This window comes from Callospermophilus lateralis, chromosome 3 (assembly GCF_048772815.1).
Source record: "Callospermophilus lateralis isolate mCalLat2 chromosome 3, mCalLat2.hap1, whole genome shotgun sequence".
Taxonomy (NCBI): domain Eukaryota; kingdom Metazoa; phylum Chordata; class Mammalia; order Rodentia; family Sciuridae; genus Callospermophilus; species Callospermophilus lateralis.
Genome location: NC_135307.1, coordinates 3,279,831 through 3,401,726, shown reverse-complemented (window position 1 = coordinate 3,401,726; position 121,896 = coordinate 3,279,831). Strand labels below are relative to the sequence as shown.

Sequence of the window (121,896 nt, the reverse complement as noted above, 5' to 3'; positions counted from 1 at the left end):
AATTTGATATGGTTTCCAGGTGGTCATGTTTTATTGGTATAAATAAGTTAAAATCTGTGCCTTATGGTTGTGCTGGGCAGATGGCGGTGTAGAAACAAGGTTTAGTCATTCCACCCTGGCACTTGTACTCAGAAATGGAGAAACTCATGGCAAACCGTTCTATATGATATAGGGCAAGTCAGAGGTAGGCAAGCCTGGAACTGCTGATCTATACCAGGCAGTAACTCGGAGCAGGACCCAGCCTGCCCCAGCGGCCCTCCACCCCACTTCCTGGAGCCAGGCTGGACCATTTCGGCTGCTCTACGGGGGTAACATCTGGTCCACCCCTGTTTTGTCCAGCTACGTCAGGACACTGCCACCCGAGACGCAGGTTTAGTAAGGACGAGGATAAATCCCATTGCTTGTCTCAGCTGAGCAGAGTTGAAGAAAGGACACAAAGACAGGCAGCAAGCAGCAGGTTACTGCAAAAGTAACCAAGTGGGGAATTCTCCCAGGACAAGGGCCATGAGCCAGACGGAGGGCCTGACTTCCGCTGGTGCGCTTTGCGTTCCTTCGCTTTCTGTCCCCTCCCCGCTCTCCGGTACCGTGCTCACACGTCGATTTAAGTCTACCGGACGCCCGCAGGTGTCCACGAGTACGCAACTGCACCTGACTGCGCCCCGGGCCAACGTCCAGGGCCACTTTGCTTGGCTAGGAAGCTCACATACCGGGGACCTTCTGGGATGGGTCTGGATGAGGCCCACCTCGCCCGAACTGGGCGCCGTGCCAAACGGCCCCCGTGTTCTGCCTGCGACCTCCTTCACTGCTTACCCTTCAAGGCCCCGCCGAGGCGTCCTTTCTTCACGAAACCTTCCCCGACCCCCTCTTTGTCCCTCTCCCCAAAATGGGTGTGCTGAGGCCTGAGCCCAGCAGCCAGGGGCAAAGTCCCTGCGCGCTTGCGGTCCAGCTCCCGAGGGCCAACCTCAAGGCTGCCCGCCCTGCACTCAGGGGCCTCGCGCCAGACCCGCGGGCAGCGGCTCCCAACACGCCTCACTCGGCCGGGCCAGGCGGGCGGCACAAGGCCGACGGCGCGGCCCCGCTCTCCCGCCGCGCGCTCTGATTGGAGGGCTGCGGGTGGGGCGGGGCTTCCGGAACGCCGGCGGCGCTGCGCGGGGAGTTCCTGCCTCTGGCTGTTCCCGCGCTCGGCAGGCGGTTGAGGAGGCGCGACGCCGGCTTCCACTATGCTGCGCAAACTCACGGTCGACCAGATCAACGACTGGTTCACCATCGGCAAGGCCGTGACCAACGTCGAGCTGCTGGGCTCGCCCCCCGCCCTCCCAGCCGAGGCGGGCAGGGATGAGGCTCAGCGCAAGGACGTGGCCCCCAGCGCTGGCCCCTCGGCCCCGGCCCCGGCCCCGGCTCCGGCCCTGGCCCCGGCCCCGGCCCCGGCCCCGGCCCCGGCCCCGCTGGCCGGGGCCCTCGGGAGGTAGGGCGCGGGAAGCGGGGCAGGCCGCTAATCCCTCAGGAGCTGTCTGTGCACAGACAGCGCCTCCGGAGCGTTGCGGGCATTTTTGCTTTACCGACGGGCTCTGCCCTCAGAACCCGCTGTGGGTTTCCAGAAACGTCGCGAAGTGCCCGTGGGTCCCCCTTCCCAGCCCCCACGTGACTGCACGTGCACCGGCGTCGGCTGCGGTTGGGGAACCCGCCCGACACTTCGCGGTCACCTGGGGTCGGTGGCGTACTTCAGAGGTCGCGCTTGGTGCCTTGCGCTCCGTGGCCTGCGACTAGAGTATGACGACGGGTGCCCTGCCGTCCGGGGGACAGTTTCATTGCCTAGAAATCGGCGCTGCCTGGGTTCCTCCCCCCCCCCCCCCCAGCCCTACGCGCTGGTCTTTTTTTCTGCTTTCCTGGTTTCCTTTGCAGAACGTCCTGCGGTGGCCAGCAGCCGTGTGCCCCCTTCGCCCTGCCTCCTTTCACTTAGCCTCCTGCGCTTGACCTTCCTGCCTGCTCTCGGCCCAGTAGCTTTCCCCTTTTTAGCACTGATGGGTCCTCCATGGGATGTACCACATTCACCTGCTGAAGATTGGCTGCTTCCAAGTTTGAGCAGATCGTAAAGATTCTATGCAGGTTTTTCTGTGGACATGTTCATTTGGGTAAATACCAAGGTTTGTGAATGCTGGATCTTCGTTCAGTTTTGTTAACCCTCCTCTCAGGATTCTTTGGCTTAAGTAGCTGCTGTAAGTTATTCGCTTCACGTGAATTTGTTGGAAACAAGGCAGGAGGATAGTCTCTTTGATTCAGAGGAGACCTAGATCTGGTGTCTTTAATCCCCCTAGCTGAGTGCGGGGAATCTCCGTTACTCTGCTGCACCTTTGAAGTTGGGAGTGTTTTTTTTTTTTTGGTAGTTATTCTTGTTGGCAGGTTACATCTGATTTGATGGTTAGGCCCAGACTATGGGTCAAGTTCTTGTGTGTTTCTTCAAGCCTTTTGTAGGGTCCTTTCAAATGCAATCTTGGGATCTTTGGTAATTGTTTTCTTAGAGTCATGGCAGGGGCAAAGTGACCCCCTGTGCAGCTTACAAGTGGCTGCTGTTTGTACTCTCTTTTCTTGAATGACTGTGGTGAATGATCCTTCTCTACTCAATAAACTGGTGAAACTAATTGCTTGAAGTAACTCAGTTAAATTATTAAGTTATTATTGACTTTGTCAGAAACTAAAAATATATATTTAAATGTCATTTTAACTATTAAGGACCATTTTAAAAATTTACAGTTCTTGGGACTGAGGGTATAGCTCAGTGGTAGATTCTGGCAAATGAAGCCCCGGGGTTTCAATCCCAAGGACTGCAGAATAAATAAATAATCCAGTTCTTCATGGACTAAAATGTTTATAAATAATCAATCAAAATGAATTTTCAGAGCAGTAAAATGGGAGGACAAAAGCCCATTTTATTCTATTAAATTTAATGTGTAAAATTAATTTATAAAATGGTCATAAATGTTTTAACATCTTTCTCAGTAGTGCTAGCTGAGATGATATTCCTCTGTAAGTGCCTTTCTGGGCTTTAAACATGTATATCCAATGCCAGAGTTTCTATCATGTAGTAGACACTCAACTAAATGCAGCTACATTAGTTAATCATCATAACAATTGTTTGGCATTATCATTATCACCTATGATGATTTTATAGAGGAAGAAATAGACTTGGGTAGCAGAGTAACTTGCCCAACTTCATGTAGCAAATGGTCATAATGGGCAGAATGACCCCCAAAGATGTATGCTATACCCTCTGAATATATAATGTTACATGGCAAAAGGGAAATTACTTAGATTACCTGAATGAGCACAATATAATCACATGAGCACTTAGGGCTGGGGATATAGCTCAATTGGTAGAGTACCTGCCTCACTTGCACAAGGCCCTGGGTTCAATCCCCAGCACCACAAAACAAAACAAAACAAACAAAAAAAAAAAACACCTGAGCCCTTAAAAGCAGAGAATTTTCTGTGACTGAAGTTAGAGGTTTGAAAGATTTGAAACATGGCCAGATTATTTTTTATGAAAACCATTTTCAGTAAGGAAATGAGTACCTTAGTCCTACAGTTGCATGGAACTGATTTTGGCTGACAACCTGAGTGAGCTGTCAGTAGGGAAGGCAGTCTTGCAAACCCTTGATTTTTGGCCTGCGAGACCCTAAGCAGAGGGCCTAGGTGAATTTGACTGGACTTGTGAGGTCAGTCTCTGTTTTCTTTTTTATACCTTTATTTTGTTTATTTAGTTTTTTTATGTGGTGCTGAGAATCGAAACCAGTGCCTCACACGTGCTAGGCAAGTGCTTTATTGCTGAGCACACCCAGCCCAGTCTCTGTTGTTTTAAACTGCTAAACTTGGGATCTTTTGTTAGAGCACCATTGCAGTTAGGAACCCAACACAGTGGTAGAGCGGGGTTGCAGATTTTGGGTGAGTTGACTCAGGAAGCCTGGCCCATAGTGTGGTTCAAATGTTAGTTGAACTATGTCTTTCCAGTAAAGGAGAGTTCTGGCTGCAATTTGGGCTTCAGTTAGAAAATATTTGACATGGGAAGGTGGCTTTCACAAGCTGGGGCTGTCCCACAGTACTGTGTGTGGGCTAGTCACTTAGTGGTTGTTTGCAGTGAGTGACTGGCGTCCTGTCTGTGAGAATGTTGGTAAATCAGTATAATGAGCAGTGGCCACCAGCATTGAAATAGTGAACAGAAAAATACGTGACTGTATCTCAGGTAGTTCAGAGAACTGCTCTGGGAGGGATATGTGTGGGTGGTGAAGAAAGGGCTACAGTTTTTTATTTTCAGTGGGTACAACATTGCTTGCTTTCCTGCCATGGGAGGTTGGCGTGCTGGGCTCACAGGGCTTGGTACAGTGTGTGTGAGGGTGAGTAGTTTGCAAATCATGCTTCCCTCAGCCACGGGGCTCCCCCTTTCTTCTTTGCGTGGTGCTGGAGCTTACTTGTTTTGATTGTGGATTATGCCCTGTTGTCCTTACTTTCCTTGGCATATGAGAAAGGAAACCCTGGAGGCTGTGCAGGGCATTTTGAGCATTCTTCTCCAGGGCTGTTGCTCTGTCTGCCCTCAGCTGTGGCTCTTATGCCCAGTGCTGCTTTGTGCCTTCTGAGTTGGAACCTCCTCTGTCTTCAAGGCTTACATTAACTCCTAGTTCATGACATTCTTGAATTATTCTCACTGTTGTGCCTTTGACTCAACATCTTAAAATTGTGCTCTGACCCAGAGGCTTCCCTGAAGAGAGCTTTCACCCATATTACTTCCACATTTTTCCTCTTTTTGTTTTACCGAAAGCTGAATGCCTGCTGTGTTGGACATTGTACCAGGTTGCAGTCCTTCCCACAGATAGAAGTCTCACTCTTTGAGGGAGTCAAACATCAGAGAAGTTGAGAAACTGACCTCGACCAGTCTGCATACATTGTAGAATACATAAAACATATCTTTGACTCCAAAGTATATTGCTTTTTTTCTTTTTGCCTTATTGCCTTTTGGTATTTTGGCCTCACACAGATGTTAATGTGTACCTCTGTCAACTTCCAAGAATTCCTGTGTTCTGTTTACTCACTGTTGTAGTTTGGATCTTAAATATCTCCCAGAGGCCCATGTGTTAAAGGCTGGGTTCTCAAGGTGGTGCTTTAGAGGTGGTGGAATCTTTGAGAGGTGGCGCCCATTGGAAGGTCCTCAGGTCATTGGGGGCATGCCCTTGCATGGGGTAATGGGATTCCAATCCCTCCCTCTCCATTTCTTTTTTGCTTCTTGGTCATGAGGTGAGTGGTTTTGCCCTGCCATGTGCTCCTGTCTTGATATGATGCCATGATGGGGCCGATTGATCATGAACTCAAACCTGCAAAACAATGAGTCAAAATAAACCTTTTCTTTTTATAAGTTAATTACCCCAAGAATTTTGTTATAGCATTGGATAGCTAACACACCACAAAGTCCATGTTTTTTAGATCAAAAACAGATCTTTTGTCTAACAGATGGTTTATTAGGTAAACAATATTCCCTATTGATTAAAAAAGCACTGGAGTATCCTGTGTGTATTATGTGCAGCTAGAGAAGATTGAAAGGGAGGTAAAAGATGAGGCCAGAGAGGTAACAGGGATTATGAGTTGTCTCTTAAATCATAGTGAGGACTTTGTTGCTTCATCTGTGGGAGCTGGGAGCCACTGGGGGAGACATGGGGTTTTGAGTGGAGCTGTACTATGGTTTGATTTATGGCTGCACCAGGATCACTGCTGCATGATTTAAGTGGGTAGAAATAAGATCAGGAAGGAGTCTGTGGATATCATCTGTGATGGCTAATTTGTGTGTCACCATGGCAGAGTCACAGTGTCTAGACACATGGTCAAACACTGCTCTGGATTTCAGTGAAGGTGTGTTTTGCATTAACATTTGAATTGGTGGACTTTGAGTAAAGCAGATTACCCTACATGATCTGAGTGGGCCTTCTCCAATTTTTTGAAGTCCTGCATACATCAAAGACTGGCTTCACTTCAGCAAGAAGAAATTCTGTCATCACGTGAACTGGTACATGAGATGTGGGCTGCAGCTCTTCCTGGGTCTCCAGTCTGCCCAACAGATTTTGGACTTGCACCTCTATGATGGTGTGAGCCAATTCCTTAAAAGTTAATCTCTCTGTACACATGTCCTGTTCTGGTTCTCTGGAGGACATTGACTAGTACATCATTCAGGCAAGACATAGGATGGTGGATTGGACCAGAAAGGTAGTCAGGGGTGGTAAGCATGGTTGAACTGGGGATATGCTCTTAAGATAGAGGTGAGGATCTTGTAGCTGGGCCAGATACAGGATGTGAGTGGGGAAGTATTGTAGGTGGCAAGAAGATTTCTGGCTGAGCAACTGGAAGGTGTTGCTATCAATGAGGAGGGCAAAACTGCAGGAGGATCTTCTCTGTATGGGGGTGGGAGGCTATACCAGAAGTTTGACTTTGAAATGCCTGTTGGCAGTAAATGCAGACAGTCTAGGTTGAGTCAAGTCTGATTGGAATTAAGACATCTGAGGGTTAGGGCTTTGGGCTTAGTGGGGTGAGACACTCAGACTGCGGGTGCTAGATCCTGGTGGGTGGTGTAGAGTGAGAAGAGGTCCACAGCCCATGCCATGGTGCTTGGTGTTCAGAGGTTGTGATGGAATGAGCAAAGAAGACTGGGCAGGAGCTAAGGGAAGGGTCAGGAAAACCAGGGAGTGAGACCCCCAGGAGACGTGGCTTGCTTTACATCCTGAGTGTGAATCTCTTTGTACTTTATGAGAGTTATTATATGGGTTGTTTCCCTGCAGAAGAACTTATTTAAGACAAATTGTCACTAAATCTCTACCACTTTGTGCAGTCCCTATCACATAGTATTAGTGCAGATATTTGTTTGAATGAGTGAGCTGCATTAGTAGGTCTTAGGTACTGGGTGCTTACAGTATGCCAGGAGAGTTGCATTGTGCCTTGATCTTTGGCTGTATGTGTGAGTAAGCCAGTGAAATCTAGGGGATCCTGACGACTGTGCTGTACTTATTTCCAGAATGACAGTACCACTACCCTAATGACATACCACTACCCTAGGCCAAACCATGGTCATCTCTTGCTTGGATTATTATAAAAGCCCACCATTTCTGGCTTTCTGGTTTTGCATCCTTGATTACTAATGATCTGTCTAGCACTTACAAGAATTCTTGGCATGAGGTCCATGTGGAATGATCACACTAGCGATCTTTGAGTACCTGTGTGACTCTGGTGGGGAGACTGCCTTGCCCAGTATTACTTAATTGGTACCTGTGTCATCTGCCGCTCTCTTTCCTGCACTAGGGCTATACTTGCATTTTTCTCGCTGTCTTGAAGATTCCAACTCTATTCCCACCATTCAGCTTGTGCATTTTCTCTTCCTTCTGTGTCGATTGCCCTCCCTCTTTATTTTCCCTGTTTTTTTTTTTCCCCCATGACAGGCTCCTTGCATCATTGGGGCCCTGTTCAAATATCTGCTCATTAGAGAAATTTCATATGACTCCCATATTCTTTAATTCCTCCACCTTCTTTTCCAATCTCTCTAGCCTGTTTCACCTTTCTTCCTCTAAGTACTTATCACATGCCAAATGCTTGTTTGTGATAGCCAAAAACTAGTCTGCCAATCATCTTTGCACTTGTGTGTTTATGACTTGGTCCCCTCCCCTACCCAGGGAGACCAGAAAGATTCTGGCTTGTAGATTTGGATGGTTAGAGAGTGTTGTCATTTACTAAGATGGACAGGGCTATTTTTTTTTTTATATTTATTTTTTAGTTGTAGTTGGACACAATACCTTTATTTTTATGTGGTGCTGAGGATTCAACCCAGGGCCTCACATGTGCTAGGCAAGTGCTGTACTGCTGAGCCACAACCCCAGCTCTGGACAGTGCTACTTGATGAAGTGTTTGAAGAGCTGTACTTTTACTGTGTGTGTCCTGGGCATTGTCTTAATGGTGTATGTTTTGGCTGATTTCTCCCTTGAATTTTGTTCTTTTAGAAAAGAAACCTTTATGATTGATGGTTTTGAGCATGTTAATTTTCATTTTGTTTTAATTTTGAGACAGGGCCTTGTCAAGTTGCTGAAGCTGGCCTCGAGCTTGCTATCCTCCTACCTCAGCCTCCCAAGTTGCTAGGATTGTAGGCCTGTGTTACCTTGCCTTTTGATAATTATGTTGACTTTGAGGAGATGTTGAGTAGGCAACTGGTTATATTACATTTGGATCACAGAAGGTAGGTTTGGGCAGGGCAGGTGAGATAGAGTGGGTGTGCTTCCCTTCTGTTAGTTAGTTAGCTCTTGCTGGGTGAGCCACTTAATCCCTTTGAGGCAGCTTGCTCCCCTCTCAGGTGGGAATAATATCACTCACTGATTTACAAGGGTAGGATTGAATGGGAAGGCACACATGTTCTTGGTATGTAGAGGACTTACTTTAACATTATTCAATGGGTTGGGCTGGTCAGGAGTGCTGTGGTTGGAGAGTCTGTTGTGTTGAGTCCTGTGTAGAGCTCTTCCCGTGAATGTCTTTACTTACTTCTCATTGTAACCTAGCTAAATGCTTCTGTGACTGCTCACACCACCTTCTCTTGATAAAATATACCTGCAGAGTTCCCAGTCATCCTCCCCCTTTATTGTCCTTTGTATTTTTTAATATTTATTTTTTTAGTTATAGATGAACACAATGTCTTTATTTTACTTTATGTGGTGCTGAGGATCGAATCCAGTGCCTCATGCATGCTAGGTGAGCACTCTACTTTTGAGCCACAACCCCAGCCCTGTCCTTTGTATTTTTGACCCTAATTCCTTTGCCAGCTTTAGGTTTTATAAATAGTCAGTGAATAAAAACCTTGATCTATTAGTATTCAGGAAATTATTTATGTTAAAATTTCTATTTTATTTGTTGATTTTTCCAGAAACAACTCTATAGTTTTAAATTTCATAAGCTAAGATTTTCTTAAGAAGCACTGTTATTAGGTTATTGCCAATTACAAAATGAGAGAAACTCAAAATAGAGTGTATTATTCTATTCCCTTCTAAAATCTGGTTGTAAGATGGATTTTGGGTGACAGATGGCCTGGCATGCATTCTCATCCTGGAATGACACAGCTCTCTACCTCTTCAGTCATGATGGTATATACCTGTAATCCCAGCTGCTCAAGAGGCTGAGGCAGGAGGTTCAAGTTTAAGGCCAGCCTGAGCAGCTCAGTGAGATCCTGCCTCAAAATAAAAAATGCAAAGGGTGTGTAGTCGAGTATCCCACACTGGTAGAGGTCAATCCCCAGTATCTCAAGGTGGGGAGGAAAGAAATGGTAAGGGTTTTAATATTCTAGTTTTTTTTTATTTTTTATTTTTAGTTGTCAGTGGACCTTTACTTTGTTTATATGCAGTGCTGAGAATCAAACTCAGTGCCTTACATGCTAGGCAGGTGCTCTACCACTGAGCCACAACCCAGCCCCAGGGTTCCAGTTCTTTAACAAAATAATAAATTTGACTAATGCATCATTTTCTACTTTAATTAAATTATTAAAATGTAAAATTTTTACATATTAAATAATTTGCTATTTTATTTTTTTTTGAAGAGAGAGAGATAATTTTTTTAATATTTTTTTTTTTAGTTTTTTGGTGGACACAACATCTTTGATTGTATGTGGTGCTGAGGATCGAACCCTGGCCGCACGGATGCCAGGCGAGCGCGCTACCACTTGAGCCACATCCCCAGCCCTAATTTGCTATTTTAAATGAGTATACATTGTCAAGATTGAAAGTTTTTCTGAAGTAGGATAAAAAATTCATTTATTTTTACTTATTCACTGTAGAGATGTTTTTAATACTTTCCTTTAATGTTAAGATAGAAAATAAGTAATTAAAAATGAATCTGAGGTCTGGGGATGTGGCTCAAGCGGTAGCGCGCTCGCCTGGCATGCGTGAGGCCCGGGTTCGATCCTCAGCACCACATACAAAGATGTTGTGTCCGCCAAATACTAAAAAAAAAATAAATATTAAAAAATTCTAAAAAAAAAAAAAAATGAATCTGAGTCAGGATAAAGCACTACTTTCTTTGTAAACTGCAGGTTATTTCCTCCTTCAATGCCCCCTTCCCCTGTCCCCAGCCGAGAATGATATCACATCATGGGATATTTACATCTTTCCACTGTTATATTGTATAGATAGGATTCACAGTAATCATTTATTTTATACATAGCCTATTTTAGAATAAAAATCAAGGCTAACACAGGATATATAAAAATCCATACTAAATTGCCTTGGTTCCTGTGAGATGTGTTTGAAGGATAAAAAAACACTTTAAACATTTTAAAAAAATATTTAGGAAATAATTTAGTTAGAAGCATACTGTTCAGTGAGAACATTACATGTTTAGAGTGGTTAAAAAAGAACAGTTTAAAACAGGATACTCATCCATGGGAATTTTAACTTCTGACCTCATGACAAAGAAAACTGAAGTCACATCGCTTTTGTTTAATGTTAGGAGTATTGGTTCTTGGATGGCACACGGAAGCTTGGTTATAGGAACCTTAACTTGGTGGGTAGTAGTACGGTAGGTTCCATATTCTGTATGAGCATGCTGGGAACCTGTTCTTGCTGTTCCTGTCTACGTAACTTGAGATGGTGGGTATTTCATCTTTTTCTGGACTCTTGGAGCTTTCACCTGGGAGTGCTGAGTCAGGGGGACAGCCTGTATCCCAGGAGTGCTGTGGGCCCTCCTGCTGAGTCCCTTTGTCAGGACTACTGAGGAAGTCTTTCAGAACTTGCTTGAAGATGTAGACTATTTCCCATGGCAGCACATCATTTTCTGCTAGAACTTCTCGAAATCTAGGGGGAATGCGGGAATGAATATCCAATTCAGACAATTTTTTTTTGTCACGTCCCTGCAACTCCAAGTATAGTTTACATAATGTGATTGATACTAGTTACCCACCTTTTGAGTAATCTGTACATAGCTCTAAAATTATGCTTCTAGTAAAGAAATTTTGATTCTAATTGAATTTCTTACCAGTGAGATATCCACAGATATTTTTATCCAGCTTATCTCTAGGGATTTTGGTATGTGGGTATTTGGTATGCATGATTAAAGAATTTATGCATTAGGTTACAATTTCCAGTCTAAATATGTGAGGAGCTTAGACCTGGGTGTAGCAAATATCAGAAGAGAACACAGTGTATTTACCTGCTGAGAATAGTTCCAGTTTGGCAAGGATGAACTTGTGAACAAAGAACTTCGAGTTGTCTTTGCTCTGCAGCTGGGATGGTTGTATGGGGACTCTGGTAGTTTCTAAGCCAGTTATAATCCACACCTGTTTTTTTCACTTTTTGCTCATTTTCAATCTCTTGTATGAATCTTTCTCGCTCCTTTAGATGCCATTTTAATTCCCGAAGCAGAGTCTTTGTCACTATATCTGAGTCAGCATAGTGTGTAGGTTTGTAGGAATTGTTTTTTGGCCATTTCATCCAACCAAAGAGTGGCATTTTTAACCTGTGGAAATAGTCTCACTTGTTTATGTTTATACAGTTTTATAGTTCTGATCAGCAAATATTTGTTTGTTTATTTGAACAATAAAACTGTCAAAAAAGTGCATAAGTTTTTCAGTGGCTAGATATGCAGGTCAAAATAAGATTAGAACATGGATTAAAGTCTTCAAATTTCTAACTAGGTCAGTGCCAAAAATCAAGCTTTGAAAATACTTTTATGTAGCTAAGCAGAAGTTAAATACATAAAGTCAGAGATAATCTACAAACTGAATAATATCTGAAAGTAACACTTGCTATTAAAAGTTCTTCAGAGGCTTTAAAATACCAATGCATCGGAAAGGGCTGTCAAAGACATACTTTTGGTCTATGCTTTATACAGAAAAAGCTTAAAGCTTACCTGCCAAGTTGATGGATCTGATGTGGGGATGCTGCCACAGTGTACTCAAATTAGTGATGAAGCTGTGTCTCATTCAGGCATATCTCGTTCTCCTGGATTTTCCTCTGTCGAATGAGCCTCCTGATTTGCCCCCTGAAACTGTATTTGAAATAAATAACTTTCTGTGTTAGGAATGAGGTTGTGATGTCTTCTTTTGGAGAGACTGCTCATTAATTCACCTTATAAGTAAGCTAGAAGAAATGACAAAAATAACTTACTATTTAATTTTCCCAAATTATATAATGGCCTGCCTTTTGAATGCAGCTCATTCTATTTGAAAAAGATGCCGGCAGCTATGGATGCTGGTCCCAAATGCATTCCGACATGTCTTTGGTAGTGACGAAGAACATCGTCTGAAGCACCACAGATGCGCTCCTAGCTGGAGTGAAGACTGTCGCATGATGTGATGCTTTGCTGTGCATAGCTGTAGGTCACAGTTTAGTGCTGTATTTTTATGCCTGTAGAGCTCTAAAAATAACCATGTTGCTTTTATTCTTCAGCTTAACTTTCAGGCCATTTAGAAGCCAGGTCACTGTCCCCTCTAATGAAAGCAGGAAAAATAGATCAGATTTGACTATCTGCAAAATACACACTCCGAGAAGTTTTGTTGTAATTGAACAAAATAGGTAAAGCATGCTGATATCAGTCATGTGAAATATTTAGCAAATGTTTCACATGACTGACAGTTAGATTTGTATACTAAAGCAAGTTTAAATGCTAGAGGACATTATAAACACTTAAGTAGGTAACTTTAACATGCACTTGATAATCTCTGGATATAACATCATAAGGCAATAATCGGTTGTTAGGAAAAAAAGAAATAGATGTAAGAACATTTAGTTTAAAGTGAAATCTTATAGTTCCTCATAGAAAGCATTTTGGTGTTTTGTCTTAGAGCTGCCGATGAAGCATGGGTTAGGTGAGTATTGGTAGGCAGTGCTTTTTATTGTGCTGATTTTCTATTCAGTATTCATCTTGGGGAAGAGTAGATAGAGAAGAAAGGTCTCTGGCTCTTTATTAAGCAACTACACAGTGATTTTTACTTTTATAATTTTTGGTTTTTTTTCTGTTGCTTTTGTTTCCAATGAGCTGTGAAGAATAGACACTGTTCACATCAGACCTCTGTGTGTGTGATCAAGCATGTGTGGGATGGTCCTGAGAAGCTGGGTGTCAGGATCCATTACCCTCACTAGCAGGCTTCACCTTGTGCTGCATGCAGCACTCTGAGAAGGGAAGAATGAAGTTTATCGTGATAGAAACATCTTACCTGATTTTATACTCAAATTGCAATGACTCTTGCCTTCTTCCTTTGAATCGCCTTCTTGTTACCGCTTTAAAATGTCTTCTGAAATGGTGATGCAAATATAACAGAGTATATTGAATATGGACAGAAACCGGGTTTCCATCTGAGGCTCTATGCAGCCTTGTTATCCCTTCCCACCTGGCTCTTTCCTTGCTACCACTCCAGTGCCAGGCCTGACTGTCCTACACTTTTGCTTGCTTTTGATCCCTCAGCTCTAATTACACTGACTCTTCTTAAATGTTTATTCTTTCTCAACTATGTAGCCATACCATAATTCTTTTTCAGGGGCCAGTTTGAATACCAAATTCCAATTAAAAATTTTTTTTGTCGTACAGGGGATTGAACAAACGCAGAGGTGCTCTACCACTGAGCCATGCCCCTGACCTTTTATTTTTTTATTTCAAAACAGGGTCTAAGTTGCTGAAATTGGCCTCAGACTTACGATCACCTTCCTCAGACTCCCAAGTTTGCTGGGAGTATAGACGTGTGCCACCATGCCAGGCTCACAGTTCTTTTCTTATCACCTCAGCTCACAGGGAGTAACCTTCTTTTGAACTTACTCATATAAACCAGTTTTTGTAGCACTTGTTGTATGCCACTTGTATTGTTCCAAATTAATTTCTTTCTTTCTCCTGATGTTATATGAAGTAGAGACCACATATCAATCTCTAGTGTTCCTCCTACTAATATGTAGATCAAGAATGTGTGTGTTTGAAGATTGAAATAAGGAAGTACTTTTAATGAATATTTTCTGTTTATAAGGATAAAATCAGATTAACATTGAAATTTATTAAATATTTTATTGAGTTAAATGAATTACTTCTAATGAATTATAACACTATTAGGATATTTTATGGGAAGACAGAGCTTGAACTATTAAAAAAAACAGCTTTTGATTGTCACAGTTTTCTAGGCATATCTTGTTAAGCTAAATGGTATAAAATTTTTAAAGAGTCCAAGTAAAATAGGGCCATGTTGTTCGTGCTGGGTGTATATGTAAAATTTCTAGAGGTATAAGGAATTATACAGAAAGGTAAGTCTGGAAAAATAAAATTAGGGAACCTTGCAAGGCAAACTCGGGAGCCAGGAACAGCTTTTTAGAGGATATAATCAAAGTCATTAGATAAAGTATTCAATTGTTAGATTGCAGATAAGGAATTTTCATTATGGGGAGACTAAACTTCTGTTTTTTAATTCCTTTGCTATGGGATTAAAAGTTCTGGATTACTTTTTTTTTCTAAGTTAAAAATCATATTTCTGGGCTGGGAATAAAGTTCAGTTGGTAGACCGCTTGCTTCACATGCACAAGGCCCTGGGTTCAATCCTCAGCACCATAAAAACAAAATATAACCCCACATTTTTATGAGGGATTGTTTTTATAAAAACACTTTAAACTACAAGTATAAGGAAATTCAACATAAAAAAATGCTACATATGAAGCCTATAATTTATGTCGCAATCAATAATGAATGACTGAAAACTTTCCTCCGAGATCAGGAACAAGGCAAGGATGTCCACTTCTACCACTTCTTTTTTAAAATTTTTTTTGTAGTTATAGATGGAAAGTATGCCTTTATTTTATTTGTTTATGTGGTGCTAAGGATCGAACCCAGTGCCTCACATGTGCTAGGTAGGTCCTCTGCCACTGAGCTATAGCCCAGCCTCTGCCACTTCTTCTATTCAGTACAGTACTGGAAGTTCTAGCTAGATCAATTATGCAAGAAAAAGAATAGAGAAAGTTGTTAATACCAAGAAGGAGTCACTATATCAAACTCAAAGAAAGTAGAGTCAGGAGGTTCTGTATGAAGGGAGAGTCCTTGTGCACATGCCTACAGATAAGAACTGTAAAAGATTATCTGAAGGGCTCCTATGCATATAAGAGCTTTTGCCAAGGCTTTTCCAAATTTTAGCTTGCTACACGAGTCACAAGAACGGCTAGCCAGATGCACAAGAACACACACCTGAAATGAAACACTGTCTTCACTAATGAACTAAGTCACTTCCTATGATAAGTGCCTGTAGCCCATGTACTCTTTGTCACAAAATGACTTTCATGTATTCTTTTCATCTTTAAAAAACCCTGTCTTGGGCGGGGGGTTTAGCTCAGTGGTTGAGTGTTTACCTAGCATTCGTGAGGCCCAGGATTTGATCCCCCGTGCCACCAAACCAAACCAAATGAAAACAAAAACCTTGTTTTTCTTCACCTCCCTAAGTAGACCCATACTTTGTGTGTTCATTTTTCATTTGCACTTGCTATGCTCATTTCAAATTGAAATCATTATCATTGGAAAATCTTTTTTGTTATTTATGTTGACAAAATGAAAGTCATTGAATTGAATAGTAAGGAGTAAAATTATCTCTCTACAGTTAATGTGATCTTACATGGAAAAAGTACTAAAGGATCCACACATACAAAAACCAGTGAGAACTAATAACAGGTAACAGGATACAAAGTTAACACACATTTGTATTTGTATACACTAGAAATAAACATAAACAACACCAAAAAGCATAGAATACTTAGGAACAAAGAAAGCAAAAGACTCATCTGATGAAAAATACAAAAGATTGCTTAAAGAAGGAACACATGTGGAAATGCCCCATATTGATGGGTTGGGAGATCTAATATTGTTTAGATGTCAGTTCCACAGCTTTATTGCAATCTCTTATCAAAAAATCTTGTGATGTATTTTGCAGGAATAGGAGAACCCATCTTAAATTCATATGGGATCTTAAGTGACTTTAGATAGCTAAATTGGTCTTGAAAAAGAGTAAAACTAGAGGTACTCACATTTCCTAATTTCAAACCTTACTACAGAGCTATAGTAATTAAAAAAATGTAGTGCTAGAATAAAGGCATACATTCCAATGGAGTAGATTAGTGAAAGCCCAGAAATAAACCTTTGCATATATGGTGGAATGATTTCTGTAAGGATGCCAAGACCATTTAAGGTGAAAAGACAGTTTTATTTCCTAACAAATGAAGTTAAAAAAAAAAAAAACTGGATATCCACAGGCAAAGAAGGAAATTGGATCCTTGCCTTTTGCCATATAAAAATTAACTAAAAATAGATGAAAGACCTAATGTGAGACCTAAAACTGAAACTCTTAAGACTTCATATCATTGGATTTGGCAGTGATTTCTTGCATATGACACTGAAAACCCAAAGAATAAAAGAAAAAAATAGGTAAGTTGGATTTCAGGAAATTAACATTTGTATGTCAAGAGACCGTTGGCAGAGTCAAAAAGCAGTTCCTGGAGTGGGAAGAAGTATCTGAGAGTCATCAGATTAATACACACACTGTCTAAGAACTCCTAAAACTCCATAGCAGCAGCAACAATAAGCTCAATTCAAAAATGGGCAGAGGAGAACTGGGGCCTGGGTTTCATCCCCAGCACTGCAAAAAAAAAAAAAAAAAAAAAAAAAAAAAAAAAAAGCAAATGAAATTGAATGGATATTTCTCCAAAGATGATATACAAGCTCATGAGAAGATGCAAATTTTAACTACAATTAGATACTACTTCAAACTCATTAGGATGGCTGTTATCAAAAAGTCAAGGAGGTAGAGAAACTGGAACCTTTGTGTGCTTTTCATGAGAATGTAAAATGGAACAGCCGCTGTGGGAGACGGTATAGTGGTTCCTCAAAAAGTTTAAAATAGAATTATCCATATGATCCAGCAATTCTGCTGGGTCTAAATCCAAAAGAGTAGAAGGGAGGGTCTCAAAGAGATGTTTTTACACTTAAATTCGTCAGCAGCATCATTCAAGGAGCTAAGTGCAGAGGCAACCAGTGTCATGTCCATTGACAGTGAATGGTGTTTTAGTCATCATTTTCAGTGCTGTGACTCAAAGACCTGACAACAATTTTAAAGGAAGAGAAGTTTATTTGGGGCTCATGGTTTTAGAGGTCACAGTCCATAGATGGCTGACTGTGTTGCTCTGGGCCTGATGTGAGGCAGGACATTATGGTGGAAGGGTGTGAAGGAGGAAAGCAGCCCAGTATAAGAAAGCCAGGAAGCAGAGAGAAGTAGCTCAGCTCCCCAGGGTCAAAATATAAACCCCAAGGTACACCCCCAATGATCTACCTCTTCTAGCCACGCCCTAGCTTCCGGTTAGGATTAATGTAGTGATTAGGTTAAGGCTCACATAACCCAATCATTTCACCTCTAAATTTTCTTGCTTCCGTTTGACATGAGCTTTTGGTGGATACCTCATCTCTAAACCATAGCATAGGTATGCAGAATGTGGTTTCTCCTTGCAGCGGAATATTGCAGCCTTAAAAAGGAAGGAAATTATGACCTGTGACAACAGATATTTTGCTAGGTGAAATAAGCCAGTTGCAAAATAGTAATATGAGATTCCACTGAAATGAGATGACTAGTCAAAATAGTAGAAAGTAGCCAACACTTTGGTAGAGGCAAATGGAGAGTTGCTGTGTAGTGGGTATGGTGTTTGGATTTGTAACATGGGAACAGTCATGGAGCTGGATGGTGGCCACAGTTACACATTATGAGAGTCCTTAACAGTCGAGTGGTACATTTTGGTAGATATACCACAACAGGAAAACTGAAAACTATAGTTAATGTTTGATAAGAAACTAAGATATCAATTTTTTCAGTATTATTTCCTTCTTAAGATGTTTTACTTGATACCAATATATTTACTTTTTGTCACATTGCTGTGGAGTTGTTATATATACTTGATTTACAGGAGTTCATGGTGTGCTTCTTTGTAATGTGTGGCAAATGGGCATGTGACCACAGTTTTTGCCTTTTATGTTTCATAGAGGTATTTGTCATAAATTTTGAATTATAATATAGCTTAGCTTACTCATATCTTCCTTTTGACTTTCTGTCTCTTGAAGCATAATCTATTCCAAATTATCAAATATAGAATATTGGTTTTATGGCCTTAAAAACGGAAGTACCTGGGCATGTAGTTGGTTTGCACTTGATTTGAAATTGGTGTGATGATAGGGGTTAGACTTTTTTGGTCCCCAAATTGGATAACCAATATGCAAAGCAAGTGATCATTGCTCCACCCAGGAGAATTTTCTGGTCTTCATATGCCAAGTAATTTTGACATATATTCTGAGCATTGTGAATATTATATTAAGTGTCTCTGGATCTTGTGGAAATCCTGTGGGGAGTGCAGCTGACCCATTGTGTTCAGGTTAAGGTCTCCAGCATCTGGCTGGTTTTCAGAGCCATTGCTGTGCAGCCTACCTCTTGTCCAGCACATGTGCCCCCTGGTGGTCATTCTGCCCTCAGCCTTGTTTTGCTTCTGATGGCTCTTAAGGGTCAGAGCATGAGCAGCCCAGTGCTGACACCAGCACTCTACGAACAGCCTCGGGTTCATTTTCTAAGCTCTTTCCTTCCTGCAGCTGTAGCCAACATCATCCAACTGTACCAACACCCTGGGCCACACCGGGGGAGGGCTGAACAGGAGAGGGGCAGTAGGAACTGCCCATCCTCCGTTAACACAGCTGTTCCATGGGAAGGGAGGCTTAGGTTCCTGCTGGCCCCGTGGTGCTGCTGTTGCTGTTGCCTGCCATGGTATTGCTTGTGGGCCAGAATGAGAGAATGGAGAAAAGAGGCAAAATGGCAGTTGCCCTGGTTGTGAACCCTTGGCAGCCCTTTTGCTGCCCCTTGAGGCAGAGCTGAAGGTTTCTTCTGGCCCTCAGCCTGGACAGTGCTCCTGTGTGGACCTTGCCCTGGAGTGAGTACAGGTCAGGAACACAAGGGACAAACACCCCTGGCTTGAGGGGGCTTTGCATCTTGGCCTTCTTCCCTCATCTGCCTGCTGCTGTTGGCTTGTTAGAGGCCTCAGATCATTGGGAAACGCTCTGTACAGGGTATTAGGTGCTAGCTTTAATTTTCCATGCTCTGCTTTAATATGTCACAAGTGTGGTTGGCCCTACCTGTGGAGTCTTCCCGGGGTCCTGTTTCCATTGATCTTTGTGCCACTCTGGTTCATTGCTGCAACAGTCGGTGTTGATGGTGGGGGTCTGCTGTGTGCCTCTTCACCTATTCACCCTTAAAGCAGGAGTCAGATATTTACACCTCTCTGTGTGCTCAAATCCCATCTTACTCAGAACAGCAGTCAATATCTTTCTAGTTACTCCCTGACCCTCCCCAGGTATCCCCAGTCCTCCCCTGTACCTTTCTGGGTATCACCTTCCTACTGTGCTTTTGCAGGCTTCGTTGACCACATTGGGTATACTCTGGCCTCAGGGCTTCCCAGGATTCTTGGGGAGGAGAGCTTTCTCTGTGAGTAGCTGTACAACTGTCTTCTTCAGACTTTTGCTTCAATGTCATCTGTCACTGTGTTTAATGTTGCAGTCTTTCTTGCCCAATCTTTCCTTCTGGTTTTATTTCCCCCTATGCCCTTATCTAACCTTCTTTGGTTTTACTCATTTACTCCTTCCCCAGCTGGACTATAAGTTCCAGGAGGGCAGTCTGTGCTGGTAACTGTTCCAGCTTAGGTGCTCAGAAGAGTGCCAGGCACAAAGTCAGACTTCAGTTACTTATTGAGTGAACTAGTGAACAAATATCAGGCAAACAGTAACCAAAAGAATGGTGCTATAATTATTAGCTTTAGACAAAAGAATGGTGCTATAATTATTAGCTTTAGACTTTATTCTAAGTGAATAGCATTTTATTAAAGTGTATCAGGGCTCTCCAGAGAAACAGGACCAATGAAATGGATGATTATGATGAGAATTGGCTCCTGGGATTATGGAGACTTGAAGTCTGGTGATATCCTGGGGAACTAGGAAAGACATGGTGTAGTTCAGTTGAAGTTTGAAGATATGAGAACCTGGGGTTGGGGAGCTGCTAGTGTGTGTACTGGAGCCCAAAGGCCAGGTACTTCTGCATCTGAGGGAAGAAGAAAATGGTGGTCCCACCTCAGGGGACAGAGATATTATACCCTTCCCTTCATTTTGCTCGGTTTGAGTAGGCCTCATGTGGATGATGACTTCTCACCCATGTTGGGGAGTGTCCGCTTAGTCTGTTGGTTCAAAAGCTGATCTCTTTCAGAAGTGCCTTCACAAGATGAAGCTGGAGGGCTGGGGATGTGGCTCAAACAGTAACGCACTCACCTGGCATGTGTGCGGCCTGGGTTTGATCCTCAGCACCACATACAAACAAAGATGTTGTGTCTGCCGAAAACTAAAAAATAAATATTAAAAAACTCTCTCTCTCTCTCTCTCTCTCTCTCTCTCTCTCTCTCTCTCTCTCTCTCTCTCTCTCTCTCTCTTCTCTCTCTCTCAAAAAAAAAAAAAAAAAAAAAGATGAAGCTGGAAATGGTATTTTACCAGCTATCTGGTGGCCCAGTCAAGTTACCCATCATATTGAGTGAATCAGTAGCATACACACTCATTCTCTGACAATAGTTGCCTTAAATTAGTCAATGGGAACAAAAACACAATACAATTGAGCATGCACATTGATAGCATGTTATGGATGTCACTGTACTTGCCATTTTTATGATACTTAATGTCCTGAGCATTTTTATCAACTGACGTGAACAGAGCTGTGGTAATCTTTAAACACCATGCACATTAAGGATTTGTTTTTCAGATTTTAATCATCATGAATATCATGAAAAGTGCTCTTCCTCCCTGGAGTTCTTCACACTCTGGCAGTTTTACTTTCTCAGCTGCATTCATAGCATCTTACATATTGGATCTTATTCACCAGGATGGTAGTTCTGAGAGGGCGAGGATATGGCTCTGTTCACCGTGCTGTACCTGGTGTCTTGAGAGCACCTCACACATGCAGGTGCTCAGTTGGTGTTTGCTGAATGCATGTGAGTGTTTATAGGTGTGAGTATTTTACTCAGGGAAGTTTTGATTGTAGGAGCTGTATTTTTATCATTTTAGAGATACCACAGATTTCCCTTTAGGATAAATGGTCACATGCTACTTACCCAACCTCCCCCTAAATATTCTGAGGCTCTTTGCTCTTTTTGGCAACATTAGTGTGTGAAAAACAGGCTCTTATTGTTTGAATTTGCATCTGCCTGGTAGCAAAGTTTGAGTGTATCTTAGTTTGCTTCTTGGCTATTTGCATGTTCCCCTATAACTTAGTGTAAACTAAGGAGACAGGAACTCTGGCACACAGAGGTCTGGTGGTTTTGGGGAATAGTATCCAGGTTTTACTATTCTTTTCAGGTCACTCAGCCAGAGGAGCTCGGAAATGGAGTACATTAACAAATACAGACAACTTGAAGCACAAGAATTTGATATGTATAACAGTGACCAACCAACCTGTGGGCCAGGTAAACAGGCATCTTTAAATATGTATATTTAAAGTATGATGTGTTAGTGTTCACACATTATGTTCTTAAAAGTTTAAAAAATATGGTGTTTTTGTTAAAATAAGAAATCACATTACTTGTTAATGTTTTGGGGCATGAGTGTATGATAGGTTATAGAATGCTCACTTTTATAGTTCCTAAATTGTCTGTTTTTTTGAATATTAATAAGGATTCTTTGCTTTATTATTAATTAAAACTACTTAATTTTTTCTATTACTTACTGTAGGAGTTGCTTTTTTTTTTTTTTTTTTAACAATGAACATTAAAATGAAAATTTAACAAAGCATAATGTGTAACGTTTGGAACAAGTTGCTTTAGTGCTTTTGTAGTGTCAGGCCCTGTTCATGTGGTGGAAGCTCCCTGTTGAGTTTTTGCTTTGTAAAGGTTGACTGAGGTGCACTTCCTATTGATCCAGCCAGGAAGCTCCTCCTCCCTTTTCCTATCTGGTATACTCACACTCTTGATTTAGGAATAGAAGTTGGGGTTACACGAATATTTCCCTTTTCTTTGTTTTTTTTTGTACCAAGGATTAAACCTGGGGTGCTTAACCACTGAGCCACATCACCAGAACTCCCACTTTTTTTAAAAAAATATTTTTTAGTTATAGATGGATACAATACTTTTATTTATTTATTTATTTATTTTGATGTGGTGCTGAGGATTAAGCCACAATCCCCCCCGCCCCCAGCACCCCTTTTTAAGATATTTTATTAAGAGGAGACAGGGTCTCATTAAGTTGCTTTAGGGCCTTGCTGTTGGTGAGGTTGGCTTTGAACTTGTGGGCCTCCTGCCTCAGCTTCCTGAGTTGCTGGGATTATAGGCATACACCATAGTGCTTGGCCCCTTTTCTTTTTTAAGCCTTTTTAATAATGGTGATATCTCATCCATACAATGAGGGTACTACTATATAAATCCTTATTCTTCTTGGGATTTATTTGTATTTTTTATCAGTTTTAGAAAATTCTGAACCATTATCTATGACACATTTAGTTTTGTGTTTTTAATTTTTTGGGGGCATGGGGTCATTGTACTCTCTAGTCTGATTAATTAATTTATCTTTTTTTTTTTAACTTTCTCTTTTTTTTAAGAGAAGAGAGAGAGAGATAATTTTTTTAATATTTATTTTTTAGTTATTGGCGGACACAACATCTTTTTGTTTGTATGTGGTGCTGAGGATCGAACCCAGGCCACACGCGTGCCAGGCGAGAGCACTACCGCTTGAGCCACATCCCTATCCCAATTCATTTATCTTTCACCTTAAGGCAAAAGCAGCCTTGGCTCCTTTGCCTTCCTCTGTGTTCTTGCCTTAGTGTAGACATTGGCCTGATATGTGTTCATTGGACCATTGTCCCTGCAGTGCCTTTAAGGAGATGTTTATGTATGTCACCTAGCATCTTTAAGTGGCCTCAGGAGAGAGATTTGTCTGAATAGTTGAGTGCATTATTATTAGAAGTGATAGTTCAGAATACCTGTGCCCTTTGATGCAGCTTCTCTTTATGCTAAGAGCAGTACAAGATTGTGCACACAAGAATGTCTGTTGCATCATTGCTTACTTATGGGAAGTCTAGGAAGTCTTGAACTTCCTCCTCAGAACAGAGGGGTGGTGAGGTGCTGTGCAGCCTTGTTAGGGCGTGGAGGACCCCTGTGAGTTACTGTGGAGAGAGATCTGTCATCTAATGCTTTAATTTGGGGAAGCATGCTGGTTAGTTTCTAGACAACTGTATGTGATACAATCCTTCCTATTACACCTCTGCTGGCCTGGGACACACACACAGTCCATTGCATACTGCATGTGATCCCGAAGTCTGCCATTTGGGATTTCAACTGTTAAGAAGTTGCTAGATTACAAATGAATGCCTGCAGTTCAGAGTGTCTGTTCTCCCAATTTATGATTTTGACTCATATTTGAAACTGCTCTTTGCTTTCTGTCTGTGGCTTTTTAATACACTTGGAGTTTTTCACTGGGCAGTCACTTGACTTGCAGCTTTGGCTACCTGAGGAGGGTATGTTCAGCCACCAGCAGCCATTGAGGCGTGTGTGAGCCAGCATGGGAAGTCAAAGGAATAACTCCTCCTCCAGACCTTATTGAGGTCAAGGAGTTGCATAAGTAAATGCTTTTGGAGTTAAGTACTTTAAAAGAGCTCTGGGGGGGCATAAAATGCTATCAGTAAAGGGACAATTGGGCTTAGAGTGGAAGGGCAGGTAGAATTAAGCTCAGTGGCAATGTGGGGAGAGGATGGAGGGAAGCTTGTGATGGGAGGAAGCCTGGTGCCAGCCCTGAAGGAGGAGGCCGTTATTGCTGGGAGTAGAGAGAGGGAGGGATTGGAGGGCCAGTGGGGTCAGCTCTGTTGGTTAGATACTAGTGCCCCAGCGAGGTCCACACCCTACTCCTAGAACCTGTGAAAGTGCTACCCACATGGTAAAAGAGACACCGCAGATGTGAGTTGCAGATCTTGAGGTGGGAAGGTTTTGCAGATAGGTATTGTTCAACCCAGGGATTTCCTAAGAGGGAAACAGGAGGGTCAGAGCCAGTGGGGGAGCTGTGGGTGAAGTGCTCTGAGGACAGGTACCAGCAAGCAGTGCAAGGCAGCCTGAGAAGCCAACAAGCCTTCCCCATAGGTGTAGGAGGGCACGTTCACGCCTTGATGTTGCCCAGTCAACTGACTGTGTCTCAGATCTCTAGAACTGTGGAGGAAGAATATGTGTGGAAGCGCATTACAGCAGCAACATAAACTCTTGCAGTTGCCTTGGATGAGGTTGTGCAAGATGGCGTGCCCAGAGATGGGACCCACAGCCATGGCCAAGAAGTTTGGTCTTAACAGGCAGAGCAGTGGGAAGCTACTGAAGGTTCAGTTTTTTTTCTTGCCGGGGAGATGAGTGGGAAGGGAGGAAGGGTGTCACAATGTTGGGGAAAGAACATTGTGGCTTTTTCAAGGCTTGATTGGAGTGGTGAGAGTGGACTTGAGCAGCTGGGAGATACTGCCTGGACCGCGGGGGGACCTTTTGTGGACATGCAGTGTGGATAGACACATACATGGACATAGGGCGATTTCTATTTCTGTCTCCTTATATAAAAACCATGAGATGACACTGCTACTCCTAACTCTAGCCAGCCCTGCAGGCTTCAGCTGAACATTGTGTTATATCTAGTTATAAAATACTTTGGTGAAATATTGCTGATGTTTCATTTGTAAGTATTTTAAAAATTGTTTCTAAATAGAAATTCAAGGAAAGATGCTCAGTGAATTTCTGTAGATTACATTAGAATCATTTCCTGTAGTTAAAGGTCGATCAGTTTTTAGAGCTGGAGCTGGAATGGCATTGGTAAGCAGAAACTCTCCTGTCTGAAGAGCCCAGCTCCAGGTTCAGATCTCCTTAGGGGCTTTTCTGCTCTTGCATGGCAGTTGAGTTTGTCCAGGTTAGTATCTTTGGGTAGTGATGAAAAGCCACAGTTCTGCCTCATTTTTAATTTGGGGTGTCTTTAGTGGTTGTTCACCCTCCAAGTAGATCTCTGAACTTTTAAGAGCTTGGCCTCTGTAGAGTGTCTGAGAAGGGAACCCCCTGTCAAGTTGGGCTAGTTTTGTGTGCAAAACCATTCTGTCCTTGAAGAACTTGATATGTAATTAGCTGTTTCGAAGATTTAATTTTATGGTTAAGTTAGAAATGCATCAATTTTTTTTTTTTTTCTGTAGTGTCTACTGTTTGGATTTTAAAGCAAATGCCATTATATTCTCCATATGGCCTGAGGTGCCACTCATTAGTTAAAATCTTTTGTGTACTCTTTGGAATCTCTAATTGTGAAACTTTGGATTATATTTTAAATTGTAGGATTGCTTTGGAAAGAGAACTAGTGATTTTTAGGATTTTCCCAGTTTATATAAACTATTTTAATCTTATCAAGTTAGGATAAAGAGACAATGGAAAAAGGAGAGTAGAAAATTTTGAGGCTGTAGTCTTTGTCCTGCTACTTCTGCACTTCACTTTGTTGCATGTAGTCTGTTAGTTGCCTTAGATTACCCTCATTGCTTTTCCTTTCTGTTCTGATGCTGAAGCGAAGCTGATGGAGTCACGTGCTCTCTGGCTTCTGCCTGCCCTGGAGCTGTGTGTGCAGAGGCGGCTCCCTGTGTGCTGGGTCTGCTTCAGCCAGTGACCTGAAAACGTCAGGTGTTGTTTTTGTGGCACCGGGAGAAGGGCTGTAGTTTAGACAGTGCAATGAGGGCTTTTGGCATTTTTTCCCTGTAAAATTTCTATCTGTAAGTAACAACCTTCAAAATGCAAGTAATCAAGTCATATAAGTCACATCAGTATTGTCAAAGTAACAGGGTTTGTTTAGCAGCACAGTGAACTAAGGCTTCAAGTCTCTAAGCAGAAAGATAGTCTCTAAGCCTCCTATTTTTTTCCTCCTCAAATAACCTTTATTCTTTCCTCTTGGAGAGCTCTTCCCTCAGCCTCTGGCTCCACTTTGTCCCTAGCTTGATTGCTTGTTCCTCTGCCCCTGCTGTGTGTGTCCTTACTCACTCAGAGTGTGTGGCTTCTCCCTTTCCTGATTGTGTTCCAGGGCCTAGGCACATAGACTGGGAAGGCAAGAAGTATCGGTGATCCTCTTAAAAGCCGGGAGGAGTACTGGATGAAATCGAGGTGTGATAATGAGAAAAAAAAAATTCCCTGCTCTAGAGAAGCCTAGGAAGCTGTGCAGGGTGGGACTTGGAGAACATCCCCCATCAGTGCAGGGACCCCTTAGGAGAAGTACTGTTTTCCACAAAGGAGCATTTTTTTTCTTCTGCTCTGAGTGATTACAACAGATCTGGCTCCTCTCATTGCGGAGTTAAGACAGGTAGAACTGTTCAGTGTGGGGAGGCCTTGGACTCCATTCCCAGCAGGGCCAAAAATAAAATGAAAAAAAAAAAAAAAAGATAGCCACATCTTAATTGTATGTTATTAGACAATTATGAAAGAAAAACTTGGGTCCATATTTATCAGGTGGGGCAGTGATAGGGAGGAGCCGCTGGAACAGAAAGGAAGAGCCAGCTTGGGGAGGGAGGAAAAGGACTCCATGAGGAGGGGGCATCCAGTGAGGGGAGCGATTTAGGAAAGAGAGAGAGAGTAAGCCTAAAGAGTTTATTTATTTTGGAGATAAAATTTATTTCCCAGCGAATGCTTGCACTCCAAGAATTTGATAGTTGGTCAGCTTGCCAAGTGATGGCCAGAAGTCGTTCAGGGTTTTAGGGCAGCCACAGCAGGGCATATATTGAGAGGGGCACCCTCAGCAGGGTGATGTAGTCCCTTTCACCAGGCCTGGAGTTTTAAGTTGTGTGTGATTTATTTGTTGGCTTATTTAATAGTAAAGTGGGTGTATTCTATTAAGATTCCATTTCAGCTCTTTTTTTTTTTTTTTGGTTATCAGGGATTAAGCCCAGGGGTGCTTAACCACTGAGCCACATCCCTGCCCCACGCCAGCATTCATCCCCTTTAAAAATTTTTTTTGAGACAGGGACTTGCTAAGTTGCTTAGAGATTTGTTAAATTGCTGAGACTGGCTTTCAACTTGAAATCCTCCTGCCTCAGTCTGTAATTGGGATTACAGGCGTGTACCACCAAGGCCAATCATTTAAGCACCTTTTAATAAGTGACTTGTCCTGTTTTACAGGAGATTACCTAGGGAAGTAGTATGGTTTACTGTGATGGAAGTGTCCTCGCTGTTCTAGGTCCTTCCCTCCCTCCCTCTCTCTCTCTCTCCCTCTCTCCCTCTCACTGTTTTCTTCTTTTATTTTAATATAAGGGAAGTTTCTAATGTACCTGCTGGCCGTATTAACCTGTAGGAAATGTGCTTTTTTTATTTGCATGTGTACATATACGTGCCATATAGATAGATCAGAATAACATTGGGTTCTGTACTTTGTATTTTCTCAGATAAGCTAGTCCATTGTATTTGTTTGTTTTGTCTGAATCCAGGTCCAAGGCCGCCTTTGGCTAAATTAAGCAATGCAACATGCATCCCAGAGACAACTTATAAATACCCTGATTTGCCTATAAATCGATGTAAGGAAGAGGTAAAATCATTTTTGTCATAATGTAATTTTGCTTGTTGAATAGATGCCTGGGGCCCAACACTGTTGGTTTACCATGTGAGAGTGAGCAGATGAGCCCACCTATGGTGTGCAAGGCTCTGTGGGTAGAGGCTGAGGAGCTTAGCCTGGGGCTCCATGGAGGTGGCTCCCTGGGACCATGCTGCTGATTTTCCTGTTGGCTTGTGCTCATTGTGCTTAGCCTCCATCCAGATGGCCTTGTCAGCCTCTGCAGTAGCTGTCAGTTATTGTTGGCCCCGCCCCAGCAGAGCTGATTTAAGAAACTCACCACCAGGTCTTGTTAGAAATGAGTTTGTGCTCAGCATTCTCTATTGGGTTTTCCTTGTAGTACTGGCCCATTTTTGTGCCTAGGATTGATTTTGTCAATCATTTACAGATCATTTTGTTATGGATGCCAGGCCAGTTCTAGCAGGAGGATGGTTAAGTTTCTGATTACTTACCTGTTATTAAATAAGGTTAAAAGGAAGTATATTGAAACAATTACCAACTAGCCTAGTGGATAAAGCAGTTACAAGAGAAAAACAGTGAAAAATGTTCCAAATTTCATTTTTATTTTGCTTAAGATTCAATCATGTAACTTTTTATTGAGTAGATATACTTTACTAATTTTTAAAAATTTTTAAATTGTTGGTAGACCTTTATTTTTTTATTTTTTAGTTTATTTTTATGTAGTGCTGAGAATCAAACCCAGTGCCTCACACATGCCCGGCAAGTGCACTACCGCTGAGCTCCAGCCCGTACTTTACTAATTTTTAGAGGCCAATATTCAGATTAATTTGTATTCTTTTTTTTTTTTAGTGGTGCTGAGGACTGAACCCAGGGCCTTGTTCATGCAAGGCAGTCACTCTACTAACTGAGCTATATCCCCAGTCCTAATTTGTATTCTTTAACAATATATATTGCTAGAAGCATAAGAGAGCTTGAAGTGGGGGGATGGTGGGGAGGAATCAGATTGGAGTTTAGAATGTTCTGTATAATCTGTAAGTGGAGAAGTAGATGTTTATTTAAAAATTAATCTTGAGTTTTAAATGAAAATTTAAAACCACTTGAGCATAATAACAGCTTTGTTTTCATGTAGAATCACATTCAGATTTATGACAAAATTTTGAATCAATAGCAATTTAGACTTAAGAGCATAGAAATCTAGTTTGGGCTTAAAGGTGGCAACCATTTATAGCCTTCTTACTCTCTCTTGTGATGTCTAGATGGTTAATTAATAAATTTTATTTAGAGGAAGACAAAAAGTCTTCTTAAGATAGATAATACTTTACATTGTTGTCAATTTTGTGCCAATTTTGAAAGGTAACTTTTTAAAAATTTCAGGTTATTTCTTTGATAGAAAGCAATTCTGTGGTAATTATACATGGTGCCACTGGAAGTGGTAAGAGTACTCAGCTCCCGCAGTACATCTTGGACCATTACATTCAGCGCTGTGCGTACTGCAACATTGTGGTCACCCAGCCACGGAAGATAGGTGCCAGCAGCATCGCCAGGTGGATCAGCAAAGAGCGTGCTTGGACTCTCGGTGGTTTGGTGGGCTATCAGGTGAGCATGGGAGAGAGAACCGAGCTCTGTCTGCTGTGTTTTCTATGTAAGTTGATGATAGTATGTGACTGTTTTCTACTAGCACTGAAAATGAAGCCAATTTACTTAGAGTGGAACCATGGCATAAATTAAAAAAAAAAAAAAGAGTTTCTTGAAAGTAATTTTTAATTTCTTACCCTGTTGATCAGGAGAGACGCGAGGATTCTCAGGCTCTTAGCTTTTATAATTTTATTCTTTAATTACACCACTATTGTCTAGAAGGTATTTTCATATGCAGTAGTCATAACATGAAAATGTTTTAGGCGGTATGACTAGATAAACCAGCCCCCCTACCCAGAAAGGAAGAAGAAATCAAATTGAGGACTTGACTTCAATTTGGACCCTGTCTTCTGAAATATAATCCTTTTAAATTCCTTACCATCCTTATAAAATGGACATACCCTGTTTTGGTGGTTAATGGGAGCCATTTAAACCTGACCTTCCCCCCATCTCCTTTCCTTCCCCAATTTTAGGTAGGACTAGAGAAAATAGCAACAGAAGATACCAGGTTAATCTACATGACCACTGGAGTCCTGCTTCAGAAGATAGTCAGTGCCAAAAGTTTGATGGAGTTCACACATGTCTTCATTGATGAAGTGAGTTCTCTGCCCTTAGTGGGCCTTCAGGTGCAGAATATGGGCAGGTCTCCTGCAGTGTGTCCTCCTGTAATGGGGCCTCGAGTACTTTGTATCTACAACTGCCCTTTCTACTTATGAATGTGAATTTTTAAATTCTTCCCTTTTCGTTTCAAATTATGGGAGCAGAAAGTTGAGGACTAGGAAAAGATTGCTTGTCGAGGACTGGGGATTGGCAGGCTGTAGCCTAGTCAGGCCTGGAACTGATTTTGTAACGGAGGTGTTTTTTTTATTTGTTTATTTTTTGTGAGAGAGGGAGAGAGAGAGAGAGAATTTTTTTTAATATTTATTTTTTAGTATTCGGCGGATACAACATCTCTGTTTGTATGTGGTGCTGAGGATCAAACCCGGGCCGCACGCATGGCAAGCGAGCGCGCTACCGCTTGAGCCACATCCCCAGCCCCTGTAGCGGAGGTTTTACTGGAGCTATTTGCCTTGTGTGTTGCTCTCTGTGGTGCCCTGGCTGCGGGGGCAAAGACCATCCACATGGGCTCCAGGCTGGGGCTATTCACCGCTCCCCTTCTGTAAGGGGAGACACCTGCCACAGAAAGACAGGAGAACCACGTGGTGTGTGCATGTTTTCAGTCACATCACAGGCATTAGTAAATCAAGTAAATCAAGAACTTTTTAATAAATTGGACTGGGTGTGTAGCTCTGTCCTAACATTTGTAAGGCTTGGGATTCAGCCCCTAACAGTGCAAGCAAAACAAACAAACAAAAAACCACAATAAAGTAGAAATTATTGCTCTATTTACTGTTCATAAAACAAAAAACCCAAAACCCTAATAAAGCACTGTGAACCCTGTCTTTGTGCCTGGTTTAGCTTTCTTATTTTTCTCCTTCTCAGTACATTTTGGATTTCTCAGTAGAATGGGATATTTTAATCGATGTTTATATTTCCAATACCACAATTTTCCCAGGAGCTTTGGAAATGGCTCCAACAAAACTTCCTGTGTTTTCTTTTTTTTTTTTATTGGTTGTTCAAAACATTACAAAGCTCTTGACATATCATATTTCATACATTAGATTCAAGTGGGTTATGAACTCCCATTTTACCCCAAATACAGATTGCAGAATCACATTGGTTACACATCCACATTTTTACATAATGCCATATTAGTGACTGTTGTATTCTGCTACCTTTCCACTTCCTGTGTTTTAAACCTCCTCAGCAATTCTGACTTGAGAGGCTTGGCTCATTTCTAGAGGGTAGAAATGTCTGCTAGTCCATAGTTCTGTGTAAGGCATGAGGGGAGCCTGGTGCTCAGAAAGTGCAGCTGACTGGGCAGCCACTGCCACCAGGCCCTGCCACTCTTTGGAGGTGTGAAAACAGTGGGCACCATAGGTAGGGCTGTTTGGTGTGCTACGCTCTTGCGCATGCTTACTTGGCTTTATAGCACATAGGTGTATAGGAGAAGGTGGAAATGATTGGCATTCCCTCAAAGTAGTGTCGTGGACAGCGTGATTTAGAATTTTTTTTATTGATAATTTTGAGTGTCTTTAGGTAGAAATAAAATTCAGATTTAATAAGTAGTCACAATAGGCTGTCCCTTATTGGGCTCTACTATGGTCGAGAGCTCATTTTACATGAAAGGAACCTGAAGCTTAGTAATGCTCAGCGATCAGGCTGCTGGTACAGATGGTGTTGCAGGGTTCCCCTCCAGAGCTACTCCAGAGCCTGTGGTGCTGAGGCCCACTTTTGCTTTTCGTCTGATGTGTGCTCACTAAGTAGCTCTCTCTGCATATACATAGGTGAGTAACAGACACACTGCATCCTTGACCACATTCTTTTCTAATGGTTGAACAGAGGTGGCTGCTCTCTGCAAGAACTCACCCTGCAGGAGCAGTGGAAGGGACGGCGGGGGTGTGCTGTGCCGTCACCCCATGGCCACAGCTGCCTGATGCAGCACCAAGTTGCCAGCATCCAGGGTGAATATACTGAATGTGCCTGGAGAATTAGGTTTATAGATAAAATTGATCACATTCTCTGGAATGATTTGAGTTTTAGAAGCAATGTAAACGCCAGAGTTGAAGATAGGCAGTTTAAGATGGAATGATAACATTTTAGCTTCCAGCTCTTGAAAAAGAATAAGCTCACTTTAGGCAGGTTGTTTGTTCAGGGAGCATGTTTTGAGTTCCTGCTGTGAAAGAGGGGTCTCATTGGTGCCTAGTTTCTGCTCTCAGCCCCTTGCTGCCTAGGGAGATGGGTAGCTCCTGAGGGGTGTGTTTGTGTCACGGGGAGAGGCCTGTGGTGGGGGACCCCAGAGGCTTGGAGATGGGGTAGGTCTGTGGGCAAATGGTAAAAGATGAGTGTCAGAGTTCAGAGGGGAAAGGTTTTCATGCTGGGAGCAGTGGTGGACATAGCAGTGGGGCTGGGGTTGGGGGAGAGGTTGCTCTGGGGGTCCTTTACTGGCTGTGGCCTTGGTTTTTCTTTGTCAAGTAAGATATGGGAGGCTTGCAATGAGATGTCTCAAGGTTGGTGATAGGACAAGGTGAGAATGAAACTTTGTGGTGGGCTGAGGACTTCTAGCACATGCTGACAAATGCTTTCCAGATGCCAAGCTCTTCTTTCTCTGTAGCACTTCCCTGTACATCTGCTTCAGTGGGGAGTGGTGCCAGGAGTTGGGTTGTGAATAGAAGTGCCTATGAAATGACATGTTGGGGCTTTTATCCTGAGGAGAGTGCCCCCTTCTTCAAATGTAGTGGCCATCTCTCTTCTTTGACAGAGAAGTGTCTTCAGATGGAAGCTTGCCACCCCCTTGTGTGCAGAGATACCCTGACCAAGTGTAGGTTAACTGGATTATTTTTGCGAAGGGGCCCTTTGTCCCTGACTTGTTCGGAAGGGCCAAGGGGAGGGTGGTGGCACTGCCATGGATTTTGGGGTGGCTCAGTCTGTACATTCGAGCAGGGCTGGAGGCAGCTGTCTCCTGGAATGCACTTCCATGCTGGTGTTGTTGAAGTTTTGCTGTTGGCCTCACACCCTAACCTTGCTCTGACCAGCCCAGCTTTTCCAGGGCCATCCCTTGCCCACCCTTGGGAGTTCTGCACATCATGGAGCATGACAAGCGGTTCTCCAGCCATCATTAGACTGCCATGTCTTTGTCCCTGTACTTGGCCAAAATAGCAGTGAGCCTTTAGACCATGGCTGAGGGGAGGCAAGGAGCATGAGGGGTTGGCCCAGTGGTTCTCTGTGCTTGGGGAAAATGGGAATATTGTTATTTGCCAGCGACCTGGGGGTATTTTTGGCATTCAGAGGACAGGGCCAAAGATTCTTCACATTGTTCTGCCCAAATGCCAGTAGGTCCTCAAGAGCACACTGAGGTAAGAGTGGCCTACGCGGTAGCCTCTGGCTTGTGGGCAGATGCTCTTTGCCTTCTCTGAGCCAGGAGTGCTGTCACTCCCCTGAAGAGCTGTGCTGACAGACAGCTGGGTTAGCCCATCTCCCAAGGGTGCACTAAAGTTCCCTCTCCCCTCTCATTTAGTAGTGACATGTTTGCTTGTTGCCATGTGGGGACGCCCCCTTATTTTATTTTGTAGGTACATGAGCGAACAGAAGAGATGGATTTCCTGCTGTTGGTAGTCCGCAAACTTTTAAGAACAAATTCACGTTTTGTGAAGGTAAATTTCATTTTATGAGTAACAGGAATATTTATAAAGTTAAGACTTATTGTTTATTTGTGTTTTTCCCTGTCCTATTTTAGCAGAAACAGTTAGATCCAGCCTCTTAAAACTCATCATTACATATAGTATATTCCAGGTCTTCCAGGAAGTGGACTGAGGGGCATTCTAATGTGCACAGTGGGAATACTTTTTTGGTTATTGTGTTGTGTTGAATTCTCACACTTTCTCCAGGCTTTAAAAAATGACCTAGTAGTAGTTGGCTGCAGTGAAATGCTGGGTCCTTGAACGGGGACTGTGGTTTAAAGGTGTGTGAGTTACTCTGAAGCCCTATTTTGGAAACAGCACTAAAGTCCTGAGGTGCTAGAGCTGGAGGACAGCAGATGTGCTGCTGTTCAGAGGTACTGACGGCTGTGGGGAGGGAAAACACCCTTTTTTATTTGAACCCAAAGGAGGAAGGTGTGTATGTGGGCAAAATAGTGAAGAGTTTAGAATAACTATGCCATCTGCACCGGGCGCATCTGCTGGCACATGGCTATAATCCCAGATACTCAGGAGGTTGAGGAAGAGGATGGCCAATTCTAGGCCAGTTTGAATAACTTGGTGAGACCCCATCTCAATTAAATAAAATAAAAAGAATAATTATGTCATCTAAACAAGTCTAAACATAGATCACCCTCTGTTCAGCTGTGCTGAGCAGAGGTCTTTGGGAGACACCTTGCAAGTGTTTGGGATATGCATGTATTATAGTGTGGGACTGCTAAAGGATTCGCTGTTACTGCAAAAGAGTTGCCTTCTAAATCATGAAGTGTTTGTCTCCAAGTCTCAAATCTATTCATTTTATTAGGAAAGCATTTCTTTTCCTCCCCCACCCCCAAGGTGACCACACTTTAACTTGGTGACTTTTTTTTTTTTAGTTGTAGATGGACAGTACTTTTATTTTATTTATTTATGCTTTATGTGGTGCTGAGGATCGTACCCTGTGCCTCACATGTTCTAGGCGAGTGCTGTATCACGGAACTACAACCCCAGCACCAGCTTGGTGATTTTTTTAAAGAAATGCAACCTGACTTTCACTGTGGGTTTTCTTGGTGCTCTGAGTGACTGGAGAATGAGTGAGAGAAGGGGCTTTTGTTCCTGTTTAGGAACCTTAGGTTAAATGGCATTGAAGATAATTCAACAAATTGAGGTGTTGTGTGATTGTCATCTGAAGACTTTTCTCTTTTACTCAAATCAAAATAATGACTAGATTATATAGGTTTTTTAGTTTTCAATGGCAAGGAGAGTTAAGAGTGTTGGTGGATTTAAGAAGAAATTCTGCCACACTGTGGACAACAGTGTTGAGGAATGTGCAATCTGTCCAATAAGAAGCAAGAGGTTTTTCAGCTTCAGTGTGTTCATGATTTATTTAAAAATATAGGAAGCAGTGTATTTTCCAAATACATAGACATGTATGTGTGCCAAATAATTAGAAGTCAAGTTCTAGATTGTTCTGTAAAGTTAAAAAAAAAAAAAAACTCATCAAATCCTTGGTTATTTACTTATGCGAGTGCTGCTGTTAGAGAATATGGGTACAAGAGAAAGGGTATCCAGACTGCATCCCCCTACCCAGACTGTAGAGGTCCCTTGGTTCCCCTATCAGGGTTCCTCCCTGTCCCCGCTTGCTGTCCTCTGGCCCGCCCACCCTGGACTAGCATTGTCTTATCTGCAGGAGGGGCTGGGCTGCTTGGGGAGGCCAGGGTTGTGCTGAGTCCAGTATGGCTGGGCACAGTGTGCTCCACCAAACAAAAGCGGAGTGTACCCAGTGATAGAGCACTTTGCTGACATGGTCAAGGCCCTGAGTTTGATCCCCAGCACTGCAGAACTAACAAAAGACAATAACAGAAACCAAAAGCACTGCAGTTCACTAGCCTGCCCTCCTTAGATAACGGCTAGGGATTTTGTGAGGTGACTGGGTGTGTCCCTGGGGGCCACTCTTTCACCCCAAGTGGCCTCTCAGAACATGCTTTTCTAACCTTCTCAAAATGAGTTCTGAGCAGTATGATTTTACTATTTGTGTCTCATGTCTAAGGGGGAAACCAGTGTTTGTCCACCAGTAACTGCACCAAATGTGCCCAGGTCAAGTCTTTACTTTTATGCCAAGATTCAGACCCCTTATTGCCAGATGCAGCAGGTAGTCAGCTGGCAGCCAGAGAGCTGTGTTGCCCACTTAGTCTGTGGGTGCTGGGGAATGGGCAATCCTCAATAATGCTGCCACATTCTCCAGGCACGTTTGATGTGCTGTGGACATTAGAATGTGCACATTAGAATGCCCCTCAGTCCACTTCCTGGAAGACTGTTTCTGGCATTTGGGACCAGGATTCTTAAGGGTATCATCTGACATTTGCTTTTTGGCAAACCTTACAACTAGTTGTCTCCTGAGTGTCCATCATCCTGCTGTGGCCTGGGCTAGTGCCTTGTGTCTGCTGCGCAGCTTTGATGCAATTTCTTGGGCTATAGTCAAGGTTTTCTGGATCTCTTTCTCTTCCTCTTTGATAGTCCACTGCCTCAGTTTTCTGGAGCATATTATCTAATAACTTATTTTTTAAAAATTCCTTGATGCAAAATTTCCTTTTGGATAAATACTGTAGCTTTATTGGAGACATATGATTTCTCAATTGATGAAATAATATAGGAGGAATAGTGAAAGTTAGTATCTGAGCATTCTTTATAATAATATGTATAATACATGACATTAGATAAAGGTTATCATTTAATATCTAAATGTTATTAAATATAGGAATGAACCAGAAGACAAACCTGGACTTTTAGTTGAGCTTCATTTCAGTGATTGTTATTCTCATTGTTTGTTACTGGAACGACCTCTCTCATCTGTAGATGGTTCTGTCTTTTATCTGTAGGTGGTCCTGATGTCTGCTACCATCAACTGCAAGGAGTTTGCAGACTACTTCGCAGTTCCTGTTCAGAACAAGATGAATCCTGCATATATTTTTGAAGTGGAAGGCAAGCCCTATTCAATTGAAGAATATTATCTTAATGATTTGGAGCACATTTATCATAGTGTGGTATGTTGGAATAATTGTTTCTTATGCAATGATTGGACTTTTGTATGTGATCAAACCTGCACTTACCATCTGTGGTTGCAAGGCATTATTAGAATTTGAAGTTAGAGCAGAAGGGACAGAGCAGGTAGAAGAGCAAAGGAGGGAAACTCCCAGGTGGTTGTTATAAACTGAGAACCATAAATACTCATATTGCACATCCCTGTGAAAATTAGTGGGGCTGATTTCATACTTTGTTGATGTTGAAAATAAAATGTTAGATTTTGGTCAGTACAAAGTTGTAGATTCACTTGGGAATCAGAGGTAATTTTATTTTAAATAAAATTTTGATTGGACTTACATTTTCTAGTATGAGTAAGTTGTATTGATGTGACCGTGAAGAACTGGGGCAAACATTCTCATGAAGGTTGCCATGGATGTGAAATTGCTTTCATTTAGTGGAACATTTAGAGACTCTGAGGTGAAAAAGTGAAAGCAGGCCTGACACTTCTCCTTCCTATTCCTGCTGGGTGCAGCTCAGTGTTGGAGCACTTGCCAGTATGCATGAGGCCTGGGCTCAGGACCCAGCACCATTCATGTGCATGGAGGAGGAGAGATGTTCTCATTCTCCTCACTTTCTCACCTGTCTTCAGGCACCCAGCAGCGGAAGCCACTCTGCATGACCTCTTGTGAAATCTCCCCCAGGCTTACTCCTGAGGATGAATAAGAGCGTGTTACCTTTCACTGAAACAGCAGCATTCTGTGCTCATTCTGCTTTCTCATCTACTTGTTTGTTTCTTTTCATATCAGTGTGTAGTGTTCTTGAGAGCTACAGTAACCTTTGTTCACGTGGATGTATGCTATTCTTTTTTAAAATAAGCTCTAATGTTTCTGGTCTTGGTACTGGAAGGGAGTTTCCACCACTTGGCTCTACTAAAGGTTGGTGAAGGAAAGCAGGTTTATTCAAAGTTTTAGAAATACCAGGGGCTACAAGAAATCAAATGTGCTAGGAAGTGAGTTGGCAAGGTACCCTGCAGAAGGGTGTGCCCCCAGAGGGAATTCTACAAGCAAGCACACCTGGCCAGGCAGTACACCCCTTGTTCTGATAGGAGTTCGGGGTTCTGCCCCTTGCTCTGGTAGGAATTCTGGTTTACAGTCTACATGATTAGCTAATTTACAACTGGGGAGAGTATGGTGAAAAGGCTACAGCTGTGATTGGATGCCCCTTAGGGAATTTAAAAATGGGTACATTCTGACCACATGGTTTCTTAACTTAAAATGGCTCTATTATACATTGTCAAATTTAAGTTACTATAAAAATGTTTGTGGGTTACATTATAGATTTAACTTTTAAAAAATACTTATTTTTATGTTGTGATGAGGAGTGAACCCAGTGCTTCACACGTGTGAGGCAAGTGCTCTGTGAGGCAAGTGCTCTACAACTGAGCTATAGCCCCAGCCCCTAGATTTAACTTTGATAGAAAAGAAAACACTAATCTTACAAAAGGCAACCTTGAGGAAGATAGGGGAGACCTTTTCTTTCTCAAATATCCATGTTGGGGGGTGCTCAGGGGCAGGAACAGCTTTCTTAAGAGGAGAGGGGGCAGTGAGACAAAAGGCTGGGTATATACACATGTAGATTCAGTTCTGCCATGCTAATTAGAAGTATGTTCATTCCAACATGTTCCAACATGTTTCCTTAGGGGTAACTTTGGCCAGGGGTTAGTTTTCAGTTTTCATTCTCAGCAGGAGGAAATGGAGGATGTAGAAAAGCAGTTATCAGGAAGTTGCTTTTAACTTAAAGGGGTTCAATTTCAGTCTTAGCACAAATACTGCTGCTCACACCTTAGTGCACCCCTGAGAGCATGGGCCGGGGCTTCTTACCCTCAGCACTGTTGGCATTCAGGGCCAGGTGGTGGGGGCAGCCTGTCCATCGTCAAGAGTTCAGTCCCAGCCTCCATGCCCAAATGGAATCAGTGCTCCTCATGCCCTTACACCATGACATTGCTAAATATTCCCGGGAAATAACCCTGCCTTGGTCCTGGCGCTGAGGACCCTGCTGGATCAAAGAACACATGCATTTGTGGTTTTGGTGGATGCTGCTCGTTGCTCTGTGTAGGAGTTTGATCTGTGTTGGAATATTTTTGATGTTGAACCATGCTTTCTACCACAATGACGTGGTTGACTAGGTTTCACCTGACATAAGAGACAGTTTGTCAAATTGAATCATGTTGGAGGCAGGCCAGCACTGGCTGTTAAATGTAGCATTCCTATTAATTCAATTTTAAAATGACAGTATTTCAAAAGAACAGAAAAGTGGAAAGACTATTGTAGTGAACGCCCACTTACCTATTCTAATCCTAGACTCTATAGTCAGCATTTCCTTTAGAACATGGAGATGCGAGAAAGAAAAGGTCTCCCCTATCTTCCTTTTCACTGTTGGGAAAGCTAAGAAGCAAACATTGGTGTATCTCTGTTAATTGAATTTCCTTCTGATTGTTTGCACAAGTTTTTCCAGTGTGTCCTTTGTCCTGGGATCATATCCAAGATACTGCATTACATTTAGTCTTTATGTCTCCTTAGGCTCCTCTGACTGACAGCTTTTTAGACTTTACTTGCTTTTGATGACCTTGATGGTTTGCAGGAATCCTGGTCAGGTGTTTTGTAGAATGCACCTCTATTGGAATTAATTTTTTTTTTTTTTTGCAGTGCAGGGGTTGGAATCAAGGGCTTCATACCTGCTAGGCAAGCACCCTATCACTGAGCTACTCTCCCAGTCAGTTTATTGGCTTTTGATGGTTATTTTATTTTTTTCCTCATGGTTAGATTTGGTTATGGTTTTTTGTGGCAGAGGACCACACAGGTGAAATGCTGTTCTTGTCATATTAGATATTATGACATCACTGGTGATGTTGATCTTTATCTTTTGCTGGTTTTCTCCACCATAGCATCACTTTCTCTTTCCTTCTACACTGTTCTTTCTCTGAAACTAGTCACCAAATGCAGCTTTTATTCAAGGGAAGCAGGGAGGAAGGAGCACTTATTTGTAACATTTCAACATTTTCCTTTTCCCGACAGTTTTGGATTATGAGAGTAATGATGATTTTCTGGTCTTTGGCTAAAGTTTAATTAATTCCTCTTGGTGTTTATTTTGTATTATGTGTCAGAGCTCTCAAATTATTTAGATGATTCCTTGTGGCTGTGCTGAGGAGCAGAGTTGGGTATTGCCATTTGCTCTCTAAGCCCCTTTGCTTGGGACCTCCCAGCCTCCAGAGAGCCAGGATCGCCTTGGCTCCAGGTGTCTTATGTTCCGCAGGCTGGGGAGCACCTGTTTGGCATTATTGACTGAACAGCTCGACTTTGGTAACTGATAGGCACACAGTGATTATTTTAATGGATGAACACACAAGACTTAATTATTTATATTCTTTTTTTTAAATTTGGTGGTTGGGGTGGCTGCTGGAGATGGAACTCAGAGCCTTTCTCATGCTTAGCATGTAAATGTAATTGTGGAGAAAACTTCCATGATCCATAGCTCAGATCCAGCAGTAGAGCATCCTGTACCTTGACTTACTGTGTGTCAGTTTTGGACCACCCTCCTCCACCCTAAAGCATACCTTTTATGTATCCTTGATAGGGTTTTTTTCCTTATTTTTAGGTATTTAATCCAATTAACCTGGATTCCTAGGTGTCTTAGTACCATTTATTTTCCCATTGTCTGCATTGCTGTTCTCTCATTTGCCACACGTATCCCTCCTTTCTTCTTGGACCCACTAGCCAGCCTGGGTATGTCCTTGTGATGGCAGATGTGTAAGGCTCCTGGACCTCCACTTAGGACAGAAGTACTGCCTCATTCTGGGGAGAGAATCACAAGGACCACCACTTGAGTGGAGGGACACAGAGGGCCCTGGAGTGCCCCTTCTCATGCCACCCCCTCATGTACACACCTATGCTCACTGTCGGTATCTCGGTCCAGGAAAACAGTGATGTGGGCCGATGTTTTGTCCAGTTCATACACAGCAGGGGTCCCCATGACCTTTCCAAGTGCTGACTTGGAAAGCATAGCTCTATTTGGTGTCTTACCAAGGTTTTTTTTTTTTTTTTCAATACCTTTATTTCACTTATTTATTTTTATGTGGTGCTGAGGATTGAACCCAGGTTCTCCCATGTGCAGGATGAGTGCTCTACCGCTGAGCCACAACCCCAGCCCCTACCAAGGTGTTTAAAAATACTCATGGGGCTCAGCTCCTAGAGTTTAGTGGAGTTACTTGTGAATCACTGACACTCCTTTTCTTTCTTTTTTTTTTAAAAAATCCAACTATTACTTTATTTATATTACTATGATTAAGTTACATGGAAAAAGACAACCAAGCAGTTCTGGCCCATTTCAGAAAAAAGTTACAATCAACACCAGTTATGTGGTGATAAGTAACTAGGAATGGTGACATCTTTGGGTAGAGACTGACAAGGAAGAATGGGCTCTGGTGCTACGTTCATCTCCAGCAAGAATATGGGCCAGCACAAGCCATGCTAACACTGAGCCTTTATTACTGGGCACAGATTCAGATCTCTTCTCGGAAGCTAGCAAATCAAGTGAAATAACTGGGTTAAAAAAAAAAGGTTTTGGAGTTGGGGATGTGGCTCAAGTGGTAGCGCGCTCGCCTGGCATGCGTGCGGCCCGGGTTCGATTCTCAGCACCACATACAAACAAAGATGTTGTGTCCGCCGACAACTAAAAAATAAATATTAAAAAAATTCTTTCTCTCTCTCTCTCTCTCTCTCTCTCTCTCTCTTCCTCTCTCACTCTCTCTTTAAAAAAAAAAAAAGGTTTTAAAATGAAGCCCAAATAAGTTTAAAAACCATGCTCTTGACTTATTCACCATTCAAAATTTACATAAAACACACATTTTTCACTCTAATAGCCCACTATTTCCTCACCTAGCCCACCATTTAGCTGCAGAGACTCTTCTGCCTCAAGATGTAAACATAGGGAAAAAAATTAACAGCAACTGCATAATATTCTCTCTACACACTGCTGTTGAATGGAAAATACAAAATTAAAAAAAAAAAAAAAAGAAAAGAAAAGAAAGGTTCCATCTTAGATTCTCACAACCTCTTGTTCCGCAGTTCATGAATCTGACTCTGATGCTAAGGTGACAGTGTATGTAAGTAGATTTTTGTTTTCAGTGAAGGAGACCTGGGAAAAGACGGATTTATCTCTTTTTCTTCACAGATGGTACGTGCTCCTCAAAGCCCTCACCTCTCAAACTAGAGCACGTTCCAGGATCACATGGCCTTTCTTATAATGCTGGCTGTCTTCAGTAGCAAACTCATAGATCCATCTCAGTTTGCTATTGCAGTTTTTGCAGCTCACATCTCGAACCATGTGGTGGCCAGTGAGCATGACCCAATCTTGAACTTCACTGTCCTGTAGGTTTTCTACCTTGTTAAAAAGAAACGCTCTACCGGTGGCACCTGTGAACCGAGTGGAGATGAGTTCTGAGTGGTTAGTCAGGATCGTGTCACAGTTTGCACAAGAAAACAGATGGGTACCACCAATATGATCAAGGAAAATTCTGCCCATTTTGATAGCTGAAGTTCTAAAAAGCCTGAGTGGCGGTGAGATCAGCGCTGCCAGCGGCTCTTCGCTCTTCAGCCAGGACGAAGCCCCTCAGCCACCCGAGTCTCCAAGTTTTTCCTGACACTCCTTTTCCGTGGCTTGTTTATAGGAAGACTTCTAGTTGGGGGTTGCATGCCACTATTGGAGTTTGTGGAACATAGCCTTCTCTCCTCTTTTCCTTTCTTTCTTTTTGTTCAGTTGTGTTATAGTGAACACTGGTTATTGTTGGCTAGAGAATGAAATTCTTATATGTGGAGGTTGTATGTTAGGAATGGATGTACGAGGCATGCTTCCTCAAAGTTATTAGTGAACAGAAGTCAACTTGTCATATTTACATCACTTCAGTTTAGCTATTAGCTGATTTAATTTACTCAAGTAAAAATTAGAAAAAATAATTTCCATATGGGCTTAACTTCTGATTACCTGAAGACTTCTTTTGATGTGTTTTTCACAAAATCAAATGCAGTATTTTACATATAGTAGTTGATAAGCAAAAAAATTAATTATATAAAAAGCCTCCTTTTTAATTGATGTTATTTTTAAAATACATGACAGTGGAATGCATTACAATTCTTATTAAACATAGAGAGCATAATTTTTCATATCTCTGTTTATAAAGTTTGTTCACACTAATTCATGTCTTCATACGTGTACCTTGGATAATGACGTCCATCACATTCCACCATCATTGCTAACCCCCTGCCCCCTCCTTTCCCCTCTCACCCCTCTGCCCTATCTAGAATTCGTCTATTCTTGTTGGAAAAAATTCAGAAAGGCCATAAAATAGACTGTGGGAATTGTGCTGTAGCTGTCCTGTGGATATTGTAGACACTTAGATAGCTCGATCTCAATTTCTGGAAAGCTGTGCTCACAAATGGTTCTTCCAACAGTGCTGGGGAGATGGTTGTTGTGTGGCTGGTGCCCATTGTTCTGTAGAGGCTCCTTAAGGAAAGTGTTATAGTATCTGAGCTCAGTGTGGCTTTGTTTTAACACATGGTGAAAGGTAGTCTAGTGAGCTCTGAGGCCTTGGCAGATCACTCCCTTGTCATTTCCTTTAACACATTGGTAGGAATATGATTGTGCCATTTCCTGGTATGTTTTGCATTTGAGGACCTTGGAATCTTAGGGCTCTTGAAGGCAGGGCTTTGGGTCCCTAGACTTTTGATGCATCTTATCCTGTGCCTTCAAAATAGGTTTCCTGCCAAACATTTCATCTCTGAATTCTCTTGACTCCATCTCTGCTCCGACAACTGGGTCAGGTGATTGATGAATGTAGGATGTATATGCCAAGTGTCCCCCTTGGGCAGTGTGTGCCACAGCAAGTGCTCAAGGGTTGCTGCAGAGGGTGTTGTGTTCACTTGGGTATTTGTTAGAATGACATGAAGGTGAGAATTGCCCACCCATCCCAGCATTTCCCCTGCACCCTGTTTTGGTGTCTGACTTTCTTTTCTCTTTCCAGCTCTCTCCCCATCTCCTGGAGGAACCAGTGATAACGAAGGATGTCTATGATGTTGCCATCTCCCTAATTCAGATGTTTGATGACTTGGACATGAAGGAGAGTGGGTAAGAGCAATGCAGCCGTGCTTCAGTGTGCGCCTTGTTCACTTGGAATTCTTAGTGCTTTCATGTCATTAAGATACAGCAGCACAAAGTATTGAGTAGTCATTGGATATGTTTTATACTCAGGCTAGTTTGAAAATGTTTTACTTATAGTTGTCAAAGCCATGCTGAGTGGTTTTAGGACTGGTAGTTTAATTATTTTATTTAATTAAATTTTTTTTTTTTTTTTTGTACTGGGAATTGGTCCCAGGGATGCTCTACCATTGAGTTACAGCCCTTTTTGTGTTTTGGAGAAAGGGTTTCGAAAAGTTGCTGAGGCGGCCTCAGACTTGTGATTTTCCTGCCTTGGCCTCCCTTGCTGAGTTTATAGGCTTATGACACTGCACCTGGCAGGACTGGTAGTTTTAGAGCTAGGATCTACATACACCCTGCAGGTGGAATAGCTTTTCTAGACACCAAGTCACATGGCTCCTAATCCTCCAGTAAGACTCTTAAGTGCGCCCAGAAGGAACCCTTGGGAGCCTTTCTTTGCCTTTGCTAGAAATATGTATTCCTGTGGACCAGCAGGCTCCTTTTGTAATCCAAATATTTATGGTTTGGCAGATTCTTTGAAACTTGGGCATTTTCCCTTGAGGACAATCTGGTTTTAAGTGGTGGCTAGAGCCCATGATTTAAAAAGAGAACTCTGTAATTTTCTTAGTTTATATTTAGGACTTGTGTGTTGGAATGACAAGCAATGAGAATGTAGATCCCACCTCCCAGCGGCCAGGACTGGATCCTGAGTGGCTTTTCTCCTCTAGGCTTTAGAAGGCCTCCTCCCTGTTTTTGTCCTTAGTTGTGAAATCGGACTTTCTTGCACTTTCACTCTTCCTAAATTATACCCCTCAAAGAATCTGCTGCTAAATGTTATCTTTTTTGTTTTGTTTTTTGGTTTTAGAGATTGAACTCAGGGATGCCTGACCATTGAACCATATCCCCAGCCTTTTTTTTTATTTTTTAAAATTTATTTTCCTCCTGCCTCAGCCTCCCTAATCTCTGGGATTACAGTGCCATTGTGCCCACCTCTTCGTTTTCATTTAGCTAAAAATTTCCTTGTTTCACACTCATTTAAATTTTAAAAAATTGAAGATAAAATTGCTGTATGTATACAGTGTGATGTTTTGAATCATAGACATATGATTACTTTAATCATTGACTTAACCATTCACTCTCATTCTTGAAATGGAATTTTGTTAGGTGCAAGTTGAAGATCCCTTATCTGAAATTTGCATAGGCTTCACTGACAGAGCACCTGTAATTCCAAAACCCAAATCCAAAATGCTCCAGTATCCGAAACTTTCTGATGCTCAAAGTGAAGTTTCAAATTTTGGATCATTTCATATTTCAGTTTTTTGGAGTAAGAATGTTCAAGCTGTATGTATGAAATGTATGAATTCTGGGGTTGTTATGTATTTCTCTTCATACATTTCTTTTTCTTTTTTTTAAATTTTATTTTTAGTTATTGATAGACCTTTATTATATTTATTTATATGTAGTACTGAGAATTGAACCCAGTGCTTCACACATACCAGGCTACCGCTGAGCCCCAGGCACCAGCCCCCACCGTACACTTCCTTTTTCTAATTTTATTTAAATAATATTATTGAGGAATATACAAATACATATAACATGTACATATATATATATACAAGTACATACATAAAATAAGTACATATAACAAATGTACTCATTATTCAACTAGAGCTCCTTAGGGTTGTCTATCTATAAGATCATGTCAATTCTGAGTAGAGATGGTTTTACATCTTCCTTTCCAGTTTGGATACTTTTTATTTCCTTTTCTGGCTTAATAGCTCTAGAAAGAACTTCTGGTACAGTGTCAAATAGAAGTGGTGAGAGCAGACATTGGGTCTGTTTCTTGTCCTATTGGAAAGGCATTCTGTCTTACTGGTAAGTGTGGTATTAGTGTGGGCTTCTCTGGCTGCCCTTTGTTAGGCTGAAGAAGTGCGTTTCTATTCCTAGTTAGTTTAGTATTTTTATTTATAAATGAGTGTTAGATTTTGGTCAGTGCATTTCTTGTGTCTGTTGAAATTATGTGATTTTTGGTTTTATTCTGTTGATATGATGAATTACTGATTTTTGGATGATAAACCAATTCTGCATTGCTGGGATAAACCCACCTGGCCATGGTCCTTTTATTATGTTGTCTGACTTGGTTTGATCATGTTTTATTGAGGATTTTTGTGCTTTAGTTTTCTTTTCTTGCAGTCTCTTTTCTGGTTTTGATATATTAGGGTAATATTGGTCTTATAAAAATGATTGGGGGAAATGTTTCTTCCTCTTCTGTTTTTTGGAGGAGTTTGTGAAGAATTGGAATCAATTCTTTGAATGTTTGGTAGAGTTCAACTGGAAAGCCATTGGTTTCTGAACTTTTCTTTATTGGTATCTTTAAAAAATTTAATCTAAATTTTTTGAGATGGGGTCTTACTATTTTCCCCAGGCTGGTCGTAGATTCCTGGGTTCAAGTGATCCTTCTGCCTGAGCTTCCTGAATAGCTGTAATTACAGGTGCATGACACTGTGCCCGCTAGGGGTATTTATTAAATTAGTGACTCATTCTCTTTGTTTGTTATAGGTATGTTCAGATTGTCTGTTTCTTCTTGTGTTTGTTTTAGTAGTTTGTATCTTTTTAGGAATTTTTCTATTTTGTCTAAGCTATCTAATTTGTTGGTGGTGGTGTTCATAGTATTCCTTTTTTGTGAAGTCAGTGGTAGTATCTCTTTTATTTCTGATTCCAGTAATTTGAGTCTTTTGTTTTCCTTGGTAAAACTGCTGAGAAGTTTGTCAATTATGTTGACCTTTTTAAAGAGCTGGATTTTTTTCACTTTTCTCTATTGTTTTTCCTTTTGCATTTTATTAATCTCCACTGAAATTGTTATAGTTCCTTTCTGTTTAGTTTAGGTTTAGTTTGCTTTTCTTTTTCCAGGGTCTTTAGGTGGGCATTAGGTTATTGATTTGGGGGTCTTAATATAGGCATATACAGCTATAAATTTTCCTTTAAGTTCTGCTTTAGTTGGGTCTCATAGATCTTAGTGTGTTATATCTTCATTTTTTTTTTCATTTGAAAGTATTTTCTTTGTTTCCCTTTGATATTTTCCTTGGCTTTTTGCCTCTTTGAGAGTATGTTATTCCATTTGCACACGTTGATGACTTTTCCTACTTTTCCCCTTTTATTGATTTCAAATTTTGGTCCATTGTGGCTGAAGAACATATTTTGCATTCTTTCTTTTTAAATTTTTTTTTGAAATTTATTTCATGGCCTAGAATACAGTCTATCCTGGAGAACATTACATGTGTACTTGAGAAGAATTCATATTCTGCTGTGGTTGGGTGATCTGTTCTACAGATGACCATGTCGGCCATGGTGTTTTTCAAGTCTTCTGTTTCCTTAATCTTCTGCCTAGTTGTTCCAGTGATGATTGAAAACAAGGTATTGAAGTTCTCACTATTATTGCATTGCCTGTTTCTCCAGTCATTTCTGTCAGTTAATGCCTTGTGTAATTCTGTCAGTTAATGCTTTGTGTATTTTTGTGCTGCATTAGGTGCATGTAGGTTTACGGTTGTTTTAATCTTTCTGACTCATTGACCCATTTATCATAAAATGGTAAGTCTTCATCTCCTGTAACACTTTTAATTTTAGGTCTATTTTGTTTATATCAGTGTAGCCATTTTTCTTTTTTATGGTTACTGTTTCCTTGGCAGATCTTTTCCGTCCTTTCACTTTCAATCTGTTTGTGTCTTAATATAAAGTATATCTCCTTTACACAACATATCCTAAGTGGGATTACATTATATAGTCTAACAGTCTCTGCCTTTTGGCTGGACTGTTAATCCATTTACATTTAATATCATTATCAACATGATTGAATTTATGTTGACCATTGGCTTCTTGTTTTCTGTATGTCTCATATCTTTTTTGTTCTTCTGTTCCTCTTTACTGCTTTCTTTTGTATTCAATAAATATTTTTTAGTTTTTTCCCCTCACTTTTTTTAGGCTTTGCTTTAGGGTTTGCAACATGTACTTTAAGTTATTAAGTGCTTCAGATTTATACTAGTTTAATACTAGTAATATATAGAAACATTACTGCTATAGAACTCTGTTCTCGCTTTTTTTCTTGATTATTTTTATATATTTTACATGTTACAAACCCACAAAAACATAGTTGTGTAATCATTACCTTAGTGTTCATTATCATTTCCTCAGGCCTTGATAGCTTTTTTAATATATATATATATTTTTAGTTGTAGATGGACCCCCAATACCTTTGTTTTATTTATTTTTATCTGTTGCTGAGGATCAAACCCAGTGCCTCTCATGCACTAGGCAAGCACTGTACCACTGGAGCTTATTCCCCAGCCCCCATGATAGCTTTGCTCCCACTTACTTTCCTTGTGCTGTTATGGCAAATATATTACATGTTACATTTTTATATGTTATAGGCCCAGCAGTGTGTGTGTATGATTGCTTTTAAAATCATCTAAGGGAATAAAAGAGCCAAACTAGATATTTATAGTGCCTTTTATAATTACACAGTTGTCTTTATCAGTGCTCTGTGTTCATTCACATGGGTTTGAAATACTGTCAGCTTCCTTTAGTATTTCTAGTAACATGGGTCTGCTGGAAAAAAGTCCTCATTTTTTGTTCACCTGGGAAAGTCTTTATTTGCCTTTATTATAGAAGAAGAGCTTTCTGAATATAGACGTCATAGTTGACAGTGTCTTCTTTGAGCACTTTGCGTGTGCTATCCTGCTGTTTTTTGGCCTCCATTGGTTTACTGAGAGAGCAGCTGTTAATGTTATTGGGGTTTCCTTTGTATGTAGTGTGCCATTTTTTTTCCTGCTGCTTTTAAGTTATTCCCTTATCTTTGGCTTTCATCATCCATGACATTTGCCATTTCCTGTAGGGCTGGTGTAGTATCTGAGCCTTTAGTGGACTTTTTATCATTCTTCAAAGCCAGCCACTGTGGGGCACATCAATTTTATGTGCCCATTGATCACTAAATTGGTCTCCTTGGCTGGAGGCCATACCACACAGAAGACTGTGGGATTGAAAAGAGTACCCATAGGTCTGTGAGTAGATGTGCGACAGGAACTTTAGGTGCAGGGAAGGGAACTCAGCTGAAATCTGTGTCTGTTTCCACAAGGGTAAATCATCATCCCTTCAAGATGAAATCATGGGCTGGGCTGGTTTATCTACAAGTGGCACCATATTTGGGACTTGGCATTTGGCCCCTTCTGCAGGTTAGTGGCCAGCAGTGGCAGTAGCCAGATCAGCCTTTGAAGGTGCATGTAATTGACTCTATACCTAAGCCATTATTCCTGCTGTCCTGGGCACTTTGCATTGAACAGCTCTTGAGGGACTGGAGGAGGAGACCATAGACATCCACATGTCCTCTGGTTCATCTGCCAATTAAAAGTCTCCTTCATGGGCTGGGGTTGTCGTGGTAGAGCGCTTGCCTCGCATGTGTGAGGCACTGGGTTCAATTCTCAGCAACATATATACATAAATGAATAAAAAAAGGCCTATTAACAACTAAAAAAATTAAAAATAAATAAAAGTCTCCTTCACTATTGCTGCCCTATGGCTGTATTTCCTTGGTACCTACTCCAAGAGACTCAAATGCCTCTTTATAGATTCTTTATCATCATTATTGTTGTCTTGTCATTTCCAAGTCCTAGACCAACTGGCCAACCAGTTAGCTTCCACCTCTTTATGGGATAGACCCAACCTAATGGCCAAGTCTGCTTCCACCTGGGGTGGACTACCAGATGCATGGATTGCCCTCCTTCTTGGGGAGAGTTCCCTTCCTCGTCATCTCTGAATGGGGTTATGATGCAGCAGGTGTCCAGTCCTGGCTGTTACCAGCATCCCTTCAGGCCTGTGCACGAACCAGGCCTTTTTTTTTTTTTTTTAAATATCATAGTGTCTGGGCAATGGGTGTTGCTCAGAGAGGTGGCTGAGTAGCAGGAGCAGGCACCATTGGAGCACTGAGCCACCTTTGTTCCCATCACTGGTCCACCTCTCTTGTGCCCTTCCTCCTTCTAGTTGCTATTTCCAGGCTTTCCCAAAACTGACTTCATATAGTTCCCTTGCTACAGCCTCAGGGAGGCTCCCTTATCATCCCTTTGCACAGACACTCCACACATATACCTCCCCAGCTTTTTCCCTTGTGTGCCCATTTATTTCCTTCATGGTACTAAGGCTACACTGAAGGGGCTTTGTTCAATTGCCTCTTGTCTGTCTCTCTGGCTAGGGTACAAGCTCCAGAGCAGGGTGGGGACACTTGTCTGCCTCGTTACTATAGTATCCTAACTGCGTAGAGGAAGGTCTGGCACAAATGGAGGGCTCGCACGTTTGTGGAGGAAAGGAAGTTCTAATTTCACACACAAATGTACCCACTACAATGGGAAGATAAGGGGATAATTTGAGATTTTAGTCTTTAGAAATGCTTTTTTTTTTTTAAAGAAGAAATGCTTTCCAATAATAATTTGTCTCTAATAATAATTTTCTTTAGTTAGTTTAAATGTTTTGTGTTTTGGGGTTCTGGATTATAGTAATTAAATTTTCTGAAAACTTGCAGAGCATAATGGGAGTGAAGAGTCCTGGGTTCCAGGGGCCCAGGGTGTTGTCTCTGTGACCTGTGTTTTCTTATGAAGTAAAGAACATTGCATGTGGCCTGTGTTTTCTTATGTGAAGTAAAGAGCATTGCATAAACTCTGTGAGTGCTTTAAGGGTCAAGGCTGGTAGTGTCAGAATTCTTGAAAAGCAGTGGCTGTTCCAGCCTTGATTCATTACATAACTCTCATTTTCACAGGAACAAGACCTGGTCGGGGGCCCAATTTGTGTCAGAGCGGAGCAGCGTGTTGGTGTTTTTGCCAGGTGTGAATGTCATGGTTTTGTGACCTGAAATTATCATACTCTGGATAGCACACATTATGAAAAATGATATTTTTCATTCTTTTTAGCCACCAAGAATATAAACAAATATCACTTTCAATTTAATTTCTTAACGAGAATGAAGAATTTAACTATTTGAAGGAAGTCTTGCCACCTTCAAGATTTTTAGTAAGATATTTAGCTTTGTTTAACTTGTATTCATTTATATGGCTGTAAATATGAGGTAATTGTCATCAGTCTGCATTAAAACTTTTCAGTAACAGTAACATGTAACATCATAAGAATCATCAGCATAGTCTTTGAGTTCCTTTGTCAGTGTTTGGGAAGATAGGCTCTTAATTATACCTTTTTGAAGACATTAATTTGTATTGTACGTTTTCAAAATGATTTTTAAATTATTTTAATCAAGTAGTATAGTTTGAGAAAACATCACAATTCAAAAATTTTCTGTTGTCGAAAGGTAATAGAGCACGTGAATGCTTTAGTGATGGAGAACAAAAAGCTTTGCAATGAGAAAAATTTGTTTTAACTTTGGAATGCAACATGTGAGTTTCAGATCTTTGTCACATTTTGCTTAGGGTATGGATTTATTTTATATTCAAGAAACAACCCATAACTGACAATGGAGTAGAGTTCCATTTGCTAAGTATCTATCAGTACTAGGTATATAATATTATATTAAGGGAAAAGATCACCAAAGCAGAGCCATATTGAAACTAATTTCATACTGCAAATGAGATAAATGCTTTTTAACTGCTGAACATTGCCTGAACAAAATATTTATAAAGTGATTCTTTAATTCAGGTTTGGTGTCTGATATCTGCTTACATAAATTGAAGTTTGACCTGTGTTTATGTATCCCATTAAATGTTCTGTCGAGAGCCGCTCTTCATTAGTGTTCTAGGGCTGCTGTTACAGCGCCACTGCTTGGATGGCATAAAGCAGTGACTTCTTCCTCACTGTTCTGAGGCCTGACATTCAAAACCAAAGTGCCTGCAGAGCTGTGCTTCCTTTCAGGCTCTGGGTAGCCTCCTTCCCAGCAGCCCTGGCCTCCCGTGGTGGCCATCAGTCATCCCTTGACTTATGTCTGCATCGCTCTCATCTCTGCTGCTGTCATATGGTATTCTCTGTGTGGGCTGAGACTCTTCCCTGCTTAGGAGGGCACCAGCCCTGTAGGATTATGAGCAGGAACCTCATCTCAACTGATTACATCTGCAGGGACTATTTCCAAATAAGGTCACATTTTGGGGTTAAGACTTCATATATTTTAGAGGGGAATACAGTTCATCCGGTATCTGACTCAAATTCAAGACGAGGCAAAAACACATGCAACTATTATAGATCAATAAACATTTTTAAAAAATAATGAAAAAGGTTTAGTGTATCTTTATGACCAAGTCTCTCTCCCTCTCTCTCTTTTTTTTTCGTTTTGTTTGTTTTTTATTACTGGGGGTTGAACCCAGAGATGCTTTGCCACTGAGCTACATCCCCATCTCTTTTTATTTTTTGAGACAGGGGCTTAGTAAGTTGCTTAGGGCCTCACTAAGTTGCTGAGGCTGGCCTCAAACTTGTAATCCTTCTGTCTCAGCCTCCTGAGTTGCTGGGATTATAGGCATGTGCCACCTTGCCCAACATTACCGTGTCTTTAATATGTGCGCATGGGCGCACATACACACATTTAACACACGCGCACGCACACACACACACACACACACACACACTTTATTTTGTGGTGCTGTGTGGTGCTGAGGATCAGACCTCAGGACCTCATGCATACTAGGTGAGCACTGTACCACTGACCTGTATCCTAGCCCCAGAATGTGTGTGTGTGTGTAAATTTTTTTTTTTTTTTTTTTTGGCAGAGCAGGGGATTGAACCCAGGGCTTTCCACATTGCTAGGCAAGTGTTTTTACCTCTGAGCTATATCCCAGCCCTCAAAATATTATTTTTTTGATTGGAAATATCTTGCATGCTCATTGTGGGACATTTGGGAAATCTGAGTGAAGAAATATAATATTGCTCATATAGTCAGTGCTTATAGGTAGTCACCTCTATTGAAAGAAAACATTGGAAGACTTTTCCCCATAATTTCGAGTTACTATTTTTTAATGTACTTGTGCATTTTTATTTGTCATCTGATATATTTAGGTAATAAAGATAAAAAGGCTTTCTTTGAAAAAGATGTCATTTAAAAGACTGGATTTATAGCAATAAGTACAAATCTGTTTTTTCCCCTCCTTCCCCTGCCCCCTGCTTCCCAGGTCTGGGTGAAATAAATTATATGCATGAACTTCTCACAAACATGGTTCACAAAAGGTGAGTTTAAGTTGACACAGCTTTAGTTTTACTTTCAGACCATTGTGTTGTTTATGCTTTGCATATTTTTGATTATCTGAGTGAACAAGTGTTTTTGTATGTCGTGTATCATGTGATATTCTACTTTAGGAATTTGTTTCTTAGGTTACAGGTCTATCCACTCCATTCCAGTGTGACTTTAGAAGAACAGAACAATGTGTTCTTAAGTCCAGTCCCTGGGTACAGAAAGGTAGGAAGGCGGGGAAGACGTCTTAGTTCTTGGCACCTCAGGCACCCTTCTATGGAGACTGTCCAGGAAGGATGCTGGCACTGCCTGCCCTTTCTAGGCACATCTCCTGGACAAATGCTTGCTGATAACCCATCTATGTCCCTTGGTGTTGTCTTTTATTTTGTAAATCAGTTTGCTAAAAGCTAAAAATTTTATTTCATGAACTCAGGGCATTATTGTTAATGGGTTTTGATGACTTTTAATTATTCTTGGGCATCTCTCTAGGTTTGGGACTGTGCTAATGTCTTTGGCATTACTCTGGTGACTTGGTTAGATGCCTTAGTTGAAGTCCTCCTTGAGACATTGTTTAGTCTGGGTCACGTATGAGTGTTGTGATTGCCTTACCATGACCCTTCAGACCCTGAGCTGGTGGCCCTACTCCCTGATTTCCATGGGGCTATTTGGAATCTCTGGAGGCAACCTAGACCTTGGATGGTAGTTCAAGGCTCTTGGTTATAGCTCTTCCTCTGGATTTGACCTGGTTGTACTTTTGCTCCTGATAATTTCAGGAGCCCTGGAAAACTTCAGAAGCAGGGTTAGGAGCAGTAACTTGCCCTGTGTACTTGCCTGATGCTTTTAAGCCTCTGTGTATCTGGTTTTCCACATATTAGGGGCTTCTTGATCAATTGTGATCTGCATAAAATAGGAAAATGGCTAAAGTTAAAATTTTAGGTCAGTATTTAGGAAGCTTTGAAATTTTCAAGATGGAGATTTATTTGCTTATTTTTTATTTTATTTAAAGCTCTACTTCTCTCTTTGGTTCTCAACAGGTTATTTTGTCTACCAACATTGCAGAGAGCTCTGTCACCGTCCCAGATGTCAAATATGGTAAGGTCCATCTCGCTCAACTCCACATAAACTATGGCTTCCTTTGGCCTCTTTGTCTCCTCTCACCTTTCCCCACACAAGCTAATCACTTCCTCTGATAATGGAAGAGAGGCCTCAGAGAAGTAGGGTCATGTGGGTTCCCCATCCTTTCAATTCCCCAGTCCTCCTCAGGATGTGCCACATCACTTGGAGCAGAAGTGTCCTCAGGGTGTGGGGGCTTGTGGGAGCAGAGTGTTGTGGGTGCCCTGGTGGAATTCTGTGACTGGAGGGAGGCAGGCGTGAGGGAGGAGCCCACGTAGTCTCTGGTCCTGAAGGTGTCTTGAAGGAAGCCGCACACTCCTCCATCTGGCCTTCTGCCTGTGTGCCCTTAATAGCAGATTCTTGCCTCATGAGTGTCCTAGGTGGATTGGTTGTGGTTGAATGCCCGACGTGTGTGGCTTTTGGAGTACAGCAGTGAGTAGGACACAGTCCCTGTCTTCACAGTGCCTACATTCTGGTGGGAAAGAGACAATTAGCAGGTAAAAAATAACAATTTTAGGTAGAGATGAAAGTGATAGATAAAGGTAAATCAGGAGAGGGTTATGGTTGCTGGGAAGAAAGATCTTTTAGCAATGCATACATCTTCAGTGACTTTGACAAGGGTGGTTTTGGTGGAGGCAGAAGTGCTTACAGTGTGCTCTTGAGAAGGAACAGAGGAGGTGCATCACAAAGCAGCATGTGTGTGTGAGTGTGAGTTTCTGGGGATTGAACCCAGGTGTGCTCAGCCACAGAGCTATATCCCCAGCCCTTTTATTTTTTGAGACAGTCTTAGTAAGTTGTTGAGGCTGGCCTTGAATTTGCAATCCTCTTGCCTCAGCCTCCCAAGTCACTGGGATTACAATGTGTGCCACCATGCTGGCCAGATAGCACTGCTGAGGCGTTTTGCTGTAAAGGGAAGGTTAGAAATGGGCAGTACTGGGAGTGGAGGATGAGAGCCTATTTTTCTGGACAAGCACTTCCAGTGAGTTTGCTGGGTGAGGGGAGAGGAGCAGGAGAGGGTAATGTGGACATCTGAGGAACCATTCACAGTCTCAGAGAGAAGGCTGAGTGTGGAAACTGAGGCTGTCTGGGGGCAGAGATGGCCTGGAAGCTCTAGGAGGTCCTTGCAGCACCTTTGCCTGTGTGGTGAGCTAGGAGGAGGGACCCTCTGTGGGGAAAGGACAAAAAGCCTGGGAGGCTCGAGCAGATGAGGTGGCCATCCGCTGGCAAGGGAAGTGCTTTTCCCTCCCCAAGGCTCAGGGGGGCAGGGTGGGGGGTAGGGAGTTGCTATGCTCCTGGGCCATGCTTGCATCAGACACTAGAACAGAGCAAGGTGGTGCCCAGCTGCCACCTGAGAGGGTTAATGCAGCTGCTGCCTGGACTTGCTGTTGGTGGCCAGCAGGGAGTAAGGCCCAAGAGGTCAGGTGAGGGACAGTGACAGGGCATAGATGGGCAGCTTAAGGCCCCGGTGGGTGAAGGCTGGCTGATGTAGGGCCCAGAGCAGGGGAGAGGGAGGACAGGAGTTCAGTCTCAGAGAGGGGTTCTTGAAGCTATGGTGAAGGAGGAGGTGCTGCTGGCACCGTGTGGGTGGAAGGGGCACTGCAAGGAGGAAGCTGCTGACTGGGTGGAAGGCCAGGGCGTGGGGGGCACGGCTTGAGCCCTGAGAGGGTTAATGCAGCTGGTGCCTTTCTTATGGGTATTGAAATCTCCAAAACTCATGTCGGGACTGGTGTTGTGAGAGGACCAGGGAGCCAGGGGCAGGGTGGGGTGCTTCATGGGTCCATCCCTGAGGCTGTAGCAGTAAGAGTTTGGGCTTAGCATTCGAGGATGGGAGAAAGGTGGCCAACCACCATTAAGGGAGGGCCTGTGTGTGTCTCCAGAGAGGGCTTTGTCACCTGTGCTCCACAAATGAGTACCTGAAGCACAGACAAACCAGGGGCTCTGTCACCTGTGCTCCACAGATGAGGACTTGAAGCACAGACAAACCAGGCAACTTGCCCTAACCATCCACAGATCCCCCGCACCCCGACTCCGCCACACACACACACACACACACACACACACACAGACTCAGGATTTGAATCCTGGCAGTCCAGAGCATTAGCCACTTTTATTGAGTCCTCCTGCAGCTGTGCCCTTTTGGGTAACCTTCATCTTTTGGGTACATCCAGGTAGGCCTTTCTCATGGTACATAGTGTCTTACAGGTTATTCTCTGTGCCCAGAGGCTCTCAGTCCTCAGCAAGAAAGAGGCCTCTGTCTTCTGTCCTGACTGTAGTGCATGGTCAGCATGTTCCCAGGTTCCTGTGAGCACACAAACTCCAGGGGCTTTGACTGAACCATTGTGCACTGTGATTCACTAGGTAGCAGTCTTGTATTTACATGGGGTTTACATTCCTTTTTTTCAAATGACAGTTATAGATTTTTGTCTGACTAGAACTCTGGTTTGTGATGAAGATACGAATTATCAGAGTCTGCGATTGAGTTGGGCCTCTAAGACCAGTTGCAACCAGAGAAAAGGTAAGGCAATTTGGGTGCACGCTGAGGACTTGGTGGTGACAGGGTGTCTTTGAAAACATTACTTTTGCATTTTACTTCCTTTATTGGGATAGTTTTAAGTCTGCATATCCGCATTGCATGATGTCAGTTCTTAACTCCACATTTCTCTTCTTGCTGTGTGGGGGCATCTTTATGCCTAAGGGATCTTATCTCAATACTGTTGTTTTTCATAGTAAAATTTAAACATTTTGGTTGAACAGTCATAGAAGCCAGGTGGATCACTTTTAATTTTTGACAAGCCTTCCTCGAATCTTGGTGCTCCTAAGGTGCTTTTCCTAAATGGGTTCCACAGGGGCTCGGGGTTTGCCGCACATCTGCAAGTATCCCTGATAGAGATAATGGTGTCACTTTTAAGTGCAGGATGTGTTGGCCACAGTGGAAGTACATTCACAACATGCCTGACATAGGTGTCATCCTCTCCTGTGGCAGGAACTGGCTTTGGGGACAGTCTCTATGGTGTGTTCTGGGGTAGGAGCAAAGGTACCTGCTTGGACCTAAAGGTTGTGCTTATGTGTGCCCACCGTAACCCATTTAGTCCTCAGAGCATCTGACATGCAGAGAAATGGGCCCGAGCTTCTCCTACAGAGTGGTAGGACCAAGATTCAATCCAGAAATCTGACTTCAGTCCTCATTCTTTTTTTTTTTTCTGAAGTATTTTTAGTTGTAGATGGACTCAATACCTTGATTTTATTTATTTATTTTTATGCGGTGCTGAGGATCAAACCCAGTGCCTCACACATGCTAGGCAAGTGTGCTGCCGCTGAGCCACAACCTCAGTTCTCATTCTTGACTGCTCTTTTGAGTTCTCTCTCCTGAAATCCCTCATCCAGAGGGGACTGAGAGCTGACAAAGGTGTCATTCCAACTTAGCTATCGAGGGTGTTGGATTGCTGTGAAGGCCTCAGGTTGGGTTGTGTATTGTTATAAAGTTAGGTGTAGTGTTATCTGTTTTTGTTGTTGTTGGTTCTTATAGAAATTTCAGTTTTATGCTTTAAATTTACATCCAGGATCCATTGCACATCACAGCCAATTGTGTACAAGGTGTGGCTTTAGGTCATGGTGCTTCTCTGCCTGTGGCCATGTAGAGGCTCCACTTCGTGGAATCATCCTTGAGTTGAGTCTGTTCTTTTATGAGATGGTCATTCAGGTGTGGCCACAGCAGGAGATGTTGGGGGAGGGCTTGCCATTGCAGGACTACATGGAGATACATCAGTGGTCAGGGGCATGAAGCAGTGAGGGAAGGTTGAGGCCATGCCTTTGTTGGGCTTTCTGAGGGAAAGGCAAGGCAGGCAGGTGGACAGCATAGGATTGGCTAATTTGAATAACATGGGTGGACTTCTGGTCCCCACGGTGATTCCTCCTTGCCTGGTACCAGTCCCTAGATGTTCTCACAGAGCCTCCTGGGTGTTTATCCTGGAACTTTGCTGGATTTGTTAATTAGTTCTGGGAGATATTTTTCTGATTGCCCTGGGATGTTCTATCTAGCCAGTCCTGTCATTTGCTGATAGGGTGGGGAGGGTGGAGGAGGAAGTCCAGCTTGCTTCAGTCTCCTGATGGCACAGGTGCAGAAGAAAAGCTCTGTGGGCCACTCTGTTTTTTTCTTTTTTTTTTAATAATATTTTTTGTAGTTGTAGTTGGAAACAATAACTTTATTTTATGTATTTATTTTTATGTGATGCTGAGGATCAAACCCAGGGCTTTGCATGTGTGAGGTTAGTGTTCTATCGCTGAGCCATAATCCCAGCCCCAACACTGTGTTTTTAAAACTGGGTATTTATTAAGGACTCCCCTATCCTTAGAAGATTTTGTTTCTGCTTCATAAGTGATACAATGACAGAAGGATAACAGGTTATGTTGTGGTCTAGACTTGGGCTGAACTCCTGATGTGTGTATTGCTCACTCATTTAGTATGAAGCAGCCATTTTGAAGGATGCCTTTGTTGAGATGTTAGAATGGGGGCAGGAGAAGCTACAGGCCTGAGTAGCTGGGCATAGTCTCCACATCTCTGCATTGGTGAGCGCAGTGTCTTATCACCAGTTGCATGACTTTCCTTTAGTGACCTCTGCATTTCTGTTATTATGAACAGTGCGTTTGCAGGAAATGAGTGTTATTTAAAATGTTTTGGTTTCCCCTGTATGTTGGTCCAAGGTTATTTTCTGTAGAATCATGCACTGGATTCTATAATGTTGATCACTGAATAGAAGTCAGCACTTACTCTGATTTATTCCAGCTTTTTAGGATATTTTTTAGAGTAAGTATGTATACATGCCTAATGAAGCATATATACTAACATATCCTAAAGTTTTCACTGACCTAGTTTGGGGGAGATGATTAAGTTTCTCCTAGTCCAGGTCTGATGGCTAACTACATGTCTCTTCATGCTGAAGCTGAAAGGGTTGGTGCCAGGTGTAGCTGAGCTTCTCTCTTTTGCAGGCCGTGCTGGACGAGTGTCTAAGGGGTACTGTTATAGGCTGATACATAAGGATTTCTGGGAGAGCTCCATCCCTGATCACGTTGTTCCTGAGATGTTGGTAATGTGCTTTGCTTATTTTCAAAGTTGAATTTTACTGAATGGTTTAAGTAATATAATTATGAGTGTCATATACTATTTTTTTTTTGTGGAGCTGAGAATTGAACCCAGAGCCTTATGCATGCAAGGCAAGCACTCTACCAACTGAGCTATATCCCCAGCCCTGTGATATACTTTTGATTCCAAGAAAATCACTGACTGCTCATCTTTACTTTTCATTTTTATTTTTTTGTGGCACTGGGGATAGAACCCAGGGGTGCTCTGACACTTAGCTACATCCCAGCACATTTTATATCTTATTTTAGTGAGTCAGGGTCTGGCTAAGTTTCCCAGGCTGGCCTGGAACTTATCACCCTCCTGCCTCAGCCTCCTGGGCAGCCAGGATTACAGGGGTGTACCACCATGCCCTGCTGTGCTCTCTTTAATCATAAAACCAGCTTATCATTTATTTAAGCACCAAATTCTTCTACGGCTCTTACCAGATTTACATCCTAATGAGAGGAACATTTCTTGGTGTCTACTGGCCTATAGTGGCATTGTCCTTATATGCTGCTGTTTTCTGTTCCTTTTATAGTGAGTAATTGTTCATCAGTGTTTTTCTTTCTGCTTTTCTGTCTCTCTTCTTTCTCCCCACTCTCTCTTCTATTTCTTGCCCCTCTCTTCCCATTGCTTTCTTTTTTCTTCCTTTTTCCTCTCCCTGTCTTTGTCTCTTTCCTCCTCCTCTTATCTTCCTTCTCTCTCACCCATTTATTTGTTTGTTTCTTTCTTTCTTTCCTTCCTCCCTCACCAAGAGAAGAGGTTTATTAGCTCACAATTCTGGAAACTGATGTCGTGGGTTGGATGGGGCTGGGGATGTGGCTCAAGCGGTAGCACGCTTGCCTGGCATGCGTGCGACCCGGGTTCGATCCTCAGCACCACATACAAAGAAGGATGTGTGTCCGCCGAAAACTAAAAAATAAATATTAAAAGAAATTCTCTCTCTCTCTCTTTAAAAAAAAAAAGAAAGAAAAGAAAAAGAAAGTCATGGGTTGGTCCTTCCCATCTTATTCTACCTCTGGTGAGGGTCTCCTTGGTGAGATCACATCATGGCAGATGGCATCATAGTAAGAACATGAGGAGGGAGACTGCACCTGAGGGGACAGGAAGCCAGATACCCAGGAGGGACCAGTCTGATTCTTCTGTAAAAACCATCTCTGGATAACTGACCAGATTCCATGAGAACTCCCTTGACCTCTCATCAGGGCAGGCTTCTAATGACCTCCTAACTTTGCTTAGGTTCCACCGTTTTTGTTTTACCCTTTTTTCTCTTGATCTTGTTTTTCCTGTTTTCTGTTTCTAGAATACTAGTTGTGTGAATAGGTTAATCTGATTGTCTTATCCCTGAATCTAAGTTGTGCTCTTTTCAGCGCTGTCCACTGGGAAGCACAATATTGAAAGTGAAGTTGCTTGGCATGGGTGAGCCCAGAGCTCTCCTGGCAACCGCCCTTTCTCCACCCAGCCTGAGTGACATTGAGCGTACCATCCTTCTACTAAAGGAGGTAGGGTTTTCTGGAGTTTTTCAGTGGTGGAGAAAGCTAAGGTTTTCTTATTTTGCCTTGGGAACCTTAATTTCATAATCTTCAGTGTATTTGGCTGTTGTAAATGCTCAACATGCGCTTGAAAAAGCCTGTGTAATGACTAACAGGTAATGCCATGTTTCATAGCCGTGGTTTAGACTGGCTTTGTGGGTGGTCTTGCTGAAACGCACCACCTGTGCTGCTCATCTGTGCCCTGACCCCAGCACTCCCTTGCTTGCTGTGTGTTGATGTAGAGTCTCTCTCCTGCTTCTCTTCCTCTGATTTTGGTCCTTTCCTTAGCCCAGCCCTCTGTTTGGTGCTTGTGACCCTGCCCTTCCTACTTGAGTTCCATGGCCCACTCCTGCTCACACTCTGCTCTTGGAGCTTGCAGCCCCCAGCCATGGGACCAGCTATGTCCTTGTCCAAAGTCTGTGTGTGCTCTGCTTCTGACCCTTGAGGTTGAGGAGCTGCCTGTGTTTTACTCTTATATATGGTACCTGCTTGGGTTTCTGCAAACTGAGGAGGTTTTATTCATAGGTGGGTATAACAGGTATCTGTGGTGTGCCATGGGCTGAGGCTGCAGACCCTTTATTCAGTACTGTGTGTGCTGTATTTATTTGTTAAGTAGACTTTGGTGGCAATCCTTGAGTGTTACCTCCCATATAAAACATATAATATGTTTTAAAAGAAATAATAAAAGTCAAAGTTTCAAGAGAGAATTAAAGGTTTTGGGGAGCATTAATCTTTTATAACTTAACTTGGACATCTTTCAGAATCGTATTCACCAAAATTAGGTCTTTATTTCTTGTTTCGTACTTTCCACCAAAGGATGAAAAGGATGTGAATGCACCCGTGCTTGCTAATAACATTGATTTATTTTGTAAAGGTTGGAGCACTTGCTGTTAGTGGTCAGAGAGAAGATGAAAACCCCCACGATGGTGAATTGACCTTCTTAGGAAGGGTGCTAGCACAGCTCCCTGTCAATCAACAGCTGGGTAAACTCATAGTGCTGGGACACGTGTTTGGATGCCTGGATGAGTGTCTGATCATAGGTGAGTGTGGGAAGCAAGCCCAGGGTGGCTCTCGGGTGCCACACTCTAACAGTCTTCATTCTGTGTCTTCTGTTGTCAGCGGCAGCGCTCTCATTGAAGAATTTTTTCGCGATGCCTTTTCGGCAGCATCTTGATGGATATAGGTATTTAATGTTCATATTTAAGAGGTCACCTGGTCCTAATGGTGTTGAGTGACACTTGTTGTCATTCTGCAGGAACAAAGTGAACTTCTCTGGTAGCAGCAAGAGTGACTGCCTTGCACTTGTGGAGGCCTTTAAGGTGAGTCACTGTGCTTGCCCATGGAGGTGGCACCACAGGCTGCCAGCATGTCCACATTCATGGAGGCAGGGGTGGAGGGAGGAATGTCCAGCATTCAGCAGCTAACTGTTGGAGGAAGGGCCGTGGGGACAGGAGGCCAGTGCCGGGTTTCCATTCTCGCCACTAAAAGGCTCAGGGGTCACTCTAGTTAAATTGGGCTAATTGGGCTGTGCAAAATAACCACACAAGAGACCCAAATACCTTTTTCTTTGGCGTCGCTGTGACAGCTCCTCTGACCTTAAAGGGTCCACAGGAAGAGAGCGAGAGCACGGTGCTGACGCCTTTTATTGAGAAGCTATTCAAATGAGGCAAGGGGTCAGGTTTCAGGGGGCTGAGTCTATCTTCATGATGTCCACTGTCAGCAGGTTGACTGACATCTGGGTAGACCACACACAAAGGCACTTCCATGGAAGATTCTATCCTAAACAGGGCAAGGGGTTATATTACAAAGGAACAGGTGAGCGTAGCTCCACCCATGGGGCTGTAGCAAGACACACCCATGCACAAAACACCTACCCTTGAACCCAAGAAGAGTGGGGAAAGCTCTGCCACATTTCTGTGATTGAGTGCCTCAGCACCCAGCCAGGGAGTGTGACTCAGTCAAGTGCAAGGTTGGTCTCCCACAGACCAGTGTCACGAAGGTGATTGAAAACATTCAATTTGCAAATTTCCTGTGACCACAATGTGTTGAAGTTGGAATTTTAAAACATCTGGTAGCCAATAAATTATTCTGAAACTGTGGATCATTGATTTGTAGACGTGGCAGGCTTGCAGACAGCGCGGAGAGCTGCGGCATCCCAAGGTTGGTCATGTTCCCTGTTGTTTCCTCGTGGTGACATGAGTGACGAGGTTTCCTGAAGACTCTGTGTGCCTGCTTGTTCACTGCTCAGGAGCTGTGGACAGCTGTTGTGTGCTGCCCTCTGGGACGGGCAGCTGTGATCTTAAGTGGCTGGGTCCTTTTACCAGTGCCCCTGGCTTTAGTCACTGGGTAGGAAGCCATGCATCCTGCAGAGCACAGAGCTGCTGGCTCTACAGCTCCATGTGCACTGATCTTCCTGCCAGTTCAGGATACCTTTTTCTTTGGGGTCGCTGTGACGGCTCCTCTGACCTACATTTCAGCTAAGTGTAGATAATAGGCTTCAAGGAGTTTAATCTGGTTGCCTGCATTTCGTTTCTTTTAATTTGGTCAAGTTTTTTCTTTTCCTAAACCAGGTAGGCTTCAGAGACTTTGGCAGGTGTGTATAGATTGGCTGTGCTTAGGTGAGTCTCTACCAAGTGTGCAAGCTGCCCTAGGAAGCTGTCTTTTATACACTCAGCCATGTCACCTGCTTTGGAGCTGTGCTCTTTCTCAAGCTAGTCAGGGTGTTTCTGCCTTTAATGCTTGGGACAGGTGAACCATAAGAGTGGTTCCTGTGTGATGCTCAATGTGCAGTTAGAAGCCCTGGAGAGGGTGTGCTGTGGTCACTGTAGTACGCTGTTTAGTGCACAGTTGCTCACGTGCCAAGACTTCTGTACAGGCTTGTAGACAGTGACTGAACCCAGGGGCACCGGCAAAAGGACCCAGCCACTTGCTTATTTTCTGTACATGGCCAAGTTCAACTCTATTTTCTGTACTTGGCCAAGTTCAACTCTTGTCTATTACCTTGACATTGAATATTATGCTTTTATGTACTTAAAGGATGAACTTGACTGGGGACGGCTGAATTATATTCAGATCAAGAGAATTAGAGAGGTAAGTTTTAAGTTCTTTTACTAAATGGACACAGGTAAAACTGGCTTAGCAAATGTTCACTGAGGACTGAGAATGCACAGGGTGGTCCTGACTGCTCTGAGAGGTGACTCCTCCACCCATCCCATGTGCAGCAAGGCTGCCTTGGTGGCTTCATCCAGACATGGCTGTTGCCTAGGCTTCTGGGTAGGACTCCCCCATGCTTAGTATAAGAGGAATGGATGTGTGATATTATCAGGTGTCCTTTCAGAATTTGTCAGGATGGCATGTGGTCTCTTCATTGTTAACTGACTGACATGACTGAAAGCACTCTAGCTTCTACTGTCGTGCCATCCCTGGGTCCTGGGTGCCTGCCTTCTCCTGTGAGTGTGTCCTGTGCTACTGGCCTGTGGTGTGTGTGTGTAGACGTGTATGCGCAGGGACTTGCACAGGCAGAGTGGGAGTGGATATTGCTGTTAGGTTTGTGTACCCTTGTGGGATGAGCGTCTTCCAAGCCCAGGGAAGCTAATAGTGCAAACTGGGAATATGTGTCTTTTAAGTTGACAGAACGCACCCATGAAAGCCTCTGCCTTTTTGAGAGAGAGGTTTTTTAAAAAACAGTATTTTCAGTTTCTCTGGTAGTTGCTGAACCTATCTGGTTGCTTGCTTTTTAAAAATATCTTTTTATTCTTTATAGATGGACACAATATCTTTATCTTGTTTTATTTTTTTTAATGTGGTGCCGAGGATCTAACCCAGTGCCTCACATGTGATAGGCAAGTGCTGTACCACTGAACCACCCCCCTATTCCCATTGTGTCTCTTGATTTAACTTTTTTAGTCTTCCAGAGATGAATATTTAATTTATTGATATTTTCTAATTAAAAATATTTAAAGCTATGATTTTGATTATAAGCACAGTTTTGACCACATCCTGCTATTCCTGTTCATAATTTCCTGAGTGTTTTCCTTTGACTCAGCTCTTTAGAAGAGTTTTTGTATAGTTCCAAGGTAGAAAAAAATTTTGCTAGATATCTTTATATTAATTTCTGATTTTATTGGATTTTAGTCAAAGGAAGTGACTGTCATCACTTCAGGATGATTTCCAGTTGGCTCTAGAGTGTATAATTACGCTCTTGTGGGAGATATCAGGCTGGCATCTGGACGTGCTGCTCCTTGTGGCCCAGGGCTCTGAGTTTCTCCTCCCTTCACGGAGATAGTGGTTTTGACTTTCTTCCGTCCTTTCAATACTTTTTTTCCTTTTTTTTTTTCTTTTTTTTTGTGAATGTGTGCTAGGGGTTGAATCCAGGGCCTTCGGCATGCCAAGTATATACTCCACCTGTAAACTGCCCACAAACCTCCACCAGCCACTTGTAGGGTTGTCCCCTCAGTTGTGTTCATGCCTGTTACTGTATGTTTTTACATTTTGTAACACATTGAGATGATGTTGAGGTGACTGTTGATAGTTCATAGGATTGGAGTTGTATGTTTTCATATGTGTACACGTATTTAATTTTTTAAAAAAAATGCATTGTGCTCTAGGTTTCCAATTTGGCTGACCTATTATTATTATTAATTTATTGTACTGGAGATTGAACCCGGGGCACTGAGCCACATCCCCAGCCCTTTTTAGTTTTTATTTTGAGATAGGTTCTCGCTAGGTTGCTTAGGACCTCTCTAACTTGCTTAGGCTGAACTCAAACTTGCAAGGCTCCTGCCTCAGCCTTCTGAGCCACTGGGATTGTAGGTGTGTGCCACCATGCCCAGCTCCCTGTGTGTACATTTAAAGTTTGACATTTTGTACAAAACTGTTTTTATTACAAGTGGATTTTTTTTAATTAAAAAAATTGTTTTTCATTTGGAAGGACTGCTTGACCATTGGTCAGCTGTCTTGTTTCTAGTCACAAAAGCAGAGCAGGCTCATGGCAGAGGTTGGGGAAGGAATTGAAGGATTTCAGGGGTGTGGTTGTGGTTACCTGCATACTGGACACTCCCAGGTGAGGCTGGTTTGGGTCTACTGTTGGTGTGCACTAGCTGAGGTGGAGGTACAGGCAGTTTCCTGTTTCCTACTAATGTTGTGTGGAGCATCTCAGGTTTATAGGATGCCTTGCGCAGCTGCAGTGCCTCACCCTGTGGGTGCTGGTGCATTCCGTTGTACACTTGCTCCCTGCTGTTCTTGCTCCGAGGAGCATATGCATGGGAGACACCAGATTTCAATGTGTTTTCTCAGGTGGCTGAATTGTATGAAGAACTGAAAAACAGAATCTCCCAGTTCAATATGTATGTGGATCCTCGGCGGCCCGTCTTAGACCAAGAGTATCCACATAAACAGCGCTTCATCTTACAGGTGCGCTGGGGCTTCCTGGGAGTCTTTCCCGACTCTTCCTGCTTGCTTGGGTTTGGCTGAGAAGCTCCCATCTCCAGCTGTCGGCACTTCTGCCCTAGCTGAGCTTCAGAGATCTCAGGGCCTAGATGAATGGGGACTGGGAGCCATTCTCACCTTTCCTTATTTCCCACTTCCTGGCACTGAATTGACAACCCAGATCTGCATCTTCCAGGACATGTTTGTGTGGAGTACCAGCTGTCACTGAGTCTATTGTGGCTTCAGAAAGTGAGAGTGTCCTTGATATCATTGGCACAGGGAGCTGTCCTCTTACCCTGCAGGAACATTTTAACTCTTGGGGCTATGGGTTCAGATGACTAGCTGTGAGCTGGAACCGTCCCTATAGGGAAGGTAGGGAAGTGTGTCCTGGCAGGTGGAAAGTGCTTCTGCTGTGGGCTTTGAGAGGGGCACTGGCTAATCATGCAGCCTTGGACAGCTGTCTTTGTGGGAATGGGAATGTTTTTCTGGATGTAAAGTTACCAAGAGGCAGGAGAGTCTTCTGTGGGTGTGTCCTTACCAAAAGGATGCTTTGCAGAGTGCCTTTGAGAGGTGAGTATTAGATGCCAACCTGCTGCCCTCAGTCAGGTGTCCAGATGGGAGGCCGGGAGTCTCATTTGCACACCTGGGAGAGTGGAAGTCAGTGTGGGGCTGGGCTATGTGTGGTGACTGTGCTCAGCTCCCCACCTTTCCCAGCAGTGTTCTGGGAAGTGCCTCAGCTCCTTTGAAGAAAGGGTGAGTAGAGTACGTCTGTTGTGGGGAAATAACCAGTGTATGACTTCTACCTGGTGGGGGAGAGGTCCTGTTTTTATGCAGATGACACCTATCTTGCATATTGGGTGGCCCAGAGATGCTGGGGTGAGATTAGAAAACTGTGAGAATAACTGATGAAGTGTGCAGTTTCTTCATGAAAATGAGCTTCTTTTTCAGGTTGTATTGGCAGGTGCTTTTTATCCAAATTACTTTACTTTTGGACAACCAGATGAGGAGATGTCGGTGAGAGAGCTGGCTGGCAAAGACCCAAAGACGACCATCGTGGTGGGTATAGAGGACAAGAGGCTGTCCCTGGGTGTAGACTGAATCACTGGTTTCCAGCTGGAATTGCCTTTTGGTTGTGGACAGTGCAGAACACGAGCCTTTCCAATTGTTTCTGTCTTGAGGCTGCTGTGTGGATCTTCCCTAGAGTGAATGTTAGCCTTGATTGGCCTTTCAGGGACTTCTGGTCCTTTTTGGCAGATCTGGGCTTGCAAGAAAGCCTGAAGAAATTATGTGTTCATGGCAAATGGTGATTTGATCATTAGCTGTTTAGAAGGATTTGAGGCACTTTTTCATAAACTTAAGAGCATTTTGTTAATTAGCAATTTAAATATTATACAAAATTAAATGTTGATTAGCAGCTTAGTACTATGATCCCCTGACTTGGATGCCCAACAGAAAGTCTTAGGGAGTGTACACTTACTTATTTTAGAATTCAGATTAGAGGGCCTCTCAAAGTCTGAGATAGAAGGTATGGCCTAGAAATCAGGATTTAAATAACATGTACTGTAGGTGAATCTAGTGATCAGCCACAGGCACTGACCATTGGGTCAACACTGTGGATTGTTTGCACCGTAGCAGCAGGGTGATGCACAGCTGGAGGGAGGTGTTGGAGAACTGGACTTCATTGAGCTCCTTGCTTGGTGTGAGCTGGAGTTGGGCACAGGGTGGGAAGCACTTGGTGAAGAGCAAATGCACACACATGGTCACTGCCTGTGTTGGTTCTGGGTATTGCTATGGCACTTATGCTATTGTTGAGGAAATGAAGGTTCACAAGAGAAGGGCAACTCTACCAGAGCATTAGAAATTCCAGTCTGTGAAGAGCTATAGCTGAGCACTGTGGGGCACTGGGTGAGGACCAGTGATTTTGTTGTTCATCAGGGATGACTGAGATCTTCTTTTGGCTTCCTCTCTCCCCTTGTCCCCTTTGTGGTGTCCTTCCTTTGGGTCTGCACTCTGGAAGGGCTCTAGGGACAGGACCCTGCCTTAAATGCCTCCTTCTGTCACCAGGCTGCCTTATTCCTCATGCACTCTTGGGGCCAGAACTAACTGTGCATCATAGAAGCTGCATCGTGCCTGGCTTGTCTTAGTTCTTCTGCAAGAAGCCTTGTACTAAATACTTTTTATTCATTCTTCCCTGAGCCTCACAATGACAATTTTGAGTTAAGGATTTGTCCTAATTTCATGAAGTGGCCATTCTATAACTTGGTTAAGGAGACATGAGCTTCAGGGAAGGATGAGATGGGACAACGTGGCCTAAGCCATGCCCTCTCTTGCCTGCTGCCCTCCTGCAGCTGGTGTGGGCCTGAGATCAGGGTTTGGCTTCTCAGCAAGGGCCCATGTGGAGCCAGAGCTAGGAACACGACTGGCCCTGGTGTGCACAGAGGGCATAAAGTGTGGCAGAGCCCTGCAGCAGCTGAGTTTCCTTGAGAGCTCACCTCTGGCTGCTGTGATGAGTTGTCACCCTTCTCTCATTATTAGTACATTTTTCTTTTCTTAGGTTCCCATTTTTCCTTATGTAGAAATACAATGTTTTTAAAAAGATGTGTTTAGCTTGATTATTTTAAGGTAAAATAAAACAGAAGTCAACCAATATTAATTTTCCTATACTAGATTGACCTTTTTAAAAAATATTTATTTTTTTAGTTGTAGTTGGACACAAGTACCTTTATTTTATTTATTTTTATGTGGTACCAAGGATCCAACACAAGGTCTCACACACGCTAGGCAAGTGTTCCAATGCTGAGCCACAACCCCAGCCCCAGATTGACCTATTTTTATAATGAAGAATGAGCCTTTAACATATTTTGTTATTTAAACTTAGTTATAGATTAAAAATCATATTAGGCTATTAAATATCATTTGGCTTCCTTCACCTGTAGCATACCCACTATGGGTGAAGGTGGTGACCTACGTCTGTGAGCTAAGAGATAAGCAGTAGCCTGAAACTGACAGACTCGGTGACTGCTCCATCAGCCCTCGGTGACACCTCTAATCACTGCTTTGGTGTTGTGTCTTACAGTTGAAGCACATTCCTCCCTATGGATTCCTTTACTATAAACAACTACAGTCTCTGTTTAGACAGTGTGGTCAAGTCAAATCCATCGTATTTGATGGTGCAAAGTAAGTAGATGTTTTTGTAATCAATTGCACTTGTGAGGGAGGCATGACATTCTAAGTGTTCAGACTCCAGTTGCACGTGGATGTGGGTCTTTGTGGGGCTGCTGCTGGTGGCTCTTGGAATGCAGCTTTGCTCTAGCTTGTCAGTAGGGTTCATCATTTCTCTTACCTAAGTGGCCTCTTAACGGGAGCACTGGAATCTGGTAGCATAGACGAGTTTGTGGCACAATGGGCTTCCTGCAGGTGCCCTCACTCTAGTGCCTCATCCCCAGATTTTCATGAAATGTCATGAATTTGTTATTTTATAACCACGAGGACACCCCAAACAGAATTTATTTGCTCTTAATTAATTAAAAATATCTTTCCTGAATGATTTTGATCTGTAGTCCTTGCAGAAGCTCAGATTATTTGGCCCTATTTTGTCAGCAGTCAGAAATGAATAGTTGACGGAGTATCACTGGGAGTTTTTATTTTTAATAGGAAATTCTTACATGCAAAAAGAAAGACTACTTAGAGTTCTTAAAGTCACTAAATTTTTGAACTCAGAAAAGTTCTTTTATTAGTGTTTCAGTGTTTTAAAATTTTTATTTAATTTGACAAATCTAGTTAATAAGAACACTTTCTCTTTGACTAACGTCCTGCTAATTGGGTTGAACATATCAAATCCATTTTTAATTTGGATTATTCTTTTCAACATTTTAAGTTCCATTTTTGGTGATTGATATATACATTTTCTTTGTAGGCCTGTGAATGCTTTCTGAGGCAAAGTCATAATCCTAACAAGCAGAACCTTTTTAAGTATACTTAATAGTCTTACAGGTTTAATGAATTGAACTTAGGGTGTCTGAAGAATCATCATGGGAGAGGCCCAGATTGGAAACCTTGTGTATAGGCGACGGAGGAGGTGGTGGAACAGGAGCGAGTTAGGGCCAAGTGGCTATGGAGAGCACAGGACTGATGAGATCTGCGTGACAGCTGTCTTGGCAGGAAGTGGCTTTGTGTCAAGTGGCATCAGATGGGCTTGGGGTTCGGGTCAGGCTGGTTCTTTTTGTCACAGACTGACAAGTGTGAACATGAAGAGATGGGCACTTGGAGACCCTACATGTCCTGTTCTGAGCTATTCTTTGGAGCTTCACTTGGACTACATGGAGGCAGATGAAGACATGAGAGGAAGCAGTCTGGAGACTGAAGGAGCCATAGCAGAGGCACTGACAGGGTCCACCCAGTGTGTTTGAAATGAAGAGGAGGTGGTAGGTGTAGCTCTTGGATTTGACAGTTGGTTGCTCGTGGAGGACAAAGGAGAGAGGAGCTGAGGAGGCTCAGGTTTGGGCTTGGATATTGAGGGCCCTGGATGCAGCCCTGAGCTCAGGGATGGGGTGGGCTGGGGCAATGGGAGGTGGGGAGCATGCAGGCTTGTGGAAATGTCAGGATGGATGTGCTCCTGGAAGGTTAGAGGCTTGGAAATGTGGTCTAGAGCTTAAAAGAAATCATTTTTAAAGAGGTACTTAGGAGCCTGCTAAAGCAGGGTGATACAGGCAATTATGCTTCATTGGGCAATAGGAAGGCAGAAAGTGCATGTGTAGTAGTGACGGGAGTCCCAGGGGCTACTAAGGAGGGCTGAGGGAGAGGTGGGCATGCTGGTATGAGCAGAGGAGGGGGCTAGGGATGGCAGCAGCTTCTGGCTTCAGGGAAGCAGGGCATCCAGTGACAGGCTGCTGCAGGTTAGCCATCTCAGTCACATACCCACCGATGCTCTGGTTGGCTCAGTGTCCTTCCTCAGCAGCAGGGAGGACATAGGTCTATGACAGCCCAACACTCAGTGATCGTATGGCAGGAGGGGTTGTAAGTCTCTTTGCATAGCCATGTGAGCACATCCCAGGGCCACTGGGATCACAGGTGTGTGTCACTGCACTGCCGGGGTCCAGCCCCAGCGGGGTCCAGGGAGTCCTGAAGGAGGAGTGGCGTCGGCGAAATGATGAGACAGGAGTCGTTCCGTTTGAGCAATCTCCAGAGAGAGAGCTAAAGCAGCTTTCTCTGGGTCCCCTTTTTATTACAATTTTTCTCATCATTATAGATTCACAATACGTCATTGATTATATAATCTAAAACTTTGCCAAGACATGACATTTCCTTAACCATGATTGAGAGCACACCGATCTACATTCTTCCAGGATATGACCCCCAGCCATACAATCATCAAAGTACAAAATCATCAATAAAACATGTCACCAATTTACATCCTTCAGATTTTCCCAAGATTTACTATTTTTCCCAAGATATATTATTTCCTTATTAACTAATGCCAAACTACGTAATCAGACTCTAAGTCTCCTAGCCAATCATTAACCTAAAGTAACTTGTACTTTATTTTTAATCTAAAATTCCCATCTAAAAAAGCCCCTTTAAATCTTATATTTAAAATATCCTAAAGTTTATGAATTATCCTTAAAACATATCAGAAACCTATACAACTTAAAGACTTAAGAATTTCTAAACTTAAGAATCTAAATAAAATAATATTTCTAACATTATTTTAAAACTGTGTCTTATAAAGCTATTTTAATTAATTCCTAAATTTATTCTCATAAAACTGGTTGAGCTGCTTTCTTGAAGAGTTTCTTTGTTTCTCAGTCAAGGTACACTAGTTCTCAAAGAATTTGTTTCTCAGTCAAGGTGCACTAGTTCTCAAAGAGTTTGTTTTTCAGAGGATGATTGTTGTCCATTATTAGGTTTGTCCACAATGTACTGAGATAGAAGAATAGCCTTTTACTTTGTCCTTGATATGCTGAGGGGTGGGTAGAACGGCCTCCAAGGCATGAACTACCTGTTCTGTTCTAGCCATCTGAAATTTAATTTGTTTGGCATTTCACATACCTATGCCTCCTGTGAGAAACATAAGCATGAAAATGCAAAGTCCCAATTACATAAAAAAGGGTCTCATGGTTTCGGTTACCCACCAACCAGCGTGGCTTTGCCAGCATTCATCCTCACTGTGACCCTGTCAAGACAGTGGGAGAGCGGCTTTGCCAACACTTTTTCTCACTGTGACCCTGTCAAGACAGTGAGTGGGGGATCGCCTCCACCACTGCACCCGGCATCTAGTACTTCTTATTGATTAATTAGAATGAAGAGTCACTGGTGTTGTGAGGAGAGATGTACAGTGAGAATTTTTACATTTATGGCATTCATAGCACAGTGTGAACTTGCAACATGGATGGCTGGCAGGTCCCCTTGCTTCATGCTTGGTTCTCGTCCCTCCAAGGAAGGGGATGGACTACGGTCCCAAAATACATGAGGGGCCATGGGGGTAGGATGTTCATCACCATCACTGGGTAATAAACTTAGTAATTTTTGAAGGGAGATCACTAAGTTCTCTGAGCTGTGCACCTGTGCTGTTTTCTGAATCTGTGTTTTTATGTGTAATAGTTAAAAAAAAATCAAACCTGTTATTTTTGTTATCATTTTGAAAATTAAGATTTCTTGGGGCTGGGGTTGTGGCTTAGCGGTAGAGTGCTTGCCTAGCATGTGTGAGGCACTGGGTTCAGTTCTCAGTACCGCATATAAATAAATAAAATAAAGGTCCACTGGTAGCTAAAAATTATTTTTAAAAAGATTTCTTGGGTGAAATGGTCTTGTGTTATATTATATAAGGATAACACCTGGTTTCAGTGTAATGGCTTATCATTGTAATTTTTATTTCCTCTAGTGAATAAATTTTCTTTAAATCAATCTAGTTCTTTTTTTGGGGTGGGTAATGGGGATTGAACTCAAGGGCCCTCAACCACTGAGCCACATCCTCAGCCCTATTTTGTATTTTATTTAGAGGCAGGGTCTTACTGAGTTTCTTAATGCCTTGCTTTTACTGAGGCTACCTCAGCCTCCAGAGCCACTGGGATCACAGGTGTGTGTCACTGCACTCCGCATCTAGTACTTCTTATTGATTAATTAGAATGAAGAACCACTGGTGTTGAGAGGAGAGTTGTGCAGTGAGAATTTTTACATAATTTCTAGATAAATTGTATGTGATTATTTTTTACCAGATGCCTGATAAATGTACTTGCTTTATATTTGTGGAGCAGAGCTTTTGTGGAGTTCTCGAGGAATCCGACAGAGAGATTTAAAACCCTTCCTGCAGTGTATATGGCAGTTAAGATGTCCCAGCTGAAAGTGTCGCTGGAGCTCAGTGTACATGCTGCTGAGGAGATCGAAGGGAAGGTGCTAGGAGGGACGGTGTCGAAGCTCAGGAACACCAGGTATTTCTCAAAGACTTTGCCTGGACTCAGGTTCCAGATAATGTTTTCCTAGGGCTGTGCAGCCTGGTGTGTGCTGTAGCTTATGCTGCAGGTTTGGTTTGAATGCTGGTTGCATCGCTTCCTTGTGTGTGCTTGGGCACATTACTTAACCTCTCTACACCTCATGTTTTTATCTGTTTAAAAGGTATGACACCCATTATATTAGGCTTTAAGTTTAAATAGTTCAGATTGAACCTAATGTTAATTCCCTTTCTTCCTCTTTAGGCATGTGCATTTCCTTGTGATAGTTCTCTTTTAAGCCAAGTGGAATTTTCTTTGTTTTAGTGGAGAGAGGATGGGACACAGTGGAGGTGCAGTTGGGAGCACTTGTTGCTTGAAGTGCCAGCTGCCAGTGGTGTCCTTCCCTCCAGCCATGTGGTGTCAGGGATTGCTTTATATCCACTGGCTCAGAGTAAGGCTTATGGACCTTCTTAAAATAGCCTCTAGTGTTTGCAATGGTTCCTCACTGCCACTTGGGCAGGAAGTCCCACCATTTCTCACTGTGGCCTTCCTAACTGGTGGAGCTCGTTAATGATCTGAGTGCTGGTGAAAGAAGGGGTGTGTGTTCAGCTGGTTTCGTCCAGTGCCTGGTATGTTGGCTGCTGAACACATGGGGACATGGTGGATTCCATCCTCTGCTTAGAGAATACTGCCCTGCTCTATCAGAGTCCACTAGTACCTGAACACCAGTAAAAGAAAAAGAGTGGGATCAGATCTGTCTTATAATTCTTCCCTTCATTTTAGAATACCAGGTATTAGAAAAGGAAAATCTTGGGTATATTGAATTTGTCTTTCATGTCCCAGATCTTTGGAACTTGCTGTCCTATTGCCCTAAATGATGAGTGACTTGTCTTGGGCTTCTTGGACAGTTGTGTGTGTGTGCTGTAACTCAGCATTGAACCATGCATGGATTCTTAGCTTCTTAAAGTCAAAGCCACTACTGAAGTCACAAGGTAGGAACCATAGCAGGTCCTACTTAGATTTAGAATTTATACCCTTGAAAATAGATATTCTGTAAGAGTCTTGGCTTTTAGAATATATTCCCAGGGTGGTACCTAATTATTATGGCATGCACCCCTTCCAGGGTTATTCAGGAAGCCACCAGAAATTGACTTCTATGGTGAGATCAAACTCAGGGTCTCTGGCTGTGTTAGCTTTCCATCCCTCTGACAGATGACTGATGTAATCAGCTTCCAAAAGAAAGGTTTATTTTGGCTCATGGTTTCAGCCCACAGTTGCTTGGATCTGGAGGCATAGTATACCATGGCAGGAGCACGTGGTGGAGGAGACTGTTCACCTCATGGTTTCCAGCAACAGAGAGGAGCTGTGCTCAGTGCTCCCCTTTAAGGGCATGCCCTCCCTTAGGGACATAACTTCCTCCAACTAGGCCCCACCTCCTAGGGGTTCCACCACCTGCCACAGGAGGTACCAAGCCTTACAGTACATGGACCTTTGAGGGACATTCAAGATCCAAACTATAAGCCAGGTGTGGTGGCAAAGGCCTGTAACCCAGGGACTCAGGAGGCTGAGGCAGGAGGAATGCAAGTTCAAGGGTAGCCTGGGCAACTTAGTGATATTTTGTCTCAGAAAAAACAAAAAAAGCAGCTGGGGATATAGCTCAGTGGTAGAGTACCCCTGGGCTCTATCTCCAGTACTCCCCGACCCAAGATCAAAATTATAGTGCTGGCTTAGATATTTTTTAAAAATGTTCTTTTCTTGTAAAATATAGGAATAGGTGAAGTGAAAACATTTTGAGGGACACTTCATTTTTATGTATTTTCACAACACATGTGTTGTGTAGGGTGAATGTGGACTTCCAGAAGCAGACAGTGGACCCCATGCAAGTCTCCTTCAGCACCCTGGACAGATCCCAGACAGTGGCAGATCTCCTTCTGACTATTGATGTCACAGAGGTAAGCACAGTGTGATGAGTCATGAGAGCCTCTCTCCTCAGAACCCACAGACACCATGGGTGTACAGGAAATAAGTTCACACTTGACTGTACACCTTCATCATCTAGTGACTGTGGTCAAGCTTGAATTACTCTTCTTATTAAATTGGAATGTGGCTAAGATGAAAAGTGAAGCAAATATAAACAGACATTTAAAAAGACACATTAAAATATTAATTGGCATGATGATATGTGCTTGTATAATTCAGTTTATATCCACAAAATAGGTTGGCAACAGTATTATTTGGATATATATTTTGCCTCTTTAAAAAAAAAATTCCAGTCAGGCATGGTGACATGTGCTTGTAATTCCAGGGACTTGGGAAACTGAGTCAGGAGGAAGGCAAGTTCAAGGCCTGCAACTTAGTAAGACTATGTCTAAAAGAACTGGGGAGGTAGCTCAGTGGCAGAGAGCCCCTGGTTTCAATCCCCAGTACAGCAATAAATAATAAATGAAAAATAAAATTTCAGTTAAAATACTTGCATGCTTCCTGGCCAGTCTACAGCCACTCCTCACTGGGAAATTCCACATGGAAGTCTGGATTCCAGCCAGACTGGAACACTAGTGGTCATGGGCCCTCATGGTTTGTGGCAGCAGTGGTGGACATTGTGAAGCAGTGCCCTTTGACAGAGGTCCACTTGCTGCCACTCAGCTGGTGGGCTGTGCACCTGCCAGGCGAGCCTGGGGGCATCCAAGGCCTGTGTGTGGCTTCTCCTCTGGATGACCTGGAGACAAAGGTATACTCCTCTCGTGTGGCCTCCCAGAGCCCTGAGTAGTTGGGCATGCTGGAAAGTCTTGTGCCTCCAAGAGCAGCTGTGTCACGCATATTTCTTCACTGCAGATAGCCAGAACCCTTCTTATTTCCTCACAAACCCATGGAGAGCACATGCACCCAGGAGTGCTGGGAGGTACCTGCTGCACTTTCCAGGCTTCACCTCTGCCCTCCCTGCTTTCCAGGTGGTGGAAGTGGGCCACTTCTGGGGGTACAGGACTGATGAAAAGAGTGCAGAGCTTCTGAGAAAGCTGACTGCTGAGATGAACCAGCTGGAGTTGGCACCCCTGCCCGCTCACCCGCACCCGGACTTGGTCTGCCTCGCACCCTTTGCAGATTTTGATAAGGAAAACTACTTTAGAGCTCAAATCCTTTATGTTTCTGGAAATTCTGCTGAGGTATGTTTTTCCATAACAAATCACTCAAAGAGAAAGGAGATAAACTTACAAAGTAGTTTATAGACTATCTGGTAATTACAGATGGAAATTAAATGGGAAATCATTACAACTAGAACAGATTTCTCTGGGTATTCTGTGATTAGAGAATTAGAGAAGACCACTGTGCTGCTAGCATCAAGTCAGATGATGTTGTGGACACTGTGTCTGAGCATTTGCTCTCTTTATCTTGTAGGTGTTCTTTGTAGACTATGGCAATAGGTCTCATGTAGACCTAGATCTTCTAATGGAGATTCCCTGTCAGTTTCTTGAGCTTCCATTCCAGGTAAGGTAGAGAAGATTCTGAGGCATGAATACTGAATGCTAGAGGGCTCTTGCTGGAGGTCATGGGGCCCCTGCCCTTCAGCTTACCATAGGGTAGCCACAGCCCAGAGTGGGGAAGAGACTTGTGTCATACTAGCCAAACCTGGTTTGTACTCACAAAAGGTCCAACACCATAGGTGTTTTTGCCATTATTGTTTTGGAGTGAGTTAATATATATGGAAGATCTCAAGCTGAGCAAAGAAACATGTTGTTGTAATTGGGTGGTGTATGCTAAGGCTTTTGTTGGCACCAGGCAGAGTGTAAGGGGGCCATCTGTGTGAGTGCAGTTTCAATCACTCCACACTTCTGCTGTTGGTGAAAGCAGAGCCGAGTTTTTTCAGTTGGGAAAGCCTGGCGCACACCTTAATGAGGTCCAGAAACAAGGGTCACATATCTGGGTGAGTGTTCGCTCATTGATGAAACTGTCTCAGTGTGCATCTGTGTCCTATAGGCTTTGGAATTTAAGATTTGCAAAATGCGACCCTCTGCAAAGTCTCTTGTTTGTGGTGAGCACTGGAGCAGTGGAGCCAGTGGGCGCTTTGCCTCCCTCGTGAGTGGCCGAGCCCTCTTGGTGAAGGTCTTCTCAGTTGTGCACAGCGTCCTGCACGTGGACGTGTACCGCTACTCAGGGGCGCAGGATGTCGTCAACATCAGAGATGTCCTCATCAGAGAGGGTCATGCGGAACTCGCGGAGGAGTCCTACGAGTCAAAGGTACAGTCCTTTTGCTGTAGAAGAGAGAAGGAGGGGCCCTTTCTTCCCTTCTGAGGTCCCCAGAGGGGGCTAGGGGTGGAAGGAGTTGCTCTTTTTCCGTGGTGGTGATTAAAATATCTTTTGATTCCTGTGAGACTAAATTATGGTGGCTGGGTATTATTTTTCTTGGTTTTCTACTCAAGCTATTATTTTTGAAATTGAAAATTAGATTGGAAAATGTTCTAGATTTTTTAAAATGAATTTCAAGAATTATTATCCATAATGGAAGTAGTTAACAAAATATTTACTTCAAATATTTCAAGCATTTTAAAATTCTTCCAACTATTTCTTTCAAAAATCAGTCATGAAGAGGTCACTTTTGAGTCTGATGTTGAGATCTTGCATTGAACTTCTATAATTCTATTGGGGATGAAGGATGCTGGGAATTTGGAAAGAACAAACAATCCAGCAAAATATTAACTAAAGATCCAGTTAAATTCTCTGTTTTTTCTCTTTCACTCATTTATTTATTGTTGATTGGTACTTTATAGATATACATACATAAAGGTGAAATTCACTGAAATTCATTATTTAATATGTGAAAAACAGAAATGTTAATGTTCATCATGTAAAACTGAAATTTTTCATCAAGACAGTTGTTTTTAAAAAAGTATTCTGTGATGACTGATTTTTGTAAAAGCTTTCTTATTTGTTTGAATTTTAAAATGAATTTGATGAACACTCCCTGTATCTTAATGATAGTACAGATCTTATGTCCATGAAATGTTTTGGTTAAGTTGGAAAAGGGTGCTTTTAGTATGATTTTTTTCCTTTTAATAAAAGAAACTTTTTCTTTTGTTTTGTTCAGCAAAGCCATGAAGTTCTCAAGGGTCTCTTTTCCAAATCAGCAGAAAATGTGGTGGATGTGTCTGTTCCCTCTCCTGGGAAGGACGACGAGAAGCACCTGATCCGGATTTTGCTGGAGAGCTTTTCTTCCAACAGACTGGGTGCCCCCAACTGCAAGGTGATGTTCAGGAGCTGGTAAAAGATGATCTGGACACTGTGCCACTCCACACTGCAGGCTGAGGCTGCAGCGGCAGCCCCGGTAGCTTTCTACCTTGGTTTCCCCATGTAGTCTGGGCAGGTGCAGAGAGTGCTCCACCTGGCTTCTGTTGTGCTGACCTCCCCCTCTGAAGCAGTGCTGCTGGTTCCCACTGGGCCGAGGCATGTGGTGCTGGCTTCTGAGTGAGCTGCGAGGCTAGGTTTCCTGAAGCTCATGAGCCCATCTGCCTGGACTAGAGCTTGTGCTGCCCATTCCATTTGCAGAAGAGGGCTGGCTGGAAGGTCCCCTCCTTGTTCAGGTTCTCCACTTCTATTACCCTGGCCTTTACCCTGCATGACCTCAGGCCTGCCTACTCAACCTCACTGGTCTGCTGCCATTAAAAGAAGAACTTTTGCCAATATATTTGGAGTGTTTCACACGACACACATGGGCTTGGTTGTGTTCCTTCAAGGCACAGTTTTCCTTACTGAAACATGAGGATGGTTGGATTGAACTTCTTTTAAAGTATGGGCTGAGGTTGGGACTTTTTTTTTTTTTTTTTTTTTTTGCTACTGGTCACACTGTTTTGTGTGTGCAGGCGGTGCTCCATGGACCTTTCAACCCTTACGAACTGAAGTGTCATAGTTTGACCAGAATATCCAAGTTCAGGTATGATTGAATTAATTTTCCCATAAATTTTTCTCGGTTCCTCTATTTATAGCCCTCATCAGGAACTAGTCTTCCTCATATCTAAACCATTAGAATATTTTTACCTTGTCCTCTTTTCCTTCCTAGCTCCATCTCAGAGGTGTTCTATGAAAGCCATTCTCTGATCACACTTTTGAGTGTCTTTCATCAGACTTCATTTCTTCTGTTCTCGTTTTAATCGTTACTCAGCAGGTCTGTGAGTGCTACTCTGTGCCAGGAACAGAGTAAGAATTAGGGGACTGTGATGAACAGGATACATTTGTCATCTTTGCCAGGATTATTATGTTCAGTGGGGGTGGGGGGCTGGCAATGACAACATAGGGTGAATAGGTCTTGATAGGAGCCATAGAACATCATCAGAGTGGCTGGGGCCAGGCCATGCTTTGAAGGCCATGGAGTTCTTCCAGAGAAATCTGACACCAGAAGACTGCAGAGGAACAGGTGTTTGGGGTAGGAAGGAGAAGGTTAGGGATAGCTCTAGTAATAAGTGCATAGGCCTAAATCTGAGGGGTTGTACTTGTGAATAGTTTAGTATGATGGAGAATTGGTGGCTGGGGGTGGGGGTGGCAGGGACTACAGACCTTGTGGCAGAGGAGTGCAAGCTTCATAAGCCATGTTTAGATTTCATCTCCAAACACAGATGGGAAGCCTTACAATGTGCATTCTAAAATGATCACGTTGGGTGAGTTCAAGCCTCTGCAAGTTCATCCAGTACCAGTAGCTGGGCATCCCTGGGGAGCTAATGGATATAAGAATGCTCAGGCCCCATCCCGATTTGAGAGGAAGAGTGCATTGTCACAGGCTCTCCAGGAGATCTGTGTATGCACTGAAGTTTTGAGTAGCCCCATGTGAAGAGCCCACTGCATTTCCAAGAAGAAGAGCCCTCAGGCAGGAACAGACCTCTGATGCCAGTCACTGGTGTAACCAAGGCCAGGGCAGCTGAATAAACACCTTCTTCAGGAATGGGAGCAGCAGGATGGAGCTTGATTAGGGCCAGTGACGAAGGATGAGGAGGAATGCAGGATTCCCTGTGGAGTGGGGCTGGCTTCTGGAGAAGCGACAGGAGGAATGGGGTGGACCACGTTGTGTCCCTTCTGCTAGAATACAGGTGACAGCCATGTGGGCTGGAGTGCAGGACAGACTCTGGGTGTAGGAGCATGTTTGGACATGCATATTGTAATTAATGCCAAGGAGAGGTCTGGACCACGTCGGGGGTGGGAAGAAGGTAAGGCCTGGTGGGAGAAAGGGTCCAGAGAAGCAGGCCAGGAGCCTGGGAAGCCCTGCATGACGCACCCGTGGATTGTCACACTTGAGTGCTGGACCATCTGTTTGCGGTACACTCCTGTAGGCTGGGTCCAGAGCCCATGTTCCTTTCAGGTGTGTCTGGATTGAGAAGGAGAGCATCAACTCTGTGATCATCAGTGACGCCCCTGCAGACCTGCACCAGAGGATGCTAGTTGCAGCCTCACTCTCAGTCAATGCAACTGGTAAGCAAAGGGCTTCGGTTCATCTGTGGTCCTCCTCTCTTCTCCTTTCCTTGACTTTGTTTGCTAGGAACAATTGCTCCTTATGTGTTACAGTTTTAGACTGTTTTCTGGGTACATTGACTGATGCACATTTAAGAAATGGAGCACTATCACTCTTTGTACAGGGATGTGGGAACTAACCCATATTTTCATCATTCCCTCATTCCTCCATGCTTGGCTACAAAGGAAAATAAATCCAAGTTCTTAGCCCTGGAAAACCTGATCATATAATGAGGAGGAGAGAGAAGAAAAGAACAACCGAATGAGTTGAACACCTACATGTCCTCATGAGGTGTCTTTAGGGACTGGAAATGGGCAGTGCTTCCCTAGGGGGCTCTGTGGGGACCTCTTTGTAGAAGAGAGGCACTGTGAACAGTAGGACCAGCAAGGTGGGAACAGTACCCTGAGTAGCAGATGGTGGACCTGACGCTGACTTTCATCCCATTGTGCAACAGGATCTACCATGCTGCTGAGAGAGACCTCTCTGATGCCTGCCATTCCTGGCCTCCCAGCACTCCTCAGCATGCTGTTCGCGCCTGTGATGGAGTTAAGGTAGGGTGTGGGCCTCTGTTGTGTCCCTATACGGGTTTCTGCAGAGTGGGAATCTGCAGGAGAAAGTGGGGGCTCTCCTTGCTCCTTTGAAAGAAAGCATCCACCAAAGAGGTGGGAGGCAGCCCCATTGTGCTCAGCCTTCTCTATTCTTCAGTGTGCTCAACCTGATTGTCACTGATATGAACCCCACTTCTTATCCCCCCCCACCCCTTTGAGATAAGGTACAGGCGGTCTCCAGCTCACTGTCCTCCCACCTCAGCCTTCCTGACTAGCTGGGACTACTGGTCTGTGCCACCTCCCCTGGCTTTGGCTTCTGGCTTTTGACTTCATAGTGGTGTGAGGGGTGCTCGTTCACACTGCACATCTTGAATTTTGGTGTCCCTGAGCTAGTGACATGCAGCCTGGTCCCCTGGCAATGCTAGGCAGCTCCAAAGAGCCCTGCTTTCCTGCTGTTGCTGAGCTGAGCTCTGTAGTTCAGGTTGCTTGGGCCTTTGACGTGGGATGCTTTCAGCTTGGGTGCTGACAGGGAGTGAGAGTAGAGGAGCTCTGAAAGTGGGGGATACCTGTACATGTGCTGGACTTACTTCAGAGGGAAGCCCAGAGGGCTTGGGAAGTTGCACACCATATCACAGGCACTTGGGGGGCTAGGGTCCTCCCATAGCAGCATGTTGGCCACATCCTGCTGTCCAGGGCTGTGTATTCTGGTGGCTAGCATCAGGGGAACCTCATTAGCACCTTTTCCATGAGTAAGTCAAGGCCAAGAGATGGACCGTCTGGCAAACTGTAGCTCCTTCTGTGCCAAGATCAAACCAGGATTTCTCTCTCAGACTTTAATGGGGAGAGCTTGAACACAAGGAGCTGCAGAGCCTTCACTGATGGTGAAGTACTAACAGGTGTGGGTGGGGCTAGGGGCTGGAGAAGAAGGAGATTGCGTACCAGGACCCATATTCTGGTGGGCCAGAGGAAATGACCCTGACAGGCACTGAAGCAGGGGCCTCAGGACACTCTGGGGACATGGGTGGGTATTTCCCCTTCTGTCCCTTCTATTCTGCTGACCACAGGGCTCAGTTGATAGACTGAGCTGGCTGAGTTGGGTGAAGGGAGCCACAAGGTCCCTGCCTTTTACTTGGTTCCTTCTGTGATGACACCTGCTCAGAATCTTAACATCGTAGCCTTAGAATAGTATTTTATTTTCAGTTGTAAAAATAATTGTGTATCTTCTTATTTTCTGCATTAAAATATATGCTATGTAGAAAAAAGCTGAATGGGAGAAAATTAACACCATCGTTTTAAAATTTATTTATATGTTTAACTATTTACATATGATGTCAAATTCTATAAACACTGTATTTTGATTTTAGATTTTCATCATAACTTTTTTACACATATGGAAGCATTCTCCTATTTTATATCTTTGTAACATCCATTTTGGTAATTGCGTCATACACCACAGATTGGGTGTCTAGTGACCAGAGATGTTATCCTGTTGGATTTGCCTGTGTGCTCTGACTTGTCCAAACAGGACTTGGTCCCTTCAGTTGGAGTATGGCTTACCCTTATTTGCAGTAATGACTCTGAAATCAGGCATCTTCAGAGTTTTGTAGAGGAGACAGATGAGGCCCTAGGTCAGAGTGTAATTGTTAGTAAGATAGCGCCATGCAGGCACCTGAGGGACACACCCTGGGTGGGGGTGGATGCCTGGAGATCCCTTTAGCTAGACCATGCTTCTGCTTTAGCTCTTTTCTTTTAAATGAAAGCTTTTTGAGGATTTAAATAGCAGTGTATTACTTTCTAATCTCCAGAGCCAAGTGGTTTTATTGCAGACTTTAAGAAAGTGATGTATAGTCATTTTGTTAAATTTAAGTGAAATGAGCCAGAAGTGAAACAGGGTATGTGACTGCAGTTATATCCCGAGGAACCCATTGTAAGTGGAAAGTGCATCAAGTACCCCAAGCCTGTCTCACATCCTACCTCAGCCACAGGGTGCTAGCGGTGTCAGTAATTACCTTCATGGTGGTGGGGCTGACAGCTGTGGTTTTGTAGCACCGTGCTGGAGTGAGGAGAGGTGAAAATCACAGTAGATTCCTACTGAATGCATACTTCTTGTACATCAGTGAAAGCTGAGGAATCCCAAGTGGAACCTCCTACATCAGGGACCATCTGTAGTCTTTGAACCCAAAGGTTCAGCTAAGTAGCCATCAGGAAGGGAAGAGGTGCCCATTTGTTCAGTCCATAGCAACTATTTTTGAGAGACTTTTGAAAGGTGAGGGAGGCCTTAAGTTTGAGAAGAGTGGTTTCCTTTTCCGTCACCCCAGGGTGTCTTCCAGGCAGCAGGATGGGATCTCTGCCTTGCGGGACCTTTCATGAGTTGTATTGCAGCACTCCCTGGGGAAGGCACTCCTGGAGCCCAGCTCCTAGAGAATGCTGTGTGCCACCTGCATCCCTTTCTTCCACCTGCAGGGGGCTCTTCTCCCCTGTTCAGATTGGCATCTGGCTGCTACTCTATAGACTGCCCCAGGACCATTTGTGGAAACAGAGCACAAGACTCATGTCTCTTGTTTATTCTGTTCTGCCTCCATATTCATCCTGAACTATCATAGCTGATTCCAACTCCAAGATTTGATATCTTGCCACCTTGAACTGCTTTCTGTACAAGAGTGGGAGGAGGATAAGATAAATGAAGAATTAAGCTCTTGCCTTTGTTGTGAAAATCAGGCATGAAGTGACAGGTGGCACTTGAAGAGTGGGAGAACTCAAACCTGATTTTACGCTGGTGGGCCCAGAGATCATCAGACTCCAGATTGTGAGCTCCCCTCACCAGTTTTCCAAATGTTTATAGGTTATCTAGTGTCATAAATTTTTCTAGTCTAAATGATAACGGGTTTCAAGTGAGAAGCATGTTTATAGCAGCAGAATAAGGGGAGGAACTGGCTCCTTTTACAAGGCCTTGGGTACATCTCTAGCCTTGGGCCAGAGCCTCCACAGGGACCTTCACACTTCAAAGGAAAGTAATTAGATCAGTTCCCCCTGACTAGAAACCGGAGGAGACTCTCCCTTTCCTAAGCACTTACTCTCAGGACAGTGTTCCTAGTTATTTTGCAGCAAGGCTTGGGTTGTTACCCAGTACACTTATTTCTATTTGAGGAGGAGGGGGCATACATTCCCCCCTCCCGCCCCGTTGGCAAGCCAAGAAATCCAAGAAGAGGCCCTAGGCCTTTCTCACCCTGGCCTGCCTGGCTGCCTGCCCGCCTCCAAGCTCCCTGCCATGGGTCCTCTAGGGGAGCTGCCCTGGGAGCTGGCCCTGCCCACTCCATCATACCACCTGGGCTTCACTCCCCTCTCAGCCCCCTTTTCCTACAGTGTGTTCCCTAAAGAGCTGCCTGTAGTGTCAGTTTCAGCTCAGTGGTGTCACTACTTTGTATTAATGGTGGTGTCCTCCTGGGTGAGAAAATGTTCTGGGAAGGGCACACCTGAGTAAATGGTGTGACTGTATAGCTACGTGAGCGCCCTCTGTCTGCACTGTGGGGACACTATGCTAGGTGGGTGCAGGCTTAGAGCAATGCGTTCTGCAGCGCAAAGAGATTTTTCAAAACGGCAATAACAGAAAATTCTGACCTTAAAGCAGTTACACATTAAATGAGTAACTTGACTTCCACTGCTTGACCAGATGTTCCAACAACTATGGCTGGAAACAAGTTATCCCAAGTGAGGGGGGTATAGCAACCATAATTTGCTCTATGAATGAGGCATTGAGACAAGTCCTAATGGATAGCTGCCTCTGCCCTAAGGGCAGGAGGCTGGGTAGGGAGGCTTTCAGTAGGGGTGGGAGGGGTCTGGCCCTGCCCCATGCCTTGATGGCGCCTCTGTCTCTGCCAAGGACACCCCCAGGGGGTTCTCCATGGCTAGCTTGGATGTCCCAGCATGATGGCTGGTGCCAAGTATCAGTGTTCCGAGAGCCAGGTGGAAGCTGTGTCACACAGTGAGTTGGCCATGGCCACCACCCGCCTAGCAGCAAGGTGCAGTGTCCTTGACCCCAGTGGTCCTGGATAGAGCCCACCATTGCCATAAGGACAGAGTATGGATGGGAATGGGTGCTGTTGCTCCTTGGAAGGGACCATCTGTCCAGCTGTGCACTGCCTTCCTGTTTGCTTGAAGTTTTCACAGTGCATTCATGTGCTGCTTTGTAGTTTAAAAAGCCTTGACCTGCACCTGTGTCTTAAAAAAACTTGGACAGAATTCAAGAATAATGCAAAGGTGCCTTGTTGCAAATGGAGGTGGAGGGAGGGATGCCCTCAGGTGTGGCTGGGGACCATGGGAGCAGGTCAGTCTTGCTGGGTGAGAGACTGGTGGGGCCACCTCTGGCTTTGGAGGCCTTCCCAGCTGTGGAAAAGAGCTCCTTTGCTCTCCAGGGCTGTTGTGGGGGTTGAGAGAGCTGTTCCCTGCTCCTGTGCATGTGCTAGCCCAAGTGGTGCAGCCTCAAGGGGAGAGAGAAGAGTCAGGAGGTGCTTTACCACTTCTTGCAGAGACTGCTGGCTGAAGCTTTGGCAGGTTAATCCACACCTGTTTCTGAATAGTTAATGGGGTTTTTTCACATGGCTGTTTCAGATTGAACTGCATTTAACTTTGGAGGAAGTATATGTCCTTATTTGAGCCCAGCAGGGAATCCTGTTAGTTTGCAGCGGGTGTTCCTCCTCTCTCTTGCTTTGTCTTCAACCTGAGTGTCTGAGAAGTCACTCTCCAAACACGCAGCAGTCAGCTCTCCTCCTTCACAGGAGCTGGCTGCTTGGACTCTATCTGCGGCTGCCCTTGCTGAGCTCTGCATGGCACCTGCTTCTCTTGTTTCTGTCGTGATTTTGCGGTTTTAGCTTTAGTAGAAAGCAGGTATTATAGATGAATTAAACATGTTTCCATGATCTCAGTGGCTGTTTCTTCAGTTCACAGCGCACAGGGTCCTTAAGAGAGAATTGGACCCACTGTGTGTCGTTCAGCTTTCCACCACTGGGACAAAACACTTGAGGCCATTCAGCTTATAAGGGGGAAGTATACATTCCGACTCAGTCTCAGAGGTCTCCGTCCTGGCTGCTGAGCCCAGTGAGAGCATGTGGTGGAGCACAGCTGCTCACCTCATGGGACCAGGATGCTGAGGGAGAGAGAGAGAGAGAGAGAAAGGGCCTAGGGTTCTACCATGCCTATCAAGGGCATGTCCCCAGTGACCTAGTTGCTCCCACAAGTCCCTGAGTCCTAAGGTTCCACCCCCTCCCAGCAGTGCCACAGGCACTTCAGCATGTGGCCTTTGGGGACACCTGGGTTCAAACCATAACACTCTGCTTAGGTTGCCTTATCCACTTAGGACTTAGAGCTGATGGGCAGCGGACCACATCTTTGTGCAGATCCGTCCAAGGCACATCCTCAAACGGTCCTCGCTGAAGCAGCTGGCATGTTTTGTGGCCAGAGAGCAAGGGTGAGGAGCCGTGCTGTGCCACTAGAAGTGATGAGATAGCTTCTCATGTCCTTCACTTGTCTTCTAGAAGGGTCTTAAAGGAATTGAGCTCACAGCAGTGTGAATTAACTTAATAGTGTAGTCCTGGGAGTTTAGTAAATAAAAAAGAAACATTTTGTGACTGTTTTGTAAAGTAGATACTCAGCAACTAATTTGTAACTAATTCCATGTCTCTGTTCTTTGAGTCTATTTAAAAGCAGGATTTTTTTTTCACTTTTACTCAATAGAAAAAGGGGAGAGGGAACTAGGTATGGTGGCACAAGCCTATAATCCTACTACTTGGGAGGCTGAGGCAGGAGACTTACAATTTGAGGCTAGCCTGGGCAATTTATTAAGACTATCTCAAAATTTTAAAAAGCTGGGATATAGTTCAGAGTAAAGCACCCCTGGGTTCAACCTCCAATACAAAAAGACCACCCCCAAACAAACAAACAAACAAACAAAAAAAACACAAAACACACAGTAAAACAAAACTCAGTTAGGCTGGGTGCAGTGGTATGCAGCTGTTGTCCCTCCTACTGTGAAGGCTGAAGCAGGAGGATCACTTTAAGTCCAGGAGTTCAAGGCCAACCTGGGCAACAGTGAGGCTCTAGCTTAGAAAATTAAATTCAATTGGTCTGTGAACTTGCAGTTACAAGTCGAGTCAGTGCTAGGGACCTATTGCAGGACAGCACCACGGCAGTGGTTAATAATACTGTGTTGTTTATTTGAGGTTTGCTGTGAGCCGATCCTGTGAGTTTTCACCACACACAAGAAAGGTGAAAAGGTGTGTGTGGTGGGGGTGTTTACAGACTTGATTGTGGTTCACTTCACAAAGCACACGTACATCAAGACATCTTGTGCACCCCAATTAAATACATGAAATTTTTGTCAATTATACCATGTGAAGCTGGAAAAAGACTAATCCATTCTGATGATGGTAAAAGTCTTGAGTGAAGTGTTAAGAAAATTAGCAAAGCATTTTTAAAGACTTCAGTGCTAACATGTATACGTGCATGTGTGTGTCGTGTAATTACTTGTTGGGCCTTTTGTGGGTGGAAGCACTGGCATTTGAACTAGTGCCTGGGCTGGTGGGGAGGGGCTGGTGTTGGAGAAGCAGCTGGAGGCCATGTTCCTAGTTGGAGAGAGGCCTGCAGAGAGGACAGAGAGGAGGCAGCCGGAGGTGCCATGGAAGGACGGAGCAGAGACTGGGCTGTACTGTGGCTTGTGTGCCCAGTGGTGTGCAGAGGTGGCTGGACACTACAGAAGCCCTTAAACAAGGAAGTCATTTTGCTGGATTTGTTTGAAAAGTTCCCACTGTTTGCTACATGGAAAAAGATTGGCAGAAGCAGGGTAGAGTTGGGGAACTTGGTCTGAAAGTTCTGGCATGTGGCTAGGTACAGAGTGGCTGTGGACCAGGAGTGGGGAGCTGGGTGGATTTCAGGGGAAGATGAGAGATGGGAGTGGTGGATTTAGGATGCGCTGTGGGTGGGGTTGGGGAGTTTGGGACAGAGCTGAGGTGCAGAGCCCTCTGCCTCTGTCGTGTGTTCATTGTGTAGGGTGGGAAGGCAGGACAGACTCTCAGGCTTTTACAGCGCTGGCCTTGCGTCATGGTCACAGATGTGAATGACCCTTTCTCTGGAATCTCCTTGGTAAGAACATAACCCACTGAAAGAGTTCGGAATGACACATGAATGAGCTATTCGCTATCCTGTCAATGGTAGTGAGAATTAGAAGGTTAATGTGATTAACATAAATATTTATTTTATCTATGACAATGTTTAGTCTGTATTTCTAATGTGACAATTGGAATAAGTGCACAAATGAGATGAGTTGCTAAACAAATGCTGGCAGAATTTGGCTTGATTTTATCCATCGATTCTCTAATACAAAATAGTCAATCGACTCCTCCTCAATGTTTCTTGCAGAGTTGATGGGGAGGGGAAGTGCTACACAGGCGTGCTCTGTGGCCTGGGCTGGAACCCCACCACAGAGGCCCCTGTGCTGCCGGAGCATGACATCGAGCTGGCCTTTGATGTGCAGTTCAACGTGGAGGACGTCGTGGAGGTGAGCAGGGCGTGTTCCTTACAGCGTCAGACACAGACACATATGCTTGGTCTCTGAGGTGCCTGTTGCTCCTAGGCCTTCCACACTGCTGGAGGGTGCAGAAAGAGCACTCCTCGACTGGCCTGCTGGTGTCTGCTGAGGGATGTCACTTCCTGATCACTGGTACTCTCATTTGGAATCTGCTGGCACGGGAAGCTTTTCTGGGCAGTCAGATGAAACACCAGGGCAGTAGGAGCCGTGGGTCTTTCTCCCATCACCTCTTCACTGGTTCACAAAGGGAAATGAGGAAGCAGAGATCCCTGCCACTCCCCTGCCTGTCCTGTCAGACCCTGCTGGGCCCAGGGATGGTACATGGGGACCATATTCAACAGCGGTCCAGCGCTGCACCAGTACCACTAGAGTCAGGCAGGTGCAGGCTCAGGCTAGACTTCTCAGGACTTTTACGAAACTCGTGAACAAACCAGTTTGTCTTTTGAATCTAACAGTGAAAAATGTGTGCTTGTATTCTGTATGTTTTTGTTTTTATTCTTCATTATTCTAGTGATTCTTTGTTATTGTTGTTGTTTTGCATTTTTTAAAGTGGGAAAAACCCACTCTTCACCACAGATAGTCTGAAGGGCGCTGCTCCAGAGCACTCAGACTCTTCTCCCTCCAGAAGCTCCATGAAGTAGGCAAGGCTGACACTGCAGCAGGGGAGAGGGAGCAAGGAGTTGCTGGACAGCCGGCCGAGGACAGGGCCTGGTTGCCCCAGGCGTTTTGACTTGTTAGTTTAGCTGTTAAGTATTAACTACCATTTCACATGAAAGGGCTTAAGGGATTGAAAATACTCCTTATATCACCAACCTAATTGTAAATATAAAATTCTGTAACCAAAAATAGGAGAAATCTGTATAATCTGTACGAATTTGGGTTTGGCATGAATTTGTAGATGTAACACCAAAAGCATAATCTGTGAAAGATAACTTGATAAGTTGGACTTTACAAAAATTAAAAATGCATATCTGTAATCCCAGTGACTCAGGAGGCTGAGGCAGGAGGATTGCAAGTTTGAGGCCAGCCTGGGCAACTTGGCAAGACCTTGTCTCAAAAATAGAAAGGGTTTGGGTTGTAGTTCAGTAATAGAGCTCCTTTAGGTTCAATCCCTAGTATTTAAAAAAAAATTGTTGGGGCTGGGGTTGGAGCTCTGTGGTAGCGTGCTTGCCTAGCGTGTGTGAGGCACTGGGTTTGATTCTCATATAAACAAATAAATGAATAAAGGTCCATCAATTACTAATAAAAATTTTTAAAAAAATGAAAAAAATTCTGTTTAGAGGATGGAAAGAAAAGCTGCATATTGGAATAAAATATATGTGGATTATAGATCTGATGTAGGACTATATTCACAATACGCAGGGAACTCTTAAATCTCAATAGCAAAAAATAAGCCACTAGATGAACATACGGGTGACAATGAAGAATGAACACAAACGTGCTCAGCACAGGAAAGCGCAAACTGAGGTTCACAAGGCACCACCACACCCAGGAGCATGGCCATGGTGGGCCCAGTGTGGAGCTGCTTGAGGATCCTCAGTTCACTGGGTGGCTGCAGAATGCATCAGCCATATGACTCTCACCACACAGGTGTTTGTCTAAGAGATTTAAAGGCTTAGCACCCTCAGGGAGCCCCTGTGTGAGTATCAGCTACAACTTATTCATGATTATAAAACTGGAAGAATGGAGATGTCCTTTAGCCAGGGAATGAGTGAGCCACCTGGTGCGGCCATACAGTGGACACTACTCAGCGGGGAATAGGAGGGAGTGATATATGCAGTAGAATGGGTGCATCATAAGTGCATTTTCTGCATGAAGCCAGGACCCTGGGCTGTGTGTGTGTGCTGCTATTCATATGACACTCCGGACAGAAAGCAGATGGGTGGTTGCTAGAGGCGAGGAAGTGGATGATGGCAGAGAGCACCGCGGGCTTGGGAGAGATGAGCTAGCTCTTCTTTGTGGGCGGAGGTGCCAGACACAACTGCATTTGCCAAGACCCACAGACTTTCTGTGCCCAAAGAGTGGGTGTTGATGCACACCACCCACACAGACACCCCAGCAGGGTGTCAGGGCCCCCCAAATCTGTGTTCTGGTGTGGTACATGTTTACCCAAAGGTATGAGGAGGAAAAGAGCTTAAACCAGTTTTGGCTGGCACAGTAAGACTACAGAGAAGAGCTGCACGTGAACATGGACCTGTAGTTGGCAACAGTTCTGACCCTGTTTCACATGCTCCTGGTGTTGAACAGTGAGGGAGTGGATGCGGGAGCCAGGTTCTCCTTTGGTGGGAGAAGAGTTACAAATAAGCATGAAAGAAAGGCCAGAGTGACCCTGTGGTGTTGGAATGGAGTTGTTTGCAGCGTGAACTCACAGTTAACTAGTGCCTAGGGATAGATAGAAGAAGAAGCAGTTCCAATCTGTGGACACAGGTTTCTGTCCACACAGACTCTGTCCAGCTCTGGGAAGGGCAGGAAGCAGTGACACCCAGGAGCAGCACACATGCCCAGCACCCATGTCTTGGTGTCTAACAAGGTCCTTCGCTTGAGGAGCCAAGGCTCCCTGGGGGGACACCTGGGGTCAGGGCTGGGCCAGGAAGTGCACAGGATGAGTCTGGAGCTTTGCGCAGAGCCAGGAAGTTAGGGCAGCTTGAGCACCCAGGGAGGGGATGAGTCAGAGGACTTGGGTGCCAATGAGAGGAGCGCCCAGTGGCCAGAGCTAGCACAATTAGAGCCACAAAAATTGGATTATAGCCCACAGTGTAAAATATCCATGGGTCTGATAGTTAGAAATAAATGACTGAATACCCAAATGGGAAAGAGATGTCTCTCCCTTACATACTTGCCGAGAGTGCAGGTAGGTAGGTGCTCTCTGCCCCTGAGTGTGGGAGAGGCAGGGGAACCATGGAATAGTAGGGGATGGGGAGCGGAGGAGCCTGGGAGAGAGTGTGCCTGAGCTGAGCATCCATACCCCAGCGATAAGTCCTGATCGTGGCAGGCACATGGTAGGATGTAATGAGAGGGCACCTCTCCTGTCTCAAGAAAACAAACTGCGCCATTCTATAGAATACCCCACCAGAACTCCACAGACTGCCGGGGTCTTAAAGAACAAGGCTGAGAAGCCCTCTTCGCAGAGGAGACATGACAAGTTCAGTGTGGTGCCTTGGTGGCAACTTAGAACAAAGCAGCCCGGCAGGAAAAGAACATCAATCAGATGCCAGTGGAAATGCCTGTCAATCAGCCAGATCTCCTGACTAACGCCTGTCAATCAGCAGGACCCCTGGCCAATCCTGGAGTTCAGCCAACTCCCCTGACCAACTCCAAGGGGGCAAGGGACCCTAGAGACACCTTTTCCTGTCCCAGGCCCTTCCCTTCCTGCTGTAAGCCCCATAAAAGTCTAGTCTGGTCGAGCTTCCACACGGTTTCTCCTCAGACCCTTCCCCTGTCCCCTCTGTGGGTCTGGTCGAGTTCCGCCCGGGAGTGATATCTCAATAAAGCCTGTTCAGCGGCCCTTTTAAATCTGCCTCCTTTGGTTGCTGCCTGCCTCACCTGATCTGACAGCAACGCCTGGAGTAGGTTTCTCAACTGTGACAAATGTAAGGAGGACTGGCTGGAGTTGCAAGAACTGCCCGTTCTGTTGCCTGTTTTGCCTTTGCAACTCTGAGGTAAACCTAACAACTAATCAAGTTTATTTTTTAAAGAACTGTGACAAAGGCTGGTGATGAAGCAGGGCATTGGTTCCGTGGGTGGTGGCCTCTCAGGCTTCCTTAGGAGCATCATTAAAAAGCCAGGGAGGATGCGCACTTGTGTTGCAGCTGTGTCCCCACAAAGTGAGACTGTGGTGGAAGAAGTATGTTTCTTAGTGATTCTTCATTTTTTTTTCTTCTGCTGCTGTTTCTTAAATGATAGTAATGATTATCGATGTTATTCATGTTGTTTTAATAATCCTCCTAGAAACCATACTGATGATAGTCACAGAGTGTCACTCTGAATGCTATGTATGAATTATTCAATGTGAGATGAAACTCAGCTACATGGAGCCATGTCAGTATTTATGTCCCCGTTTGTTTACAGATCAATATTCTCCGGGCTGCCATCAATAAACTAGTGTGTGATGGGCCAAATGGATCCAAGTATCTTGGGCCAGAAAGAATCGTGCAGTTACAGGATAATGCTCGCCAGAAACTTCTCGGGTAAGCTGCGCAGTGACATGGGTTCTTTAATCCCAGCCGCCTGGATCGTGGATGTCTTGAGTTGTTCAGAAGACGTACCACACTGACCACCTGAAGTGGGACTCTAGTGCTAAGGCACCTGGGAGGCATTGGCCCATGAGCACTGTGCCCCCATGCCATTGAGGGTGCAGTGGCAGAGCTGGCCCAGAAGTGGTGTGACAGAGGGTCATTACAGTGGTGCTGCAGTGTCCCATCACCAGTGGGCACAGGAGGACCAGTTTGGAGAGTGTGCCTGGGCCTCAGAGGCTGGCGGGTCTCCTGGTTGCAGCTTCCTTGCCCCTTTCTCCTCCTGCTGGACTCTGCATGGCCAAACCCAGCCAGAGTAAAGAGGGTAAGGGTGCCATTGGTGCAGCCCAGGGGCTGAAGTCAGCCTGAGGAGCCTGGAGAAGGCTGGGAATAGTGGGCACACCTGGAAAGGGAGAAAAGAATGTGCCCCACACCCAGGGCTGCACCAGTCTCGGAGTCAATGTCCTAGGCTGCCGCAGTCTCTGGCTGGGCACAAATCACGAGCCTCCACACAGCTTGTAGATTCAAACAGCAATTCTTTATTCCCGAACTCACACCGGCAGTCTACAAACACGTTCTGGGGGAATCCACGTTCTCTGCCCAAATCCACCACTCCTGGGCTTCTGTCTCCCAAATATATTGTCTGACCCTAAGAACTCAAGAGGAATTCAGGCAGCAGGATACGCCCTATTCTAAACGGGGAACGCCCTAATCTCCTATTATGCTAAACCGGGGACACCCTAAACACGGATCTGCCCTGGTCCTTGAGCAAGGTCACCTTTCAGGAGTCCTTCCACTAGACAGCATGGGAGTACGCTGGCAAGGAAATTGTCATACCTACTTGGCTGATGGCTCCCAGCACTAGGCCAGGGGCCAATCCCTGCTGCCCCGTGGTCCTGTGCTGGCTGGGAGCTGGTAAGAACTGCATAAGAACAGGTACAGCTGGTACCACACAGTCCCACACACTTGGAATGGGTTTTCCTTAGTTAACAAACACCTCCAAAAAGGTATTGAATATATGAAACTGACTTAGATATTGTGGGAAAGGCAAATTTTAGTTACTTTCAGTTTTATAAAAAATATTTTTATGTGAAGTTTGTGTTGAAGTTTAGCGTACATAAAGTACACGACCATAAGCCCATGGGGCCAGCCCCCAGGTCATGAGCAGTGGTCCCAGTCACCTGATGGTCCCTGGGCCTCCTTAGAATCACTATCACCCTGGCTTCCCAACAAGGGTAACTATCCTGATGTGTTAGGCCAGCGATGGGTGGTTTGTGTTTGTGTTTTTAAATGGTCAGGTGGTTTTAGTGAATTTGTGGAGTTGTGCAGAGCATCAGCAAACTCAACACTATAGTGCTCTTGTTGTCTCAGAAGGTCACTCTTCTATGTGGCACAAGGAAGTGGTCTTGTGCACAGTCTGCCCAGGGAGAGGCCTGGCCTGGCGTGCCTTCTCAGAGGGATCCTGAGTGCTCACAGCCTGCACTGTGTGTGGCAGCCCCACACTGCAGGAAAGGGGAGGGCCTCTGTGCTAGGACCTGAAGACAGGTGGCAGGCCACCCCCCACCACCATGGGAACAAGCACCTGCCCTTGCAGCTGATCTTGCCCTGACCCTTCTCTGTGTGCAGGAAGCTTTGTTTCAGTGTTTGGCCAGGGTTTTTCTTCACCATTCTGAGACCAAAACAGTGCACACGAGGGGCTCCTGAGGATAGGTCTCAGATGTCACTTGCTTGACAAATATTTATAAATAGCGTTGTGGTTATGTTTGCAGAACTAGAAATTTATTACTTCAAATTGGTACATTTTATGGTTTGTAAACTATACCTCAGTAAAGCTGTTTGTAAAAACCTAAGCTTCTCCTGCCCCTGTGCAGTACTTCCCATCCCATCCTGATCCAGGCAGCTGGGCTGCTTTCTGTAGTAGACCTGCCTTGTTTGACATTTGTGTGTACACAGACATTTTTCTTTTAAAATATGGCTTACTTGGCTTGGCTTAGTGTTTCTGAGGGTCTTGCGTGCTGTAGCAAGGTCATTCCCTTTTTTTTAAATTTTTTTTTCATCTTTCATACATTTGATTCATGTGAGTTATGCTTTTCCATTTTTACCCCAAATACAAATTGCAGAATCACATCAGTTACACATTCACAATGTTTACATAATGCCATATTAGTGACTGTTGTATTCTGCTGTCTTTCCTATCCCCTACTATCCCCCCTCCTCTCCCCTCCCATCTTCCCTCTCTACCTCATCTGTTGTTGTTCCGTTCTCTCCCTGCCCCCCCTTTCCCCTCATAACCTCATATATGTGATTTCGTATAACGATGTGGGTTTCCTTCCGTTTCCATGCAATTTCCCTTCCCTCTCCCTTTCCCTCCCTTCATTCGTCTCAGTTTAATGTTAATCTTTTCCTCATGCTCTTTCCCCCTATTCAGTTCTTAGTTGCTCTCCTTAAATCAAAGAAGACATTTGGCATTTGTTTTTTAAGGATTGGCTAGCTTCACTTAGCATAATCTGCTCTAATGCCATCCATTTCCCTGCAAATTCCATGATTTTGTCATTTTTTAGTGCTGCATAATACTCCATTGTGTATAGATGCCACATTTTTTTTATCCATTCATCTATTGAAGGGCATCTAGGTTGGTTCCACAGTCTAGCTATTGTTAATTGTGCTGCTATGAACATCGATGTGGCAGTATCCCTGTAGTACGCTCTTTTAAGATCCTCAGGGAATAGTCCGAGAAGGGCAATAGCTGGGTCAAATGGTGGTTCCATTCCCAGCTTTCCCAGGAATCTCCATACTGCTTTCCAAATTGGCTACACCAATTTGCAGTCCCACCAGCAATGTACAAGTGTACCCTTTTCCCCACATCCTCGCCAGCACTTATTGTTGTTTGACTTCCTAATGGCTGCCAATCTTACTGGAGTGAGATGGTATCTTAGGGTGGTTTTGATTTGCATTTCTCTGACTACTAGAGATGGTGAGCATTTTTTCATGTACTTATTGATTGATTGTATGTCCTCTTCTGAGAAGTGTCTGTTCAGGTCCTTGGCCCATTTGTTGATTGGGTTATTTATTATCTTATTGTTTAATTTTTTGAGTTCTTTGTATATTCTGGAAATTAGGGCTCTATCTGAAGTGTGAGGAGTAAAGATTTGTTCCCAAGATGTAGGCTCCCTATTTACTTCTCTTATTGTTTCTCTTGCTGAGAAAAAACTTTTTAGTTTAAGTAAGTCCCATTTGTTTATTCTTGTTATTAACTCTTGGGCTATGGGCGTCCTATTAAGGAATTTGGAGCCTGGCCCCACAATATGTAGATCGGAGCCAACTTTTTCTTCTATCAGGTGCAGGGTCTCTGCTTTGATATCAAGCTCCTTGATCCATTTTGAGTTAACTTTTGTGCATGGCGAGGGAAAGGGATTCAGTTTCATTTTGTTGCATATGGATTTCCAATTTTCCCAGCACCATTTGTTGAAGATGCTATCCTTCCTCCATTGCATGTTTTTAGCCCCTTTATCAAATATAAGAAAGTTGTAATTTTGTGGATTGGTTTCTGTGTCCTCTATTCTGTACCATTGATCCACCTGCCTGTTTTGGTACCAGTACCACGCTGTTTTTGTTACTATTGCTCTGTAGTAGTTTGAACTCTGGTATCGCTATACCTCCAGATTCACACTTCCTGCTTAGAATTGTTTTTGCTATTCTGGGTCTTTTGTTATTTGCCGCTGTCTGGCTGGGCACAAGATCACGAGCCACTCAAACAGGAACAAACTTTATTTGAAAAAACCGCCAACACCACGTCCGTGCCCGGGAAGCTTCCCGATCCACCCATGCGGCGTTCCGCCGGTTCCTTCCCGGAACTCCAGCGCAAGCGCCTCCTCCGGAATTCCCTCCTACTGCACTTTCCCAACCAATGGGAACTCTCCAGGAGTCCTGCAGCAGGAGTCCGGTATCCATATGAATGTAATTTTTAACATAATCATATCATCTCAATGGCTAGCTGGCATTGCCTTTCAATCAAAAATGCCATGCATCGTATTAATTGGCTGTGGCTCCCAGCATCTCCCCCCTTCTGTTTAATTAAGCAACAAGTAATGTGGCTAGGGACCGTGCCTGTTAGGTTTGTCCAATTCAACATATGATTCTTACCCGTCATTGGAAAACTGACCTTTAGGCGTCAGCCTCCTGTCTTAGGTTGATACCACTGCAATTGGATCATACCCGTCACTGACTACCGGTCCAGCATATAGCCATACTTGTGGATAGGCCTATGCACCAGTGGGGGGGTGAGGTTCTTTGCCTCACCTCTGTTGGCCCCCAGATTTGGCCTTGGTGCCAGTGGGGGGGTGAGGTTCTTTGCCTCACCTCTGTTGGCCCCCAAAATTAGACCATCACTAGTAGAAGGGAGGAGGATACAGAAATGCCACGACACCAAATCAATTGACGACTCCTAGGGAAAATTGCATCACTGGTGATACATCAGCTAAGATACGCCAGCATTACCATAATTTGTTGTATCAACAGATAGATCACAGTGCATACAAGTGATACATAGTCCAGGCAAGTTTTGTAAGCAGTTCAAAGTGGAGGAATCTATCAATATGTCCATTTCCTCCCAAGATCATTGATGTATCAGTTTATACAGTTTGTTGTGATAATTATCAAAGAAGTTGTAGTTTGGTTTCATCTTTGTCTTCACCGGCACTGGGATGAAAAATAGGAATTCTGACAATGATGTTAAAGAGAGAAAGAAAAAAAAAAAAGTAACATTTTAACAGGTACTAAGAAAACATTTTTTTTTAGAACAATTTACATTATCTTGAACAGAATTATTAAATATAATGAAAAGGAAAGATGAAAATAAACAAACAGATTTGTTAACCTGCTTATTTGTACACATATTAAAATAATTTTTAACAGCTGTTTACCCAATTTAAATTAAACCATTAAAATTACGTGAATAATAAAAAGTACTTGGATCCATTTTTTTATGAGCACTCCTCATATATGATCTATGGACATACGCACATATAGACATATAACACAAAACAGAAGTGTGCACATATAACATACAACACATAAGACAATAGTAAAGGCCTTGTAGTTTCACCTAGGTGAAATCTCCATTGCAATGTTAAAAACTCCACAGTCAAAAAATAAAACTGATCAGAAAAACATCAACCTAGGTCTGTATGAGCTCAAAAATAAAATAGAACTTTATGATGTGGGAAAAAGCAATAATAAAATAGATATTGAAAAAAGCATCCTGGTTAATCACTGTCGCAGATGTAAGAATGGCCAAGCTGGAGCTCTGGATATCAGCTGTTATGGATTTGAGTCAAATCATCTTCTTTTCGATCTGTAGAAATCGTTTTGGTTAGTCTTTCTGGAATCCAAATCGGCTGCTGTTCTCCCTGTGGAAACACGCAAACAGAGCCCCGACTCCAGACAATTACTGGGTCAGGACCTTTCCATTGTCCTGTTAGAATGTCTTTCCAAAGAACTTTAGGCTTATGCACATTTTTTGGATACATATGCCTTTCCGCAGCACTAAGTCCTGATGAATCCAAATTTAAAAAGTTTAGAGTAAAGAGGGTTATTTTAAGTTTATCTTTGGGGGATATATACCCCTTTCCAATTCCCTCCTTTTGTTTTAATAAGTACATTTTAATAGTTTGATGAGCTCTTTCAACTATGCCTTGTCCCTGTGGATTGTATGGAATTCCTGTTATGTGAGTAATGCCAAATGATGAGCAGAATTGTTTAAAAGAGGTAGAAGCATAACCAGGACCGTTATCTGTTTTTAACTGTTTTGGAACGCCCACAGTGGCAAAATTTTGTAAGCAATGAGCTATAACATCTTTAGTTTTTTCTCCGGCATGAAGGGAGCCCATCAAAAATCCAGAAGAAGTATCAACTGTAACATGTAAATACTTTAATTTTCCAAATTCTGGCAAGTGTGTGACGTCCATCTGCCAAATATGGTTAGGTATCAGTCCTCTAGGATTGACTCCAAGATTAACTTGTGGTAAAAATGTCACACAATTTTGACATTGTTTTATTATATGTCTGGCTTGTTCTTTAGTTATTTTAAAACGTTTTTGTAAAGTATTAGCATTGACATGGAACCTTTTATGAAAATTTATAGCTTCTTCTATTGTGGAGAAAATATGTATGTCATGTGTAGATTTATCTGCTAATTCATTGCCCAAACTAAGGGCTCCAGGCAATCCTGTATGTGCCCTGATATGTCCTATAAAGAATGGATCTTTTCTGTCCCAGATTAGACTTTGTATAGTGGAAAACAAAGAGAAAACAGTAGAAGAAGGGGAAATCCTACCAGCATCTTCAAGGGATACTATAGCATTAACTACATATTGACTATCAGAAAATAAATTAAATACAGAATCTTTAAACATCATAAAAGCTTGTAATACTGCATTAAGCTCTACCTTTTGAGCTGATTGTTTGGGTACTAAAAATGTAAAAGTTTGATCAGGTGTAACTACTGCTGCTGTACCATTATTTGACCCATCAGTGAATATATTTGGAGCATTCATGATAGGGGTCTTTCTTGTCATTTTTGGAAAAACTACAGGATGCTTAGACCAAAAAGACAACAAAGGATTAGATGGCAAGTGATTATCAAATGAAACATTAGATTTACACATGATTATTGCCCAAGTATTTAACTCATTGGCTAACTCATCAATTTGATCCATAGTATATGGAGTAATAATTTTATTGGGAGAAATCCCAAACACTCCCTTTGCTGCTTTTATTCCTTTGAGTATTAATTGTCCTACAGCCTCAGGATATCTAGTAAGAATAGTATTAGGAGAATAAGATAAATGTATCCACAATAATGGACCTTCTTGCCAAAATACTCCTGTAGGAATATTTTTTGTTGGTAGTACAATAAATAATAAAGGCAAACTTATATCAATTCTATCCAAGTGCATATTTTCCATATATGTTTCAATGATTTTTAATGCCTTTCTTGCTTCAGGCGTTAACATGCGGGGTGAATTTGGATCTGATGGACCTTTTAGGATATAAAATAAAGGTCCTAGCTCTCCTGTTGGTATGCCTAGATAAGGCCTTATCCAATTTATGTCTCCCAATAACTTTTGAAAGTCATTAAGTGATTTGAGTTGATCTACTCGTATTTGAATTTTTGGTGGACGGACCATGCTTGAGGATAACAGGACTCCTAGATAATTAATTGGAAGATTTAATTGTACTTTATCTATTGCTATCTCTAGATTATAACCTTTTAATAAATTTATAAGTGTGGCATAACATTCTAGCAGTGTGTTTTTATCTTTATGTGCCAATAACATATCATCCATATAGTGAAATATTTGTAGTTCAGGATTTTGATTTCTAAGTGGTTGGATTGCTTTGTTAACATAAATTTGACACATAGTTGGACTATTAGCCATCCCCTGAGGGAGTACTTTCCATTCATATCTCTGATCAGGACCTTCATGATTTAGTGCAGGGATAGTAAATGCAAAATGTGGACTATCCTCAGGATGAATTGGAATTGAAAAAAAACAATCTTTAATGTCTATAGCTAAAACATACCAGGTTTTTGGTAAATCAGACAATTGGGGAATCCCTGATTGAGCAGGTCCCATAATAACCATCTCATTATTAATGGCTCTTAAATCTTGTAATAATCTCCATTTACCAGATTTTTTTTTAATGACAAAAATGGGAGTATTATGGGGAGATATGGAAGGTTGTATATGTCCTTTCGCTAATTGTTGTTTGACCAGATCATGGGCTACTTGTATCTTTTCTTTAGTTAGGGGCCACTGAGGAACCCACACTGGTCTTTCTGATTTCCAAGTAATTTTTATTGTCTCAGTGGCCCTTTCTGAAAATCCAACCCATGTCTGTCTGTTCCTTGATCTATTTGAATTGGTGCTGCTATATTTTGTCCTTGTTTTCCTAATCTTTTTTCTTTTTTAAAACCTTGTCTAGCCCTAGTAGTGGGCGCATTAGGATTGATGTTATTTGTTAACGTCAAACCTAATTGATCTAGGACATCTCGTCCCCATAAATTTATAGGAAGATGATCCAATACATATGGCTGTATAGTTCCCTCACATCCTTCAGGATCCTTCCAATCTAATACCATTGCACTTCTATGGGGATTAGTAGCCACTCCTAGGCCTCGAAGCGTTTGAGTGGCTTGTTGTAATGGCCAATGTTTTGGCCATTCCTGACTAGATATGATGCTAAGGTCTGCACCTGTGTCCAGTAGCCCATTAAAGTTGTGTCCTTGAATATTTAGTTTTAGCATGGGGCGAGAATCTAAATTTAAAGACAGCATAGCCCAATCTACACCTGTGGAGCCCAATCCCCTGGTACCTCTTTCTACAGTACGACTGGAAAATTTATCATGTAGGCTGGGTATTATTAGTAACTGTGCTATTCTATCCCCTGGTGAGATAACTGATATGCCTCTTGGAGAACTAGCTATAATTTTTATTTCACCTTCATAATCGGGATCAATTACCCCGGGACTTATCATAAGTCCTTTTAGTGTAGAAGAACTGCGTCCCAATAATAAGCCTACCGTTCCTTGGGGAAGAGGTCCTTTTACTCCTGTGGGAATGATTTGAATTCCCATCTCTGGAGTTAGTACTGCTCTTGCAGAGGCGCAGATGTCCAGCCCTGCGCTCCCTCTAGTTTGTCTGATAAGGGATTTAATGGATAATGTGTCCTGGGCACTACCTTGATGGTGCTGTTGGGTTCCTCCATTGCCCCGTATATTTGTGGTTTTGGGCCCCGGAGCATTGGGCCCTCCAGTCCGTTTTTTGGCAATGGAGCCTGATGCCTTTCTCCACGATATCGTGGGTAAACACTTGATCCTTGTCCGTTTTTTGATAACGGAGTGCCCTCTATGGTGGTTTGAGAACGGCATTCATTAGCCCAATGTCTCCCTCTACGGCATCGTGGGCAAATACCTGGTATTCTATTCCTTTGATAACTAGCTTTGTTAAACCCTCCTCCTATGGGGCAATTCCTTTTAAAATGTCCTGTCTGATCACAATTGTAGCATGTTTTTGGCCTGGCATCTAAAGACTGTTGTACTGCTGCTAAGACTTGTCCTTGTTCATTAATGTCTCTACATAATTTAATATATGTGTTTAAATCTTCATGTTTCCATGGTCTAATGACCTCTCTGCAGCAACGATTTGCTTGGTCATAAGCCAGTTGTTTTATAAATGGCATTGCCTGTTCTACATCTCCAAATATTCTAGAAGCTGTCTGAATAAGCCTATCTACAAATTCAGCGTAAGGTTCGTTAGTTCCTTGTATTACCTTAGATAACTGTCCTTGTAAATCTTCATGCCCCTGTAAAGTTTTCCATGCCCTAACTGCATCTGCAGCAATTTGTGCGTATACACCAGGATCATATTCAATTTGTTGCCGTTGACCCTCATAAGGTCCCTTTCCTAACAACATCTCCAGATTTCTTTGAGGGTAACCGGCTGCTGTATTTCGCCTAGCTGTCTCCATGCAGAATTCCTCATTGGCAACCTTCCATAACAAATATTGTCCTCCATTTAGCACAGATCGACACATGTTAGCCCAATCTGCTGGTGTCATGTCTAAGTTGGTAATAGATTCGACCATGCTTATGGTGAAGGGTGCTTGCGGGCCATAGGTTGTTACAGCCTCCTTTAATTGCTTTACTGTTTTGAAATCTAAAGCACGGTGAATTCGTTGCCCTCCTGCCTGCTCAAGTACAGGGCATGCTAGTCTTTGGGATCTTGCCTTAGGATTTTGTGCATCAACTACGAGAGTTGAGGGCTGCTCAGCTGTAGGTGGAGCTGTTGGTTGAATTACGCCCTCTGGTGATAGAACGGAGTTAGTAGCAGCCTCCTGTTGTAACTCCCCAACTGATGGTCGTTTTTCCTCTAAGCTTTCTTTCTTCAAATTTTCCTCTGTCTGACTAGCTGGAGAGACCTTCTCTTTTGCTTGACCTGACATGTTTTCTACCACAGTTTGGACCTCTAACAATTTACTTAACAGTTTTTCGGTTTGTTTTTTACTAGTTTCTAATCTACTATAAAGGTAACGCAACCCAATAAGGTAGCATAAAACAAAACCGAGACAGAATGAAACAAAAACGGAGCAAAGAATAGTTGTATCAGTTTTCTCTTTCTCAGGGCCAAACAACTTCAAGCCTTGAGCCAACCATTTTTCCCAGTTTGCCTGAGAAAATTCTAGGGATAGGCAGCTTGAAACAAAAACAAAATAAATCAAAAGAAGAACACATTGTTTTTTGAAATGGTCACCCATTCTGTCGCCTTCCCTCAGGGGCGAGCAATTTTACTCACCTCCAAGCTTCAGGCGCTCCCCGTACGGGCCACCAGTTGCCGCTGTCTGGCTGGGCACAAGATCACGAGCCACTCAAACAGGAACAAACTTTATTTGAAAAAACCGCCAACACCACGTCCGTGCCCGGGAAGCTTCCCGATCCACCCACGCGGCGTTCCGCCGGTTCCTTCCCGGAACTCCAGCGCAAGCGCCTCCTCCGGAATTCCCTCCTACTGCACTTTCCCAACCAATGGGAACTCTCCAGGAGTCCTGCAGCAGGAGTCCGGTATCCATATGAATGTAATTTTTAACATAATCATATCATCTCAATGGCTAGCTGGCATCACCTTTCAATCAAAAATGCCATGCATCATATTAATTGGTTGTGGCTCCCAGCAGTTATTCCATATGAAATTCATGATTGCTTTATCTATTTCTACAAGAAATGCCGTTGGGATTTTGATTGGCATCGCATTAAACCTGTAGAGAACTTTGGGTAATATCGCCATTTTGATAATGTTAGTTCTGCCTATCCATAAACAGGGTACATTTTTCCATCTTCTAAGATCTTCTTCTATCTCTCTCTTTAGGGTTCTATAGTTTTCACTGTATAAATCTTTCACCTCTTTTGTTAGGTTGATTCCCAAATATTTTATTTTTTTTGAGGATATTGTGAATGGAATGGTTTTCCTCATTTCCATTTCAGATGTTTTGTTGCTGATATACAGGAATGCCTTTGATTTATGCGTGTTGATTTTATATCCTGCCACTTTGCTGAATTCATTTATTAACTCTAGCAGTTTCTTTGTAGACCCTTTTGGGTCTGTTAAGTATATTATCATGTCATCCGCAAATAGCGATAATTTAAGTTCTTCTTTTCCTATTTTTATGCCTTTAATTTCTTTTGTCTGTCTGATTGCTCTGGCTAGTATTTCAAGAACTAAATTGAATAGAAGTGGTGAGAGAGGGCATCCCTGTCTAGTTCCAGATTTTAGAGGGAATGCCTTCAGTTTTTCTCCATTTAGAATGATGTTAGCCTGAGGCTTAGCATATATAGCTTTTACAATGTTGAGGTAAGTTCCTGTTATCCCTAGTTTTTCTAGTGTTTTGAACATAAAGGGATGCTGTACTTTGTCAAATGCTTTTTCTGCATCTATTGAGGTGATCATATGGTTCTTATCCTTAAGTCTATTGATGTGGTGAAACATTTATTGATTTCCGTATATATTGAACCAGCCTTGCATCCCAGGGATGAATCCTACTTGATCATGGTGCACAATTTTTTTGATGTGCTTTTGCATTCGATTCGCCAGGATTTTATTGAGAATTTTTGCAACTAAGTTCATTAGAGATATTGGTCTATAGTTTTCTTTCTTTGAAGTGTCTTTGTCTGGTTTTGGGATCAGGGTTATGTTGGCCTCATAGAATGAATTTGGAAGAGCTCCTTCTTTTTCTATTTCTTGAAATAGCTTGAAAAGTATTGGTATTAATTCTTCTTTGAAGGTTTTGTAGAACTCTGCTGTATACCCATCCGGTCCCGGGCTTTTCTTAGTTGGTAGTCTTTTGATGGCCTCTTCAATTTCTTCTTTTAAATTGTGAGTGTCTTCCTGACTCAATCTGGGCAGATCATATGACTTAAGAAATTTATCGATATCTTCACTATCTTCTATTTTATTAGAATATAGGGTTTCAAAATACTTTTTAATTATCTTCTGTATTTCTGTAGTGTCTGTTGTGATATTGCCTTTTTCATCCTGTATGTTAGTAATTTGCGTTCTCTCTCTTCTTCTCTTCGTTAGCATGGCTAAGGGTCTGTCGATCTTATTTATATTTTCAAAGAACCAACTTTTAGTTTTATCAATTTTTTCAATGGTTTTTTTTTTTTGTTTCAATTTCATTGATTTCCGCTCTGATTTTAATTATTTCTTGTCTTCTGCTATATTTGCTGTTGTTTTGTTCTTCCTTTTCTAAGGTTTTAAGATGTAGTGTGAGTTCATTTATTTGTTGGTTTTTTCTTTTTTTGAGGAATGAACTCCAGGAAATGAATTTCCCTCTTAAAACTGCTTTCATTGTGTCCCATAGATTCCGGTATGTTGTGTCTGTATTGTCGTTTATCTCGAGGAATTTTTTGATTTCCTCCTTTATATCTTCTGTAACCCATTGATCATTCAGTAACATATTGTTCATTTTCCAGGTGATGCAGGATTTTTCCTTCCTTCTTTTATCATTGATTTCCAGTTTCATTCCATTATGGTCAGATATGGTGCATGGTATTATCTCCACACCTTTATGGCATAATATATGGTCTATCTTTGAGTAGGATCCATGTGCTGCTGAGAAGAATGTGTATCCACTTGATGACGGTTGATATATTCTATATATGTTGGTTAAGTCTAGTTTATTGATTGTGTTATTGAGTTTTATAGTTTCTTTGTTCAGCTTTTGTCTAGAGGATCTATCCAATGGTGAGAGTGGTGTGTTGAAGTCCCCCATAATTATTGTGTTGTGGTCTATTTGACTCTTGAACTTGAGGAGAGTTTGTTTTATGAATGTTGCAGCACCATTGTTTGGTGCATACAAATTGATAATTGTTATGTCTTGATGGTGGATGGTTCCTTTTAACAGTATATAGTGTCCTTCTTTATCCCTTTTGATTACCTTAGGTTTGAAGTTGACTTTATTCGATATGAGAATGGCCACTCCTGCTTGCTTCCGAGGGCCATGTGAGTGGTATGATTTTTCCCAACCTTTCACCTTCAGTCTGTGTATGTCTTTTCCTATCATGTGAGTCTCCTGAAGGCAGCATATTGTTGGATTTGTTTTTTTAATCCAGGTTACTAGCCTATGTGTCTTGATTGGTGAATTTAAGCCATTAACATTTAAGGTTACAATTGAAATATGGTTTGTACTTCCAGTCATATTTATTTATTTATTTATTTTAGATTAGTTAGTTTTCCCTCTTTGGTTATTTTTCTCCCCCTTTACTGAGATACCTCCCACTGTTAGTTTTGGGCGCTATTTTTCAATTCCTCTTCTTGTAATATTTTGCTCAACATACTTTGCAGTGCTGGTTTTCTAGCTGAGAATTCTTTTAGCTTTTGTTTATCGTGAAATATTTTAATTTCATTGTCAAATCTGAAGCTTAGTTTTGCTGGATACAGTATTCTTGGTTGGAATCCATTATTTTTCAGTGTTTGAAATACATTGTTCCAGGATCTTCTTGCTTTCAAAGTCTGTGATGAAAAATCAGTCGTTAACCTAATTGGTTTACCCCTAAATGTAATCTGCCTCCTTTCTCTCGTAGCTTTTAGTATTCTCTCCTTGTCCTGTATGTTAGCTATCTTCATAATTATGTGTCTTGGAGTTGGTCTATTATGGTTTTGGATGTTTGGGGTCCTGTAAGCTTCCAGGATTTGGCAATCCATTCCATCTTTCATCTCTGGGAAGTTTTCTAGTATTATCTCACTTAGTATGCTATCCATTCCTTTGTACTGATTCTCTGTGCCTTCTTCTATCCCAATGACTCTCAGATTTGGTCTTTTGATGAGGTCCCATATCTCTTGGATAGATTGCTCGTGAGATTTCAGCATCTTTTCTGTGTTGACTATATTCTTTTCAATTTGATAAACTTTGTCTTCATTATCTGATGTTCTGACTTCTACTTGACCTAGTCTGTTTGTAATATTCTCATTAGCGCTTTTAATCTGATTTACGTTTCTTGCATTTCTATGATTGCAGCTTGATTTTTTTTTAACACCTCTATCTCCTGATAAAGCTCATTCTTTGCGGATTGAATTTGTGTGGTTAGTTCCTCTTCAAAATATACTTTCAATGCTTGGATTTTCTGTCTCATGTCTTCTCTAATATTCCGTTCCATCTGAATTAGGTATGCCTTAATTTCTTTCCCTGTCCATGTTTCTGATTCTTCTAGGTCCTCCTGTATATTTAGGTTGTCCTCTATTGTTTGTAACCCTTTTTTCCCTTGTTTTTTCATATTGTTCACGTTGTTTTCCAGCTCTGTTTGACTGCTTAGTAACTGCTTTCTCCTATACATTTGTTTTGGCTTTGTATATCTCTGTTGTCTCTCTTTTGTGGTGGGAGATTATGCCTAGAAATGTTGGGCTTTGTTGTACTTTAAAGCTGATTCATTCAATTCATATAAGGCTTCTAGGTTCTGTATGCATATAATGTTTTGCTATTTGTTCTTAGGACTATATGTTTAGGTTGGGTGCTCTGGTGGTACGATGGTTAGTATGTCTTGGCTACTTTAGAAGATTGCTCCACTGAAGGTGGATACTACCAGGCAATTGGATCAGGGTGTTGGTAGTAGCTAGGTATTTACGAGTCTTATAGACAGCCTCAAGACATTCACCTATTTGCATTTAGACAATTACACGCAATGGAAGATGTAATGCTTGGGATGAGAGTTGGGAGTTAGGGGAATGAAGGTGCTGTTAAAAAAAAGAAAAAAGGATAGAGGGAGAGATAGATTAGAGGGGAATAAAACTTGAAATGGGATAGAAAGAGAGAAGGAAAAGGGGAGAAAGGAACAGGGAGAGAAGAAGGAAAGAATAAAATATCGACAACAGCAAAAAAAAAAAAAAAATTAAAGTCTTAGAGATCCACCTTCCTCTCTTCCAGTAGGCGGTGCTGTGCCCTCCAAGCGGAGCATCTGCTCTCTACCTGCCGAGAGCTATCTCTGTAGGGCGTCTCCTGGGGGTCTCTCAGACTTATCAGTCCAGAGCCATTTCACTTCTCCAGCTCTTAACCCCCTTCCTCCTGTCAGCCTACCAGCCAAGTCCTGTTCCCCAGAAGTGACTCCCCCAAGGTCTAGTTACACTTGCAGCCCCACCCCGTGTCCCTTTTAAGCCCCAGTGCTGTGGTAAACTGGTGGCTAAGACCTTGGGATTCGCTGCTGGTGATATGTGGGGCTGGGGGTCTGGGATCCCCTCTGCTTCCGTACGGACACGACCCCTGAGAAGTCAATGAAGTTTCCTGGCTGCTTGTATCAGTATGGAGAGTCACGCACGGGAGTCACGCACCTGCTAAAGTGGATTCTGCTGGGAAGGAATTCCGCTGGCCGAACTCCGATGACGTCACCTCTCTGCTATGGCGGGCCCCAGGCTCCTTGCCGGAGTGTCCGAGGGGAGGGGTGGGACTGGTCCGGCCCGGTTCGCCTCAGCTCCTGGCTTGTGGAGGTTTGGCTAAAGACTTCTTCCTGCCAAGCTGTGTCTCGGCGTCTAGCAGGACCCAGTCAGTTTGGCTGCGGGGGGGTGGACAGATCTGTAGCTGTGCCCGTGGTGCACGGACTGTGGCTGTTGGATTTGGAACTCCGCGTCTCTGGCAGGGTCCCGCTCGTCCGGGTCACACAGACGCTTCAAAAAAATCCTAGTAGCTCCCGGGCGGTCTCTCTTCAGTGAAATTTTGCTAGGAGAATCTCCGTTGGTAGAATCCAAGAGTTATCCTTGCGACTTTATGATCCCATCACTGGGAGTGCATTAAAAGCACAGCCTCTCTGCCCACCGCCATGTTGGATCCCTCCGGTCATTCCCTTTTGCTAGATGTTGTCCTGCTGTATTGTCACCTCAACAGTTGCAAGGTCCTTGGGGTATTGCCAGAATTTGGCCATTGTGATGAAGCTGTAAGAATCCCCGTGCTCTCTCTTCTTGTGAATATACATTTCCATCTCTCTTGACTAGATATCCAGGTTGGAATTTATAGGTTGTGCCAGGTTTGGGTTGACGTCCCCAGCCATTTTTTATTTTGAGACAGGGTCTCAATGGAAGGAGACCCTCATTGTTACACAAAATTACATATAAGAGTTTATGAGGGGAAAGGGGGAAAAAAAACAAGGGAGAGAATTGAATAACAGCAGACGGGGACGAGAGGGAAGATGAGAGGGAAGGGGAGGGGGGATAGTAGGGGATAGGAAAGGTAGCAGAATACAACAGTCACTAATATGGCATTATGTAAAAATGTGGATGTGTAACCGATGTGATTCTGCAACTTGTATTTGGGGTAAAAATGGGAGTTAATAACCCACTTGAATCAAATGTATGAAAGAAGATATGTCATGAGCTTTGTAATGTTTTGAACAACTAATAAAAAAAAAAAAGAGACAGGGTCTCACCAAGTTGCTAAGGCCTTGCTAAGTTGGTGAGGCTGGCCTTGAACTTGAGATCCTCCTACCTCCCTAGCCACTGGGATTTCCCAGCATGCACCACCACGCCCAGCTTGCATTGACTTTCAAAGAAAGGGCCAGATTCTTTGCATTGTGGCTGTACCATGGGCTACATGTGGATGCTGTCTTGGTGTGCCCCCCCTCCCCGTGTGAGGTGACCTCTCACTGGGGCTTTACTTTGCACTTCTTTAATGACTATGGCTGGAGTCTCCTTTTATGTTCCCAGTATCTTTTTTCTTTCTTTGGTGAGTTATCTGTTGAGATCTTTTACCTACTTAAAGATGTTTGTCTTCTCATTACTGAGTTGTAGAAATTCTTTGTAAATTCTAGATACAAACCTCTATTAGTATGTAATTTTCAAATAGTTTCCCCATTGTGCAACTTGTCTTTTCATTTTAATAGTGCTTACAGAACACAGTTTTTAATTTCAGTGAAATCTATTTTCTCTTTTTCCAAATGGATTATGCTTTTGTGTTACAATTGAAAAAGTCTTTGTGACCCCAAGGTCATAATGTTGTCCTCTCATATATGCAGGTGTGGAGCCATTTCAAGGAGACTTGGGTGTGTGGTGTACAGTGTGAGAGTTGAAGGGTTACTCTCCTGTGTGTGACCCTTTATGGTTTCGACATTCCCACAAACATCTTCCCTTCCCCTGTTGAATTGCTGAAGTACCAGGGCCACAGACCAGCTGGCTGTGGTGTGGGGTCTGACGGCCCTAGCCTGTGCGCTCTCCAGCTGTGCAAGGCTGAAGGGTGTGTCTGGAGATCACTCCCTTCCTGGGAATCTTGCTCCTCAGTTTTCTCTCCTTTCTCTCCTCCCCACATCCCTTCCAGCGCCAGCATGTCAGCCCCATGCAGGGGTGGCAGGGCTGTGCTGAACCTGCAGGTGAACTTGGGGACACTTGCACCTACACATGGAGCCACCCTGTCTGTGAGGGGGAATGCTGTCTTTCTGGGTGTCCTTTCATTCTGAGCTCTGGTTTTCACCATGCAGGTCCTGTACTTCTGTTGAATTATTTCCATATATTTGAGTGTTTTAGGTGCTATTGTGAATGAAATTGTTTTCTCAATTTTAGTTGTGAATTGTTCATTTGATATTGAACATTATTAAATATTGTCACATATTGATTTGTGACTATTGTTTTTTTAATCCTGTGACCTCCTGAGCTCATGGATTAGTTTTAGTAGCTTTTGTACATTCCTTAGGATTTCCTGTGTATAGGGTGATTATCGTTATGTGAGGCGTCTTTCCTCATCTCTAGGAACAGTTCTTGTGTAGGGCCTATTTTGTCTGATTCCTACTATAGCCTCTCCAACCCTCCTTGGTTACTGTTGGAATGGCATACCTTTTTCTGTTCTTTTTTCCTTACAACCCATTTGCATTTTTTTACTTCTTTAAATGTTCTCTCTGCTCCGTGTCACATGTGTTCCTGAGCCTGCCTTGCTCATGGATTCACACGATGCCATCCCTGGTCTCTTGGGCTCTGGTCATTTTTCTTCAGTTTCTTCTCTGTTCTTCGGGTTGGATAATTTGTATTGATCAGTCTTTGTTATTACTGATTATTTTGCTATCTGGGAAATTCTCCATTTTAGCTATTGTACTTTTCTATTCTAGAATTTCCAATAGTTTTTAGTTTTAGTTGAGATTATCTTTGGGTCATTGCCACCAGATGTTCCTTTAATTCTTTAAACATGGCTTGCTTTGATTCTCTGAGCATGTGTGCGAGTGGCTGCTTTGAGGTATCTGCATGCTAAGCCCCCCTGGCCACTCAGTCAGCTTCTGTCAGCTGCTCTTTTTGTGCTGAGCAGGGTCACATGTCTCTGTATCTTTGCAGGTCTCCTGAATTTTTGAAAAAAAAAAAAAATTAGACATTTTAGATAATGTAAATAATAACATCCAAGTCTGCTGTGCTCCATTTCTTTCTGCTTTTAAATGTGTTATAAATTATTCCCTGATCATAACTACATAAATTTTGACCTTTTAAAAACCTATTGTAGTTCTAATTTTAAGGGAAATTTATAGGATTTAAATATTTTTGAAAAGAATCACATTAGTATTTTAAGTTACTAATGTATCATTAAGATAACTTGATCTTTTTTTCAATTTTAGTTTGTTCTGCCAGTTGAAGCCCAGGGAGAAGATTGTTCCCAAGTGGCATGAGAAGCCCTATGAGTGGAATCAGGTGAGAAGTGGCCATGTGTGGGCAGCTGCTGCTGGTATCAGGGCAAGGCTGCAGAGTGGCTGAGGGTGCAGAGCCTTGAGGCTTTGTGGACAGGACGGCCTGCTTGCTGGCTTTAGGCCATGTCGCCTTGTCTGCCAGGGGTGAGTTAGCTGCAGCCAACCTTGATCTTTTGTGTGCTGGAGGCTGGAAGTCCTGGTGAGGGCTCTTCCTGGCTGTGGTGCTCATCTTCTCACTGTGCTGGCCAAGCCAAGTCATCTCCACAGGCCCACCCAGCTACCTTCAGCATAGGAATCTGGGGGACGCAGTTCCCTTGTGAAGCAGGGCAGGGCTCATCTCGGCCGGTGACATTTCTTCTCTGTAAGACTTAGAAAATTGAGTAAGAGGTAGTTTCAGGAAAGGAATGCAAGGAGAAGGTTTAGGTTTTAATGCTAAGCCAGCTGAGGTGATGTTGCTCACTCCCAGGCCTGTGTTCCCATCCCCAGCTACTGCAGGACTCTCCACTTGCCCCAGCTGGCTCCCGCTGGGCTGTCACTGCAGGCAGCCACTGTACCTGTCAGACAGTTGTGGGGGTGTGGGGTTTATAAAACAGCAGGAAGTCATTTGAAAGCAGAATTTCATTTTGAGGTTGTGTTTTAGAAAACTTACATGTTTACATGAATACTTCCACTGAAGTCACTATCCACAGTTACGTAGGAAAGTGTGGGGATTTTCCAAGTAAAGGTCACCCTGTTATTAAACATGAATTTAAAAGCTCATGTTATACAAAGTGTGAATGTGGAGAAGCATCTGACTGGCTGTCACAGTGCCTGGTACCTATGTGCATGGCTTTACTTACTGTAATTCTGAACAAGCTCACTGCGAGTCTGACTGTTTCTTTTGTCTGCCTGCTAGGTTGATCCAAAGCTGGTCATGGAGCAGGCTGACCGTGAAGGCAGCCGAGGGAAGAACACCTTTCTCTACCAGCTGCACAAGCTTGTTGTGCTCAGCCCCTGAGGCAGGCAGCTTGTGCCCAGTTGCCCTGCGGGAGCCGTGAGAGCCCAGTCAGGGCTCCCCTGCAACCCTGTTCCCATGCCTGAGCATTGCCATCCTGGCCTGTGGCCCCTGGAGAGTCTCCTCCTTCCTGCTGCCTTCTCTTAGGAGATGGGGGTGGTGTTCTATTCAGGTGGGAAGGATTGGGAAGTCTAGTCTTTTCTAGAAACAGAAAATCACTGTATTGACTATTTTGGAAGAAGTTGTTCTGAAAGAAGACTTTGTTTGGAAAAAGCTGTGTTTTGCTTTAAATGTATTAAGGTAAACGTGAGTGACCAGTCTTATACACCAGGTTCCAGAGCGTGCTATGTGCCCTGTCCTGTGGCAGGAAAGAGCGGGATTGCCAGTTAATCACAGGGACTATGTGTGGTTCTTTAAAAACATGCTGTTTTCTAATTTTTCCCCATGAGGGAAAATACCTAATTTTGGAAAACTTCAGTTTTGTATATTTAGAATCTTTTAAATTAGGTTATAGTTCTTAGCTCATGTTTTAGGAGTCAGAAAGATGACCTACCTGCCAACTGGTATACCTGTGTTCAAACAATAAAAACCTTAGACGATATTTCTGACTGTCCTTCGTTAGAGATTAGTAAGTACGTCATGCCATAAAGAGAGTTGATAACCTGGTGGACCCATGTGGGCTTCTCAACTTATCAGTCAGGGTTTGTCAGAAGAAGCTGCGGAAGACCCATGTGAGGGATTTGGTGCATCCGTTGGCTCTGACGTGAAGTGGAGAGGACCGCTGGAGGAAGCAGGAGCCCTTGCCGGCCACCTCATGTAGGCCACACCTAGGAGCTGAGTAGTTAGAAGCAGAAGTGTGTGTGCTCAGGCATCCAAGAGGGCTCCAGAGCTCGCAGGGAGGTGAGCAGTGCCCTGTCAGGGAGCATCTGTGGAATGGGGGCCATGTCGTGTGTCTGCAGCTGCCTTGCCCCATTTGGTCAGCGGGGCCAGCTCAGGAAGCCAGCGGATTCTGTATGAAGAGGCTGAAACACACTGTGGCTGCCAGGCTTATGTCACTGTGTCACTGGCCTGGCCTCTGCTTCCTGCCTGCCTTGGGGTCCCCATCTTGCTCTAACGGAGCCCTCGGGGTCTGGGGATTTCAGGGGCTGTGCTTCCCAGTCTCAGGCAGGAGGTGGCAGCACTGTGTTAGCACCTGGCCTCAAAGATAAGGGTTCATGTCTTTCCAAAAGGACAGCTGCACAGGCTGCAGGTATTTCCACTGCTGTCTGCTCCTTGCGAATAGTTAAACATTTAAATAGTACCAAGAGGTTTATTATTTTTAAAAAATTTAAAATTTTTAATTGTAGATGGACATAATACATTTATTTATTTATTTATTTATTTATTTACTTATTTATTTTTATATGGTGCTGAGGATTGAACCCAGTGCCTCACACATGCTAGGCAAGTGCTCTACCACAGAGCTACAGCTCAGCCCCTTGAATATCTTCTAATTTTTTTATTTTTGTTTTTTCCAGTGCTGGGGGTGGAACGCGGGGCCCAGATGTGCTTTGAAACTGCTCTATGTGAGAGCAGCTCTTTGTGCTGAGTTTGTGTCATTTGTCTTTTGACTGATCACATTTTCTTTTTGCCTTTTAACTCTTACCCTACTGTGGAGTCAAACTTGGTGCCTCCTTTATGACTCTCAAAGTATAAATAGCCTGTTCCCTTCAGCTTCTTTTTTGTCATTCATTTGCATGTGACATTGATTTGCAGTGTGAGTTCTGACAATCATAAACACCCAGGAAACCATGGGAAAGGAAGTACATGCTCCTGTTGCCTACAAACTTCCCCATGCCCACCCTGGCCCCATGCCCCTAGCACAGCAACTAGGGACCACTGGCTTGCTTCCTGTCATTCCAGAGCCAAGGTGCTATCTGGTGCTGTTGGGCTGGGTGTGCTCACCTCGTGATTGGGTTGCAGGGTGCCATCTAGATGGCATTCACAGGTGGGCTGTGGGCCCTGACTTGGCTGAGTGCTGATGGCTTTATGAGAAGAGGGAGTGACCAGAGTGGGGAATTGGGAAGACAGAGCGTGCCACCATGATGCCTTCACCACATGCAGACTGTTGGCTGGACGACCATCACCAGGTGTGTCCTCCTCCCGACCTTGGACCGGGATGGAGAGCCCAAACCAACTTCTTCCCTTTGGGCTCACCCACTGTGTGGTGCTATGCCATTTGCCACAGAAGATGGAGAGAGGCAGGGAGGCTATGCCCCATGGGTATGAGCAGCACCCCTGGCCTTTGCCCTCTCGGTGTCAGCAGTGACCTCCCTCAATATGTCCCTGGACTTCCCCAGGCATGGCCTCTGGACCCCTGTGCTCAGCATGGTTCTGGAATTTGGTCATCCTGTGTATGGACACATTATCAGTCCATTCACTTCTCAGTGGTTATCTGGGTCATTTTCAGGTATACCTTAATTACCAAGTGGCTTTGAATCATTTTGTATTGATCTTTGTGTGGACATCCTTCATTCCTCTTGGGTGAATGCTTAGGAATGGAACTGTGGGTCAGATGACAACTGTGTATTTAACTTTACAAAGTCTCAGGTGTTTTCTAGAGTGACAGCACCATTTTGTCATCTTTCATTCCCCCACTCCCCCCCCCCCTTTTTTTCCCTCAATACTAGATATTGAACCTAGGGTACTCTACCATTGGGCTACACCCCGAACCTTTCTTATTTTTTATTTTGAGACACAGTCTCGCTAAATTGCAGAAGGTGGCCTCAAGCTTGAGATCCTCCTGTATCAGCCTTCCAAGTAGCTGGGATTACAGGTGTGACCACCATGCCTGGCAATCATTTTGGGTTTCTTCCAGTTATTCCAGACTCCCCAGCACTTGGTACTGGCAGTCTTGGAGTTTTGTCTTTGAACAAACATACTGGGTGACTGTATCCTATTGATTTTAATTTTGATTTCCTTGATGAATACTGGTGTTGTGCACCTTTTTTGTGATTATTATTTGTATAACTTTTATTGTAAAGGGTCTATTCTAAGTCTTCTCATTTTTAGAACAGTGTTGCTGTCTTATAGTTATTTGAGTTTATTAGATATTCTGGGCAGAAGTTCTTTGTCAAAGATGTACATTGCAGATATTTTCTCCAAGTCTGGCTTATCTTTTCATTTCAAAAAAAGTATTTATTTTTTAGTTTTAGGAGGGACGCATATCTTTATTTTATTTATTTTTATTAAATTATTTATTCTAATTATATATGACAGCAGAATGCAATTCATTTCATATTACACACGTAGAGCACAGTTTTTTAAGTCACTGGTTATACACAAAGTATTTTCACACCATTCGTGTCTTCATACATGTACTACTTAGGGTAGTGATGTCTAACTCATTCCACCATCTTTCCTACCCCCATTTTATTTTATTTTTATGTGGTGCTGAGGATCGAACCCAGTGTCTCGTGTGCTAGGTGAGCATTCTACCACTTGAGCCATAACCCCACACCTATCTTTAATTTTTTTTTAATTTTTTATTTGTTTTAATTAGCTGTACATGACAGTAGAATGCACTTATATACTTTGATATATCATACATAGATGGGATATAATTTCTCATTTTTATCTTTACATTTTTTAATGGTGTGTTTTGAAGACTAAAATTTTTTTTATTTTGATGACATTTGACTTTTATTTTATGGTTTGTTATTTTCAAGTCCTATATGAGAAATTTTTGGCCAAGCCAAGATTGTATAGGTTGCCTGCCTGCTTCATTTGAGCTTTTAATCACTACTGATGTAAAAGTTCTATAATCCAATTCAAGTTCTATGTTTTATTTTTTCCACATTTGTTTCAGAGGGAGAGATGGGTGAGACTTTGTTTTTCCATCTATTTGTTCAAAATCATATTCTTTCCCTATTGAATATTTGTATGGGTTTATTTTATTTCTAAAAGAGAGAAAGAATTTTTTTTAATATTTATTTTTTAGTTCTCAGCGGACACAGCATCTTTGTTTGTATGTGGTGCTGAGGATCAAACCGGGGCTGCACGCATGCCAGGCAAGCACCCTACTGCTTGAGCCACATTCCCAGCCCGTGTGGGTTTATTTTTGTACCCTCTTTTCTTTTCTATTGATCTATTTGTTCTGTCACCAGTACCATATGGTACTGATTGCTATAGCTTCATATTAAGTTTTAAAATTGAGTAGTGTCACTTTTCCAACTTTGTTCTTTTTCAGTGTTGAGTTGGCTATTTTGGGTCTTTTTATTCTCCATAAAGACTTTGGCATCCGAGTGTTAATATCCATGAAATAACTCTGCGATTGTGTTCCGTATATAGGCCACAATGGGAAGAACTGACATCTTAACAATATTGAGTCTTTCTATCCATGAACATGTAGTATCTTTATGTTTCTTTAGATCTTTAATGAGCTTTGTGGTTTTCCTCAGGTAGATTTTATACATATTTTGTTGGATTTGAATCTAAAAATTTCTTTTTTGGCAGTGCTAATGTGAATGGTGTTATATTTTAAGTTTCAAATTCTAATTGTTCATTGCTAAAATATAGAAAAGCAATTTAATTTTGTTTATAAACCTTGCATCCTATGGTCTTGCTTATTAGTTCTAGGAGATTTTTTTTTCCTGGAATTGGGCATTCTTTGGGAGTTTCCATATAAACAATCATGACATCTATGAAGAAAAATTTAATTTTTCCTTCCCAAGCTGCATGTCTTTTATTTCCTTTTCTTGTCTTGTTGTATTAGTTAGGACTTCTAGTACAAAGTGAAATAGTGGTGAGAAGAGATACCCATGCCTCATGTTTGGTCTCAGAGACAGAAATTTCAGTCCTTTTCCATTAAGTCTAATGTTAAATGTATTTTTTATGAATCTTTTTCATATAAATTCTCTTGTATCTGTAGTTTGCTGAGAGTTTTGATCATGAATGTGTTAGATTTTGTCAAATACTTTTTCTGCATCTATTGATTGTGTGATATTTTTCTTCTTTGATCCTACTGATGTGATGGTATGTATTAATTGTTTTTCGAGTGTTGTAGTGGTCTTGCATACCTAGAGTAAATATACTTGATCATGGTGTATAATATTTGAAACACTGTTGGATTCTGTTTGCTAATACTACTTTTTTTTTTTTCACATCTGTGTTCTTGAGACATACTGGTCTGTATATTTCCTTTCTTGTGATGTCTTTGTCTGGTTTTGCTATTAGAGTAATAGTGACCTTATAGAATGAATTAGGAAGTGTTCTTCTATTTTTTGGAAGAGATGAAAAGAATTGGTGCCATTTCTTCCTTAAATGCTGGGGTGAAGTCACTGAAATCATCTGGGCCTGGTACTTTCTGTTTTAGAAAGTTGTTAACTTGGGCTGGGGATGTGGCTCAAGCGGTAGCGCGCTCACCTGGCATGCGTGCGGCCCAGGTTCGATCCCTACCACATACAAAGCAAAAGATGTTGTGTCCGCCGAAAAACTAAAAAAAAAAAAAAATATTAAAAAATTTTCTCTTTCTCTCTCTCTCTCTTTAAATAAAAAAAAAGAAAGTTGTTAACTATTTATTCCATCTTTTAGAAGATATAGGCCTAAACAGAGTATCTCTGTTTCTCCCCGTATGAGTCATGGCAGGTTATGTCTTTCAAGGAATTCATCTTAGATATCAAATAGACACAGGATTGTTATTTTTTAAAAATTTTCTTACTGTCCATGGCATCAGTAGTGATGGCCCCTGTTTCATTTCTGGTTTTTATAATTTATATTTCATGCCTTTTTTTTGTTAGACTGGCTAGTTATCAATTTTATTGCTATTTTCAAAGAACAAGCTTTTAGTTTCATTGGTTTTTCCTGTTTTAAATTTTATGATTTCTGTGCTAATTTTTATTTTCTTTTATTCTGCTTACTTTAGGTTTATATTGTTGTTGTTCTCTCTGGTTTTCTAAAACTGAGGCTTAAATTCTCCATGTGTGTGCAGCACATGTGCACAGATGCTGTGGATGGAACCCAGGGCCTGGCGTGTGTGAAGCACGTGCCCCACCTTGGAGCTGCATTCCCAGTTTGAAGCTTAACTTCTTGATTTTATATATATATATTTTAACTCCACAGCTTTATTGAGGTAAAATCAAAGTACAATAAAATGCTCATATTTGAGGTATGCAATAATGCCGCAGTCTGGCTGGGCACAAAATCACGAGCTACTCACAGCTTTGTAGATTCAAACAGCAATTCTTTATTCCTGAACTTACACCGGCACTCTACAAACACGTTCTACAAACATGTTCTAGGGAAATCCACGTTCTCTGCCCAAATACTCTCTGAATCTCTGAGAACTCAAGGGAAACTACTGGAGCGGGCACACCTGAGGCAGCAGGATACGCCCTATTCCCAGCAGGGTACACCTTAAACTTGGAACCGCCCTAAACCCAAGGAGAGCCCTAAACCTGGATCCGCCCTGGTCCTTGAGCAAGGTCACCTTACATGCAATGTCACTGCAAAATGTCCAAGGCAAGTCCATTTTACCATGAGTCCTTCTTCTAAGCAATATGGGGTACGCTGGCAAGGAAATTGTCATACCTACTTGGCTAATGGCTCTCAGCATCGTTTCCTACATGATTTATTACATTAGAAATAAATCACTTTAAGATACATAGAACCGGAGCTGGGGATGTGGCTCAAGCAATAACGTGCTCGCCTGGCATGCGCGGGGCGCTGGGTTCGATCCTCAGCACCACATAAAAATAAAATAAAGATGTTGTATCCACCGAAAACTAAAAAAAAATATTAAAAAATTCTCTCTTTAAAAAAAAAAAAGATTCATAGAACCCACCCCCACATGTCAATTATTTCAAAATTAAATAGTGCACTTATAAATATCCCTGAGGTCAAGGAATAAAGTACAAGAAAAGTACATAAAAAGTGCTTTTGACTAAGTGATAAGAAAAGCTTAAAATATCAGGATCCCCGGGATGAAACAGTACTAGATGAACATTTATAACTTAAAGTGCTTGTAAAGGTGAAATTTTTAAGCTGATTCTAAGCCCAGAGCCTGAGTAAAAGTGTAAAAGATCGGACGTTGTGAAGTTTCTAAACTGCAAGGCTTGGGTTGTAAAGTAAGAGACCATTGTTATGTTTATTATTGTTAGATTCCTCGGCTACCCCGGAGCCTTTGATCTCTGTAGCTGTTAGGACAATACCAGAGCTGCCCCAGTAAACATTCTCACTGACTCCTCTGGTGGTCTGATAACTTGGGACTTTGAGTAGCCTGGCACTAGGCACCACGGGCCCAGAACCAATCAGTTTAAATGTTCACCCCGCTTAAAAGTAACCAATCACCCCTGTCCAATCTGTTCCTGCCAGTGAATGTGCTAATCTTGATTTAGAGTTGTTGTTCAATTTTCCTGTGGTTCCTGATGATTTGTTCTGATGTATGCAAAGCCCCCGCGCCCCCCCCCTCTCCAAAAGGTGTACTTAAGCTCAGCTTAACCTCTGCTCTGGGCCCTGGGCTGCTCTTCCTCTTTGTGCGAGCCGGCCTGGGGACTCAGCGCGCTGATCCAATAAACTCCTCTTGCATATTGCATAAAGTTAGTCTTTGGTGGTCTCTTCCTCCGACGCTTCACCGGACCCTTACATGCTTATATCAGAAAGAGGCTAGAATAATAATCAAATTGTTTTTAAATTAAGTAGTAGGAAGGAAATAAGAGTAGGAGCAGAAATATATGAAACAGAGAAGAAATAACATAGCTAAAATTTGATAAACAAGTCTAATAAAAAAGCAAGAACACGAAAATTTAATATCATTGGAAAGGGAGCGATCAAAGTAACCCTACAAATGCTAAAAATATATTAATATTACAATTGTATGTCAACATGTGATAGCTTACATAATGTGGTCTATATTAGAGAAGGATCTGTGGGGTGCTGAGAAGAAAGTGTATTCAGCCATTGGTGGATGAAATATTCTGTCTGTTAAGTCTCAATTATTGATTGTATTAGTTCTAGAGTTTCTTTATTTAGTTTTTGTTTGGGAGATCTACCCAGTAGTGAGAGAGTTGTGTCAGAGTCACCCAGTATTATTGTGTTGTAGTCTGTTTGATTCTCAAAGTTGACAAGAGTTTTGTTTGATGTACTTAGATGCTCCATTGTTTGGGGAATAAATATTTATGATTGTTATGTCTTGTTGATATATAAATTTCCTTAAGCAGTATGAAATGGCCTTCTTTGTCCCTTCTGATTAACTTTGGCTTGAAGTCCACTTTATCTGATATGAGGAAAGAAACCCCTGCTTTTTTATGTGGTCCATTTGAGTGGTACATTTTTTCTCATTCTTTCACCTTCAGTCTGTGGATGTCTTTGCCTATGAGGTGAGGCTCTTGGAGACAATATATGGTTCATTCTTGTTTTTTAATCCAATCCACCACTTTATGTCTTCTCATTGATGAGTTTAGGCAGTTAATGTTATTGAGATATGATTTGTATTCCCAATCATTTTGTCTTATTTTTAATTTTTAATTTGAATTAGTTTCTCCTTTTTTTTTTTTTTTTTTTGGTGCTGGGGATGAACCCAGGGCCTTGTGCATGCAAGGCAAGCACTCTACCAACTGAGCCATACCCAGCCCTAGTTTCTCCTTTTATTGGCTGTTCCTTTAGTCTAGTTTCTCCCTTTGCTGGTCTTCACTTTTTTTTTTTTTCCATTTTTATCTTCATTGAATATTTTGTTGCGAATATTTGTGGTAGCCTTTCTGGTTGCAAATTCTTTTACT

At 42.9% G+C, this 121,896-nt stretch overlaps 2 protein-coding genes and 1 pseudogene across 3 annotated transcripts; 1 reads left to right on the top strand and 2 right to left on the bottom strand.

Moving 5' to 3' along the window:
- The first annotated feature begins 1,220 nt into the window (after positions 1 to 1,220).
- Positions 1,221 to 113,274, top strand: Tdrd9 (tudor domain containing 9). Of its 2 annotated transcripts, none has more exons than XM_076847936.1 (36): positions 1,221 to 1,465; positions 21,427 to 21,533; positions 27,524 to 27,621; positions 28,981 to 29,202; positions 29,715 to 29,837; positions 33,414 to 33,494; positions 36,395 to 36,556; positions 43,615 to 43,718; positions 50,587 to 50,651; positions 52,931 to 52,985; positions 53,130 to 53,214; positions 54,024 to 54,081; positions 56,513 to 56,617; positions 59,089 to 59,186; positions 60,592 to 60,723; positions 61,628 to 61,793; positions 61,873 to 61,936; positions 62,009 to 62,072; positions 62,869 to 62,913; positions 63,790 to 63,843; positions 66,049 to 66,165; positions 67,129 to 67,236; positions 69,257 to 69,357; positions 73,434 to 73,607; positions 75,448 to 75,559; positions 76,556 to 76,768; positions 77,001 to 77,090; positions 77,580 to 77,840; positions 78,688 to 78,843; positions 79,460 to 79,530; positions 80,947 to 81,056; positions 81,551 to 81,647; positions 89,055 to 89,193; positions 93,292 to 93,410; positions 112,081 to 112,153; positions 113,045 to 113,274. In XM_076847936.1, the coding sequence occupies exons 1-36, from the start codon at positions 1,221 to 1,223 to the stop codon at positions 113,144 to 113,146; spliced, it is 4,176 nt and encodes a 1,391-aa protein (XP_076704051.1). In that variant the 3' UTR covers positions 113,147 to 113,274. The 2 variants fall into 2 exon arrangements, with proteins under 2 accessions (XP_076704051.1, XP_076704050.1); XM_076847935.1 differs by having other exon boundaries at positions 36,395 to 36,559.
- Positions 10,553 to 11,504, bottom strand: Rd3l (RD3 like). Its single transcript, XM_076847937.1, has 2 exons — positions 11,206 to 11,504; positions 10,553 to 10,850 (listed from the first exon to the last, which is right to left on the bottom strand). The coding sequence occupies exons 1-2, from the start codon at positions 11,502 to 11,504 to the stop codon at positions 10,553 to 10,555; spliced, it is 597 nt and encodes a 198-aa protein (XP_076704052.1).
- On the bottom strand, positions 41,799 to 42,119 carry LOC143393569 (protein yippee-like 5 pseudogene; annotated as a pseudogene).
- Positions 113,275 to 121,896: the final 8,622 nt, after the last annotated feature.

Bases quoted from the DNA above. Each gene is read 5' to 3' on its own strand.
- Tdrd9 (XM_076847935.1), top strand. From the start codon at position 1,221: ATGCTGCGCAAACTCACGGTCGACCAGATCAACGACTGGTTCACCATC. The intron at 43,719-50,586 runs GTAAGAGCAATG...TCATTTTCACAG, and splicing joins TTGGACATGAAGGAGAGTGG to GAACAAGACCTGGTCGGGGG. The intron at 73,608-75,447 runs GTATTTCTCAAA...TGTGTTGTGTAG, and splicing joins TCGAAGCTCAGGAACACCAG to GGTGAATGTGGACTTCCAGA.
- Rd3l (XM_076847937.1), bottom strand. From the start codon at position 11,504: ATGCCACTCTTTGGTTGGATGAAATGGCCAAAAAACAATTCCTACAAA. The intron at 10,851-11,205 runs GTAAATACACTG...CATTCCCCCTAG, and splicing joins ACTGGAACTATTCTCAGCAG to ATTTCGAGAAGTTCTAGCAG.